This window comes from Tiliqua scincoides, chromosome 12, assembly GCF_035046505.1.
Source record: "Tiliqua scincoides isolate rTilSci1 chromosome 12, rTilSci1.hap2, whole genome shotgun sequence".
NCBI lineage: Eukaryota > Metazoa > Chordata > Lepidosauria > Squamata > Scincidae > Tiliqua > Tiliqua scincoides.
In genome coordinates, this window is record NC_089832.1 from 17,724,015 (window position 1) to 17,842,153 (window position 118,139).

General features: G+C 44.5%; 4 protein-coding genes, 1 non-coding gene and 1 pseudogene across 6 annotated transcripts; 2 read left to right on the forward strand and 4 right to left on the reverse strand.

Moving 5' to 3' along the window:
- Positions 1–2,551: 2,551 nt before the first annotated feature.
- LOC136663297 (5S ribosomal RNA) lies at positions 2,552–2,674 on the reverse strand (annotated as a pseudogene).
- A 1,804-nt stretch (positions 2,675–4,478) lies between these two features.
- Positions 4,479–18,464, forward strand: FGF16 (fibroblast growth factor 16). The gene is made up of 3 exons (XM_066640141.1): positions 4,479–4,767; positions 15,172–15,275; positions 18,219–18,464. Exons 1-3 carry the CDS (start codon positions 4,479–4,481, stop codon positions 18,462–18,464), a joined length of 639 nt encoding a protein of 212 aa, XP_066496238.1.
- A 2,799-nt stretch (positions 18,465–21,263) lies between these two features.
- ATRX (ATRX chromatin remodeler) lies at positions 21,264–90,488 on the reverse strand. Of its 2 annotated transcripts, none has more exons than XM_066639877.1 (35): positions 90,363–90,488; positions 78,295–78,407; positions 76,939–76,994; positions 75,255–75,307; positions 74,664–74,788; positions 74,063–74,182; positions 72,322–72,431; positions 71,533–71,600; positions 67,629–70,369; positions 61,407–61,482; positions 54,624–54,751; positions 54,122–54,289; positions 52,078–52,171; positions 50,992–51,097; positions 49,808–49,987; positions 49,361–49,499; positions 49,099–49,208; positions 47,672–47,818; positions 47,078–47,255; positions 45,397–45,534; positions 43,759–43,934; positions 43,268–43,385; positions 42,351–42,481; positions 41,956–42,044; positions 41,623–41,792; positions 39,364–39,517; positions 38,918–39,018; positions 38,453–38,561; positions 36,086–36,263; positions 34,205–34,399; positions 29,207–29,356; positions 27,973–28,098; positions 26,985–27,080; positions 26,074–26,202; positions 21,264–24,185 (listed from the first exon to the last, which is right to left on the reverse strand). In XM_066639877.1, the coding sequence occupies exons 1-35, from the start codon at positions 90,380–90,382 to the stop codon at positions 23,916–23,918; spliced, it is 7,062 nt and encodes a 2,353-aa protein (XP_066495974.1). In that variant the 5' UTR covers positions 90,383–90,488; the 3' UTR covers positions 21,264–23,915. The 2 variants fall into 2 exon arrangements, with proteins under 2 accessions (XP_066495974.1, XP_066495972.1); XM_066639875.1 differs by having other exon boundaries at positions 54,122–54,292.
- Positions 90,489–91,760: 1,272 nt separating this feature from the next.
- On the reverse strand, positions 91,761–106,557 carry MAGT1 (magnesium transporter 1). Its single transcript, XM_066640026.1, has 10 exons — positions 106,411–106,557; positions 103,680–103,849; positions 101,576–101,693; positions 100,667–100,807; positions 98,466–98,606; positions 97,803–97,892; positions 96,876–96,939; positions 95,467–95,541; positions 95,164–95,254; positions 91,761–94,807 (listed from the first exon to the last, which is right to left on the reverse strand). Exons 1-10 carry the CDS (start codon positions 106,507–106,509, stop codon positions 94,792–94,794), a joined length of 1,005 nt encoding a protein of 334 aa, XP_066496123.1. The 5' UTR covers positions 106,510–106,557; the 3' UTR covers positions 91,761–94,791.
- A 4,551-nt stretch (positions 106,558–111,108) lies between these two features.
- COX7B (cytochrome c oxidase subunit 7B) lies at positions 111,109–115,204 on the forward strand. The gene is made up of 4 exons (XM_066640203.1): positions 111,109–111,113; positions 111,297–111,676; positions 113,703–113,827; positions 114,994–115,204. Exons 1-4 carry the CDS (start codon positions 111,109–111,111, stop codon positions 115,069–115,071), a joined length of 588 nt encoding a protein of 195 aa, XP_066496300.1. The 3' UTR covers positions 115,072–115,204.
- Positions 111,210–111,315, reverse strand: TRNAL-CAA (transfer RNA leucine (anticodon CAA)). The gene is made up of 2 exons: positions 111,278–111,315; positions 111,210–111,255 (listed from the first exon to the last, which is right to left on the reverse strand). It is a non-coding gene; the product is annotated as a tRNA-Leu (tRNA).
- Positions 115,205–118,139: the final 2,935 nt, after the last annotated feature.

A 118,139-nucleotide genomic window follows, 5' to 3' on the forward strand; every position in this document is an offset into this window, starting at 1 on the left:
CTCTGACACTCTTTCTCTCGATACCGAACTAAACAAACGCATCGATAAAGCAGCTACCACGTTTTCCAGACTCACAAAGAGAGTCTGGTCCAACAAGAAGCTGACGGAACATACCAAGATCCAGGTCTACAGAGCTTACGTCCTGAGTATACTTCTGTACTGCAGCGAGTCATGGACTCTTGGCTCACAACAGGAGAGGAAACTGAACGCTTTCCACATGCGTTGCCTCTGACACATTCTCGGCATCACCTGGCAGGACAAAGTTCCAAACAACACAGTCCTGGAACGTGCTGGAATCCCTAGCATGTATGCACTGCTGAAACAGAGACGCCTGCGTTGGCTCAGTCATGTCGTGAGAATGGATGATGGCCGGATCCCAAAGGATCTCCTCTATGGAGAACTCATGCAAGGAAAGCGCCCTACATGTAGACCACAGCTGCGATACAAGGACATCTGCAAGAGGGATCTGAAGGCCTTAGGAGTGGACCTCAACAAGTGGGAAACCCTGGCCTCTGAGCGGCCCGCTTGGAGGCAGGCTGTGCAGCATGGCCTTTCCCAGTTTGAAGAGACACTTTGCCAACAGTCTGAGGCAAAGAGGCAAAGAAGGAAGGCCCATAGCCAGGGAGACAGACCAGGGACAGACTGCACTTGCTCCAGGTGTGGAAGGGATTGTCACTCCCGGATTGGCCTTTTCAGCCACACTAGACGCTGTGCCAGAACCACCTTTCGGAGTGCGATACCAGAGTCTTTCGAGACTGAAGGTTGCCAATACAGTTGGCACCTCAAGTCATGTCAACTGGCTGTTCAATGGGCCATCAATGATTTGACCATGCTCAAATACTCCATGAAGCCCTCTGGCTGATGTTGCTTGAGAAACTGACAACCTCAGCCACACCCTCTGCTTCTAAAAACTGGCTTTTGTTCTTTAATAGTTGTGTCTACTTTGGTTTAATTTCATCCCCCTCCCCAGCCTTCCCTTGTGTTGCAGGATAAAAGCCAAGGGGAAACCTGGCCATTCAGTGAATCATTTCATATTGCTAGAAACCTTAATCTATCACCATTCAGTGATCATCATTTGTTACAAAGTTAAGGATCATTGTGAAATAATTAGGCCTGAGGAGAGGGGGCAGAGAGGGCAAAATCCCTGAGGCATGGGCTTCCATGGGGGCTAGGCCATGACCAGTTTGAAGACAAACCATACAGTATAGTACAAAACAAATTTAGGAGGAGGGGGCAATCAGACATCTTGCCCCAGGCCCAACACCAGCTCTCAGGGGCCCTGGAAACAATGAAACTACTGATAAGTTCTATGTAGTTAGCATCAGTATCAAACCTGCTGATGAGTAAAGTATCTGTTTTGTTGTGCTGATAGAAAAGTCAATGCTTTAAAAAGACTAGACCAATATTTAATTGGTCAGTTAACTCCATCTTTGGTCAAGTCCATGTCCAGCCTTAAGCAGCAATTAAGGTAGGGGCTTGAATAAGCAAAAAGAACAAAAGCAGCTATAGGGGGGAAAAGAACCATTGTGTCTTTGGTCACATTCTCTTACATCTGATCAAATAGCAGGTGGTTGTGGGGTGCAGATCACAGTATTCCTTCCAAATGAGATCCCCCAACATTGTAAAAACCAGCCATAAACAGGAGGGTCAAAGAAGGAAGTTTCTCTAGGCCAAGGGAATTCCCTGTTTTTGTTTTATATTAGTTCAGTGCAAGGGGTTTGTGGATTTTTTTTACCCTGAATTTCACTCCCAGGTTGGAGCTCAGTTCCCCCATGGATTGCAAGGATTTTGTTTATCTTATAGCGGAGTTGGCTCAGCTATACTGGCCTTGAGCCAAACCTCACTGAAGTCAGCGATATCAGTGGGCTGATAGGTTCTTCCCACCCTTTTAGCCCTCACTTATTGGATAAAAATACCCAAAGCACCCAAGTTTAGCTTCTGTATACCTGCAGACACAGGATGTCTGCAGAAGGTTGACTGACAGCTTGGGGGAAGAACTAGAGCAGTGGGGTCAAACTTGTTTCATACAGCGGACCAAATAGCATTCATGGCACCTGCTGAGGGTTGGAAGCAGAAAGTGACATCATCAAGCAGATGATGGCCAGAAATGAGCACTTTGTTCTCACCCAGGAACTTACTCACTGCAAATAGTAGAAGAGAAACCTTCTGCAAACCTGGATCATATTTTCAAGATATGGGAGAGCCCAATTATTAAGAGGGTCAGATAAAAGCTTCCGGGGCCCGTGGGCCTTGAGTTTGACACTCCTGGACCAGAGTGAAGAAACTCCTGGATTGGGGTGACCCAGTCGTCTGGGCCTTGGTGTCAGGAATTCAGTATCCTGGTTGGCAACCTTCAGTCTTGAAAGACTATGGTAGAAGCCTACAGCACCCGGTATTCCCAGGCGGTCTCCCATCCAAGTACTAACCAGGCCTGACCCTGCTTAGCTTCCGAGATCATGGTATAAGCCTACAGCACCCGGTATTCCCAGGCAGTCTCCCATCCAAGTACTAACCAGGCCTGACCCTGCTTAGCTTCCGAGATCATGGTATAAGCCTACAGCACCCGGTATTCCCAGGCGGTCTCCCATCCAAGTACTAACCAGGCCTGACCCTGCTTAGCTTCCGAGATCAGACGAGATCGGGAGATAGTGTTCAGTATAGGGAGATGGTTGGCAACCTTCAGTCTCGAAAGACTATGGTAGAAGCCTACAGCACCTGGTATTCCCAGGCGGTCTCCCATCCAAGTACTAACCAGGCCTGACCCTGCTTAGCTTCTGAGATCAGATCGGTGGCTAAAATATGATGCTGGTGAAATGGTCACTTTCACTGTGTCTAAGGTCAACCACAAACAGGCGCAAGGCTGTCATCAATTGAAGGCCAGAGATTCAGTGCCTTGAAAAAAGCAGAGCAGGCAGAACTCAACAGGTGATGCTTCTCCTGGCACGGGGGCGAAGCTCATGGGGTAGGGAACAATAATCTGTTAATCACGGCTAGTTCTGCAGCTGTTGAGGCATAAAAGCAGCCCCTCCATTGGCATAGCCTCCTCGATCCCATCTCTGACTGTCGCTAATCCTTAACACACTTACTAGCCAGTAAGCCCCATTTTCTCTGTGGGACATTCTTGAGTCAATGTTTTTAGGATGACGCTGCTGATTGGATGGAAATCATTGTTGGGCCTTTCCCCAGTGAGAGTCTGTTCTCCATGTCTTTGCCCTCCATTTTCCCAGTCACCCCTAGCGTTTCCCCAGTTAAGACTCCAAACTGTTGCCAGTGAGAAAGGGCGCTTGCTGGAACGGGAAGCACGGCACAGCCCAGGTCTAGCCACCCAACAAACCTTGGCCCTGGAGGCCGATAGATCTGGGCTCAAAGTCTACCTGTCCAGCAAACCTCAGCCATGGAGCCCAGTTCAACTGGAAGCCCAGGTCTACCTGCCTGCAAAAGGTGGCTCCAGACGGCGGGTGGAATGGGGGCCCAGGTCTACCTGGCAGGTAGATGTGGGCTCCAAGTCTGGGCAGGAGCGCAGGTCTACCTGCCTGGTTGACCTGGACTCTGGAGTTAAGGCAGTGCTCATGGAACCCTGGATCTGCCCCGGGCTCAGAGACAGCCGGTGGCGTAGTCAGAGGGGGTGGCAGGCACTCAGTTGTGCAAGCGGCGCTCCCCTGCCTGTGCTGGCTCCAGAGAGGAGGGGAAGGGGCTGCGGCGAGGCTCCCTGCCGAGGCGAGTGTGCCGCCCCCCCGGCTACGCCACTGGCTGCCCCTGAGCAAGGGCGCCGCCTGCCGTCCACGGGCGTCCCAGCGAGCCGCGGGGGCTGCGGGGGGGGCTGCGCCGCGTGTCTGTCTGCAGCGCGGGCAGCAGCTGCTGCGGGGTTCGGTGTCAGGCGCGCAGCGAGCGAGGAAACACCTGTCCCCGCCCGGCCGCCCCCAGGCCTCTTTCCTCGCAAAGCCTCGCCTTCTCTGGGGGCAGAGGCAGCATCCGCGCGTGCAAGCAGCATGCACACGTGCACGGCGGCGCCTGCACGCTTTGGGCAAGTGCAGAGAGAACATCCACGCGTGTGCACCACGGACAGGTGCGGGCGCACTCTCGAGGCAGCTGCAGGGAACGGCCAGGCGTGCAGGCAGCATTCACACGTGCACGGCGGCGCCTGCGCTGTCCAGGCAACTGCCGCCCCCCCCCCGCTGCGAGGCGCTTTCGCTGCCAGCCGGGGGTCCGGCTCCCCCGCCTCCCCCGGGGGCTCTGCCAGCAAGACCCTCCTGGGCGCCCCCCGCCCGGGGGGGGGCTCGGGGCTGGCTCGAGTTGGCCGCCCTTGCGCCGGAGCGCAGCCTACTCGGGAGTAAGGGGCGGGGTCCGCCCGCCCGCGAGGTGTGGCCTGGGCCGGCGGGTACTTAAGGTGCGGGCGGCGCGCGGCGCGGGCAGAGCGCTGCGCGGCGGGCGGGGGCCTGAGGCGGGACCCCCCCAGCCTGCCTGCCTCCCTCCCGGCCATGGCGGAGGTGGGCGGCTTCCTGGGCGCGCTGGAGCTGGAGCCGCACGCGCCCGGACACGCGTTCCCGCCGTCACTTGCGAACGCGGCGCCCGCCGCCGACCCCGCCGGCTTCCTGGCCGAGCGCCTGGGCCAGATCGAGGGGCGGCTCCAGCGCGGCTCGCCCACCGACTTCGCCCACCTGAAGGGCGTCCTGCGGCGGAGGCAGCTCTACTGCCGCACCGGCTTCCACCTGGAGCTCTTCCCCAACGGCACCGTGCACGGCACCCGGCAGGACCACAGCCGCTTCGGTAAGGGGGCGCGGCCCCGGCCCCTCCGGGGAGGAGGAGGCGCCCAGGGGGCTTCCTTCCCCTCCCCATCAGAGCCCCCCAGAACTAGGATCCCAGGGCGCCCCCTCCGTCCTCCCAGCAGGTGTCCCGAGTCACCCTGGCAGGGGAGGGCATGAGCACCCCCCACCCACCTGCTGGGTCCCACATCCAGAGCTCATGACACCCCCTTGATGGAGATCATGGCCAGCCAGTGAGAAAGAGGGCTCCGCCAGGCACAGTCAGTGCACGCACTGCCCGGCCACGCCAGCATTGGAAGTGTCCTCTTTGCCCACTGCTGGCACCCCCAGAAGAAACAGATTCCGGAAAGCCCAGGGCCAAATCTCTCTCCCTCTCCCTGCTTCAGAAGAAGACCGGTGCATTGCTGTCCAGTTCTGGTTGCTGCATCTCAAAAAAGACACAGTGGCAATGGAAAAGGTGCAAAAGAGAGCGACTCAGAGAGGCACCTGAGGGGGGACATGATTGAGACATACAAAATTATGCAGGGGATGGACAGAGTGGATAGGGAGATGCTCTTTACACTCCCACATAACACCAGAACCAGGGGACATCCACTAAAACTGAGTGTTGGGAGAGTTAGGACAGACAAAAGAAAATATTTCTTTACTCAGCGTGTGGTTGGTCTGTGGAACTCCTTGCCACAGGGTGTGGTGATGGCGTCTGGCCTGGACGCCTTTAAAAGGGGATTGGACAAGTTTCTAGAGGAAAAATCCATTACGGGGTACAAGCCATGATGTGTCAGATCAAGGGAGGGCACCAGGATGCAGGTCTCTGGTTGTCTTGTGTGCTCCCTGGGGCATTTGGTGGGCTGCTGTGAGATACAGGAAGCTGGACTAGATGGACCTATGGCCTGATCCAGTGGGGCTGTTCTTATGTTCTTAAGACAATCCAGCCCCCCCCCCTTTGTACTTTGGTAGAGTTTTGGACTCTCCCACCCACACACACACTATGGCAGGTGTGTGCAGAAACTCACAGGGTCCAACAGGCAAGCAACAGGTTTGAGATACTGAAAAATGGGGGGGGGGGTTTCCTCCCAGAAATGGGCACCAGTTGTGTTCTGTCACACACCCATAACCTGTGCAAAATTCTTTATTCGTTGATTTTCTTTTCAATTGAGTTGGTTTGGGGAAGGGAGACCATCCTTGCAGCACTGTCTCCTGCTTGTTAACTCAGGAGTAAACCCCCTGGAGTTGTATGGTTCATGTGCTTGCATTTTGAGTTTCCCCAGACACCTGGTGCTGAATCTCTCCTTCGCTAAACCAACCAGCAGGGCTGTAACACTTCGATCCAAATAAATTGCTAAGAGGCACAAGGGTCAAATATTGGCTCCAAAAAAGTCCCCTGTAATTTCCCTGTCATCTTTCTGCACCTGAAGGCTGTGGGGGTGGTAGAAAGAGGATTAACTCTACATTCAGCTTTAACCCAATCTTATTGCCCCAGCATTCCCACCCCTAAATTTTCCTAAAGACAGGATTCTGTCCCCTCCCCATTCGGTGCTCAGCTGGAAGAGCAACTGTGGATGTCCTTCCAAGTCAGCAGGTCCCCAGCCAGACGCTAAATGCTTTTGTTTAAAACCAGCCACACTCTTTTTTCATTAGCTTTGCAAGGTGAAGATGAAGAGTTAACCGTGCAGGACGTTCAATAAATCGACAGATTAGCATTCCAGAAGTGTTTCAACAGTTGGCATCCAGCTATGTAAATGAGACCAGGCTGGCAATATAAAATATTATAGATTTCTGCTCCAGGCTTCTCCCAAAGGCAGCGTAAAATAAATAGTTATTTGTCGGTAATTGGAGGGCAAAGCTCCCAGGGGGAGGCAGGCTGGAATCCTCAGGTGCAGATCAAGTTAGTGGGAAGTGTGAGGGGAGAGGAATGAATGTTCAGCCTGAAGGATTTGGCCTGCGCTGTTCATCCTCTGCACTTTGGAATCGTGGCCATTTAAATGCCAAGGTTGGGCGCATTGGTGGAACGCTGGCTGGTTTTTGCTCCTGCTGTTTGATAGAGAAGAAGAGAGCTCCTTGTGTTCAGAGGCAGTCTACCACTGGGGGGGGGAGCAACAGGAGAGTGATGCCCTGCTCCTTCATGCCCTGCCATCCTTCATGTCCTGCTCGTGGCATCTCTCTAGCCCAGTGATTTTCAACCTTTTTCCTCTCGCGGCACACTGGCAAGGCACTAAAATGATCAAGGGACACCATCAGCTTTTTGACAATTGACAAGGCACACTGTACTGTCAATGGGAGCTCACATCCCCTAATGTTCCTATTGATAAATGACCCTCTCCCAAATTCCCGCGGCACACCTGGGGACCATTCGCGGCGCACCAGTGTGCCACGGCACAGTGGTTGGAAATGGCTGCTCTAGCCACTGTTGGAAACAGGATATAGACCATGTGAACCTCTGGTCAGATGCAGCAGGGCTTTCTAGAGAGTAAGTGCTGTGGACCTCAAAGGGGCTTACATTTGAATTACTCTTGCGAACTACTCTCTTAGTACATTACTGTTTCGCTTGTAGGAACTTGTTTAGCTAGTAGGGACTGGTAGCTTCAGAACCTTAAGTACAAGGGGGTGAGTGCAAGCTCACCAGGGACCCACCTTCAGTGCTTAGTCTTGTTCTGTTACTTGAACATGATGCTTTCCTTGCTGAGATGATGGTCTCCAATCTCACCATTTGATGTAATGAAAGGGAGCTGGACCCTGTATCTTGGACCAGGAAAGTGGAACTTCAGCATGGTGCTTTGGAGTTAGTTGTGTGTTCCACTCCTGTGTGGGAGAAGGACAAACTCTGGCCATTGTGGTGGAAAACTTGTGAGTCAGTGGTAGAGCACACGCTGTGCATGCATAGGGTCCCATAAGTACCTATGAGAACCATGATCAGTCGAAATAAGTAAGGTTAGGCTACATGGACCAATGGTCTGGCTCAAGCCACTGCGGCAGCATGCATTCAATGTGATGGGTCTCTGGGTGCTCCTTTGGCACACTGGGTCTTCACAAGACCATCCAGCAATGCATTTAGCAACATTTATGTGAACACTGCCTTGATCGAGTCCTGAGATTTGGAAAGTGTGTCCTAGCCTTGCAGTGGTTTCTCATTTGAAGAGGAGTCCTTTGTTCAACTTTGAAGTACTGCAGAGAAGGCATCTTTGGAGCCAACCTGGGTTGAAGGGCTGGAACTGGACTGTGCCTCTTCCCCCTCCTTGGAAGTGGTTCAGGAAAAGCCATATCATGTCTGCTCCTTCTGGTGCTGATCAATCCCAGAAGCCAAGAGAGTCTCTGGGCAAGGCTGACTAAATAATAGTGAGAGGACCCAGCAAAGTGCTATTGCATTGAGCGTTCTTGATGCAGGAGAGGGCGATGGTGATAGGAGTGTGTCACTATGATGGTATGGGAGCTTGTTCTGCAGACCAGTAGCTTTCAAACTCTCTAGCTGCAGGGAATCCTTTTCACTCTCAGTGTCTGCATATCACAGAGGATTATGGGGTGGGCATCCTAGTGCTCTTGTTGGGTGCATGTAACATGCTGGTAAGTCCTCTCTGCTGTTCTGTTTGAGCAGAGAATAGATCTTGCATTCCCTTGGGGAGGAGTGACAGGCCAGCTGTCTTCCAGGGAAGTCTGTCCATTGTTCTTGATTTTCCCATTGGGGAACTTTGATAAGCTTCTGAGGAACTCTAACCTTTTCCCTGAACGTGGCTTGAAAACCACCACTGTGGCCAATCCAGTCAACAAGATTTCTATTACAAAATGCCCTTATAAGCATTCGTCTTGATTTCTGCCATAGGGATCCACAAATAGTGGAAAGGCCAACCCACTCAAACTTGGATCTTCGAAAGCAGGGTTCCTGATCCATCACTACAGTGTTCTCCTAGCATGTGGGAATGCATCAAGGAAGGTTGCGTTAAGGATCACAGGCATGGAAGTGGCATGGTTTTACTGGGAAGAGGTTAGAATCCCATGGGTCCAAATCCCATTGATTTCTCGTGCTTGACAACTTACAAGAACATGAAGCTAGTACCGATTTGGCCTGGTGTCTATTGCAGCTTCGTAGTTGGAAGATAATCAAGTACCTTTTGATGAAAAATGTTTAAATCCCAAGACTATTTAGGATGGAGAAAAATGCAGATACAGTGGTATGGAGCGCAGGCTTGCAGATGGGATGCAAATATTTGGGATGGAGATGCAAGGCGACTGCTTTCAAAGGGCTTACTCCAGGACAGCCTCAAGGTTAAGTGGTTAAGGGGCTATTCTGGAGAGACCATTTGAGGACTGCAGGTCTGGGCTCCAGCTGCATTGCTGCAGGCGGGAGTCACAGTGCAAGATAGTACCATCTTTAAGCTTGAAAGCTTGTAGTCAACCCTGGCCATTTCTTGGCATCAGTGGGCAAAAGGAGCAAGAGATATGGAGAGGCTTTGTGGCCGTGGTTCACTATGTAGAAATGGAGGTGGAGAAGCTGTCACTAATGCTACATTGTCATCAGGTACGTGCAGTGGGTGGGGAGCCAGGTGAAGCAGAGCCTGCCCTCCAGAATCCTTCAAAATGTGGTGCCACCTTGTGAGGTTCTCAAGCACTCTCAGCCCATGTGCTCTGAATGGCTTTAAGTGCTTGAGCGCCTTACACAACTCCAGCACTTTTCAAAGGACTCTGGTGCGGAGGGTCTGCCTTGCATACCTCCCAACCCACCGCACTTCCCTGATGGTCACTTCAACCTTGCTTAACATTCTGCATTGCAATTTCAGTGGAAATTATGTTCCCCCTTCCCTCAAAAAAAAAAAAAAAAAAAAAAAGCAGTGTTCCTATGACAGAATTTTCCCTGCTTGGGACATTTGTTACGTTGGTGGTTGTTGGCATCCTTCAGTCTCGGAAGATTACGTTATCGCGCTCTGAATGGTGGTTCTGGAACAGAGTGTCCTCTCCAGTGCGTGAAGCCTGGGTAAAGTAGGTATGGAGGATAGGCTGTTACCCATGCAGCAAATCCCCCCTCTCCACGTCGCTGAAATGGTCCAATGGAAAGGCAGAGGCCAATACGGTTGGTTCCAGCGGCGTCGCAGGAGTTGCCAGAACGTGACTGTGTTCAGCCATGAACTGCCTCAGGGACTCCGGCTCCGGATTTTGCCTCGAGGTTGACTCCTGAAGCCTTTCCCACAACTGGATGTAGCCACAAGGCAGTGGAGGTTTGGGATCAGAGTTTTCCTTCTCTCAGATGAGCTGCCTTCCCAGGCTGACGAGTCCCATCTACCCGGTGGCTGTTTAGTCACCTCTTACGACAAGTACAGCCAAACTGAGAGCCTATTCTTATCCCCAGCCCCCAGGGGAGATAATAATGTTACATTGGTACATTATGTTGAAGGATAGTTCCTATCATAGAGTCAGGAGGGTTGCTGGAGGTCATCTAGTCCAGCCCCCTGCTCAGTGCAGTCAATTGCAATAACATCCCTGACAAGTGGCTGACCAGCTTCTGCTTAAAAGCCTCCAATGAGGGACTACTATTGCATGAGGCAGGCTGTTTTGCTGCCGGACAGTTCCTACAGTTAGGAAATTCTTCTTCCTCATGTTTGGGCTATAATTGTCCTTCCCTGTCAGTGTCAACAGGAGTCAAGATTACGGTCCCATCCCATTTGGGCTCCAGAGTTGTAGTTCTTTTCAAAATATATGGTTTGTAGTTGAAATGTGGAAGTGATGGTCCAAAGAAGAGTATGAGCTCTTACTGGGCTATCACAGAATACTTTTATTAAATCATTAGTATTTATTATAATGGTTCAGATTGTCCAAATGCTTGGCATACATTGTGCCTCACAACAACCCAGTAAGGCAGGCCAGGAGTCTTATCTCCATATTAGTGATGGAGAAGTCAGAGGGAGCCACATAATTCTCTCTATAGTGAGACAAGTTATAAATGGGAAGCTCCCAGGCTTGTCTTGGTTAGGTGCCATGCCAAAGCTGCTCGGAGAATGAAATGTCACTTAAAACTCTGCATGCTGAAATTGAAGTTCAAGGCAACCTATGCCAGAGCCGTCCCTTCGAAGGCTGAAGCAAAGCTTACCCAGGGATGTACTGAAGATGGGTCATGTCTCCCTGGTAGATGCACATTCTGGGTTCCAATCTCTGGCAGTCTCCGTCACACCAGATTAGACCCTTATCTGAACCTTGGAGAGCCACAGGGCACGTAGCAAGGTGACGTCTCCTGTGTCAGCCTATTGTCAGTCTCACTCAGTACTATCCATCTCTTTCTGGTTCAGGGGTCTTTCCCAGCACTACCTGGAGATGCTCCAGAACTGAACCAGCACCTCCTTCCACTGAGCAAGAGCCCATTCCCACAGTATAGCCAGTGCTGTCCCGGATAAGTGGGTGACAGGACCATTGTGTCTTGGACAGCTGTGTCCCAATCAAATGTGTCTCAGTATTGAACATGTGTGTTTGTTCTTTTTGTGACCTGGCTATTTGAACCCCAGTATATGTATATTTATATGTACTTTTTTCTAAAATGCAAAGGTAGGGTTAGGGTTGGGATAGGAGGCTTAGCATATATAACATGTGGTTTGTTGTCCAATTAGTTTGTTGCCCAATTATAGTGGGATGCAAAACAAGACAGATGTGAATGTCCAGGGTGACCCAGGACACGTTTGACCAGGATGCAAACGCCCAAATGAATCAATGGTCTGACCCACTAGAAGCATCTCTCCACATTCATCTCTCCACATTCTACAAAGTAGGGCATCCCCCTCTAAGTGGCTTACCTGTTCCATCATACAATTCAGCACCCGTGTGGGAAGGGATCTGGGGTGGATCTTTTCCCAAAGTGCGTCATGCATGAAGCCACCGTACCAAATGGTGCACCTGCAGCCTCAAGGAAACCAGGCTGCTAGGTATGGGTGCTGGGAACAAAAGGCTTCTGGGTGGGCTCTGGGCGCAAAGTGCCCCATCCCCACCAGCTGCTCCAGAAATGTTTGCGCATAGCTTTCTGTGAATATCAGGGCCCAGATTCATAGCCGAACCATTCACATAGCAGGGTTTTTGTTCCTTTTTGTTGTGGTTGCTGCCTCTGAAGCCTTCCCCCACACCACCCCAAGTTTTGCTGACTCTGTGCACCTGTTGCAAACAGTTGCTGAAGTTTTTTTTTCTGTTGGAAATGTAGATTTGCAGATATTAGCACAACATCCAACGTTGTTCCGAAGAGTCCCCCCCCCTTTTGCCTGTGGATATAGTTGTACAAGACGAGACAGGTGCAGGCAGCTGAAGTAATCTTGAAACAATTGTTTTAGTAATAAAACAATGACTGGCAGGCTGCCTGCTCCGATTTGGGGGGGGGGGGGTTTCAAAGATAATTCAGCTTTTCAGACATCAGGAATTCCAGTTGAATCGCACAGAATGTGATCTGGAGAGACTCAAAAGAGAGTGAGTGCAATGAATATCTCTGCCACAGAAGAAAAGACAAGAGCTGGAAAAACAAATCATTTTTTGGCCAGAGAAATGCTCTCTTGCAATCAGAAAGTGAATTCTTGATCGGGTCCCAGCAGCCACTCCCAACCCTGCAAAGTATGGAGGCTTAGTTTGTGAAGCAGGATCCTGGCCAAGCTCGTTCCCTTCCCCAGTCTCTTACACCTTGCATTGATTTGCAGCATACTCTCCAGGTTGCATTTCATCGCCTCCATTTCTTGTTTTTCTGGAAAGTGTTTGTTGGATGTGATGTTCTTGAGGTTATATCAGGTGGACTCAAAAAAGCTTCCTAACAGAATTATTAGAATTTTTATTTTAACAGAATTATTAGAGCTGTAGGCTTTAATTGATTGTTCAATTGAAACATCTTTGACATTGACTACAAAGGCACCTTTGTTCAGTCAGGAAACACATTTGTTAAAAAAATATTATTTTCAATAAGAACTGCCCCACTGGATCAGGCCATAGGCCCATCTAGTCCAGCTTCCTGTATCTCACAGTGGCCCACCAAATGCCCCAGGGAGCACACCTGATAACAAGAGACCTCATCCTGGTGCCCTCCCTTGCATCTGACATAGCCCATTTCTAAAATCAGGAGGTTGCACATGCACATCATGGCTTGTAACCCGTAATGGATTTTTCCTCCAGAAACTTGTCCAATCCCCTTTTAAAGGCGTCTAGGCTAGACGCCAGCACCACATCCTGTGACAAGGAGTTCCGCAGACCAACCACGCGCTGAGTAAAGAAATATTTTCTTTTGTCTGTTCTAACTTTCCCAACACTCAATTTTAGTGGATGTCCCCTGGTTCTGGAACATCATCTGGGACATCATCAATAGATTCATTTTAGTCCTAAGCATGTTTCCTTAGGAATCTGTCTGATTTTATTTCAGTGAGACTTGCAGCACACTCCTCTGCATGTCCACTTAGATGTAAATCCCATTGACTTCAATGAGACATATTCCCAGGTAAGTGGGAAAAGGAATGCAGCCTTATTTTGTGCTCCATTCATCCCTTTGCTCTGGGGCAGTAGAAATATAATGGATAATTTATTTTCAGTACAAAACTCACTGCCAAGAAAGAGGTCAGAGAAAGGAAAATACGGCCAATGTTTTTGCCACCAATGCGTTTGCGAAAATGCACCAATTTATTCATGTACTTCAGCATTTAACTTAAACACTTAAGAAACAGTACCTAAAAGTCCCCTCCTGATATTTGAGGGGAGGTGATGGTGGAAGGCAGGTGCAGTGTGGGGTGTTTATAGGTGAGGCAAAGAGTGTTTATCTCAGTTCATCTATTGGAGTCAGAAGCATGAAACCCTTGGGCGCACACTAGCCTGGGCATCATGGTTATATGCCGATGGATGCTGTGTGCAGGAAGGTCAAAAGCAGGCACGAAATGCCTCTTCTGTGTGCAGCCATGACGTCCTTGCTGCCAAGAGGTATCAAAATTCTGCTTCATGAGACAAAAGACCCGGTATTCATGTGCAGAAGAAGTGTGTGCTACCTCCCTGTTAAGTCAAGAGTAGCCAGGCAAGTGTGTAAAGCACTTCCATGTGGTACTTGAAGAATCTCCGAGCTAGCAAGAGGAATGCACGGGATGTAACCCAACCAGGGCAGGTCAGGGGTGCTCATGAAAGGCTGGACATTCTAGAAGCTCTATAAATAGACAGAAGATCTTTTTTTCAGGGTGTTCTTTGGGCAGTTCTCTCCCTGGCTTTCCTACTGATTCACACAGGTTCTGGTTAATGTGGCTAGCTGGTGTTTGTGGGTGTTTACTTGAGTGAACTTTTGGTACTTTCTTAAGGAGGTGGAGGAAGGACTCTGGTACTGTCACCATTCTGTCTCCCTTACCATCATGCGTTCTTCTGATATTAGTGGTTTACCATAGATCAGGGGCGTCCACATGCGGCCCTCAAGGCCTCTCAATGCGGCCCTCAGGAAGCTCCCGGTCTCCAATGAGCCTCTGGCCCTCCGGAGATTTGTTGGAGCCCACACTGGCCCGACGCAACTGCTCTAAGTTTGAGGTCGACTGTTTGACCTCTCATGTGAGCTGTGGGATGAGGGCTCCCTCCACTTCTTGCTGTTTCACGTCTGTGATGCAGCAGCGGCAGCAAAGGAAAGGCCAGCCTTGCTTTGTGCAAGGCCTTTTATAGGCCTTGAGCTATTGCAAGACCTTCATTCATTCCTATAAGTTTGTCCTTAATATATTCATTTATGTAAATGTATGTAAACTTATTCAAATTTTAAATGTAAATTAATTTTTTTCCCCGGCCCCTGACACAGTGTCAGAGAGACAATGTGGCCCTCCTGCCTAAAACTTTGGACACCCCTGCCATAGATCATCTATACTCCCTGTTGCCTCTTTATTGGGGCAGCCCTTCCATGGGGCAGATTGTGGTGCTCACCTCAGGCAGGGGTTGGTGCTGCTGCACCACCTGCCAACTGTGCCACCCTTGCTTCTACTGTCACTACTGCTCCTGCTGTGTGCTGGATGTAAAAAGGAAGAGGGGGACCCAGTGGAAAAGGCAAGTGTGGAGAAGAGAGTGGCGGGCTAGCGAGAGTTTCCCTGAGATGCTCTGGTCTAACACAAGAAGAGCCCCTACACTTTACTGCTGCCGCACATTGGGTCGACATTGCGTCTAGCTCATCTCTAGCTCTCTGCACTTCCATGCCATCCTTTTCTTTTTAAACACCATGCATTTATCATGTGCTGTTTGCTGCACCAAGTGGTGCCAAGAAGGGCAGGTGAGGAGGCTGCAATTGCAAGCATGGGCAGCATCTGGTCACCTCCACTCTTTCCAAAGCCTCCAGCATTTCATATAGAGTGGGCCCTTTGATCATAGCCATGACCTTAGAGAAGAACCAGGTCCATCAGAATCATGATGCTGACTAAATCTGTGGGACTGTTGGCATTTTTTAAATAACTGTTTTCTTTTTTAGGGATCTTGGAGTTTATTAGTTTGGCAGTGGGACTGGTCAGTATCCGCGGGGTGGATTCCGGTCTTTACCTTGGGATGAACGAGAGGGGCGAGCTATATGGTTCGGTAAGTGATAACATGCTGTTGGCTTGTGGAGTACTGAATGTATTGCATTGTTTTGGGGTGGGTTGCAGGAGGATTTTACACTCACTGTTTGGAATACACAGGTCTGTCACTTGCATGGCTCTGTCTTTTGTGGGCACTGTGGCAGATCTGGAAAAACGACTAGGCATTTGTACAGCCCCAGTAACAGATTAGTGACAGCCTGCACATTCCTTAGCTGGGGGCTATACCTGTCCTTCCAGTTTGTGCTGGCAAATCAGAAGTGCTTTCCAGTCATGTTTGAGAGGCTTTCTGAAGCTTGGGGAGGCTGCACATGACCTCCAAACACCTCCAGGATAAAGCCTCTGAGGCCCTCCAGCCGGATATTGAGTCCATGGATAAGGAGGGCCCGCTGTCAATAAGTTGCCACATCACCTGATTCAGGACCCATGAGGCTGAATGAACAGTTACCCCAGGCAGCCAATTGGAGGGGGGCGCATTTGCCCAGCCTTATACCTCCATCATGTTCCACCCTGAATTCTGTCCTGAATTCTCCCAGAACGGAGGGGCCAAGGCATGCGTGCATCATGTTTTACGATGTATGAGAGTCGATTTCACACTGTGTTCCAGGGACACCTCCCCACCCGCTTCCTCACAAGAGGCAAAGGCTCTTTGACCCCAAAAGCAGAAATTTTGAATACTCATTTGTGGACAAGAAGTGCCAAGGCCTTTCAGGAAGTGGTATATCATGTGCAGGAAAAAGACAGCGGTGCAACTGTCCTCTAAAATGACAGGCGTCTCCCAAATACCAATCAGACAGAGCAAACTAAAGACTGGCCTAGCTGACAGTAACATGCCTGCCTCCAAATTAGCTTGCTCGATCCTTGCCACTCAAGAATCCACCTTCCTGGGAGATAATCCCTTTGCGAGCTGGTTCCATGAGCTGTTTCGGCCATGGACTCAGAGATGGTCAGTGCCGAAGAAGCTGCATAACAGTATCAGTGTCAGTTGACCATCCCTGGACTTCACTATTTTAGGGATATGACTCAGGGAATCTTTACTGCTTTAGATTTTGGGGCATGACCTCAATACATGGTTATGTTGCTTCTTGGAATCACTGTCCTGGAAGCGAACCTCCAGGGTCATTCTGTTCAGTGCAGCAATAAGGTTCCCTAGAATTAAACCATTTCTGTCATTTCCCAGAGCCCATAACCAGGCCTTGAGACCCCTTTCAGGCCACAGGTAAGGTGACAAACCTTTTCCTGAGCTGTATCATTTCAGATTGCAGTTAGGGTCTTTCAGGTGACTGAATACAAAACAATTCCCTGCACATAGAAAGTTAGATGAAAGGAATAAAAGGTCACATGTCTTGGCCTTCTCATTGACACACTAGTTTTCTATGTGCAGGGAACGTTGTTGGGGAGAACCACTTGAGAAAAAGACTCTTCATTGGTTAAGCATTGAAGTTACTGGATCATCTAATAATGTTCTTCTGCTTCTTCCCCCCCCCAACTGCCATGTTGCCTAAAAAGCAGAAACTACTAAAGTGGTAGATCCCAGAAATAAGATTATGCCAAAGATTAGCACCTTTTGTCACTTCTGGGAAATGGGATTGTCTGATACTTCATCCCATCAGTGTCTTTGAAACATGCGTTTTGTACGTACTACAAATTAAGAATACAAAAATCTTCTGCTGTGTTACCATATTTAAATCAGGAGATGATGTGAAGTTTTGAGCTCTGCTTTCAGGGTTACAGGCCTGTTCACTCACAATGTAAAGGATTATGCTGGCATTTGGCGGTGGTTGGGGGGCAAGAAGACACCTGCCACCTCCCTCCAGCCTTTCCTTTCCCCTGCCTTAGTTTCCCCTCCTCCATGCAGGGCACTCTGGGATTGCTCCCAATGCATTCCACATTGACTGCTTCATTTAAAAAGCCCTCGTGGAGAAAGGTGCAAGGTCAGCAGGCAGGATCACTATGTTCTGATCCTCAAAGCACAGCGATCCAGTCCCCACTTTCTTACCTGGTTGACAGTAGGATGGTGAATGGCAACCTTCAGTCTCGAAAGACTATGGTATAAGCCTACAGCACCAGGTATTCCCAGGCGGTCTCTCATCCAAGTACTAACCAGGCCTGACCCTGCTTAGCTTCCGACATCAGACAAGATCGGGCATGTGCAGGGTAACAGTAGGATGACGCTGCAGGGAAAGCAAAGAACGATGAATGGCAATCTCCTATTTTAATTTACCATTTCCAGGAGTCCAGCACTTGCCAAAAGCAGTAATAGGCTTTTGTCCACCCTCTTCAAATGGTACCAGTGGCTAAAAAGTGGGATCCTGGCTAACTAGCTATGATTTATTAAGAATGTTTATATACTGCTTTTCAACAGGAGTTGATTTATCACATGAAGATAAGTTTTTAAAATGCTAACCTGTGAGTTTTTCTCCTTAAACAGCAGCCCATGCAGCGTTTTTAATGCATATTGTTGTCCCATAATCAAATATCTAAAATATTGAGATGCACATGCAATAAAATTAGCAGTATTTGATTACAGGGAGAAAAAGCCACCCTCTTTGATGACTAGGAATGCTTCAACCAGGGCTGTCACTTTTTTAAAGAAAAAAATCATTCTAGGATGTCTGAATTGAAATGAAGCTCAAAGGCCAGGATGACTGCTAAACAGAGGAGCCCAGCAGATCTAGGGCTTTTTAGCTACGCTCTCTCTAAATGGAGCCTCTGTGCTCAGAGACAGTCTACCTCTAAACACCAGATGCTGGGGACAGACAACAGAGAAAGGGAAGGGAGATGCGAGATGAAAGGAGGAAAAGGGGAACAAATAGGCGACTGTTTCAGTTTTGTATATTTCAGCTTAGTCATACTTGAAGCTGAGGACTAAAGGCAGTTGCTCCATGTGGTAGCTGGCTAACTATTCACTGTCTCTTCTTCTTTCTCCCCCTTCCTCACACAGAAGAAGCTCACCAGGGAGTGCGTTTTCCGTGAGCAGTTTGAAGAAAACTGGTACAACACCTATGCTTCGACGCTGTACAAACACTCCGATTCCGAGAGACAGTATTACGTGGCTTTAAACAAGGACGGCTCCCCCCGGGAGGGACACAGGACTAAGAGACACCAGAAGTTCACTCATTTTTTACCAAGGCCTGTGGACCCTGCTAAGATACCTGCAATGTACAGAGACCTCTTCCACTACAGGTGATCTTCTCCATAGCTTGAGCTGTCAGTGTATATACACTTGGCTCCCAAGGTTTTTTCTGGAGCCCTGTATCCAGCAATCATTCCATCCTTCTTGCCAAAATCCAGATCCAGAAGCACTAAGAGTGATTCCAACACCCCCTGTTTGTCGGCATTTGTTCCTCAAGATCACGTCGACTCTTTATGGGTTGGGGACGGGGGCAGGGCCTCAAACTCTACTTGTGATTATTCTTTTCTTCAATTGCTTTATCTGGCGGGCTTAGAAAAGGCAAAGGTTCACGCAGGGAGAAAAGTTGGTTTTTGAAATGACAACCACTGCCAGCACCAGTCAGTGGCCACGTGCTCAAGACGACCACAGGAAAGGAAGACCACAGAAATGAGTCGCACGCTGCTCGTAAGCTTAAGGATGGTCACTTATTAAGGGGGTCTTTCAGATGGTAGCCCCTGGAATGGACTAGCCCTCGCATTTGCTACTTGATTCTGTTGGAGATTCTTTTCTAATAGACTAGCCAAAGCCCTAATGCAGTGGTCTCCAGCTCACAGACTCATGAATGGAAAATGAAAGGGAGACCTTGGATTATCCAGATCAACAGAACTCTGGCAATCCAGGGTCCCGGATGTATGAGTGTGTGTGTGTGTGTTTCCTGCTGTTGGAGGAAAAGGAGTCAAGGAGCAAACATTTTAAAGATGTAAACATGATACAGTGCATAAGGACAACTCTATTTATAAAGTGTATATTATATTTATTTTATATATTTATTTATTTCAGAAAAAAATTTATTTTTAAAAATGAGATATTATGGCCTGACTTTCATCAGAAAGAATAAGGCCCTACTGAAATGGGGGGATGGGGAAAGAGGAGTTTTAAGAACTTATTGACAATAAAATTGTCTTTATATACCCTGGGTGACTTGCTACTTTATTCCAATGACCAGGAGGTCTGGTCTAGAGGGCAGAGCCTCCATTTGCCTGAAGATAACATCCACAAGGTCGCCAGTTCGAGGCCACTGGCACCGTGTGAGCTGGAAGCAGCTGACAAGCTGAAGTCGAGCTACTGTATTCCATCTGCTCTGAGCGTGGGAGGATGGAGGCCAGATCAGAATGAAACATCTGATTTGTTGTGGCTCTTGAAAGATAGAGCCTTCTTTCAATTGTAAAAATCCCTACGGGTATTTAAATAAGCCTGCCTATGTAAACCGTCTTGAATAAAGACCAAGGAAGGCAGTATATAAATACCTGTATTATTATTATGACACCTATTTAGCATATTAGTAAAAAAACATATTAGAAAACATTAGTAAGAAGCAAAACTTAAAAAAAAATACTGCCAGAGGAGAGTAGATTTCTTAATTATTATGCTTCTTTAAATAACATGGTCACAAATAAAACAGGACAAGTTTACATTAACTTCCTTTCAAGTGCTGAGCTTCAGTTTCAAGATGTTTCACAGTAGTTTGACATGAGCAAATATTTAATAGTTAAAAGCAAAAAGGGTCCTGCCCCCCCTTCATGAAGCAGATGGAGTGATAGTAACTCAAACAAATTGGTAGTTGTATATGGGGTGATTGCAATCTATAGGTCTCAGGGCGCAGAGACTAATTGGCTGTGTCCTGAGACACCATTTCATGCCTGACATAACCGAGCCACAAATTTGCACATGGCTCCAACTGGTGGATTTTAAGAGTCCCATTAAAATCATAGAAGATGCCACAAGCCTGAACTCCGCTCACACCAGATTTAAGTCAAAAGGGTGTTTTAGCAATCATAGGGTGGAAGAGCCTTTTTCTGATTCCTGCCCATTGACACCCAGCAGCTCTAATCCCAGTCTGGAGCACTGGTTAAAATGTTGGAACTACCCTTCAGAGCTTTTTTTCACCACTGATATCCCTAAGGAGTAGGGGCAGCATGTGTGGAGATATTATTTCTATAGTGCCATTCACAATCACAAGGGACAAGTCTCCACCCCAACAATAATCCAAAACCAGTCTTTATACAAATGTCTCACAATGACTTTAGCATAGGATAATTAGTTTTCTAGCTGCATGCGTTTGGTTCACAAATGAGGCAGGAACTAAACACCCATATTTGAAAGGGTCAATATTTAGAGCATGCGTGTCAAACATAAGGCCCACAGGCTGAATACAGCCCCTGGAAGCAATCTTATCTGGACCCATTATAATTGGGTTCTCCCACATGGTAATTGTGCTCCCACATCTTGAACATATGAACAAGATTTGCATTTTCTCTTCTGTCACTTGCAGCCAATGAGTTTCTATGCAAGAACAAAGTGCTTATTTCTGGTTGTCATCCGCTTAATGATGCCACTTCTGGCTCTCAGCAGGCACCAAGAATGCTAACTTTGGTCTTCTGTATGAAATGAATTTTGACACCCCTGACTTAGAGCATTTTAAGCAAGGAAAAGCTGGCTGCTGGGATATGCCTAAACAGAGGTGACTCTGATCCGCAGAAGTAACTGAAAAAGAAAAAAAATTTAAAGTCAAATGGGTATCTTGTATGCAAAGAGCTTCACAATTGATACAAGAAGGCAGGGAAGAACTGGGGAAGCAGTCAACCCTCACTCGGAGGGGACCAATGGTTCTAACTGACCCTACCCAACTGCTGGTGTGAAAGGGCTTTCCCAATCAGTAACAAATGCCCCTTCTTTTAAGCAGGGAGCTTTAGTGTTTCTTCTTAGCATATAGACATTTCACCACATCCCGCACTCTGAACACTAATTTAGCACTGATTTGTTGTTTCAAGTCAGAAACAACTTGTCATGTTTAGGAAAGCAGCACAATGGACATAAATGTATGTTGGTCACTTTATTAAATGAGATATTAAATAGTTTTAAGTTTCAACTACCAAACAGCACTTTGAATGGTGAAAACACAGATAGCATATTGTCATACTTGAATGCGTCTCTTTAAAAACACGTTTCCAGTCCTTAATATATATTTTACAAAACAGCCTTATAGGAAGAAGGTGACATCTTTTCTACAGTACTTTTATGATATTTAATACGTAACTGAAAAAAGCCGTCTAAACAGAAACGAAGGCCAAGTCTTCACAGCTGTATGATTTCAGCAGCCAAAGCTGGTCAAGGGACTGAAACATTACTATACAACTGGGACAAAAACATGTACAATATCACAATACTAAGCAAAAACGCTTTACATCCAAAGGAATAAACAGGTTACAAAATGTGGAGAATTTAGCAGGCAAAACTGTATTACAAGCAACATTTTATTCATCATCTTATATAAGCCGTTTCAACTAGTTAAAACATCTAAAACAAATATAAAAATGAGCTTTTTATTTTACTGATGCCATTTTTCTGTCTTTAAATATTGGTTAAAGCTGGATGTTATACTCAAAAGCACAATTTTATGCAGCTATAATGCTGAGTGAGATATACGTACGCAAAAGTGGTCCAAGTTTTACTTCAACGCTTCTTGTCCTCAGGATAGCCTCATATATGCCCCGTCATCGTCTTTGTCCAGGGTGAAAAAAGTGTCTTCAAAAATGTTGCCTTAAACTTCCACATTAAAGTCTCTCGAGTTGTGTAAAAATGCCACTCAAATCCCCAGCTCTAGTGGTAAATGTACAGATGTGTAATATTCAGAAAGATGTAGGAATGTCCTGCGCAGCTACATGACCTTCAAACATTTGTCTCATGAAGTCTCTATTTTCATTTCTTCTGAAGTGAACACGGCAACTTTGGGAGCTTTCCCTTCTCTTCACCAAATAAAAGAAAGGTACTAAATAAACCCCACTGGGCAAAGGTTTTCTCCCCACTGCTCATGACAGAAAGAGTTGAAAACAGCAAAACAAATTATTTCTGCAGCAAATCTACCAAGGTATATTCACAGCACAAAGCAAAAGGCATTCACGCAAAGGTGAAACGGACCTCCAAATTGCCACTGTCTGAATGCTGAAAATCTCACTCTGATCAGAGAAGAAAAACCAAGAATAAGTCTGGAATCCAAACTCTTGACCACACATGAGCACTTCTGTTGCAGTGATAATAGGAATGATTCCAGCTTTCTTGAATCTCCAGAATGCCTTCTGTTTTCTTAGTCTTACTCCAGCACTTCAAATGTGCCTGTCATTTCATTTTATGCCCACATTGCAAAGGAAAAAAAACACCTTCTGTTTTGGAAACATGAGCTGGACTAACGCACAGGAAAAGCCCTAATGGTGCCAACCTGGATCTTCATTTTGAACAGACAACGATCCTATTTGAATGTCGTAAAGTAGCTGTTAATGAAGCATAATCAATCAAAACTTTACTTCTCCTCTGAGAAAAAAACAAAAAATCAAGCTGTTTTTTCCACTTTCATAATCTTAAAAAAATTAAAAATAGGTTGGGAAGGGAGCATAAGGGTAAACAGAGATACTTATCTACAAAAGGATGAACCATTTCACAGTCTTCTGGCAATACTGCCGAACTGCGAACGTACATTCCTTAGTGTCAAGAAAGCAATGCGGCAGCCATGGCGAGGCTGTGCGCAGAGCATGGCCTGATCTCAACAACTGCCACCATCGTTAAGCCTCAAAGTGCCAGGAATTCATTTCTTAGCAGTCTCGTCCTACTCCCAGCGAGAGGATGAGATACTAGCACCAGTGGAAAGAAGTGAGCAGATACACGCTTTGTAACAGAATCAGTTCAGGGTGAAAGACAAAACCTGTAAGCTTAAGGTGATTCAGTGTTATTCCATCAGGAAGATGAAATAAACAGTGGCAGGGGAGGAAACCTCCTCAAGCCCTGACTTAAGGCTGCACAGTTTCTAGAAAACTGTGGGGCTCAAGTGTTTCAGAATAGTAGTATTTAAGAATATTGCACTCCATTCTGTCTCAAGATCCTTTTCGGTTCTATGCTTCATTTTCCCCCCCAAAGCAAACGATAAAGAGCAGAATAAATGTCTGTGTCACTTCTGTCCTGACTTACTCCTTCAAGAAACAGGAAATATAAAAAAGTTCCATCGTTTGAGGAATCAACTTTAACCAAGAACTCAGCTGTGTACATTATGTGTGACAACTGAAACATACAGATCTGCGTAACTTTTCCCTAAGCTTCTCCCATTTGACGGCTGTTTTTATGGCTACTAACAGCAAGCATAGGAGTTTAGACAGGAAACCTGTTCAGCCCCTAATGTTATGGAAGGACCTGTTTTCACTGAAAACAATTGGATATCTCCTGTACTCAACACATGTAAGAAGATTCTAGGCAACATCATGGACAAATATCGGGGGTGGGGACGGGAAATCACACCTTATCAAAACAAAGTGGAAATGCTGAAATGGAACATGGCGACTAATGGGAGGGGGCAAATCACCCAAACTATTTATACAGTTGAGTTCTGTTAAGTCATTGATTCCTAAAAAAATAAAAAAATTCTCTCTCTTCCTCTCTCTGATTTTAACAATCCTTTAAATGTTTAGTGCAAAATCACATCTATTTCCCTTGGGATGGTCCTGGATTTTTGCCACTCATTGAAGGTGGGGCACGTTGCAGGGGGGGTGGGTGCATTGCGCCAGCAACAGATTGATACATTCCTCTCAAATCTATCTGTTGAAAGTTGGATGGATTCATCATTAAACTGGGAGGCGGAGGCTTCGACATCAACACGTGACTCATGGCAACTTGCTGATAGGACAGCTGCTGCTGCGTGTACTGCTGCTGGAGTCTTCTGTTCATCAGAATCCGCTGAACGCAACTGATTAGCTGTGGAGGGGAAAGGGAGCTGTTACCAGGGCACCGTCCCGCCTTCTCCTTCAGCCACGGTACCCCTGACAAATTGATTTCAACCCTAAACTTGATACTTGCTGCACCGATATCACCATCACTAATGCGGTGGCATTTGCAAGCTGGTGACTGGAGAAACCAGTTAGCAAGACCACTTAGGACCACGGACCCTTAATGAGTCGCCCATTGTATTGCAGACAACATTCATCCTGGTTTCCATGGTGACAGGCGCTCTACTGTGAAATTACTCCCATATATCAGTTACAGGCTCTTCTCCCCCCTCCCAAGCCCTCTACCATTTGCCACCACTTCTAATTCTAATGTGAATTAGAAGCAACAAAACATTTTGTGGCAAACACCAAAAGGAGAAGACATTTCCAGCTTGATCAAACACCTTTGCAGAAAGCTTCAGGTGTCACAACATGAAAACGGCAGCCCTGCCAAGACTTTCATGAACATGCATGTTAACTGAAGTTAATTCCTTGGTGCCATGACACAGCAACCCTTTTTTTTTTTTTCCCTGCTGGCAAAGGAATGATTTGGAAAACACTTAAGAAAGTCTGGCAGGGGAGTCTCAATTCTGCTTCATTCCATGTTTAGAAACATATCACTTTTCCCAAAGGAATGGGGAATTTTTCTCCTAAACTACACTGAAGAATGACGAGTTTATCTCACAAACCTTTACAACAGCCCTGTAAAGGAGGGCTGTAATATTACTGCCATTTTACAGCTGATAGCAAGTACCTTGGCCACACCCTTTCCTTCTCCCCATGAATTTACAGCAGCAGTGCAACTGAACCAACAACCTCTCTTGCTGCACTATCTGCTAACTGCTACGCTACCCCAGCCACAGTCATATGAAGTGCCCCCCCCACCTTTTTTCCCACACCAAGAACTCCTTTAAAAAGGCTTCAGGACAACATGTGGGCATCCCATTGTTAAAAATGAATGATACCAATGGTTCTGGGATCCACCAATGGATAGTGACCCAATTTTTGGTGGTGCAAAACTGACAGGACAGATTAGGCTATATGCATCAAGGGTTAAACAAGCTGCTATGGGGAGGGGTGAGAGCACTGAATCACCATTACAGCCACATCCCTTGGCATTTATAACTCAAGTAGTAGCGTCTAGGGCAGGGGTGCTCACACTTTTTTGGCTCGAGAGCTACTTTGAAACCCAGCAAGGCCCGGAGATCTACCAGAGTTTTTTTTACAATGTTTGTGCCATCATAACATATAACATTTATGTGTACAATGTATGTTGGTGTACCTTGAGCCCCACTGAGTATAACAGGACTTACTCCTGAGTAGACATGCCTAGGATTAGGCTGTGAGGCTGCAATCCTAGCCACACTTACCTGGGAGTAAGCCCCATTGAGTACAATGGGCCTTACTCCCGGCGTTTCCTCCCAGAGGCACCTGAAGGGGAGGGGGGTTGGCACTCCGCGATCTACTCATTTTGCTTCGCGATCTACCAGTAGATCGCGATCCACCTATTGAGCACCCCTGGTCTAGGGTCACTAAAAAGTTGGGGAACCACTGACTTATACAATTGTCACATGCAACAGGAAGAGCTGGTGAGGTGAGATGCATGTGGCTCCACCAGCCTCTGTCTACGCAACTGCAACAGAGCTGTCGTGGTACAGAACTGCAAGAGCTGCAAGTCCCTCCCTCACTTCCAAGCTCAGGTATAGCCTGACTGCAATACAGGGATCCTGCAGGCAAATCGAGGGACTTTGGATCACTGGACTTTGGATCACTGGGGAGCTGTCCTCCCCAGAATGCTTCTGCTAAGGCACCCCACTTACTGCCCCATGTTTCTGCCCAAAGCACTAAAACCAAAAGGCATCATTTGGGAGTCTCACCATCTGTTGCTTCGTCAGGACATCATTATAAATGGCTTCCCGGCGCTTCACTTCAAGCTCCTGGTTTGCCTGGCGACTCAGGGCAAGAGCCTGAACCTGTGACTCTGAGAGGGTCAGATTCTCCTTCCACTGCAAAGGAAACCACCACAAACATCTTAGGAGTACATCTGTATAGCCTTTTGACTTGATCATAGACACAGCTAGGGTCAGGAAATCCAATTTTTAAAAAACTACTGATTTCAATGACCGCATTAAGTATGTGCTTGCATCTTTCCCAATGAAACCAATGGGTGCTCTACCTTGGCAAGGCTGATCCCTCTGCATTGTGTTCAGAAATCCTACTAATCAAGCTTTACATGGTGCCAAGAGGGAAATCAGTGCCAAGGCACTATTTTTTAGCAGAGCCATCAACAAATCAAAACTTTGATTTGCCCAACGACATACACAGTGAAGGCTACCATCCAATGTGTACCTTACTGAGAGTAAGCAGTACTGAATACTGGGCAGCCTCAAAATGTGGAAGCAGCAAAATGTATCAAAACAATTATGGCCTCTTTTTTAACCAAGTAACAGCTCAATCCTATATATGCCTACTTGAAAGTAAGCCCCACTAAGTTCAACAGGACTTATTCCTAACCTTAGACTGCAATCCTACAACACTGAGTTTCAACCCCATTGAACTGAATAGGATTTATTTCTGAGCAAACAGGCATAGGCTGTTAGAAGACCTCTAGCATCTTTTCAGCACTGCAGCCAGTTATATCTTTGATTTCAGAATTGTTGTGTGACGAAACAGAACAAAAAATACTTTTGCCAACAGCAAACAAAGGCAGGTATTGATGCAGCACTCTGAAGTAGGACACACACAGCTTCAAACAAGAGCAGTTCACGTTACCCACTAGCATACTCACTATAGTGGAAATTATGTCTTCAAGGGGTTGAATTCTCACACCAGTAACACTGTTCGTTGCTTCCACAACCTTTTCTCTGCCTTGATTAATGAGATCCTGAAGGGAATTTTAAAGTGGTTAACAGTGACTAAGCAGCAAAAGGTTTGAGTTTTCCACTAGAGGGGGACATAGAGATGTTTCATTTCTAATCCCTGTCTACATAAGGGTGTGCAAGAATTACACACAAGTGAACCTATTTTCTGAGACCACGGAATGGAAAGATAACTCATACAATTTCATTTCAAAGCACTGGACTGAAACTGAATGAAAGAGTGAATGGTTCAATACACTAAAACTGCAATTGACTGAAATTAAATATGCTTTAGCTAGGATGGCCTAATGTCCAGGAGTTGGACACTGACCTGGAAAATCCAGGTTCAAATCCCTGCTCAGCCATGAAGTTTCCTGGGTAACCATGGGCCAGTCACTCTCTCTTAGCCTCAACTATCTCACAGGACTGTTGGGAGGACAACAGGAAGGAAGGAACCATGTACACCATGCTGAGCTCCTTGGAGGAGGGGCAGTAGAAAAACGTTTGAAAATAAATGTAGGATAGAAGCAGTTCTGTTCATCTGGTGTTTGCCAAGGTCACCTGCAGATTTTAGCACTGCATTTCCATACTTCATTCTTTATTAATTTAAAAGATTTAGACCCCATCTCAGTTCAATAACAGAGCACCCCACTTTCTCCACACTATCAACCACTATGTATTTTGAGTATTATTTTTTCAATATGATCCCGAGGTCAGCTTCTTACCAATAAAGGCATACTGCACTCTCACTGTAGACAAGATGACTGAGATCAGACACTCTTTCAGTTCAGGTTTATCTAGATTTCAACAACGCCCACCAGAAGTAGGATACTCATCACCAGGAAATAACCAATTAAGTGAGCACAGCATCCTCAAAAGTCTCCAATATCATGCAGTTGTCTGGGATTTTCCACCTACCTCCAGCTGCTGGTTGCTCATGGCAGACAAGGCGGCCAGGTTAAAAGGAATATATGGAGTCTGAGAGTTGAAGTTGGGGTGGAACATATTTGTGCCCACTGGCATGTTGAAACGCATTGTCAGGCCCTGCAAGACAGACAGTTATTTAGTTATTTTCAAAGGTTTCTGAGACACCGAGAATGAATTTGGTCAATGCAGAGAAATTTACAAGGGTCAGAGCAGTAGCCCTAGACTAGCCCAACAGAGGGGAGCATGGGAATGGTTTTGGTATAGTCTGAAAATCAGTACACAAGGGTAACTACTGATCTGGTGAAGGTGCCATACTGAGAGAGTCATGCTTGGTTCACTGCAATTTTATTTTTTAGTATGCACATCACACCCTCTTCAGAAGCCAGGAGCCACCAGAGCTCATGGACTGAAATGAGAATTATTGGGAGGAGGAGACCCACAAATCCAGAGGGGATGCAGCAACAAGAGGATCATTCCCAGATTTTGCTAATTGCTTCAGCAAGTGCTTTCAAAGTTCTCATTCAGGGCAGTGTCTTGTACTCCCAGAGTCCACCTTTAAGGGTGTTCTCACTGAATCCTTGCACAAAACCTTCATCCTCAACTTACATCCAAGCTGTCACTTCAATTTCTACCAGGGACCATTTTAGGTTTTCTTCAGGGGGACATGAACAGAACTGTCCGGTGCTCACTTCAATAAACTGGTGTCAGAATTATGGACGGGCTTGAGGGATAGGCTTCTTGTAAATTATAGAGATCATATTTTTTCCTAAAAAGTTATTATGCAAAACAAAGAGTGTGCATTTTGCTTTAGCGCTGAACCAAGTCTATGAGATCAGAATAAGTGCCTTAACCAGACACTCATACCCAACACATTCAGAAATGGGACGTATCTTTGAATACTTGATGACTTTTTCTGCTCGCCTAAGTTTTGCTGGGATTTTCTTTCCAACAACTGTTCACATGGGGCGATGTTTCTCCAACAATTCTGACAATTAACAACATTTTAACAATTTAAATTTAACACCACAATCCCACAAGGATTCATTTAGTAAAGGCATTTTTTGATCCCGGGCCAGAGTCCCTTTGTAGGAATCTGTCCATACTAGGAGCTCAAGGGTCCCATTTTTGGCAAAATATTTCCTTCCCAAAATATTCCATATAGAGAGTAATTACACACATAATCGCTTCAACACTGCACAGCCATTTAAGGCAGAAGACACCCTACCTTCTTTTCTGCTTCATATTCAGCCCAAGCTGCCTTCCTCTCCTCCTCAGTCAATTCTTCTTCCTCTTTGTGGTCCAGAAGGGAATCGTGTTCATGATAGCCCACTATATGTTCTTTATGGATTTGAAGCAGTTCAGCTAAAATTGTGTCCTGGTAAATAGAAAACAATACATTCAACCAGCGTGTATCAACAAATTTGATACCAAATAATCAGATGTGACTGCCTCTGACCACCCTTGGCACTGATATCACAGGTGAGAAACCAATCAGACCTAGAATACCAAACACTTTTCTGTAGGCCTGGGATGCAATGGGGCCTGGGAACCCACCTCCATCCTTTAAAACCCTCTATAGCCTAGGACCAAATTAGCTTAAGGGCTGCTTGTTCCCTGGATTATAAAGTAATCCTTCAGGCCCTGCAATCTGGTTCACCAAAAACATGTCTCTGGGCCAATGGAGCTCACCCAGTAAATAGGTTCAGATGTTAAAACAAACATGATTTGTTATTTGGTCTTAACTGGCAAATTCTGATTTATTCTAAGCACAGTTAGTACGAATAAGCTAGGATATCACATCATGAAACATGAAGAATTTGCTTTTGTCCCAGAGATCCACTGGGGGGGGGGGGTTACAGACCTAGAGCTCTGATGTGCTCAACTTTACGTAAGTTGAGCACATTAGAGAGCAAACACAAATCAATATCAATATGCAACAAAATTCAGGAGAAAGCTAAACAAAAGCATCTTCACAGCTCACCTATAAGCAAAACAGTTCAGAATATGGCAGCTCAGATTTTCCCCATTCATTCCAACAGAAGGAAACTTAACTCATGGGCACATGAATGGGGATACTGAGTAGCCACAGGCAGGTCTGGGCAAATACATGATCATCCAGCATCCGAACATGTCAAATAACCCATACTCTTCAAGGCCAAAGTGCTCAAAGCTATCTATAAGATGAAATGCCACGAGAAGCAAATAGAGGTATTTAGGAAATGAAAGAAACAGGATAGGAAAAGTACATAAACATAGACTGAAAAACAGGTCAGATTCAAAAAGCACAGTAACAGCTTTCTTGCACTGTATGTAAGAGAGCAGAGAGTTTTAAGCATGTATGCACATTAGTTCCTATGGTAACAATACTCTTGAATACAGTGCAACTTAATCTATGTATACGCTGCCAATACAGTCATCAAAATGTGGTTTAAATTATATTCATCTGGGTAAATCTGCACTTTTGTCTAAAGCACAATCTGTATTCAGACAGGGTTGAACCTCAGAAGGCGTGTGGCTGCCACCTTAGAGAGTTTTCTTGATCATTGTCATGCAATTCAACACACTTATCCGCCAATGAGGTTTGTATGAACATTTTCTACAAAAATCCGACTCCCTCTGCAACCTGGAAAATATGCTGTTTACAATGAAGCCTCAAACACAATAGGTAAGTTATGACTACCACTGGACCTTAACATTTGAGTGACTGCGCCAACATCCTCTAGAGCAGTGGTTCTCAAACTGTGGGTCGGGACCCACTTGGTGGGCCACGAGAAGCTGGTGGCAGCCATCTTGGAAGATGGCAAAAGACCTAGGTGTCGCCATTTTGGAAGTGGGCAAAGCCTGGGTGTCGCCATTTTAAGCTTCCCGGCATTGAGACGTAACTAAGAGCGGCTTGCACATGTGCAAAGAAAGCAGTATTCCGCTTTTTCCCAAAAAATGTGCTGCTGCCTTCTAGCTGGACCTCCCTCTGTACTTGGAGGCTTCCCTCAGGGGGGCCACTCTCCGGGGAGAGAGTAGGCCGAGACCTGAACACAGGGCTTGGTGAGTAGAAGCAGACCCGCGTGATCTCCCCTCTTGTGAGCCTGCCTTGAAAGCAGCATTGCCGCCACCACCACCCCATTGCCGTTTTCATCTTCTGCATCACAACCTCTCTCCCTCTGAAATCGCCTGGAAGCCACGATCCTTTCCTGCTGTGGCTAGTACTTCCTCTCTTTTTATCTTTGCAGGGGGTGAGGGGGGAATCCTTGGTTGCCTGGCTGCCCAGAGAGCAGCGGAGGGTAAACCGGCATGTGAGGGGGAGCACCCAGGGAGAGTGCTGCTCCCCCAGCCGCTTCCCTGATGTGCACCCTTCCCCTCTTCTTACTTCTCTCTTAGGTTGCAATTCGGTCTACTCTTAGCTGGGAGTAAGCCCCATTGGCAATAATGAGAGAACATTCTGAGTAGACGTGCTTAGGCTTGGGGGAGATGAGGGGAAGCGTCCCTGCTTATCTTCCTTCTGAGGGGGATGCTACTGTTTTTATTTCCTTTATTTACAAAAGTTCAAGCTACTTCTTGTATTGAGGTGCACGAGTAGGGTGTTTCTGGCTAGTGCTGAGCACAGCATCAATAGCCACATCAATGTTTGTTAGTTTCAAGCGCAATACAAGAAGTAGCTTGAGATTTTGTAAATAAAGACAGAAACAAAAACAATAGTAAATAAATAGACAAATATTTTGTTCCAGATGTTGTTTTATTTTTTGCTTGATAGCAATGGTAGCGAGGGCAGGGAGAATTGGAAGAAGCTTCTGAGCTGGAATACTGTCTCTTGTCATGTACAGTTTGAGTTTCTAGGCAAGAACTTCCTGCTTGATGACATCACTTCTGCCTCTCACATCAGTGATGTCACTTTCTGTTTGATGATGTCATTTCTGGCTATGGCGTCATTTCTGGTGGGCCCCAGACAGATAGTCATTCTCAGAAGTGGTTCCTGGGCTAAAAAGGGTGAGAATCACTGCTCTAGAGAAGTGAGAAATGGCGACGAAAACCAAATATTTTAAAAAGGTAGTTTCAGGCAAGCTTATAAATGACACAACCCAAGTCAATCTTTTTAGATAAATTTCTCAGGTTAAAAAATTATTTTCCAAAACTTTTTGCATGCATGCTGTATAATTAAAAAACCAAGAGAGGTTTCAGACTGCATTGTGTGGGCATTCAGAATGCCAGATGCAAGGCAGTGGCAACAGGATGCAGATATCTTGTCGCTTGCGTGCTCTCCGAGGCATCTGGTGGACCACTGTGAGATCCAGGAAACTGGACTTGGTCTGATCCAGCCGGACTCTTCTTATGTTGTTATGAACACATGATATTTTGGGAGATACCCAATCTTGGTTAATCTGCTACTTTAGATACCAATACTTAGTACGGGTTTAGTATCCTTTATCTGAAATGCTTGGGGCTAGAAGTGCTTTGGATTTTTTTGGATTTTGGAATATTTGCATATATATAATATCTTGGAGATGGGACCCAAGTCTCATTTACCCCACAAGTAAGCAGTAAAAAATGTTTACAGTGTAAAAAGGTGTTCAGGGTAACCAATCAGTACAACAGCATCACCAGAATGCCTGTATCAACTGTTAAACAACAGCAACAATAAACAATAGACAAAAAGTTTTCACTTTTAACAACATTTCGGATAAGGGATGTATTAAACCATATTTCTATAGCCACTTTCCCCAGGCGCTTAAAGCTTTTCATAGGCGTATAATGCAGTAATTTTACAATGACCACACACAGGCTGCAGCATGAACACCCTCAAATTACAGACTAAGGGCACAATCCTAACCAGGTCTACTCAGAAGTAAGGCCTATTTTGTTCAATGGGGCTTACTCTCAGAAAAGTGGGGCTAGGATTGCAGCCTAAGGCACGTGCATCTCTTTGTGGCTGGGAGACGGCTCTTGGCTCAAGGCCTTCCCAAGAGTTCATGATGAACCTGCGATGCGCACTTGACCTCTGAGCTCATACGGCACACCAATCCTCATTCAAGTTAACAGAGAGGAGCCAACAATTTTCTGTCTCTAGGCAACAGCAGTGATGGACATGGAAGAAGCCTCCCTGGATCAAATTAAAGGCACAGTTCCTACAGGTCCCGCTCCTAAGATTGCACTATGCTACAATGCTAATCAGTGCTAAAGAAGGTAACACCTATTTTTTCTACCATTTATATAGTAATAGAGTTGCCCACAATATCAGTATCATGAGATTATACACAGAAACAAAGACGCCTAAAGTTGGAAACCAAGTCATAACCTTTGGTTTTATATATATATATATCTTATTTAAGTTTGATTTTTTAGAATGATCAAATACAAACCAAAATGATGGTTTAGCACAGTTGCACATACAGGTAGAAAAACGTGTAGGGTGAAATTACAAAATTTCCAATGAAGTGCTAACAGCCACAGCATCCTTGAGGGGGGGAGGTCAGAATTGATGCAGCATTTTATTAAAATAAAAAGCAGCTTCTCAGGAAACAAAGTTTGGCAGAAAACAGAAGCAACTACAAGGCTACACACAGTTTGGAATCTGCCAAAGAATAAAAGGAGAAATTTTTAGATAGCCCTCTCAGTCAGAGAGCTGAGAGGCCAGGGATTTTTAAAAGTAGCAAATTAAGGTACAAATCTCGTAAGATTGCGCAAGATCCAAGATGGTGGCACCCGGGGAGAACAGGTGCAAATACGTGTATCAGTCCTGTCTTATGTGAGGTTCTATAAGAGTTAATAAATACCCAGCCTGCCCAGGAAGGGAAAGTGTCTCAACCAGGAAATTAAAATGGCCTCCAAAAGCTTCAGCACAATCTACCAGTAATTCTTTACTGAATAACTGAACTGTCTACAAAAATTATTCTAAGGGAACTCCCATGGTTGATTGTAGAACACAGAGACAACAGGACTGAACTAAGAAGAGAGTTGCACATTATTAGTATTTGTTATTAAGAACACAAAGGAGACTGGCTTTTAAGAAACTTAGGGACACAGATTATTATACACAATGGCTGAAAACAAATCACTGGCAGAAGTAGTATTCTAATTACTAGACACAAACAGGAGACAGCTATCACCAGGTCGTAAGTTGCACCACAGCATCTGACTTGAAACCATGAGTGTCCTCAGCCCATCGGTCTGTCTCTCTCAGGAGCTAAAGACACTGTACTATTATAGCTGCTAATTCTGTGAACTGGCTTACTTTGGGCAACATCGGTGTATCCCTTTTCTTCTTCTTTTCAGAGTTAGGATCATCCAACAAGTCTGGCTCAAAGGTATAGAGCTCAGTAAGTTCATTCATAGTGAAGTGGCGCTCGACTTGCTGCTGGTCGACCACCCGGAAAGACAGCGACTGTTTGGTCACTTGACGATCGTAGATCTTGTCTTCCATCGTTCCCTTTAAAACAAGCACACAAGGTTCAGCCTGGACAGGAAAGATACTGCATGTTGTTTTGACTGATTAGCCACACAAAATCCCTGGCATAATTTAAAATTTGATTCTGTGAAATTGACCATTTATTGGAAAAGCTCAACCCTGAGCAATTTCCTGGAAGCAAACTGCATAAGTAACAAGGATTAAGACACAACATTTTGACTTAATCATTTGCACAATACAAGCTTGCCCACTTCTTGCTAGCAGAAAGAAAAGACTATTGAGAATTATACATTGAGGAGTATAAGGGAGGGCAGAATGTCAACTTGCTCTGGTTGACTGCTGGGCAATTTCTAAGAGGGTGCCAGCAGCAAAGGCAGCAGAAATGTGAGTCAAGCAGTGCTGAAATCAAGGGCTGTTAGTCAATTCGCTGCCCGTCTGGAACGTGCTGTGCTCCAAACATCTGTTATGACAAAGAGAAGCACAACTCCAAAGGAGGGGAGAAGCCACTGGGGTTTGCTGCTTCCAAGACAGCTTCCAGACTCTTGCCCTGGGTCCTACTACCTGCTATGTTTCCCCACTTCTGTCTTGGGGGACTGAAGGGGAAGGAAACTGAACTAATGCCGTGGGCATTTTTGCTTGGATATTGCTGCAGCATGAATCCTTTCTGCCTCAGTGGACTGGGGCAGTCCAGAACCAGCTGTATGGTGCTGTGAAGCAGGCAATAGGACCCAGCGAGATGAGTTGGTGCCCGCAAATCAGTCGCTTCCTCTTAGGTTTGGAGTGGCCACCTTCCCTCAAGCAACAAGGAGTCAGAATGCAGCACATTCTCAATAGGAGAAAAATGGGGAATTGCTCCACAACCACAGACCGGTTGGGTATTCAGCCTCTCACGCAATACATCTGTAGGTCCACCAATAGGCTCCCACCTTCTGGAGTAGGAAGCACTATCAAGTGGCGATTCTCTTCTGTTTAGCAGGGGGAGAACACCAATCCCTCTTCATTCTACCACAACACCTTCTGAGTGGCTGTTTGCTGGTGTATCTATCTTTTGTCTTTTTTTTTTTTAGATTGTGAGCTTTTTGGCTCACAGAAGGCCATCTTTTATTTTTTTGCTATTTGAGCTTCCTTTGCTAAAAGGCAGCATATAAATACTTAAAATAATAAAATCCAAAAGTAGAATACCATAAATTAAATATTTCAAAACCTAAGGAGTCTGCTGGATCTGACAAAACTATATTTCAAAACTCTTAGCAAAATTCCATTCCCACAGGGAACTGCCAGCAGCTTTCAGGAAACCCACTAGCAGGGCATTCCTGGCCCGAAGCAGAGAAAGTAGACAGATTTTTTTTTTCTTCCCTTTCTCCTAATATCAGCCAATAAAGATTTTTTTTCTTCACAGAATCTACTGCCAAACAAAAGACATACTATAAACAATGAGTACATGTGCCATTATTTCAAGCTGTTTGAATGCACTGGCAGAAGACTCACAAGGGGTATTTTCCCTCTGGCTTGCTAAAACTCAATTCAATGTTTGAATTAAAACTAAAAGCAAACAAATAAAGTATGGCAAGACACTATATACAGGTGAAACATTTTCATTCCTCACTGTTTCTTTCCTTGATTTAAAGAGTCTAAGCCTTCTCTGGCCCCAAACAAGCTTTAGAATCAGAGTGTGGTCATGGAGGAAAATATTTGATTCAAACTGACCTGAGCCAAGAACCGGTAGACAAACACTGCTTTGTTTTGCCCAAAACGATAAACCCTGAATATACTCTGGATGTCATAGGATGGATTCCAAGAGGCATCGAAAATTATCACTCTATTAGCAGCCACCAGATTTATTCCAAGAGATCCTGCTTTAGTGGAGATAATGAACAAACGGCCTCTGCAAAAAATAAAATAAAATTTAATTCCACTTGCACCCTATTCCAGACTTATCTAAACTGTCCACCCCAGAATTCAGAAAACAGTTACGTACACATCAACTTGAGTGCAAAGGCAAAACAATCACTGAATGTTGTATAATTCAGAGCATTTCAAACATTTCTGTTTGACTGCTTAAACTTGACATTACTGTAACCGTGAAAAAAAAAAATCAACCCTTCAGTCTGCACCACTGCAGGATTCAATCTTTGATTCAAGCACAAACTGTGGTTGCTGTAGCTACTATTTTTCATACACCACGGAAAACAGTTATTGTTATCCAGGAAAGTGAGAAGAAAGCGCCTTATGCACGAGCCCATAATTTAGGGCTGGGCCCTATTTCATCAAAACTAAGCCACTGTGAAATTGAAAAGCAAACAAGTTGACATAGCTGGGGGAAATTTGGCTATTCCATAGAAGCAGTCAACTATCTATGGAGCCTGGTTACCTTTCAAGTGACTATCTGGGAAACTTATAACCCTGAAACCAGGACTTAGCTGCTACCTTCCATATGTTCTAGGTTCAAATCCCCACTCAGCCGTGAAGCTTCCTGGTGACCGAGGGCCAGTCAGTATCTTTCAGCTTCACCTACCTTACGGGATTGTTGTGAGAACAAAAGGGGGGGGGAGGACTGTGTACATTGCCCTGATCTCCTTGGAGCAAGGGTGGTATCAAAATGTGAAAAAATAAAACAAATGTCACTCTAAGAATATTCAAATAGGCAAGACCCAATTGATACATTAGCAAGACCCAATTGATAAATTACCTCATTACATTGTCGGCACTATATTTTAAGAAGGGAAAACAACTTGTCAAATTTATCTAGGCTTAACCTATGTGTTAATAGGGACTGCTAGGTACCTATCATAGTTCTTTTATGAATTATTCTAAAATTTCAATGTAAAAATCTGAACATTTAAGACTGCATGGTTTATATTTGGCATTCTAGCCTTTCCCCACCAAAAATTAGACATTAAAAACTATTCTTTAGAAATATAGCTCCAAATGTGCTCTAGTATGACAATGAGTCATAAGTAGGCAAACAGTCTCCAGTCAGATAATGTATATCAAAAGGTTGCAAAAGTACAGAAGTGCACATTTATAAAAATAGAAAACCAAGAGAAAATATACTGTGCTACCTTTTTACAAAGAACACCTGCTACCTCAAAAGAAAACCCTCTGGAAGTTACTAAAAATTAGGCAAGTTTTCTAGTCCAGTGACCAAATGCAATAGAAAATTAGCGAGATGCACATTATGTTCAGAAATTGTCTAAATCTACACAACATGTTCTAGGAACAGCAAGCATGCCACATCAAAGGGCAGGACATGTGGCAGAACAAACCCTGTAATCAACAAACTCAACAGGAAGCCTTCCACAGAACAACAGGAAACCCTCTCCTAAATGAAATCCTAACATCAAATACATTTCTTCTCATTAAGGGTGGAAGCAACTAATTCTTGAGCTCACAGCTCAAAACTTAAATGTGTAATTAGTTCTCCCAATGTGGAGACTCTAGGAAAAAGTCCCAGTCCCTATACCCAGGTAATTCAAGTTTCTCCTAGGATTATTTTATTGACAATCATCTTTAAAGATGATTTACCAAGGACACAGATTCAGTATTCAATCCAAGCAAAACCCACTTCATTAGACGAAGCAATCTACAACATCAGTAGGCATATACACAAGAACTTTCCACTTGGAAAGTCGTGTGTTCTTGAAAGAAAAATCTTATTTAAGAACATATTGTTTATTGTAAAAACTCCCTCGGGGGTTTGGAGTAAGCCTGCCAATGTACACTGCGTTGAATAAAGTCAATGGTCAGAAAGGCAATATATAAATACGTATTATTATTATTATTAAGTACAGATTTGGGAGGCAAAAAGAGCAAGCCCTTCTTTTGAACAAATTGTGTGAACCACACAGATCTATGTGCTTAAGTAATTACATAGCTATGAATCACACATTCCTATGAGCTTTCAGCTCATAGTTTAATGGCTCACAGAGGGGAATCCCACATCTAACCCTTTGCATTAGACTGCATGCCGCTCCAACCCTTGGTAGCCCATCAAAGTGCAGTGAATGCCACATGTAGAATCCAGGTTGTTTTGCACACTGGTATGAACTTTACACATAAAAGCATGTTTTTTACCTGACATTAGTTACATCATTAAATTCTTCAGCCCACTTCTTCCTTGACTGAGCACTAGTAGAACCATCCAAACGATAATAATCAATATTTCTGAACCATTTTCCTTCACCTAAGGACCCCAAAGACAAGCGGTTATATGCCATTGTCGAGAACAAACGCAATTACATATAACTAGTTCATCGTTTCCATTTCTAATAGAAATAACAAGTCTCAAACGTATATACAGAGAGGAAAAGTAAACTGCTTGGAGTGGCTGCAGAAAAAGTACTGGAGGGCAATAAGTAGGGAAGACCCTGTTTTTCTGCATTGTGGAAGAGGTGCAGGGCTTCTGAAACTGAAAAAGATGCAAGATTGAAATGCGCCACTTTGGGCACCGACATGTAAAACTGGAATCTCAGTGGTTACAGTAATTAATAAAATGAGAAAGTGCCTCTTAGCTCTATGAATTCACAATTCTGTACTTGCCTTTATATATTATAGGCTTGTCTTCTTCTGGGTCCCGGTTTGCCAGCTCCAGAAAATCTTCTATCAAATCCAAAGATATCAGAGATTGGCTGAACACTAAGCTGAAAGGAAGAAAATGAAAAGGCAACATTCTCAGTTTCAACACATGTAACCAGCATAACAGTTCTCTTCTTATACAACATCCATTTACTTCAGGAATAATGCAACCTATGCATCTAAAATAAGAACGTAAGAAGAGCTCTGCTGGAACAAGCCAAAGGCCAATCTAGTCTAGCTTCCTGTATTTCACTGCGGCCCACCAGATAGGCCAGATTGACCAGGAAGGGCTGAATGAAGAGAGTGCTTTCAGGTAGCAAATAAAACATACAACCCCAAATTGAGAGAGCAGGTATGTGGCCAACAGATCAGGGTCATCGGGGTCCTTCCTGCTGCTGAGAACGACTTACACTTTATCCCCAATTTCCTCCGCCAAGCGAAGAATATCAAAGAGAAGTACCATCTTCCCAGAATGCTCCAGCACTTCCGCATCAGCATCAGTGACAAAATCTTTGTACCAGTCTGGAGCTGGGCTGCCTGGGTTGGACAAGGATGAGGTTTTACCTGGGAGGGAGGAGGGAGTAATTTAAAAATATGTCTCAAAATACTTCAGTATAAGCAAAAATGAACAACCAACATTCTAAGGCAGAAGCCCAGATAAAAGTACAGCAGACAAATCGAAACAAATCAGGATCTAATTGTGGTTTCAGGTCCTGGTTTGTTAGCTAACCACAGTTAGAAAAACTAGTTTCATGATTTAGGACATTCAAGGAGACTGCTGCTTTTCCAAAACTGAAAGGGGAGGCTTTTCAATCTCTTCCCCTGGTGTATGGGGAAAGGAAGGGGGAGAGTGCAAGCCAGAGGCTTGCAACAATCTGTTCTCATCACTAGCTGACCTCAGCAAGAGCAACATACATGGTTACTTTGACCATGGAGGTATTTTTTTGGATGCCCAACTTTAGACTGGAGTTTAATCTGTTCTGGAAAATCCATGTGATCCATTAGGTATCTGCATTCCTTTCAACCTCCACTTTGTACACAAACACATCTATTGCCTTCTAATTTGATAATGAACTCCGAAGCTGTGTTTATTTATGTTACCTACATTCTTTAGACAGTGCCGGAAGCTCGTGGCTTTAATCTCCTCTTCATTAGTGCACCATATACACTCTGATTTATTGTAAATACACTAAAAGCCCTTTTCCTCTCAAAACTTTGATCTCCCTTCTCACTGCACCATCTTATTTCCACAAAATTCTTTCCTGGTAATGTCTTCTAGGCAGTTCAACACACCAACGCACTAAAATAGCACTTAAACCAGCTGGGGAAGATATTTGTCAAGGCAATAGCCAATATTTAAAAAGCCTCCACTGCTGCAAAGTAGCACCAGATTTTGCTTTAAGGGAAATTTCCTTTTTTTGTTAGAAATCACATTTTTCACCAGAATTCTCCCTCTCCCTTAGTACCAATATGCCTGCTGCTAGTATTTCTTCCATAAGTCATCTCTCACCAGCAGCGTGAACTTAAGCACGTTTACTTAAAAATAATGAAACCTGGTACCTTAGTAAGTATGCTTTAGACAGGAGATACTGCAAATTCTAAGCCTGTCAATGCACCATAAATCCCCAGGCTCCGTGTAGCCTGGCTGTTCAGTCTGCACAACTCATCTTCATGGCCAGTCCTGAGCTGCAACCTGATCACCCCCCTCACCTGCTACTTCCACACACCTTCCTTGCGCCCCCTTCCATCTACCCTAAATCCTACCAGGTTAAGACCCAACATGTGCTGTCTGGATCATGATCTGACTGCCACAATCTGCAACTTCCTCTTCCAGTCTCGGGGACAAACCAGACATGTGGCTTTAGATGGGATTTGTTTTTAAATTGCAAAAGGGATATAAGGTGAGAAATGCAGGCACCTTCTCCTTCCACCCTTTGCTGCCCAACACAAGACAGGGTGCCTGCCAGAAGAACGTGACCCATGTCGGGCTTGTGGCAGACATAATTGGTGGCAAGAGGCTTCACATGCCACCGGCCTCAAGGAAGGCCACAACACTGGTTCATCAGAGCAACTACTCCATCTCCCATTGCTGACTGGCGTGAAGAAGGATTCAATTTCTTTTGTTTGTTTAAAAAATTCCATGACTGGCCAATGCTCTGCCTGCACAGCACATCTGAACTAACAAGTTCAGGTCAGTCAAGGAATTTTTTAAAGAAACAAAAGAAATTAAAGCCTTCTTCAAGCCAGCCAGCCAGCCACTGATGGGATGGCCAGTGTTGCGGCTTTCAGTGAGGCTGGTGGGATCTGAAGCCTCTTGACTCACAACCCAAGCACTTCTTTCCTTGAAGCAAAGAAATCTGTTGTCATTACAAAAGAAGGTTTACATTACATTACAATCTTAGTTGTCCTTACCAACTTCATAGCTACATCCAATCAAGAGGTGCATGTTATTTGGGGCCATGGCCTCCAGAGCCTATCAAGAGTTAGTCGCTGCACCACAGGGTGCAAAACAACTGGAGTGCCCAACTCTAGCTGGGAATGAGCAATCGAGGGCCATCAAGCACAAATGAATCAAATCCCTCATGGGACCCCCCCCCCATCAGCGGATATATGAAATTCCTCCACAGTCTTGCCTAAATGTTCAGAACTGGTAAAAAGTTCTCTGTTACCTTCTTCTGACTTTACAATGGCTGGAGGATTTTTTTCCTCTTCTATGTTCCCTTCTCCACCTCCACGAGATCTTGAATTCCAGACTTTGATCACTTCAACCTCGTTCTCACTTCCACTTTCACTTGAGCTACTATCTTTCTTTGATTTTTTACCTTTGGACTTCTTCTTTCTATAAGCATAAACATTTACAGTTCATTATTCAAGTCTGCCGGTGCAGAAGTATTCGCTTATTTTTCAAATTGAGGCTCAACACACAATTGTGTTGAGCCACAATTGTACAATACCCAAATTCTACCAGTTTTGAGTTGTTCACATGGAACAGTTCAACTTACTTAGGATACTCATCAGAACTGAGGCTGACGGAGGTTTCTTCAGAATCTGATGCGATGAAGTCATCCAGGCTGTCTTCATCAAAGTAGCCCTGAAAAACAAAACCAGTGTTTTCACAAGAGGACTTTTACTAAATTGGGCATTCTTGCTTTAGCCTTTGAAACATCACTTCACTCAGATGAACAGTGCCAGGGAGGGTAAGGGCTTATTTCAAAGTATTTGGTAAAGACAAAATACCCAGGAAAAACAGTAACAGCCAAAATATCCAGAAAAAGAAAAAAAAGAAAAAACTAGCTATCATACAGCAAAAAAGATTTCCATTAATTCAGGCAACTTTCTATGACTTGGCATGTCTCACTGCAAGAGCTCTCATTACAGACAGACAGATGTGATTTACCTTATTTTCTTTGCTAATATAGTCCAGCTGCAAGCACCATGGATGAGTCCAAATTCTGCTCAACATCTGGAAATCCTGAAAGAGTTTAGCTCCAGCTTTGCCTCTTCCACCTTCACTGCTGTTACCAACACCTGACAATGAAGCTCAGAAGTTAAGCTAAAATATTCAACTTGCAATCAAGTTAGCCGAACAATCTGTGCTTTTAGATGTGTCCGTGGAACGAAGACACTGTCCGCTCTAGATCAAACACAGCACCCCCTTGTACAATAAAATAAACTCTGATACAAACCTAATATACACAAAGCCATTCAAGAAATATTCTCCAAGAAGCAGAGAATGGGGCACACAGAAGTTCTAAATTAACAATTTATCTAATATTCCTCAGACTCTCCTAGCTCATACACACAAGTCAGAATGCCATGGGTCCTGGCTTTTTGGAACCATGGCCTAGGTGCTACCGGTTTATAGAGTGCATACCCTGATGAGGGGAAAGACTCACACAAGTGGAATCAAGAACAATCTAAGTGAACCCTTAACTTTGACCACACAAGGTAGTCCTCCAAAGCTCAATATAGCCTTCCATTTTAAAAGGCAAAGTCTTTACAAGCACTTCAGAATCTGGCCCACTGGGTGGCAACTAGCAGCAAAAACACAGCCCTGAAATGTTTTTGAGCTTTCATGTTGCATCTGTCAAGGTAATGTACAACTATGTGTTCGCCACACTGCTAATTTATCTTCATCTATTACCCAGCACAGCAGAAATAACTCCTGCTCACTGAGTGGAAGCCCTTCTGTCTGTCCTAAATCTCTCTTTTCTGCCTATCCTAAATCAACTAAGTACAAAAGAGAAAACACACGCACACACACACACACCCAAGCAGTATTAATGGGCAATTAATCACAAAAAAATGCCTTACCCGTTAAATTATCCAAGTAGTACTGATACAGTTTACACTGAAGAGGGGTCATCCTAACAGCTAGAACATATTCATATTTCGGTGGCAGGAACTTAGTTAATGCTGTATAGTCTTTTCTCTGTAAATGTTATACAAACAGAATATGGTTATAAAGCAGAAAAATGGCCCAACCAGCTAAATAACTGTGGTCAGCTTCAAAACCTAACCTTAGTAGAACAAACAGTAATAGAGAAGAGACAGTGAAGAAAGTTATCATCTAGGAGCACAGAGTACATGCAGTTACCAAAATAAGAACGCAAAATAAGACTTGGCTGAGAGACACCCACGGTCACTGGTTTTCGACTAGACACCTGGTATACAACTGAGCTATGCAGCCATCTACATTAAGTGTAATTAAAAGGAGGAGAGGTGGGGAAGGAGAAAGGAGGGGAAAGCATAGGTAGAGAGAAAAAAAAGAACCTAGTGCCAAATTAACAAAAGAATTCACACACCTGCACGCATCCAGCCAACATTTCATACAAGATGTGGGCCCGCTTTTTCATCACCCTGACATCGGCCATGGTAGAGTCTGCACACTGACCATTCTGAATGGGATTGATAAATCGATTGCGGAACTCTTTAATCGACCCCAGCAAATTCTCCTTGATAAAGTTAACCATGCAGTGATCTGAGGAACCAGAAACCAAATTTAGCTCTTTCAATTTTCCACATGAGAACAATCAATTGTGAAAGAATGGGTTTAACTCTGGCAAAGCATGTACACGTTGCTACTTTTTCTAACAAGACAGAACACAGCTAACATTTTCAAAATAATAAGAATAGCAACTGTATACCGCCTCTCACTGACTCTCACAACACACTATGAGTCCTACAGACTCAAGGATGTTAATCATTCTTCCTTGAAAGCTTGACTTCCCACACTCCTCTGCATTCCTGTAGCATTGCCCTCCATCACCCTCTCTCAGTGAGGTCACAACAGCTATTCTGTCTGCTCACAACAGTTTTGTCAGCTTTCAGTCTCCGTTCCAGAATTCAACCAGGACCACTCCTGCATAGCATTCTTCAGGCAGCCTTCAGCTCAACCACCAGACCACGCCTCCTGCCCAACCATTTGGGCACCAGACCATGCCACCAGCTCAACCTTCAGCTCAACCACCAGACCACGCCTCCTGCCCACTGCACCATATTGTCTTGCCCCCTCAGCAGCCCTCTGCTTGATGCACCCCCACACTCCCAAGCATCCAGCAACAATGCAACACCATTCCCAGTTGGCTCAACCCCTTTAATTCAGCGCTTCCCAAACTTACCCCGCAAGCAATGCTCTTCCCCAGCTCTCAGAACCTGGAAGTGAATGGCAATGGTGTTTCTTGTATCAAGCAATGACATCACCATTCATTTGCAGGTTTGAAGGCCTGCAGCATCCCCACAAACACCAGTGTGAGGTTATGGGCAGGTTGGAGAGTCTCCTGCGAAGCTCTCAGTTTGGGAATCTCTTTAATTTTTTCCCCAGAAAACTGGTTCCCAGACCTTTGACATGCACACTACTCCCCATAAACGGTGCAGAAAAGCACAAGGAAAATGGTCTGGTCAGAAAAACAGTGCTGCGTCAAGTGCAGAACCAGCCGGGGGTTGGGGGAGGACACAAGGGCCCTATAGAAGCTCCCCGCACTTTGCAGGATTAAACCCTAGTGTTTTTATGATTTGTATGCAGCGATATTAAGCTTTCATTACAAGTCATAACCATTAACAGGCAGGCAAGTAACGCAGGCAGAATTCAGTTTGAAGAACATTTGGTTATCATGGCAATGTTGTTTGGACAGGCAGAGGAAAAGTACTACACAAGCTTATAACACTAAAACTATCAAAAACAGTCTTGTTATAAACTAGAAAAATTGCCAAACTAGCTACACAGCCTTGGTCAGCTTCAAAATCTAAACAGTAGTAGTGGGGAGATGTCTACACAGTGAAGAAATCATCACCTCTGTGCAGGTAAAACACTTCAGTGTATTTGAGAATTACAAGGAGTGAATGAAACCAAGGATGCAGCAATGCATAATTTCTTCCATATTAAACACAGCCAGGTACAAAAACAAGTGGGCAGGCTGGGGTTTCCCTTAAAAAGTACTTACATTCAATGAGATTATTTTGCAGTGGGGTTCCCGTAAGAACAATCCTCCTCCTAGATCTTATAGAATTCATAGCTTTAGAAACAGCTGAGGCTTCATTTTTTAATATGTGTCCTTCATCGCATATAACAATATCAGGCCCTGGTTAAAAATAAAGAAACCGGACAAACGTCAGCCAATGTGCTGCGGTGGCAAGATCGTCAGGCGAGGTCATGAGTTTCACTCAGTGACCTTGGGACAATCACAATCTCTCAGCCAAACCCATCATGCAGGGTTGTTGTGAAGGCGAAAGAAGTGGCTGGGGGGCAGGCAGACAGAACAATGTCTGCAATCCTCAGATAACTGTTGGGGTATGAACAAAATCTATAATAACGCTCAGTAACCACTAGTTATGAAGACTCAACTAGTCCAGCAACTCAAATCATGCACAGTCTTTTGATGAAGTTAGGTTTTCCTATCTGAATTTAGAAACAAACATTGTAAATACCTCCGTATTAAAATGTAGTTGGATAATCCTGAAAGGAACCCTGGCTCTCAACCTTGCTCTTGAGCCTGGCACTGTGAACATGTCCATTTAACCACACACAGAAATGGCTCTGCCTGCTGGCTTTCCAGCTTCCCTGCTGCTAGGTGCTATGTAGAGTAACATACATAGAAGGTCTAGCATGCTGGACTGGCTACGCCTGCAGGGGGATCCTCCCAGAGGCTGATGTGTGGCACAATTAATCCAGGGTACAATGCCCCTGATGAGAAATACAAGACAAAGGCACTGAGTATTAAGTGGCATGACATGTTTTCCCCAATCTTTTTTGATTCCCTTTAGCACTGTTTAATGCTGGCAAGGAAAAGACAAGTGGCGCTTTTCAAGACTTCCTCATTTACTGCATTCATGCGCTTCCACTTCATTAGATGGAAAAGAACAATCCTGTCTGGTTAACAAGCTATGCACACTTTCTGCTGGCAGACAATCCCACATACTACAGAATGTTGTGGAAAAAAGCTTCACCAGGAATCCAGCAATTTAGCTTCTCTCAGCCAGGCTTCTTGTACAGAGGGTGTGTGTGTAAAAGAGATCAGGCTACAGCACCATCTACTGGCAAAGGGAAGTCCGATTGAGCATCAATGGACCTCTCCTTCAGAACTGCTGCACCATTTAACAGTTAGCAGGCAGAGATGTTGGATGCAAATTACCAGTAAATGCCTCATGTATCCTACAAACCAGCGCAACCTTGCAGCAGGTTACCTGCTCATTAAGTTTGGATGTGTGAAAATTTTAGAATGTATGAGAAGATTACTTCATGAGCTAGGAAGAACTAAGCTCCAGCAGCCAGCATCCCTGGGAATTCAGAACCAAAAGTGCCTTTAGGCTTTGCTACCAACCAGGGTCCCACATGCTGCTCCTCTCCCTCCTGCGAGAAGGGGAAGACCAGTTTGGCCCTAGGCACAGACAGACAACAAGTAGCTGCAAGTTGCTTACTTCCGCCATCACTGCCAGAAAGAGCTCTGTTCCAGCTGTGAGCTGCCCTGGGACTGCAGAAGCACCAGGAGGGACACTGCCAGGGGATTGAGAATTGCTGGATAATTGCTCCGTCTTAACCCATCTTAAAGACAGGTAAACAAAAGAGCACCAGCCTTTAAAAACAAATCAAACAGTAAAAAAAAAGCACAGAGCATTCTGACCTACCTGGATCAACCAGAGCTTTGTTAAATATTTCCTTCAGTTTTCTGCTCTTCACATTCCTCCCTTGAGCAAGGTTGCGATACATCTCATAGCCTATGATCATGACACCCCCTTCATCCTGCCATCTTTGCAGCAGGTAGCCTCTCTCCTGAGGACGTTTCACTGTCGCTAGTTCACAGACCTTGTGAAGACAAAAGGGTGTATTTTTATCCCAAGCACACTTTTAATGCTCTCCCAGAATATGAGATCTTCACAGTGCATTTACTTCTGAATAAACTGCCCCCATACTCCAATATTAAGTAGATTTATATACTGCTTTTCAACAAAAAGACGGTTTCATAGCTAAAGATAAAATCAAACAGCTGCCTGTCCCCCAAATCTACAAAAAGATGCAAAAGAGACACTAGCAAGAGATAAGAGAAAAGATGCCATGCTGGGGTGAAGAGGGACAGTTGCTTTCCTTCTGTTACATACGAGAGGACACCATTTTAGAAGATATACCCAACAGTAAACATTGTGACTTGCCCCTGTGAATGGTGCTGTTTATCACAACTCAAACAGAACATGTAAGTATCCCAAATCTTAAACAGAAAATACCTCAAGTTTCTCGTCGTCTTCTAAACCTTCTTGCCATTTCTCAAATTCGTTCATCCAATTCAGGGCTGTATTCAGCGGACACACAACAAGAGCTGTTCTGAAATCCAGTTTGTCGCACAAGAGAATAGTATGAAGAAAACTAACTACCTTCAAGAGAAAGTCAAGCAAATCAGTATTAATAGAAAATCTGCACATTAAAAATATATATATATACACATGTATCTACAAACCTCCTTTAATGCATGCGGCAGTTAATCCACTCACTTTTGCCTCCATATTTTGATATTAAACATAAACGTTTATTAGTTTTGGGAAGCACATTAATGATTCTCTTTGTATTAACTTGCTGGATAAAATCCTTACACTTGGTGAAACTGAACCGACAAGCTAAGCGACTCTCTTGGCAGTTTTGCAGTTCTGTATGAGCAGCAGTAGGAGCCAGACTATTACACTGAATTGTGAAAGGTGACACAATTTGTACTCTGCACATTCGAGACATTCCATGCTTTTGGTTTCAAGTTTTCTTTATTCTTATACTAGTTGCTTTAGAGGAGGTAATCTCAGCTGTAGAACTTCAGGGAAGGAGCATTCCTTAGGCATTTAAAACCACCTTTGCTCAACACAACTCTCACCCCCACCCACCCACCCCCACAGCAGACCGTCACCACTTACGTTGTTTGCTTTTTTGTAAATGTCTTGGGCTATTTTTGAAGGCCGCACACTCTCCTCCCCCCACTCCACGTGTGCTTGTCTGCACTAAAATCAGGACAGAGCTACACTTTCTGCTACACTATGGTAGAATCCCTGATCTGTAGTAACTCAGATGCAGATTGGTGCCTGCAAATTCAGGTTATCCAAGCGTAGGAGGTAACTGTCCTTTGAAACACCATTTTGCACCAAACGCCACCCCCTCCCCCCAGCAACTACTTTACAATTCTACCCAAAAAAGGTAGATCCCACAAGCTTGAAGCCTGCCTGTCCTTAGTGTAGAAGACAGTGTCTTTGGCCTAGACCACTGAGATCAGAGTTCAACTGTAAATCAGCCATTAAACTCACAGGTGGTCTTCAGCCAGTCCCTCTCTCTCAGTCCAACATACCTCACAGGACTGTTGTGATCGAGATCCTACAAACCCCACTATGCAATGCACAAGGCTTGAACAATTTGGAGGGAGGGTAATGATATACAAGTCTCTCTCCTCTCCTTCCTCCAGATACTGCACTGCTCAGCCATTATGTACCGAATGGACATGGTGCTATTCCCTTTAAACAAGAACACGAAGAGCTACCATGAAGAGGTTAAAATGCAACTGGCAAATCTGATCTGACAGCTCAAGGAAGGCTTTCATAGTACAGAGTCCTGCAGTTTTTGAGTGGGAGAACTAGGAAGAACCAAGTTCAGTCCTCAGCAACAAACTCTTGGAACATACCTGCAAGGTCTTTCCCAGGCCCATACAGTGGGCCAGGATGCATCCAGAACCTGAAGATTTCTTCGTTTTTTTCACAGATTCACAACAGCAATCCCACATAAACTGAACACCTAGAAAGAATATTTTAAAGAATATGCATAAGAAAAGGTTACATACTTTGCATTAGTGCTTAATTTAGTGGTAAACACCCATTTTCGTGCTCTGATCATGACAACATAAACGCAAAGATTAGTAAGCCTAGTTTTTTGTCCTATCTTCTTACCATCTACTTGATGCGGCTTCAGTTTTGTAACTATGTTTCTGTGAACCTGCACAAGAGGTTCTTTGGTTTCTTCATCTTCATCTAAGACCAGCTTAGTTGTAATGGGACACTTCACGGGTGCATCTTCTATTTCTATCACCTGGAAAATGAATTTATTGTTATTAAACCATCTTGCTGTAAGAGGAAAACTAAGCTGCACAGAGCATCACAAATACAAATACAATTTTGCAACAGGCAAAATTCAAAGATATCTCTTTTTTGTATTAAAAGTGAATTGACTTTGTATCAAGGTGTGATGCAACTACTCTGTATTCACTGACAACTGATGTTATTGCTTAAAAACCCCTGCAAAACCCATTATCTTTGTACAACTGTGCAAATCTTCTGAAACAGCAGAGTACATTTTGTTGAAATCATGATCTTTTGTAAAAAGAAAAGAAAAAGTACTTCTCTTAGCTTCTCTCTCTCACGCTCCCTTTCTGCAATGCGCCTTCTTCTCTCTTCCTCTTCTTTCAACGCATTCTGCGTTTCTGTTCTCAGCTTATCATCCTTAATAATTTTTCTTATTTTTTTCCGCCCTTTCCCAGGAGATTTTGAATCATCGTTCTCATCATTCTCGGAATTGCTCTGTTAAAATCCAAAGAAAAATACTGGAGAAAAGGCTAAAACCTTTTTGTATTCAAAATCATAGTAAAAATATAGTAATAGCAACAAAAAATTAGCCAAACAGTGAAATTTGCTATCACATTTATATGCTTCCAGAACCACTTTTCAGAGCGTGATACCATAGTCTTCGGAGACTGAAGGATGCCAATGGAATTCATATGCTACTTATACGGCACCAAATACAGAACTAATGCAGCAGATAACAGTACATGATAGATAGAAATGCATGGGACTTCACAGTTGGCCAATCTGCTGGCGTTGTGTGTATGTATAGTGCTGGCATGACTTCTCAATTTAAGAAATGAAGCCCAGCATTTGAAGAGATGCTCAGACTGCAACAGAACATTTCTTTGAACAGGAAGCCAATCCCATTCTAGTCCTCCAGGCACATCGGAAATTGCTTTTGAAATTCACCAGGTTTCAAGAGTTGTTCCCCAGGGATTGTGGCATGTTTAAATGATAGAAATCCCATAGTTATCCTGTTTGGATGTATAAAATTTCATGTGAAGAAGGATTTGATTAATGGTTCTCCTGCAGTGGTTCCCAACCTTTTTCCATGTGTATATGCCTTGGCAGCCTATTTCCATAAATTGTACCCCTCATATTAGCTAAATGTTTGCAAATAATATTAAAATAAGCCCTCCATATGAAAACCCATACTTCATGTATTCATCACAGTATTTTCTCTTTTTATCTCTTTGAACAAAAGGCTATGCCTTTGTGCTGTTTTGCACCACAAGTGTCCTGGGAAATTCTTGGTGATTGATCACTTTTCATATTATGTTTCAGCTTTTTTACTGTGCTAGTTTTCAATCGATTCATACATGATCACCAAAAATTAGCTATTGGTGAGGCTTTCACAGCCACCTAGTTACCGCCCTTCCTGCCTTGCTGGCCCTGAAAGGCATTCTGGAGCACTACTTACCTTTTTCTGCACAAGCCTACATCCAAACCTGGCACAGTACCTTGTTGTTTTCACTGGATGAATCCTCCTGGACCTTAATGCGCCGGCGTTTCTTTTTCTGCTTGTAACTCCGCTGATTTTCTTCTAACTCTGCTTTCTTGGCAGATCTGAAAAATTTTGACAAGGTGTTACTTACTGTAGTGGTTAGAGTACTGAACCTAAGCCAGGAAGACTGAGGTTCTAATCCCCGCTCATCCATAAAAGTTACTTGGCAACTTTGGGGCAGTCACTATCTCAGCATAGCCTTACATATCGGTTTTGAGAGGGTAAAAGGAGAGGGAGAACATTACCCCAGGCTTCGTGGAGGAGCGACATAATATAAACCTGGACAATAAATAAGCAGATAATCAACCTGATTGAAAAACAGATCCTGCTTGGGAAGTTTCATTTAACCCCAGAAGTTTTACTCCTTCTCCTATTTCTCCAGATGGTTCTCAAACTTTTAGCACAGGGACCCACTTTTTAGATAGAGAATCTGTCAGGACCCACCAGAAGTGATGACATGATTGGAAGTGACATCATCAAGCAGGAAAATTTTTTAACAATCCTTGGCTACAATCCTATCACACTTACCCAGGAGTAAGTCTCATTTACTATCATTGTTAAAACTATACTATACAAGGCTACTATACATAGTAACCTGTTCAAAGTACAGATCTGTAACATTTCCCAAATACAGTCACATACTATAGTAGCACCATAGAATATATTACAAATAGAATATTGAAATATCTGCAGATTTTGGGGGCCTGTGAAACCAATTCTCCACAGATGCCAAGGGCCCACTGTACAGACTCTGTACATATCCTTCCAAACTGCTTCTAGCACCTTTTCCTTTCCATTTCAGTTTACCTTATACTTCTCCATAGAAACATAATAAACTAAGGCTGAAATCCTAGGCACACTTTTCTGGGAATAAGCTCTCCTGAACACAGTGAGACTTATTCCTGAGTAGACAGGCATAGGATTTCACTGCAAGACAAAAACTGAGACCCACTTCCATTAAATACACACACACACACACACACACACACACACACACACACACACACACACACAGAGAGAGAGAGAGAGTATATGCAGATACCTTGTTCGTGGACGTTGCTCATCTTCAGATTCACTGACTTCTTCGCTGACTCCGGACTCATTTGCTTCTGAATTGTTCGATTCTTCACTGCTCACTTTAAAATTAAAAAGAAGTTGCTAGCAAAGTTGCTCCATCATCAGCAAAAATGTGCAAGTTACCATCCTAAAGTGTTTATTGAATATTTTCCTATAAATCTTGTTTGGAATAGCACCAAGAAACAAAAGAAGGGGAAACAGTGCCACCTGCTGGCCATGCATGTGGCATGTCTAAGAAGAAACAACAACACTGCCATTAATATTCTAAGCCCAAGCTGGAGAATTCTGAGCACCTACTTCATTCTGAAGATGTATAAGCCTCGTCAACAGCAACAGACAGCACAGCAAGCACATAAATCATCATCATGCACTAAAGAGCTTAGGGTGACAGATCTGATTCTTCCACTCCCTTCCTCCTTTGGGGTCAGGTCAGGCCAACAGATAGCGATTGATCTGAGGTCACTCAGTGAGCTTCAGGAACGAGTGAGAATTCAAATCTGGACCTCTTCAGCCCTAAGCTGACACCAACAAATAAAGCTGCTGCTCAAAGTCTGACACTTTCCAACACTAGTTAGTAGAGGCAGTGAAAATGCATAGCACAGATAATCAATACTGGCCTCTGAAAAACAAAAATTACATTTAAAAACAAAAATAACTTTTTATTTATAAAAACCATCTAACTGCTGACAAAACGCATGATTATTTTCAAGTCCAGAAGATCAAAAAGACTTTAAAAACTTGGAAGCAGCTGGAAGCTTGAGTCAGTGTGGATTCCATCACTGAACTGCAGTAAGCTCTCCCAAACAAGATTCAGTGTAAGACAATGGCTAATGAGTTGGGCTAGAGCAGCAAAGACTTGGGATCAACACCTGCTCACTGCTGACGCTCACTGGGTGATCTTGACCCAGGCAGTATTTCTTGTCAGATGTCACAGGGTTGTTGTGAACAGAAAAACCATGTACCTCCTCTAGGCTTCTTGTGAGGAACATCGCTAGAAAAACTGTAACTAAAATAAGTACACTAAAATAAGGATCACTTGGGGCTTGCATATGCGCAGTGGGATTTCTGACATTTCTCTTCTGCCCAGAGAACTCCCATTCCATGTCCCAAATGGCTTTTAAAACTCCAGTCAATGTTTAAAGTCAGTTTGCCATCCAGATGGGTCAAGAACCTAAGTCCAAATCTTCCCCCATGGAAGTCTTAGCTAGCTGCCAGGTTCCTTGGATCCTGGCCAATAAACAGAAAAGAAAATGACAGTGAAAGTAATATAATAATTCTTAGCAGGAAGGTAAATTTTGGAGGTCCCATAAACCGACAATCTAAATTAAAGATTAGAATAAGCATTTGAAAAAAGTAAGGGGGGAAAAAATCAGACAAATACAAACATTTTGACTCCTATCCAACATACAATGATGACAGTCCTTTGTTGAATTATCTGGACTCAAGTAGGTAGATACAGAAGCAGAAAGGTTAGGCCATGACCAACTTCAGCAGCGTCCAACAAGCCTTTCTTCATTCTTGTTCCACATATCAGGACAGATACCACAGTGGCCAGGATCCAAAGAATCATAAAAGGCACGTTCGTGTCCAAGTGTGCCTCTGTGTACATGGCACATCCCTTCTGGAAACTGGAGAAATTTCAAAATCTGTTTGTGACAGGGCAAGGGGACTACTGTCAAAAGAAGAAAAGTCAAGACACCCCCTTCAAAAGGAATTCTGAAGGAGTTCTTTGGATCCCAGCCTATGTCTCTGCACCCTTATAGACTGTCAGCTATCCTGGAGTGGAGGCAGCAGCATAGCTAGAGGGGGTACAAAGCACTAGCTTTGCACGGAGACTCACTATGCAAGCATCCCTTTCCCCTTGGAGCTATTCCAGGTAGATAGAACAGAGACACTGACCCCTGAGCTGCTGGGTCACACATATCAACCTAAAAAGAAGGATTTTACCACATACAACCGTCAATGTGAGGCAATATGGCACATACACATGCATGCTCTAATTTATGTACCTTTCCTTCGATTTCTGCGCTTAACCTCTTTCGTCTCCTCCTGTTTCCCTTCATCAGACTCTCCATCGCTCATTGTCAACTTGTGCCTCAACAATCGATGTCTATATCGAGGTTTCTTAGCTTCTTCGACATCTGAATCAGAGTCAGAGTCACCTTCTCCATTCTCTTCTGCTATGGAGGAAAAAAAGACAGCAAGAAGATCATGGGTAAGTTATTGTTCCAGCTGAAATTAGTGTCCCACAGGGAGGAATTTGGAAGAGTAGGGAAAAGCACTGGGATTTTGCACTTTGCCCCTCTCCCCTTCCACATGCAACATAAAAGGACTCTCTGTGGTTTGAACAAATCAGTTTACCTTTGTGTTCAAACCTTTAAGTCAGGGTACCAGAAATGCATGTAGTTAATGCTGTTTGCAGCAAGAATTTGCTGTTCATTTGACTACCCCACATACATACTATGAAACGACAACAGATTCAACAAGGATTGTGCTTTATCAGATGCTCACCATGGTTGCCTCTTTTGGTTTGCTTTCCCCGTTTCTTCTTCCCCTCATCTGACTCTTCATCAGAAGAAGCATCCTCCTCTGAGGAAAGATCGGCTTTGATTTCTTCTAAAAGCATTTTCTTGGCAATTCTTTGAAGCAAAACAAAAAAGAGGATGTATTCCATTGGTTCAGCAATTAAAAAATGACAAAGGTAAATACACAAACATACTAAAACAGATAATACAAGAAGTAAGAAATAAACTGGGTCACAATCAAGAAAGTGGAAATATTGTGCATCGCGGGGTTGTGGGAGAACACTCATTTTGACCCTTGGTGGTTTGCCCTTCCTACAGCATCTCTGTAGCTGATGCAGTTCCACTGGACGGATGTGCTTTCATTTATCTCCCTTCAAGGTCACTTTTTATGCGTTATCCTAACTATGCAGAATATTTAGCCAAACAGTGGAACCCCTTATAAGACCTGCAGCATCCGTAATCATGAAAAGGGACACATCTTTATAGATTCTTAAAAAAGACAACCTGGGTCAAACCCCAAGTGCTGCTGCACCAGCCAGTGGAACAGGTTTGTCTCAATGTCATATCACAAACTGCTACACAAAGGCCCATGAGTTTCAAGTGTGGTTGGGGGTTTCTTGTTGGCATACTGAAAACAAGCGCCGTGGATGTCTGGATCCCAAACACCAAAATATTATGGACACGCAGGCATTTTAAAAAATGTAAGGCAAAAAGATAAGTGGTTTTAAAGAAGCAGAGCCTATCAAACAGTGGCATGCTTTAAGCAGCATAAACCAAGTCTGTAATTGTACCATCACTTCGTACAGCTGAGAGTCACAAAAGCTACAAGCAATAAAACGTAAATGCAAAAAGGAGTCTGTGACACCACCTGAGTTCTAGGCAAGGTCTCCCAGGAAAAATAAAGATAAACCTATTACTAATGAAACATCTTAAAAACAAACAAGTTTATTAATCAGTTTATAATTAAGTGAGCCAGAATCACTGGGAAGGGTACATACATTTCTTTCTATGTCTTATTCTAGCACTTTGCCCAATGTGATAATGCCCGTGGTACAAGATGAGAGAGCAACCCAACCCAACAGGATGATAGCTGGGCGCTCAGTACTATGAACATTAGACTGCTGTCCTCTGAACCCTCCTACCTTAAGAAGTTGCCCGATTGCTGCCATTTTGTCTTGTTTAAATCATGGCACCCGCAAGCTCTTAGGGCTCTGGTCTGTGGAATCCCCTTTTCAAAAGAAGGGCACTGCGTTAACTAGGGCAAGTTAAGCATGCTGAAATGACCAGAAGCAGTACGAGAGGTGAAAAGACAATCACATCCCAAAACCCACAATAGAATGGGTATGTATATGCTCTGGATGTAGTGCAGCAAGGCAGACTAGCATGTGGAAGTCCCCACTATTAAAGAAAATCCCACATAGGACTACCACTGCTACTACCATGTGTCTGTTGGCACTCTTCTGAGGGAAACCAGTCTGCCTCATCTGGCTGCCAGCCAAAGTCCACTAGAACTGACATTTTGAACACACTGTTCTCTGGCCACTTATTACAGTCTACCAATATTATGAAGAAAATGTAAGTGATGCTAAAGAGTATTGTCATCGTTTATGGTGATCATACTTCAAGGACATGTTGCAAGAAATTCGTGCAAATTGTAAGGGATAGTGCATGGCTTTGCAGAAGCCTCAGCTGTTGGTATTTGCTAGACACTTATATTATTGATGAGTAAAGACAAAAGAAATGGGGAAAGCTAACCGGTGAATTCCAACTCCCTCTTGACCTAACTTATTGATAGATTGGTTTTGGTCCAATGTTATGACCATTGTCCAGGAAAAACCGCATGTGCACAAGTGGAATTTCAATCGGGCACCCAGGTGCTGTATCTGTTTCAACAGGGCAGCCCCTCACATGACAAGCTGCTTTTGATCATTCTCTTGCCCTTCCACAAATATTGAGTATCTCTCTGTAAGGTACAGGGATGCTACTGTTCTGAAACAGGTATGGAACTGTCATTGGGCTGCCTGCAATGAGTAAAAGGAGATAGGCAATAGGAAATAGGCAAATCTGACATAAGTATCCTATATGAGATTTGTTGTTACTGCCATTGTTTGAATGGATGTAGCAAGGTTCAGACAAGGAAAATAAGTACAGCATAAAAGCAAGTATTACAGTTCAAAATTACTTATTTTATGACTAATGTTAATTTAAAATCTCTATATTTTGTATCCCAAACGGATAATCTGTCAGTAACGTAGAAAAGCAACAGACTGTATTTGGAGCAACTGCGCCAGCAAGGAGAACAATGTGGAGTTGTGACAAGGATCATTTTATTTCTCCCTTTCGGTGGTTCAAAGTTCACTACTATCCAAATCAAAAGGAAATTTGTCCTGCCCCTGTCTTTGCTGCCCCAAGCAGGCAGCAAATGTAGGGTTTATGGAGTCACTGGTGGGCCACCAGGCAGGACTAGTGGACTGCATTCAGCTTGCTGGGCCATACACTATGAAGACCTGTGTTATGGAGTGCAAAAAGGTTTATGATGAAACAAACCACAGCAACTATGATACACATACTGAGTGTGTATCATACCAATTGATATGAATAGATTTCTCATGGCTATTCCTCATCACTCACAATTTAGATGTCTTCATGGAACAAAATGATTTTTCCTATTATCACAATGATAATTGAAAGAATAATAACTATATCCAGAGTTAAGACTTGGGGGGAGAGGGGAAATGAACACTATGTACCCAGTTTCTAATTAAAACCAGTGACTAAAACTATGACAATGTCATATTTAGCACTGCTAAGCTTTTCCCACTTCCTACATTAAGATGAAAAATTAAGTCAAAATAAATTTGTTAATATTCAAGTTTCATAATACATGATGGAAGAATTGTGTATTTTCAACAAGAGTTAAAGTTGTGACACTAACATTTCTTAATTTTAAAAATTATGCTCATTTTTACTCTTTCAAGATCATTCCAGGAAATGATTACACTTAAAAATAGGTCAAGAAAACGCTGTTAAGTGGATGAATCTTAGAGCCAGACAACCTCATTTCTATTCCAATCAATAACATATTGTTAAGTAGTGTAGCAGTTCCCGAATTGTGGGACCAGACCCACTGGTGGCTTGCAATTCAATTTTTGATAGGTTGCGCAGACAACACAAGGGTGATGTTAAGATCAAATAACTAAGATCAGATAACCAATTGCCTCAAGCCCCAAGGCTATTAAAAAATCAGATAGCTGCTAATTCCCTTGTAAATTATGGGAGCTGATAGCTTTGTAGGGCAATTAGCAGCTATCTTGCAAACTGCAGAAGCTGAACTCTTCACAGGGTAATTAGCAGCTAAGTGCTCAGCTCTGGCAGTCTGTTTTAGTTGATGTTGATTCCCCTAAAGTACAGCATTCCAACAAAATCCAGGAGATTTTGTGTTTATTTTTCTGGGGAGAAATGGGAAGGAGATCATCCAGTAAAATTCATTAGTGTTGCTTTATTATGAGAACTATTGAGGTTGCTTTTTCTTTTAAAGAAATAAAATATCACTTCTTTCTAAATCTTCAAGTCTTGTAAACCTAAGCAGGTCATTTTAAAAAGTGGGTCCCAGTGCTAGAATGTTTCGGAACTGCTGAGGTAGTGTATTGCTTGCTCCCCAATCCATGAGTTTTGTATTTTGATGCAAAGATGCACAGAATATAGCCCTAGCTTGCTTGGAATTGTCTTAAAACTGTTTGACAAAAATTAGGTGGGTCGTTTTAAATAAATAATGGCTTTCACAAAATACCTGTAAGTATGTGAAAAATAAATCATGTCTGTTCTTTCATGCAGCACTTAGCAGATGATCAAAAGGGCACTCACTTGCCCTTTTCATCAGAAGGCTCTCAGCTTTTCCACCCCATGAGCACTGCTGATTACAACATTCACACTCTCATTAATTTATAGTTTATACCCCCTAGTAATGAAGAGAGACCAGATTGTGCCCATTCTCAAATGTCTTACAGTATGTCTTTGCGGCTTCAGCTTCAAGAACGCAAGGCCACACATGTGCATGGTGGCTTTTCCATAGTAACCTCTGGAAATAACTCCCAACACAGCTCACTCACATAAATCATGCAGGGTGTCAAAGCTCAAAAGACTATGTTAAACCCTTTGAGTGCATGCATAAGCCTGTTGGGATATGAAAAATTATTACTAGAGTCAAGGAGCAAGTTCTAATTACATATTTTACATACTCCAAAGTTGATTGACAGAAGCCAATACATTAAAAAATTGCAACCATGTGCTATTGGCACACAATTATTTTTAACTTGTGTATTTCTAACCTATAGAAATCTGTATTCTATCATACATTCTCAGTTTAAATTAGGGGATCACAAAAATGTTTGACAGAATGTGGACAGTTTTAAAATACTAATGAAAACTACTGAATTGTCTCCTATTATCCCTTAGTAAAAAAAAAATCATGTTTTACAACTGTCAAATTAAATGCTTGGACGAGAAACATGTTTTACAAAAATTTATTGCATCCAACAAATACTTCAAGGCATTGTGCATTAATACACCATGTCTTAATAAACAAAAATAACTCCAAACATATTAAAACAGTACTATTTAAGAGTTTGGACAAACCAATAAAACAAATACACACCACAATGAAATACAGCACTGTCTGTTATATATTATGACCTCCTAAAATATTGCACTGCGGCAACAGATTAGTTCAATATTTTAATAGAAGACATGTTAAAATAGATACCTTTGGGGGAAAAAACTGTAGATACAACCTCTCATTCTGTCACATTATCACAAATCTCTAGCATCCCTCTTTGGCCTGGTAAAGTGGTGTTTTGTCTGAGCAGCAAGTAAAATGTATGAGCCCAAGTGCCATGATTTGAAAGTTTGGAATTGTTATGTCAGGATGCAAGTCACTGACTAATCCAAAGGAGTACAACATCACAAGGATGAAAACGTAAGTGGGCAGAAAGCACTGCAGTCCACAGAGTGTGTGCGCATGCACGCTCATTCTTCGCCCCCATCTGGCACCCCTTGCAACTCTGGATTTGCTCTTTGGGGGCAGGGCTACAACAGAAAGGGGAACTGGAAAAGCCCTTGTGGGTGCATGGTGCTCCTGTAGGCAGCCTTTTCCATCTCTCCAATGACAACTAAATTGCATATTTTTTTCTTTCAGTACAAAATTAAGAGCTTCAAAATGGTATAATACAAAGTCAACCATGATTCATATTGGCCAATACTATCTGCTGACAAACACCAACTCCAAAGAGAGGTAGATTTATCCTTTCCTGGATTATTCAGCCTTTTTTCATTAAAGCAATTCCAGGAACTGATTTATTAAACAAAATTATTCTTTATATGCTTAAAAGAGTTTTCAGGGTCCATCAGCAAGGTATTAATGAAAAAGGATAATACTCCAAGCAGAACATCTAGCAATTCCCTAGCTAAAACCCAACTACTAGAAATTTTTTTAAAATGCTAATTAAATAATGAATTCAAGCACGACTTTAAAAGTCTTACAAATAACATTTGTTTTCAATAGTTTGCTTTATACTGTCAATCCCTAAACATTATTTTGAATGTTCACCAACATTTGTTTTAACGTCATACGTGAGAAGCAAATAATGCCTAGATTAGCAGCATTTTTCTCCATACCAAGGTCCATATTGGAGAGCAAGTGTTAAAATTCACTTCAAACAAACTAAACTATGGTTGTTTTCTATAATTATGTAGGCCAAAAAAAAATAGTTCATAACAATTCAGAACCCCATAAAGCTGATTGCACATTGATTATTATCAAAGTCATCTAGTTTCCAAAATATTGTATTAAGTTTTGCAGATGCACTTTCCAAAAAGGAAACTGCCTGTAAACAAGTTATTTTGAAAATAAGTACTCTGCTAACTTTATAAGTCTGCTAGCTAATAATCCCCCCTGCTCCATTACTCTGTTTCCAGTTTACTGTTTGGCAATTACGACAGTTACAGACTTCTTGAGTTAGGAGATTCATAAAGGCCAACCAAACAAAAATTCTTTACAGCAACATTTTAACATTAAGTCTTAACTGCAAATATACATGGCACATGTTAAAGTTAAACATGCGACTTTGGTCTGATTAATACCAAGAAAAATGCAAATGACTGCAGCGGCCATGAATTCAGTCATCACATTAATACCACCTGGTACTCATTTTTAAAATGAAAAAGTAGATAATTTCAGATACTACAAAATGGACTGCACCGAAAGCACAATCCATTTCTGGTTCTAATTTTCACACAAAGCATCATTAATACCAACCAAGAAGTATTCAAGATTGAAAATGAGACTTGTCACAATACTGAATTGCCGCTGATCTGTATTCACTCATTTCTGTGGACAGCCACAATGATCAAACTGGCTTTCAAAAAGTGTACGCGCGTGTGTGTGTGTGTGTGTCTGAACATACAATTTACACAAAATCCACATTTTACATGGAAACACAAAACGGACAGTGCTGCAATGCATTTATAACACACCCTATGCAAGGTGTGTGAGTTAACACTTCAAATGTACTTTCTTACTCTCTTTTCATTTCTGGATTTGGGGGTTTGTTTTCTGGCCTCTCGATCAAACTTGCGGGAAGCCTGTGAGCGAGTCTTTACAAGGCAGGCACTTCTGGTTTTTACAACCTGCTTGCTGTTCCGTTGCTCTCGCTTGCGCCCACGCCTAGGGTGTGTTATAATCTTTTTTAAGTCCTTATGGATGGAATCATACCTATTCTCAGGATCATCGTCATCATCTTCCTCCTCCTCCATTGGCACAGCCCCTGATTTATTCTCTCCTTCATCTCCTTGGGAGAGGAAAAAAGGCAGACGTGTTTGACACAAGGAAAACAAATATTGCATCAGGTGCTGAGACAGCTTCAACCATCAACTCAAAAATTCTCACTGGCAACCATCTGTCCTTGGTAATTTCAAGTAATCTTTCATACAAACACAACTATCTTTTATAAGGGATGGCATATGAACTTAAGAACCACACCTACGAAAAGAAATTAAAAAGGCACCAAATACTGCTCACATAGTATAATTAAGTTTCACATTGTAGTTCATGTACAGTATACAGAGGTTGTGGGGTAAACACAACTATATGATACTGCACTGCAGCTTAACAGAATTAAGGTCATTCCACACTCATTCTACCCAGGGCTATTGGGTGAGACTGGAGTAAGTAGCTGTATAGACATATCGCTAGGCACACCATGGAGTAGGGTCAGGAAGCTTGATTCCTAGCATCTTTCCAACCTGTTTAAAGAGCAGAAAGGATTACATAAGTGACTTCTATGCATTCAGTCCTTCCACTGACTTATACACTGTGGTGTACAGGCGTGCCCCAGTATTTGCTGTTTCAGTTATCCATGATTCCACCAATACTGGAGATGCCCTTTAAAATGATATGGTGAAGGAGAAAGTTCATAACAGATTGTTCACCTTAGCACAGCAAAACAGCTGCATTTTCAGGGCTGCAAGAAGTCTTTTGAGCTGCCTAGCCTCTTCCTGGTCACTATGAGGTGCCTCCTTTTATTTGATGTCGCTCTAGAATGCATTGCGGTACATTCTCTTCCTGGTCATGATGCATTCTGGGAAGACACTGAATAAAAAGTGGAGCCTCAGAGCAACCATAAAGAGGCTGCAGGCAGCTTAGAAGACTATCATTTTAAATGATATGCCTATCATTATAAAGAGCATCCCCAGTATTCGATGGTACCCCTGTATCTGGAACAGAGCCCCCGCAGATACTGGGGCACACCTGTACATACAACAGCAAGGCAAACATAGGTACACTCCCTCCATCCTGGAATAGCTACCCTCAGCTGGCAAGTATGCAAACTTGTCCGTGAGCTTTCTGATAAACAGTGGCAAATAGTTAAGTATTTATGTTAATGTACAGCACACAACTGTGTAGAGCAAATGGCTCCTGCATCAGTGGTTCTCCAACTCAAGCTGTGGCCCACCTTGTCCTGGGCACTTGGATGCAACCCAACACTACCTGTCCTGCCACCAAGCCTTATGGGGGGACACCAGAGGCCACTTGCAGGTTGTGCCAGGTCTGTGAACCCTTCTATTAGCCTCTGCGAGCTCTCTAATGCCTGTGGAAGCAAACTGCAGTCACAAACCAAACATCACTTCCCCAAGCACAGGCTCGCAGAGGCCAATGGAGTGGGTTATGGGCCTAGCACAACCCCGAGTGGCTCCTGGATCTTGACCCACCAGTGGGTTGTGACCAAGAGTTTTGAGATACACTGTTGTGCATCTTAAAGAGTGGTTTTTGTTAAAGATGCAGAATGTCTGCAACAATATGCTTATTAACACTGTAATATCTGAGCCAGGTTATAGGTCCTATTTCAACTCAACAGAACGCTCAGCTCAACCACCTATGAACAGTGGAGGCTTAAACCAAAACCAGTCTTTTAAGAGAAGCAATTAAAAGCTTAAAATCAGCCCTCCTCTGATTGAAAAGCTCTTTGGTACAGTAAATCTGAAAGATGAGAATGAGCATTTGTGATGAGGGGTCTGCTACTTTCACCTTAACTCCATTCCTCTGTGCACGCATTTGTGTGTAGGGGGGAGAAAACGGGGAAGAAGATAAATAAAAGAGGAAGATGGAAAAGCAGACATTTATGCAGCTCTCTTCTCCTTCTTCCCCTCCATTATTTTAAAACAAAAATGTCTAACAAGCCCATCCTTTAAATGACTATAAGTTCTGTTACCATTCTTGTCTGTGGCACTGCCCTAACCAGGAAGATGTTATGACAGCTAAATATTTTCTCTCCCAAATTAATGAAAGTTTGCATGAGGAAAAATACTGAAATAGCTGTTTCAAAACTGACAAATGAATTTTCAATATTAAAGGGTCTATTTAAATCTATTTTTGTTTAAAGAACGGCAAATTTGTAGAAGCATTGCCAGTGTGTTGTGTTGAGCTTGGAAGACCTGGGCTCAAAATTTCTATTAAGCCCTTAAGTTCTATGTGTGTTCTTGGGCCAGCCACCACCTCTCAGCCTAACCTCCCTTACAAGGTTACTGCAATAATAAATGGGGATAATCTTATGAATGCCACCTTGGAGAAAAGATGGATTACAAACAAAACATAACAAATACCAAAAACAGATACATTAAACAGAACTTTAACTGCAGGCAAGGCAGCACATTCCACAAGGCAAACCTAGATTTTCTGGACAGACACATACCACTAGCAGTGCTTAAAGTCATCATGACCAAGGTTTGATGTGGTTCCATATTTCTAGAACCAAACTGTGTCAATAATCTTACTGCAGACTCAACAATTAAGCCACAGGAAAGTACATGTGCAACACTAGATGGGTTCACCACAATCCTATTATGCAAGCACAGAATCCTGTATCAAATCTTATCTTTCACTCCTAAATTTCACACAACCCCTTGCAAATTAATAGGGGCTGAGTGGTACAACAGTTCCGGTACAACCATTTTAAAATCCTAGTTAAAAGGGAATTTAAGTAGACTCTGTTTCCCCCTTTCTAGATGTGGCTACTAAGGATAAAGCTCTGTTCCATGACTTCTTTTCAAACTCAAGTCAACGCTGGATCTGAATTTTGGGGGCACAGGCCATTCCATGTGTATCTCCTTGTTTGAGCCATTCTCAACATTTCAGCTTCATTTGAAGCGCTATGACTGGGATAACCTAGTAAGAATTCTGTGCAGAGAAGGAGCAGGAACCAGAGAGCAGAGTCCTGCAAATCTCCACTGGAAGTGTTGTGCAAGAGCAAATGTTCATCATGAAGTTGAATTCTTGTGGACTGACATCAGGATGAGTTCAGTAAAGGCAGGATCTAAGCTCTTCTACATGAAGATGGAACATTCCACACCAGCACACTGTTGGACACGCAAGACCCTCTGGCTGCGGTAGCTTGCTGCAACATCCCTCAGAAAGTTCAAACACAGATGACCAATCAATCCAACCAGGTTCAACATAGAAGTCTGTCCATGTAGATGAAAAGGCCTGGAGGAACTCTGGATCTTAATCAGCATGAATCTGACCAATACAGAATGGTTTTACTTTGAGAAGACATAACCAAAAGGAGCATTTTTCTCAATCCTGGCCACAGTTCCTATATATTTGTACCTACTGGGTGCCCATTTCAAATATCCTGTGCTGATAGAATCATGCCATGGCAGAATCAAAAGCCTAGTTTGAATGAATCTCAGGGCCCAATCCTATCCAACTTTCCAGCACTGATGCAGCCACAATGCAAGACCAATGTAAGGGAACAGATGTTACCTTACCTTGAAGGAACCTTGATAACTGTCCCTCCACCGAAGAATGCAGCACATGCCCTGTTGGCATGGCTGCATCAGCACGGGAAAGTTGGATAGGATTGGGCCCTGAGTTTAACTCTGAAGGACAATGAGGAAAGAAATTCATTTAGCCCTGATAATAGCTACACAGATTAAGTAAGAAAAAAAATGCCAGTCATTTCCTAACCATTAACAAACCAGCCTTTCCCTAGTGTTCTGGACAAGGAACTCAAAGACACTGGTATGACTGTCAAAAAAAGGAAGACACCAACATCCTACCACATTTCTCTCCATTGCAAATATTAGTCAATGAAGGAGAGGAAGAATTTCAGAACCTCCCTCTCCTGTCAATTACAGTAATGACTGTGCTCTTATTAGATTGCATTGTTTCTGAGCAGCCAGGGAAGACAGAAATTGTGTTTTTTTTTTAACCCCTGACTGCTGGGTAAACAGTGACTTTCCAAACTCATAACACAAATTTGTGGGCAGGCAGCTTTTTCTGATTTCAGAACTGGGTAGACTGTTGACACTTGTTTTCTTTTATCAGTTGTTTAATAAATATAGTCATTTAAACATTTCAGACTGTCATTTAGGAGATTTTCTATCTCAATGGTAGGTTAGGATAGGTCCAATGTAGTTCAGTAGATACCACCACCCCACAACATTTCTAGGTAGGGCCCTAATACAAGGTAGTTGAAAAAGACATTTTCCACGCTGGATTCCAACATGACGATCATAGTTTCTTGTTCATGTTGCAAGAAGACAACTGCATCACCATTAATTTCTTTGCACTTCTGACTTTCAATTCCAGCCCAGCAGTTTCTGTTCAGAGTCTCTTCTTTATCTGACAGCTGTGTTTATCCAAAGTCAACTGAGTCTCCATCAGAATCATAACAGTGCAGGATATGTTTTGAGGCAGACTTAGCCAAGGTTTTGGAGACAAATGTGCAGGTCTTTCAGAACCCACTTGAAAGGTTGGGTCAAGTCTAGCCTCACTTGTGAAAGTGGCTGATGAAGGCAAGATGTTTGTTCCCAATGAGACCACGGTCAATGAAACTTGTTAGAAAACTGAAAACACTGCAGATTCTTAAAACTGAAGTACTAAGACACTTCAGTAGTTTTGGTAAAAATTTATTACATCTAGACTTCCAAATAATATGGAAATAAATCCAAGTCCTTCTCTATTAACGGATTTACTGAGCAATCCTAGGCATGTCTACATAAAAGGAACTCCCACTGAATCCAATTTAGTGGGAATTGCTCCCAGATAAAGTGTGCGTAGGTTTGCAGTCATATTCGATTTAAATTGAATACAATGTTTTAAGCTCTGAAGAAGTAATCTGTCATTCCAGCCAAGTGAAGAACTCGCATCCTACAAAATGACTCATCTGGACATACTCCAGATTACCTCTGTGTGTGATGTCATCACTCTCCCTCAACTTTGCATTTTCAGCAACATTTATGACTGAAGGTTGCAGCAACCTGGGTTCCACATCCCTCCAACTTTTCAACTTGTATCACATTTCACTATTTCTAGGTTAGCTAACTTAATGTGTATGACTGGCATCAATTATTACTGCTAGAAAAGCTCAAGCTACCAAAATTTTCTAATAGGTTCTCTAACACTCTATCCAGACTATCCAGTAAGAGGCAGAATAGAAATTACTTGACTGAAGAGGCTATTTAATCACTCAAAGTACTCAAGCAGAAATTCCCCCTAAAGTAATCCCAAATGGAGTTAGCAGTAGATTGTAACAAAAAAGTACTCCATGGGGGGGTTCAATGGGAAACATGTTCCCATTGAACATGGGAACATGAACAGCTTGAACCCTTGTTCATGAACAGCTGCTTTTCAGACCACCAACACGTCCATGTAGTTGCCTACAGTTAGGAGGGAAACTCAATGCTCACTCCAAGTTTGGATCATACACACTGAATGCTGCTGAACTGAACTGAACTGAACACGGCAGGAGCCATATTACAATTTTGTTACAGTATCAGATACCTAAAGGTGTAGAGCAAACATTCTGTATACCTTTATTGTATATCTTTACCAATACAACACGTGGATATTTAAGGACTAGTGGGACCTCCATAGCTGCAGGCTCAGCATCCACTGATTTCAGTATCGAGTCTGCAGATGGAGGACCTCCCAAGACTTCCTGAACACAACCAAAGCAGCTTCCGGGAAATGTTCTGAGGCATGGGAAGGCTGCACACAGCAACTCCACATCTCAGAAGGCCTTCTTGAAGCAAAGGGAAAACACTTCTGGTTGTCCAGGTGCGCTTCCCCCCCCCCGATTTCATTAGCCACGAAATTCATTATCTGCAGGGGGGTCCAGCCACAGATCCCTCTGTGGATACTGAAGGCCCACCATATAGATATTTATCAATGTCTCAGTAAGGAACAAGATTTCTGGAGCAGCATTCAGTTGGGTTTTTGATCCAGCAAAATACCTGCAACTGCAAAACACAAGGACACACCTCACTATTAAGCAGAAATTATCTGTTATGACCACGATTTAGAATAAGTGTGCAGGTGTTTTTATAAACCAGGGAATGCTAGGCGTTCTAGTTTATGCTCACGGACTTACAAGGAGGGTAAAAAAGTTTTCTACATTAATAAATAACAAAAATTTAGATTTAATCTTGTGCACACCTGAAGACTGACAAAATCCAATTTTTGGAGTCACCGACAAGCTCTCCGTCATTGGTTTAATCTTCTGCTCATCACCGCTTGCCTCGCCTCCTGAATTCAGGTCTTCATTTTCAGTTTCATGCGATGACGATGATGACGTGGTGCTGGCAATGTTCTCATTCTTTGTTTTTTTAGAATCAGTCCTCCCTCTTTCTTTACGATTGCCTTTGGTACTTCCCTTGGCGGCCGCCCCTCTTTTTTTGCTGCTGTTCTCCTCATAGAAGTCCTCATCAGAAGAGGACAGTAAGTTCCCTTGGACGTTCCTGGACTTTCTCCTTTTGGGATTCTTTTTTGTCTTGTCTTTAGAATGATTTCCTTTTAAATTTACTTTGTCCTCAGAAACATCTCGGGCCTGTGCTTTCTTGGGAGATTTCTCATTGTCTGAAGAAGTTCCCTGCTGCTTCTTACACGTTCTCTCTCTCAAGCTCCTTCTTGTCTTTCCCTCAACAATACTTGGTTGTTTACTGTTGCTTCCAGAAGCACTGCTACCCTCTTTCTCAGGAGACGATTTTTCAATTTCCGAAGAAGAATCGTTTTGCTTTTTGGCAGACAGTTTTCTCTGTTTCACGCTTTCCTTTTCTTTTGTGCCTTTTCTAGACTTCTTTCCAGCATCATCTGAAGAATCACCACTCTGCTCCCGCTTCAGAGACTGTCCTGTATCATCAGAAGACGAATCCCGCCCTTCATTTACCAAAGGTTTGCTGATCTTCCTTGAAATTGTGCTCTCCTCTTTTTCAGACGATGCATCCTGTTTGCCTCTGGAAGATCTATCCCTTGTTCGTTTCTTCTGAGCCACTGTCTCTTTAGAAGATGCATCTTGCACAGCACTGGCTGGTCTCTCTTCATCTGGAGTGGACAGTTCACCACCATCATTCACGTCATTGCACAATGCAGCCAGCTGCCTCTGCTTTGAATTTATTTTCCCTTTTTTATTTGGTTCTCCTTCTGAGGAATCACAATTCTCTCTCTTAGGACCTTTTCTGTTGGCCTTCTTGACAGTTTTACTCAAATTGTCCGTCTCTCTTTCCAACTCTGTATCGGAAGATTCTGAATTTTGGCGTTTCTTTTTAGCAGCAGCTAAATCTTTACCGGACTTGTCTTTGTTAGCATCAAAATCTGATCCAGAACTTGAACTTTTTCTTTTTCTTTTTCCATTATCCTCCTTCACTGGTTTTCTCTTGAGCTCATTTAAGACATTTTTGACTGCTTCACTGCTGCTGTCAATATCCGATGAACTGCGGCTCATCATGGCTACTTCTTGAAGGACAGCAGGCATGTCTTCAGAATCCGAACTTTGGTCCGCTGTGTCTAACTTCTTCATCTCAGTGTTAGGTCGAGGACTGCGAACAGTGCTATCTGGAGAACTTGGCTTCTCCTTTCTTTTGGGATGCGTAGATTTTCTCTTGTGCGTCTCACGATCCAAGTCATTGCTGTCCTCTTCTGAATTAGAAGTGATGTTTCTGTCTGTTGGACGCCTCCGAGGGGTGGTTTTCACACGCGGAGACCTTCGAAGATCAGGATCTTCTACCACAGATAAGCCTTCATTTTCAGGTGAACATTCAGTAGCGCTGTCATGATTTTCTTCCCCACCTTCTCCCTGATCTCCTTTTTCTGTTTTTCCATCTGGATCATCAGCTTTTAACGAAGAAGTTGAGAGGGACACTGGGGTAAGTTTCACAACCAGTTCCTTTGTTACTTTTGTAGATGGTATCACCTTCATTCCCCCCTTACTGTCTCTAGATTTCATTTTTGCATTTACCTGACTTCCAGCGCCAAGCTCACCAGCTGCTTTCTGTGCTTCCATACAAGACTCAAAAATATCTTCAGGGACAGATGAGGGAACAGAAACAATGTCCATATCTGTTTCCTCGGTATTATTAGGCTCATACTGAAGCTCATCTGTTTTTCTGGATTTTTTATCCTTGCTGTTGGATTTCTTGTTTCCTGTTTGCTCTGATGCTGGTACACTCGGATCCAAATGCTCGCGGACCTCCGGCACAGCTTTATGTTCTTTGAATTCCTTTTCTTCCGTTTTCCTCATTTCACTGTTATCTAGTTTAATTTCAGTTTCTTTCTCTTTGGTATTTTTTTGCTTGAATTTAGTATCCAAAGCTTGAATCTCCACAGTCAGAGCTTCCTCCAATGTTGTATGTGCTTTTCGGATATCACTCAGCACAGATTTAAAAGCCTTCAGCTGACGTAAATGCACTGTTGGGTTTATTTCAGAATTTTCAGCTGCCTCTTTCAAAAACTTTACAAAACTATTATTCATGTTAGCTGTTGTTTCAACCAGCTTTTTTGTTTTTTTAAGCAAGTCTTTTGGCACCATCAATGCTTTGTAGGAATACATTAGAGCACCAGAATATGGACAATCTAATTTCTTTTCTTCTCCATTACAGTTTGAACTAATTTTTTTTGAAGAATATTTCAGTGTGTTGTCATACATCTTACTTTTTTCACTGTCAACTCTGATTCTTTTTTTATTTTGCTGCAACAATTGTTCTAAGTTTTCAAATACACTATCACAGGCCGTGACCAAGTCCAGCAAAGGATCTGGTTGGCAAATATAGCAGTGCCACTGGTTATTTTCATCCATTATGGTAGACAGCTCCTTTCGGCCCAAGTTGCGCAATATACATTTTTTGCAGAAGGCATTATGGCAAAAGTCACAGCAAATTAAGTTTCCACCTTCAGCACACCATCTGAAAGTAAAGTTTGAACATTTTTTAAAACATGTTGCTGCAAGTAAATCAGGAAAACATTAACTTCAGCAAAAGCCAAAGCTGGTCATTAGCGTTTATGAAAGAATGCCTCCCAAAAAGAATGCTAGCTACAACATGTTCATGTTGTATCTAAAAGAATCCATGTTTCTCTCTTCAAAACAACTGCTTTTACCCCATATGCAAATTGACACACATACAACTGACTAAGCCTGCAATCCTCCACACCCACTTTCCTCCGAGTAAGACCTATTGAACACAGTGGGGCTTACTTCTGAATAAATATGCAATCTCTTCAATCAGCTGACAGTTCTAGCCATTAATCATAAGGATACTATACAAGAGCACAACTAGCTCTTAATTACAAAAGGTTAGTGTCCTTGTATGGAGACTTGTCTTCATATGGAGACTCTTGTATGTAAGTCTCTTGTATGGAGACTTCTCCTTGTCATGGAGAAAAAAACAAGTACAATGCAGTTTTACGCATCCTTTGGCCAGTGTTCAAGATGCAGGTGCTCTAGGACTTTAGGGAAAGGGTTGTAATTCAGCCTTGCCCCCACTCCCTGCTGTTGTCAGTCCCAGTTTTCCTGCAGTTGCTACACATGAGTTTTGACTAAATCAAAGTTTGATTCAAAAATATCGAGATAGTCTGACTGGATCAGATCAGAGGCCCATCTAGTTAGTACAGCATCTTATTTCCCATAATGGTTAACTTGATGCCTCTGGAAAACCTTCAAGTTGGACATGAAGACTACAGCTGTCCCTGCTGTTTCCCAAGTATTCAGATGTTTACTGGCTCTGAGCCTGGAGTTTGGCACAGGCATAATATCAGTGGACTTGGAACCCATGGATTTGACTGAGTTCCAAACCCACAATGTAGGACTGACCTGACCTCCTGAACACAACAGGAAAAGCATTCCTGTCATGTCCAGATGTCCTCTTAAGAGTTCCACCATGGATGCCATTACCTGCAGATTTCAGCATCTGTGGGGGTTTGAGGAACAGAACCCCCCCCCCCCCCGGAGTTGAAGTCAGGCTGTATAACTGAACAGTTAACAGCAGTGATCTGCGATGCTTGAATGCCCAGATATGCTCCTACTCACTCTACTAAGTTTGATTATAGAGAAAGACCTGTATATACCTACCTACACTGTTCGTCCATTCCATCTGCATCACGGCTGATGTCATCACTCATGTAATATTTGAAGCAAGTCTATGAAAAAAAGAAGTTTCTTCTTTCAGAAACTTTAGTTACACTGACTATATAAAACACATGCATTGCACATCATTACTGAACTCAAATTAGTATCAAAGTGAATAGACCTTGCATGGCAGACCACACTACACTGCCCACCTTTATTTTATTGCTATCACTTCAACAATCATGAACTTTGACCTGTCAACTATATCCTCATTTCCAAGACACTATTTCAATGTGACGAAGTAAAATACTGAATTTTATACATGGTTCGCAAGATGCCCAATATCAAGATAGTTTAAAGTGTAGGGGGCACCTGCACAGCAAAGACCTGCATATCATGGAGGCTGTGGGGGAGGCAGAGAGAAAAAAGAGACATATGCACTCTTGTGCAGAAAGACATTCCTTTTCCACCCTTGTCCCTCTCAGTAGAAACTACTACTGAGCTTCTATGCCATGCTCACCCATGCTTGCCAATAAATGGTTGAGCAGGCAATGCTAGGCAAGGCACTACTTTTGCCTTCTCCTGGCCTCACCACAAGAGGGTCCCAAAGTGGAGTACTTTATTTTTTGCCATAAAAGTAAAGAATTATTTCATACAAAAAAGGTGAAGAGCCTTGGTGGAAGAGAACTACTTGTCACATGCTCTGGTGAACTCTCTAATTTGTGGGGTATAGATTTTCTCTCAAGATGGAACTCAGAAACTGTGCATGCACATTCAAACATTTCCACGTACCTTACAAATAAGGACATTCAATGCAGGGTGTCTGTAGATGGAATCCTTTTGAAAATGGTTCACCTGCTGACCACAAGCTGTACAGCTCACAATACCATGCAGCCCTTCCTCTACAAAAAGTTAAAAGCAACATATCAGGCTTTCCTACAAAGAGCAACTTTTCCCAACACGTTTGGTTTGTCATGCTGTTTTAAAGAAATGGCAAACATCATTCAGGGGCAGGAGGTCTGGTCTAGAGGGTAGAGCCTCCGCTTGCCTGAAGATAACATCCGCAGGTCGCCAGTTCGAGGCCACCAGCACCGTGAATGGTGAGACCTTGAAGCAGCTGACAAGCTGAGCCGAGTGATTCCACATGGTCTTTGGTGTGAGTGAAGAAGCGTCTTGGCTGCCCTCCATGTGAGAGATGAAGGAGCTGCTTGTCAGCTTGCGTGGGAGGAAATCGGAGGCCAGAATGTGATACCAGATCAAAAAGATCCATCTGAAATGTTGTGGTTCTTGAAAGATAGAACCTTTCTTTGATTGTAAAAATCCCTACAGGGATTTGGAACAGCCTGCCTTTGTAAACCGCCTTGAATAAAGTCTGAGGAGAAATCTGATGACCAAGAAAGCCGGTATATAAATACCTGTATTATTATTATTATCATTCCCATGGCACTGCATGTCTTCCCATCCTCATTTTGTAAAGATACTTTATACAGAGTTAAAGAAAAAATGGTTAATCAGTTCCTTCACTTACATGGCTACTCTCTCCCAACTCAAGAGATATATACATATATATTCACCATGCGGAAGGTCAGTCTCAACAATCAATAAAAATATTCCACCATTCTTGCTATGCTAACGTCTTGAAGTTGCCCCATAAAAATCAACTTCCCACTCATCTTTCAGGATTCTATTTATTCGTATGTGCTATTTTAAAACATCTCTAGCCCACCTTTCCTGCCCTTAGGCAGCTTACAATAAGCACTCCAAAAAACAAAAAAGTAGTGAGGCCGATACACCTAGAAAGCTCACAAATAGGTACCAAACAAGAGCAGAACATAAGAACAAATGTCCATCCAGTCAGAACATGGAGGGTCCATTTAGTGGTTGATTGAGTTATTCTCCACACTTCTGTCCAATCCTTTTTTTTACAAAAGTCATCTAACATAGAAGCCATCACTAGGGACAATGAATTCCATATTTCTGCCTTGTTAGGAGAGGTTACAGCTCTGTGTTTTGTCTGAAACCAGGACACGTGGATTAAATTCACCTAAACCAGGATATAGAATCAAGGTTCTATAGTTCCAGATCCTCCTTTTAAACTGCAGCTAAACCACACTCCTAAGTCCATGCAATATGGGGAGCTGTGGTTTAACTAACTGGGACTTTTTCCTAACAAGCAGGCAGGCAAGGGGAGGAGGGAACATGTGGTTTCAGAGGCTCATCTAAATTAGTTCTTCTGAACACTGCCTATGACTATATGAAAAATGGCAAACAGTGTTCAATAACTTGTAGAACATCTTTGTCTCCTGCTAGTGATATTATGAAGGTTAGCTCTAACTTAGATATCAAAGGGCACACCACATTTTTATTTCACACAACATTCTATTACTGTATTTATGCCTTTTGACATGTGCAATGTATGAAGGAACTTGTATTTGTAAGACACTTTGATGCTCATAACATTAAATATTTTAAAAATATATTAGTCAAAAGGGGGCAGTTCAAACACAGAGAAGTTGATTTATGTTGCATTTACCGCCACGCTTCTTTTGAGTTTCAGGTTTCAGTTTAGCAGTATTTCTATTTCTAAATTCAGGCCCTTTAAAATCATCTTTGTCTTCATTCAACACCGGCTCTGGCTGTACAACTACTGTACCTAAAGAGAAGATCATTAAAAACAATTATACACAAACATCAAAGGCAGATGCCAATATAAATATCCAACAGTTGTATTTTTATAGCACCAGCCATATCCATGGTGCTTTAGAATGAACCAGGAGAACAGGCACAAGGGAGACAGTGTATCCAGAAAAAAAACAAAGGGAAGATCCACATGCCCAAGGGACCTTGCATTTATTGCCCTGAAGCTGTTCGGCAATGCCTACGACAGAAAAAAAATGTGCAGTTCCACCAGAATTTCCCCAAAATGGAAAGCTTCTCAACTTCTATTTAAATGTTACATTGCAGGGTCAAGGCTATTTCATTGCTAGATTTCCTATACAGTCAGCAGTACCCAGTCACAGTAGCAGAATAAAAATTCAATAGGCCAGCACCTTCAGGATCTGGGTGGTAGCGCAGACAACTGGGCCCCAGATTACTGGAATATTACTGTACTTGTTAGCCTACAAATCAATTACCTTTAGGCAAGCTCTTCATATCAACATCATTCTCCGAGTTTTCATTTGAAACATCTTGATTCAAATCTTCATCTACAGGTTGTTCATCATCTGAGCCAACGTATTTTGTTACAACTGTAGGTTTCCTGAGGGAACAGCAAACACAAATACTTCTGGTAACACCAGCGCACGTTACTTTAACCAGCAAACTCCTTGAACTTCACTGCAAAACCCATGATCTACCATATGTTATGGCTCCTTCACTCATTATTACAGTATTGTTTTGGAAAAGAAATCTAACAAAGAGCAAGAGAAGGTTCTGACAATATTATAACAGTATGTAATACAATGGCCAATGAAACTGAAAGTTCATAAGTGCAAAATGCTGCACACAGGAAATGAAACTGTACACAAGATTGGGAAATGGACTGGCTGTTGCCACCCAGGACACAATCAGCCCAATGCATTGTTAGGAAAGACAAAAGAAGACCACCCTGTACAATGCCCTGGTGCACTTCATTTAGACTGTGCAAAAGATTATAGCAGAGAAGGGGATTCTCCTGATTCATTGAAGCACATAATGTTGCTTACCTGTCAGAATATCAAACTAACCTTTTGGAACGTGATGATCCTAATGATTTGGACTTTTCAGAAGAGCTACTACCCTAAAAATGAAGAGAAACATTGCACATTGCTGCCTCATGTAAAACCAGAAAAATACCATTCCTATGTGTTTGCACCAACTGGAACATTATTCCTGCATTTAAGAACACCATCTTACTACTTCCTAAAACTGTGTTTTATTTAAAGCGGTAAAGAATATGTCTGGAAATTTATGTATACATAATTTAATATATCAAAATAAAAATACAATATAATACTTTAGAAGAGAGACATGTACTGCAGAAAAAGTTGGCCAAACAGTTTATTCATGAGCATATGCTGAAATGAACCACATAACCTTCGGCACAAATATGTTTATTGGCCTGCAGTTCACCATCTCATTAGGCAAGGTGATCCCCAAGTTATGTCCACCCAAATAAAAAACCTAATTTAGCTGAACAACAGAGGTCAGCTTAAACATTGAATTTGATGATAGGGTGGTATATACCTCTGGAATACAACCAAGTGCTGGAACTCATCTCAAAAAGGCCAGCAAAGACATAACACCGTTTCCGTGTTAAATTGAAGCACTCCCTCTTTAACTTTAAATAACAGACAGCATCAACCACACAACCCTGTAGGTATGAGAAACAGCATTTAAGAGAGCCAACATCATGTCTGCGCTGGTCCAAAACCAGTGGAACGGCTATGCAGGAAACTACCTGGTTCATAGTGTTCATGCATGCTCACAAATAAAGGTACTTTTAAGAACATCAGTAGAATAGCTCAATTCTTCTGGAACAAGTTTTATCCTCATGAAAAGCATACTCCGATATTTAACTGAGCATGCTAGCTTAATCATGAATGCAGCTGTTCTTACTTTGACCTAGAGCAAACTGCTTTCATCAAATGTCACATTTGGAGAAGTGAAAGAAAAAATGTGTGAAAAGAGAAAATTTGGGGGCTAAAATATCCACATATCCTGAATATGGGTAAATCTTTAACATAAAATGTTAGTGTTTCCTTGGTATCAAAACACCAAAAAGAAAACCACATTATGTTATGCCCAGTCAGTTTCATTTTTAGTATTATTAGTGTATTAATTTGCAGTTAACTTCCATTTTGTGTGTTTCCAAGCGTTTGTAAGATTTCAGATGCAGATTTCAGTAGCCTTTGGTGAGGGACCGTGTCGAATGTCTTCTGAAAGTCCAGATATATAATGTCTACAGGTTCTCCCGCATCCACATGCCTGTTGACCTTTTCAAAGAACTCTATAAGGTTCGTGAGGCAAGACTTACCCTTATAGAAGCCATGCTGATTCTCCCTCAGCAAGGCCTGTTCATCTATGTGTTTTGAGATCCTATCTTTGATGAGGCATTCCAACATCTTATAGATGTTAGGCTGACCGGCCTATAGTTTCCCGGGTCCCCCCTCTTTCCCTTTTTAAAGATAGGTGTGACATTTGCTATCCTCCAATCTTCTGGCACCGTGGCCGTTTTGAGGGACAAGTTGCATATCTTAGTCAAGAGATCAGCAACTTCATTTTTCAATTCCTTAATAACTCCATATAAATCTACATGCCCAATGAAATAGTGGCAATCTCCAGCATAACCAAGCTCTAATCAAATTAACAAGCACTTTCCACAGTTGGTTTACATCACTATATATTGAATGTACTCGATTCCATTCTTACCTCTTCCCTGCTATTTTCCATTGCAGTTGGAATATTTCCAGGCATACTAACTTTATCTGAATAAACAAAAGAAGACATCCATGTGTAAAAACAGCTAACATTCACAACATCTGAAGCACAGCAATAGCTGTACATACAAAGCATAGTCTGAGGGCATTGACACAGCACCCATACTGAAGCCTAAGAGGTTTAGATTTGGTCAGTGAATGGATGAGAGATCACTTGGGAAACAGGTCATTTTAACCCTTTTTTCCAGGCCCACAGGTGTACACATTTGGTCCCTGTTGCATATATGCAACGTTAGGCCAAAATGGCTTAAGTGCTACCACAAAAGGAAGACAGGATACAAATTTAAGAAGCAAGTATGTATGTATCTATCTATCGCTACCTACCTACCTACCTACACACTATAAGCACAGTGCTATCTTCTATTGGTGCATCAATATCTGATGTGAAGAGGAGCCATAGCTCAGCTAGGGCAAATGCTTTGCATACAGAAGATCCAAGGCATCTTCAGGGAGGGCATCTTCAGGGAGGGCTGGAAAAGACTCCAGTTTAAAAGCCTGCAAAGCCTCTGCCAGTAAGCGTTGACAATTCTGAGATAAGCCAACAGCTTGACACAGTTTTCTATGTTCCATTCTGACATCAAGGAAATTCAGCTGCAGCATGGGTCATTAAAAACCCTGCGGGCAACAAAGTCAAGGCTTCCCCGGCTTCAACCCTCCCAATGCCTTAAAAGGTATTAAAAACATCACTTCCGTTTTCTCCATGAAACTAGAAGTGTTTTTTTAGCTTTAGAGCTTAATCTGAGCTTGGCAGAGCCTGGGGATGAATGTCCTCAGCCTCTGCTGAGCTCAAAAGGCCTTTCGAAGGAGAGGGGAGCAGAGCCTTCAGAGGCAAGGGCGGTACCTAGGACCACAGGGATGGGCATTCGCCCATATCTGTGGGGGGTTCCAGAACAGAACCCCCATGGATAAGAAGACACACCTATACAACCATTTTGTCTCAGAGTTTATGGGATTTGCCCCATTCAGTTGTGAAGTCACACACACACACCCCCCAACAGGCTAATGCGCCCTATTCCAAAGTTCCAGGTGCTCTACAAAGTATATACCAAGTGTCCATGAGTGTAAGTATCCATTTCACTGGAAGGAACAAGGGTATATAGAGCATGGTTCACTTTGGTAACCCGAATGGGAAAACAACATTTGGCAGAGCAAAAAAATATTCACAAAGAATGAGACAGCAGAACAATGTTTCATTATTAATTATTATCTAAATAGATTTCCTATGCTGGACTGCAAAATGACTGTTCACAAAACCTAGATTTGTAAAGGTTTAAACTAAAAGTTTTACCTATATTTTCGCTCACAGATGGTCTTGGAGGAGAATTTGTGTCCTCAGATTCTTCTGACGAGTGAGCCAAGAAGTCATGAAGCTTCTGCACCAATGTGGTCAACTTGCTTTCACTGTTAAAACAGATTTAACATTTCAATGGATCCCTTTATAGCAATCTAATTATTACCACATGAAACAAGCTTTGCATCTGAGTTGACTGTGCCAAACCCCCTTAGCAGCTACCTGGTTTCCTGAACACAAGACTGGGAGAATCAGAGTTTCTTCAAGGTTCACTCACTTGATGCCACTCCTAGTGTCCCACATTTGGATAACTTGGTGTGTTCCATGACCAAATGGCAATGAGAAACCTGTTGGCATTCTGGCCAAAGAACTTCAGGATAAGGGCCATTTGTTGGCAACCTTCAGTCTCAAGAGACTATGGTATCGCGCTCTGAAAGGTGGTTTTGGAACAGCGTCTAGCGTGGCTGAAAAGGCCGATTCGGGAGTGACAATCCCTTCCACACTGGGAGCAAGTGCAGTCTGTCCCTGGTCTGTCTCCCTGGCTATGGGCCTTCCTTCTTTGCCTCAGTCTGTTGGCCTAGTGTCTCTTCAAACTGGGAAAGGCCATGCTGCACAGCCTGCCTCCAAGCAGAAAGCTCAGAGGCCAAGGTTTCCCATCTGTTGAGGTTCATTCCTAAGGCTTTCAGAGCTCCTCTTGCCTGGGGGGGGTCGGTCGCCCCTACCTATGGTTTCACAGAACCCTCGTGGATACAGGTGCACACCTGTATTATCATGTAAGTTTTCCTATAAGCATCAATCTCAAGGCTTTTTAAAATTTTTATAAATTCACTTTTAGCCCATGGCCATAGGCAACGCAACATGTGCCCACATGGGTCATTGCATAGAATGCTTACACAGGCAAGTCTGTGCACAACAGTCTTCACATTTAAAATCACCCTTATTTGGCAGTAAAAAGGAAGCAAGAACGTGAGATGCTGGGCAGCCATTCTAGTACAAAGGGATAGTATTTATTCACAGTAGTAAGACCACTGATGTACTACAAACCTACCACAAGAGTTTTCCAGGCACAGTACAGAAGAAAACTGCTTACCATGCTTACAATCTACATCAAATGGACAAAACATCAAAACAGGGATGATGTTCAGGTTCTTCCCCACTACAATCTGATCATGGCTCTATCTGAGACATCTTGCATCTGATGAAGTGGGCTCTAATTTATGAAAGTTTACCTTAAAATAAATGCGTTAGTCTTTAAGGAGCCACAAGATTTTGTTAGGCTGCTGAAGCAAAAAACAAGGTTACTCCTCTGAAAATTGCCACCACAACCACTTACTGCTCTCAATAGTGACTGAACAGATCTTAACATCCTGTTTTCCTTCTCTCCTCCAGTGATGCTGTTGCCATGACAACTCAGATGGTGGGGGGCCATAAGGGGCAGGAGTGAAGGATCAAAACAGAAGAGCAAACAACCTGTGGTGTAATAACTGCGATAGTGGGCTAAGTTAAAGACCATCTGGAGTATGAATTTCAGTCCTATCCCAAGAGCAGCTGAATTCCTAGTATCAGCTACACCAATGATTGTTAACATCACACTGGAGGAGGTACTCCAATTCACATTTGATCTTGTTGTTTTAACCAACTATAGTTTGTATGAAACACAATTTCCCATACCAAAAACAGGGAAACTGCAATTTGTTACAAACCAAAACAAGAAACTTTAAATCTTCCCCTTATGCAGAATCCTAAGACTTCTGTAGACACCTACCACTTGACATTACAAAAGAAGCAGGCTAATGGGTCATCAAGTGAGAAAAGCAAAGTGTTGTCTATTTTAATCAGTTGTTTATGGTATTTACAATAACCAAACTTGCTGCTGCTGGCAGACAGCCCAAACCTAAATCTTGTGCTTTAGATATTCCTCTTTGCAAATTGTTGGGTTTGGTATAATAGTGCAATTTGTTCTGTTATTATTTGTCTGTTATTTCAACGCGTTTATATCATTTTAATATTGTTTTCCTTGCAACTTGGTACAAGCTGTGTACACCGCCGTAAGCTCTTTTGGAGAAAGGGCGGTATAAAAATGTGAATAAATAATTAAAATAAATAAGCACTGAGTCTTGCCACTTATTCCAAAAGACACAAAAAACACTTTCCTCTAACCAGCCCAACAAGGAATGAAAACAGGAAAAAAGTTTGCTTGATAACAAAGATTTGTTTCTACACTGAAATAACTGCCACACTCACTATCAGGTTTGGCAGGGAGAAGGCAGATGTTCCAATTTTAGAAATCCCAAGGAAAGAATGTTTAATATGAACTCAGCAGAATTCCACCTCAGCATCATCAAAAGTATACTCAACATCCAAGAACACACTGACCGTTTTCTTGCCTGCAATTATCAAGGACTACATGCGCAGCAAGTGCAAAGTAGCTACTTATGTTACATATATACTAATGTGCAAAGCATGAAAAATAAAAAAGACAGGCTTGAACTTCTAGTACACAAAGAGGCATTTGATTTGATAGGTATAATTGAAACCTGGTGGAATGACTCTCACGACTGGATTGTTGAAACAGAAGGATATCGTTCGAAAAAAAGATGTTTTGGAAGGGGATCAGGTAACACTAATGTCACAAACACGTACCCACTGTTGGCAACCTTCAGTCTCGAAAGACTCTGGTATCGCGCTCTGAATGGTCGTTCTGGAATAGCGTCTAGTGTGGCTGAAGAGGCCAATTCGGGAGTGACAATCCCTTCCACACTGGGAGCAAGTGTAGTGTGTCCCTGGTCTGTCTCCCTGGCTATGGGCCTTCCTTCTTTGCCTCTTTGCCTCAGTCTGTTGGCCTAGTGTCTCTTCAATCTGGGAAAGGCCATGCTGCACAGCCTGCCTCCAAGCAGAAAGCTCAGAAGCCAAGGTTTCCCATCCGTTGAGGTTCATTCCTAAGGCTTTCAGATCCCTCTTGCAGATATCCTTGTAGCGCAGCTGTGGTCTACCCGTAGGGTGCTTTCCCTGCACAAGTTCTCCATAGAGGAGATCCTTTGGGATCCAACCATCGCCCATTCTCACGACATGACCAGGCCAACACAGGTGTCTCTGTTTCAGCAGTGCATACATGCTAGGGATTCCAGCTCGTTCCAGGACTGTGTTGTTTGGAACTTTGTCCTGCCAGGTGATGCCAAGGATGCGTCGGAGGCAGCGCATGTGGAAAGCATTCAGCTTCTTCTCCTGTTGTGAGCAAAAAGTCCATGACTTGCTGCAGTACAGAAGTGCTACTCAAGACGCAAGCTCTGTAGACCTGGGTCTTGGTATGTTCCGTCAGCTTCTTGTTGGACCAAACTCTCTTTGTGAGTCTGGAAATGTGGTAGCTGCTTTACCGATGCGTTTGTTCAGCTCGGTATCCAGAGAGTGTCGGAGATCGCTGAGCCAAGGTACACAAAGTCATGGACAACCTCCAGCTCATGCACAGAGATTGCAATGCAGGGAGGTGAGTCCACATTCTGAACCATGACCTGTGTTTTCTTCAGGCAGACTGTCAGTCCAAAGTCTTGGCACGCCTTACTAAAACAGTTCATGAGCTGCTGGAGATCTTTGGCAGAGTGGGCAGTGACAGCTGCATCGTCGGCAAAGAGGAAGTCACGCAGACATTTCAGCTGGACTTTGGACTTTGCTCTCAGACTGGAGAGGCTGAAGAGCTTTCCGTCTGATCTGGTCTGGAGATAGATGTCTTCTGTTGCAGTTCCAAAGGCCTGCTTCAGCAGGACAGCGAAGAAAATCCCAAACAAGTTCGGCACGAGAACACAGCCCTGCTTTTCTCCGCTTCGGATGTCAAAGGGATCTGATGTGGAGCCACCAAAGACAACAGTGCCCTTCATGTCCTCATGGAAAGACCTGATGATGCTGAGGAGCCTGGGTGGACATCCGATCTTGGGGAGAATCTTGAAGAGGCCGTCCCTGCTGACCAGGTTGAAAGACTTCGTGAGATCTATGAAGGCTATAGAGTGGCTGTCGTTGTTCTCTGCATTTCTCCTGCAACTGTCTAAGGGAGAATACCATATCAGTGGTGGACCTGTTGGCTTGGAATCTGCACTGCAATTCTGGATAGACGCTCTCTGCAAGTACCTGGAGCCTTTTCAGTGCAACTCGGGCAAACAGCTTTTCTACAACGCTAAGGAGAGAGATGCTGCGGTAGTTATTGCAGTCACCCCTGTCGCCTTTGTTCTTGTATAGTGTGACAATGTTTGCATCCCTCATGTCCTGTGGTACTCCACCTTCTCTCCAGCAGAGGCAGAGGATATCATGCAGCTCATTGACAATGATCTCTTTGCAGCACTTTAGGACTTCAGCAGGGATGCTGTCTTTGCCAGAGGCGAGGGAGTCCAGGGCCACGTGAAGTTCTTCTAGGGTTGGTTCACTGTCAAGATCCTCCAACACAGGCAGGCACTCATTGTTGTTCAGTGCTTCCTCGGTTACTGCATTTTCTCTGGAATATAGCTCAGAGTAGTGCTGCACCCAGCATCCCATCTGCTGTGCCCGGTCCTGGATGACCTTGCCTGTGGCAGACTTCAGAGGGGCAGTTTTCTTCTGTGTTGGACCTAGGGCCTGCTTGATACCATCATACATCCCCTTGATGTTGCCCGTGTCAGCTGCTATCTTTTCTGGGAACAGAGTTGGCGCCAGTAGTCATTAGCACATCCCCTGGCAGTCTGCTGGACTTTGCTGCGAGCAGCTCGGAGGACCTGCAGGTTGTGCTCACTGGGACAGGCCTTGTATGCTGCTAGAGCTCTCCTCTTTTCCTCAATGACTGGTGTCAACTCCTCAGAGTGGGCTTCAAACCAGTCTGCCGTCTTGTTGGTCTTCTTGCCGAATATGGACAAGGTGGTGTTGTAAATTCATCTGTTGAATGCAACTGCATCAGCCAGGCCTGGAAAAGTTTCCTCAAGTGCTCGTGCAAATTCCTCCACTTTACCCTGTTCCCAGGTCTTGCTGGTGTCAATGCGAGGTCTTCCTTCCTTTTTCGTGTGATATTGTCGCTTAGTTATCAGCTTCACTCTGCTGCACACCAGGGAGTGATCAGTGTTGCAGGCAGCACCCTGATAACTGCGTGTGATCTTGTCTTGATGCTGGGAAGGCTGGAGCATCTGGTGAGAATCAGACTGAGCAGGTGCCAGTGCTTTGATCTTGGGTGTCTCCAAGAGACTCTATACTGGGGCTTTGTGTTGAAGAAGGTTGAATCTGTCAGTGTATCTATCAAACATGTACACTCCCACAGAAATCCAACAGAATGGATAGGTGGCCCTGTGGAGAGCATCTGGGAAAAAGTTATTGGGAGAAAAAATGAACAGAACACTGTGATTGGAGACTTGTACCACCAGGCCAAGGCAAAGATGCTGAAAAAATTCACAGATGTTACAAAGAAACGCATGTCGGTAGCCATGGGGAACTTCAGCTATCCTGATATCTGTTGGGAAACTACCACAGAGCATGGGAGCGCCAACAAATTCCTGACATGAGAATAATTTCCTTCTTCTATTTTCTGGAGAAGGAATGAGGGAACAGCTGTGCTAGACTTGATCCTAACCAACAGGGGAAAAACTCGTCATCAAGGTTAACACGGTAGGAACTTTGTGGGAAAGTGACCATGAAGCATGTGAATTATCAATCTTAGGGAAAGCTAAGGGCATAACTAGTGAAACCACCTCAGATTTCAGGAAAGCTTATTTCAGTAAGCTCAGAGAAATGTGAGGTAGGATTCCATGGGTAAATTAACTAATGGGTAAATTAACTAATGGCAAAGGAGCCCAAGGTGGATGGGGGTTGCTAAAACAGCAGGTACTACAATAAAAAGAAACAATTCTGATGGGGAAGAGAAAAGGAAGCATTGCAAAAAATAAGTATGGCTACACAAAAAAGTGACAAACCGAAGATTTTGGAAAGGGATATAGAGGTTCAACCTTTTTATACAGTGATTTATCATTCATGGATTAGATTCAACTCTTATGGCCACTTCAGATAAGGATGACCCTGCTGATCCTTGGAGGAAGGGGAAAAACCTCCCTTTACAATCCCTGTTCTAAAAACTGCTTTTCTAGCGCGTCAGACTATTAGAACTGCTATTCTGCAACTCCCTGTGAGAAAAGGGACCCATTGCCCTGGTTCACTGAACAATCACCTGGGCAAAGGGAGGGGGTCAGTTCCGTTTTTTCCTTTAATTTAAAGGGCCCTTCCCATCACATTGAGATAAGGCATTGAAAACATCACTTCTGGTTTTACAGAAAAACATCAGAAGTGACTTTCTTTGGTAGAGGCTGTGGTCGAAGAGGACGCTATGGAGGCAGGGAGAGCAGAGTTCCTCTCTCCTCTAGAGGGGGCACAAGACAGGAGTGCAGACCCAATTCGCAGATAAATGAATTCCCAGATACACCCCCCCTCCAATAGCTTGGTAAGCCATTGCTATAGCATCACAATGCATAGGGGTGGGCTGCAGGATCATTCCATTGCCAACAGTGTTATGGCTCTTAAACAGGAACCTGGTTAGCAATAGCCACAACTGACATAGGAGTCAATCTAACAATTGACTACAGTTAAAGCAAGAGGCAGAATATGCTTTGGAAAGAGGAAGATTAGAATAATGGAATAATTCTGCAGCCCACCCCCACGCAATTAAAGTCAGTCAAAATACTTGTGCTTGAAGAGAACTTTTTTAGCCAAGTTAACCCTGGACACTTCTTGCCTCCACCAGTAATGTACAGCAGTGTTTCTCAAACTGTGAGTTGGGACCGACTAGGTGGGTGGCGAGCCAATTTCAGGTGGGTCCCCATTCATTTCATTATTTTAGTTTTAATATATTAGGCTTGATGCTGCCATGCTATGCATTTGGGGAAATGTTACAGATCTATACTTTTAACAAGCTACTATGTATATTCTTTTAACAATGACAGTCAACAGGACTTACTCCTAAGTAAGTGTGGGTAGCATTGCAGCCCTGGATTGTTAAAAATTTTCCTGCTTGATGGTGTCACTGCCAATCATGACATCACTTCTGGTGGGTCCTGACAGGTTCTCATTCTAAAAAGTGGGTCCCAGTGATAAATGTGTGAGAACCACTGCTGTATAGCATGGCTTACATGAACTGGACAAAAAGGACCCTACATAAGGATAGAGTCCAGGACTGACGTTTGAAAAGAAATGATTCTATGAATTACAGTTAAGAGCAGGCATAATGAAAAGGGAAATCCTCTCACAGAATACAGAAGTGAGCTCACTTACTAGTGCAATTATTTCAGTCATTTCAGGTAGCAGTTAGAAGTTCTGCGCCGTGTTTCATCTTATCTTTGTGCCATTTAATAAGCAACATGAATCTATATGCCCATTCTTCCAATACGTATCTTTAACTCTAAGCAAGCAAGTTAAAAGTTGACTCAAGCAAGACCGTTAGGCCTGCCCCAACCATTTCAAACAGTTCAAGCAATCTTGGCCAGGGGTTTGAACACCACCACAAAATTCCTTCGTGTAGGGGTCCTTAATGCGCAGGTTAGCATAGGTCACAAAGCTCTGAGGGACTCAACATAAAACATCAACAGACAAAATATTTGTAAGAATAATACATTGCATTAGAATATCACTTGCTGGCTAAGCAAGCATTCCACATAAGTTATCCTGACCTAATACTTACAACAACCCCTTAAGGCAGTGGCTCCCACTGCTTTTTTCACTTACGTACCCCTTATGGTATCATTTCCATAAATCAAACCCCTCATATTAGTAAAATGTTTGTAATTAATATAGTTGCTGTTATTTCAAATATATGTTTTCAACTATTGATCCATATTTGATAATACAAAAATTGGTTACCAGAAACTAGCAGTTGCTGGGGCTTTCATAGCTAGCTAGCTGCCTGCCTTCCTTCCTTCCCACCTTGCCAGCCCTGCAGGCATTCTAATACCTGCCTTTTTACACCATTATTCAGTTCTTTTTCAAGTACCCCTGGGGGTACATGTAGCCCAGGTGAGGAACCAAGCTGTAAGGTATTATCTCCATGTTGCAGCTGGAGAGCAGAAAGGCTTGCTTAAGATCACCTAGTGAGTTTATGGCAAAAGCAAGATTTGAACTAGGGACATCGAGGTTTACAGCTTACTCTTTCTGCCACTCTACTATACAAATTGTTTTCAACAAAGCGTGTAACAATCATTCAAGTAGATGATGGTACCATTAGCAAAAACCTGTTTTGTCCAGTTTTATACCATCCATTGCATCCATAATTCAAATACAGTATTGATAATAGTATTCTACTTAGCCTCTTCCCCTGGGGGCTGGGGATAAGAATAGGCCCTCAGTTTGGCTGTACTTGTCGTAAGAGGCGACTGAACAGCCAACGGGTAGATGAGACTCGCCAGCCTGGGAAGGCAGCTCATCTGAGAGAAGGAAAACTCGGATCCCAAACCTCCACTGCCTTGTGGCTACATCCAGTTATGGAAAAGGCTTCAGGAGTCAACCTCGAGGCAAAATCCGGAGCCGGAGTCCCTGAGGCAGTTCATGGCTGAACACAGTCACGTTCTGGCAACTCCTACGATGCCGCTGGAACCAACCGTATTGGCCTCTGCCTTTCCTTTGGACCATTTCAGCGACGTGGAGAGGAGGGATTTGCTGCATGGGTAACAGCCTATCCTCCATACCTACTTTACCCAGGCTTCGCGCACTGGAGAGGACACTCTGTTCCAGAACCACCATTCAGAGCGTGACACCATAGTCTTCCGAGACTGAAGGATGCCAACTGTCTCTACTTAGCCATGAAACAGATTTAGAAGCAAAACTAATAGAACCAGCAACAGAAGTGAGCTAGTACATCTAAAGGGGAAACAAAAATCTCTCTCACGATTTTGTTACCTGCATGTCTGCAATCAAAACGTTAAAGAAGGGAGGTTGACTTTGTCACAGACAAGCAGAAGCTGAAAAGGACCATTACTAAGTTGTTCCTCCTTCGAGTCAACCTGTTTCATGATATCGGACATACGTGGGGAGGAGCTTAAAAGCACAAGCTTAGAAAGCACAAGTTGAGAATTAAATGGATGCCAACTCATTGTACTCAAGTTCTCACCAAGCTGTCCAGCAAGCCCTACTGCATCCAGATGTATTACCTGGGAGTGGGTATGTGTAGAAAGTTCTTAACAGGCTGCTACGCAACACTGAGTTACTAAGATTCTTCTCCTCCATCCCCAACTGAGCAAGACTCTATCTTAATGTTCAAAGTTTTGGTACCTGACCTGGGTTGTTTTCTTCTTCTCACCCCATCCTTTTCTAGTTTCATATCATGTCACCTAGACTGTACACCTGCAGGCAGGGCCCACGTCATATTTTCATCTATATATAATAACTAACAGTCAATGACTATGAAAGGCACAGATTGAACTTCCAAAAGTCTTGGTGGGAACATATGACACTTCAACTGCTCACTGCTTTTTTCAAGTTTATAATGAAATCCATGAGTTGCAGACAAAAGCCGCTAAGTAGACAGCATATGCACTTTGCCAGAGTGAATCTGGACACAGTCATATCTAAACTACTATGCAATACACTCATCTAAACTACTGCAGTTGGTCAACATGAGTCTCTTTCACTACTCCATTTTAAGGCTGGCATTATTAATAAGAGTACTTAATAATGATCTACAGGTATTCTGGATTATTACACCAAGGCCAAACACCACTCCTGCCTTAATTTTAAGCACTTGCCTTGTCTCTGTTGCTGACAGGCAGGTGGTTGCAATAAGGTTTTTAACTTTTAAAAACTTTTTCATGGCGCCTCCACACCAGCAGCAGTTTCAGTACTGCTTGAAGCACTAACAACATTCGCAGCAGTCCTCCCCTGTTGGTCACCATTTTCCCCCTTCTAGAAACCACCTCACAATTGGGTAAGCAAAGTACTACTGAATATTCAATTCTACAACTTCATTCTCTCATGGTAAGCTTGCTATATTCCCAACTGCCTTGACTCTACCTTACAGTGTGTTTAGCAGACAGAACAACAGATGAGGGTAACATGGAGGCCATAATTCAGGATACAAAATGGTCCATAAATCCACCCACATAGCATAAGCTGCAAGCCATCAACACACGGAAAGAACTTTCACAAAAATGTTGCAGACTACACTTTACTATTAGATTCTACTAGACAGGATTTACTTAGTACCCACTGTTGCAAACAAGAATAACACAGGACTGCCAAAGGAAATACCCAGAGAACAGAAATTCTAAAAACAGTCTTGAGAAGGGGAAGGTTACTAGATCTTTTAGAGCAGTGATCTTCAACTTTTTCACACCATGATCTCAACATATAAACAGAGTATAACACTGGGTACCATACTGCCAATCACCTCCCCCACCCAGGATGCTATACACCACCTCCACACCCCCTCCATCCCCATTACACCCTCCCAGCACTGTTCAGAGTAGCCAAATAATCTTAGTAGAGAAAGCAGAAAAAGTTACCATGAAGTCTGGCACTACTGAAAGTTATTTCAGCACAATTACGAAGAACCTAAGCAGGGCTGGGACACAAGCACTTGGTACCTGAAGGGGTACACAAAATGCCTCCCCTTTTACCTGGTGGTGCTCTAGTCCAGTGGTCTTCAACCTTTTGCATTCCTGGAAGTTGTTTCACCACCCCATTGGGGTCCTTACCCCAGGGCTGAAAATCACTGATTTAGAGCAGCGTTTCTCAATGTTTGTCCCCCACTGTACCACTTTGTGTGGTCCACCTTCTGCAAGTACCACCTGAAGTAACTGGTGAAAGATGTCATCACAAATAACTTCCAGATTGGGAGGCCAGAAGCAACATGACAAACAGAAGTATGAGGCTCAGAGCAGACTGCAGGGCATTTTCAAGCATGTGCAGTAAAAGAAAAACAAGAGCAGACATAAGAAAAACCCTCCTGCATTCTGGTGCAATAAAAAATAACCTAACAGAACCCTCTCTGCAAATAACAGACTGGATGAGACATTTCAATCCAACTGCAATGCATACTGTGTACAAAGTTAAGGTCTTACTAAGAAGTCCATGCAAAGTCCCCCCAACCCACGGGGGGGGGGGGTAGACTGAAACAATGCAAAGCCCAGACTGGAGAGGATAGAGGGAGGGTGAGAGGCTGCAATTTCACACATACAGTGCACGCGTACTCAGAAGCCAGTCCCCCTGGATCCAAAGGATCCCACTCCCAGGTAAGGTTGCAGAGGGAGGGAGGCTGTGCAGGCCTACTCAGAAGCAAGCCCCACTGGATGCACAGGGTCCTACGTCCATAAGAATAGCCCCACAGGAACAGGCTGGAGGCCCATCTAGTCCAGCTTCCTGGATCTCAAAGTGGCCCATCAGATGCCCCAGGGAGCACTCAAGATGGCAAGAGACCTGCATCCTGGTGCCCAGGTAAGGTAAGGCAAGGCTGTAGGGGGAGGGAGTGCAGACCTACTCAGAAGGAAGCCCACTGGCTGCAAGGGGCCTACTCCCAGGTAAGGCTGCGGAGGGAGGAAGGGCGTGCAGGCCTACTCAGAAGCCCACTGGATGCATGGGCCCTCCTCCCAGGCAGGCGCGCAGAGGGCCGCGAGGGGCCAGCGAGCCCCGCAGAGCAGCCTGCCTAGAGGGAACGAGGCCTCCAGCAGCATCCTGGGGGGCCACTGCGAGCCCCGGCTCGGGAGGGAGGGAGGCCCACCTGCAGAGGCGCTCTGGCGAGGGAACCAGCCGGTCACCCGCGCCCCACTCATACCTGGGCGCGGGAGAACGCGAGGGGAGGAGGTGGGCGGGGCGCGCCCCCGCCTGCGTGCGTGCGTGCGCGCGCGCGCGTGCCCCGCCCGCACCAGGCCCCGCCCCTCCGCCCTCCTCGGTTCGCGGGTGGTCGGCAAGTGGCCCCTCCTGCAGGGGGCGCAGCCGGGCGCTCACTAGGCATGCGCGGGGGAGGGGAGGTGCAGGGCGCGCGCCTCAGCCTGAGGGGGGCGCGCTGAGGGGATTTCTGCCCCCTCAGCCGAACCAGGCGCCGCCCCCCAGGAAGGGCGCGCGGTGCACCGCGGGCCGCCGCTTACCTTGCGGGCTCCGTCGTCATGGCGCTGCAGCTGCGGCCGGGCCGGGCCGGGCCGGACGAGGCAGGCTTCAGGCACCGACGGGAAACAAAGCGGCGGCCGCCGCCACCCTCGACGCAGCCGCCATCTTGTCGGCGAGAGGGGAGGGAGGGAGCCCCGCCCCGCCGCACGCCCTCGCCCCACCGCGCGCCGCCATTGGCCGTCTGCCGCCCGCCTCCTCCTCCCATTGGCCGCAGTTGCCGCGCTGTTGCTAGGCGGGGTGACGTCACCGCCCTCGCGCCTCTTCCCATTGGCCGCGGCACGCACGCCGCGCGTGACGTCACCGCGCCAGGGCGGGCTCTCTGAGGGGCTCGGGGTGCTCAGGGCTATCTGAGACAAGAGTGGCTCCTTGCAAGGCCCTCTGCACGTGCTCAGGAGCACTCTTGTCTGACAACAGTGGTTCCTCACAAGGCCCTCTGCACGTGCTCATGGGCACTCTTGTCTGACAACAGAGGGACTCCTTTGCAAGGGCCTTTACACATGCTCATGAGCACTCTCGTCTGTGAGGCAACACTCCTTGCAAGGCCCCCTGCACATGCTCAGGGGCACTGTTTTCTCCGAGACAACAGGGTGACTCCTTGCAAGGCTCTCTGCATGTGCTACGGGGCACTCTTGCCTTTAACACAACAGTGACTCCTGGTGAGACATTCTGCAAGAGCAATCCTTGGGGCACACTTCTCCATTTACACTTACTCTCGGTTTCTCTGACAGTGGAAAATCGGCATGCCATAGAACATTCAAGCCACCATTTTTCACCCGCATCTTATGGCAGATGCAGTTCAGCTCTACAATACTGTAGAACTGAAGTCCAGATTATGCACAAGAGCATGGAATGAAACCCTGATGGACAGGGGGAATGTTAGTGATAATGTTCATGCTCTGCAGCTAGAAGGTCCTAGGCGCCCACATTTCATTGCTATGTAGGGTGCCAAAACCCCTCTGTGGCTAGGGGAGCTGCTACTCAAATCTGCCCAACCCCAACTTTTGAGATCTCACCAGGAATGAGGTTTAACACAACACAAAACCAAAATTTTCAGAATGTTGAATTCTAGATCCAAACTGATCCAATACCACACTGTGGTTGTTAGCAGGGTTTGATCAAGGACTTGTGCAGTACACAGTCTGATGTGGCACCAGGGCTAACCCTGTTGTCACTCTAGCAGACTACTCATCATCTACGCGACAAAGGGAGTGATGCAACATCCAGTCTTGTCAAACGCACTTAGAAATCAACTTTCAGAGAAGCACTCTTCTGAGCAAGTTCCATTGATTTCAGTGGGACTTACACAAGAGAAGGCGTCAGTGGGCTGCTCCCCATGACCAATGTTTTCTAGAAATGACGAAGCACAAAAGAAGCATGGATGTATTTGAAAAGTATTTATTGAAAGTTACCCAAACCCAGTCAGTTATTGCTGCTACAACTGGATGCTCTGAGCTGTACAAAAATTCTTTTTTAAAAAAATATTTCTGGAGTCAACAGCAAAAAAATAGCTGAATGGTGTTAAGGCACTTGAAAATGTTAGGCATTACAAGCTTGCATAAGATAAAACTTGACTGAGCACAGTAGCAGATATGCTCATCCACTCTAACAAAGAACATTCTTTCCAAGCCTTCCCCTTCCTTCACCCCCCTCAGGCCTAACACTGCATTATACAGCAACACTATTGTCAATCACATCCAGTATTATTCCCACCTTGAAGGAGACAGTGACATCAAGCAAGCAGCTGGTGTTGGCCATAATAAAAAGGTGTAGCTTTCCTAGCATTCCCAAATGCATCTGGACCATTGTATGAAAACTAGGATAGCCATCTCAAGAAAGAAATTTAATCAATTAATCTAGTGAGTTTTAGTAGAAGAATCTAGTGATTAACTTTGTACATGGACACAAGCAATATTTCCAAACTAGTATGTTTTCTTTTTAAGATTGCCTTGTAAGGAGGCACCATCTCAGAACAGGAACTCTCTCCTGTGTCTAAGGAAAACAAGGAATGTCTCTTCCATTTGCCATCTACAAGTTTTATAATATAAGCACTTGTGTCAATCGTTCTTAAAAATCTGCTGCCCAGTCAACCAGGTAATGGGAAAGCTAGTCAATGAAACTTTTTAATCAATTAATCTGTTTAACATGGATAAAATGTTGCGGTTTAATGAAAAATTAAGTCAAGTTCCATCCCTGGGAGGAGGATAAGAGAATTCAAATGGCATATTATTGCAGGTGGGAAAAAAGCTACTGAAGTAGAAGGTAGTCACTGTCTTATAAGGCTCACCATCTCAAAATAAGATTAATTGCATATCTCAAGTTCTTTTCTCCCCCCATACCTTTCCCCTGTGTTCAGAGGTTAGGAACAAGTGGAATGTCACCATCCCAAACAATTGTAGCAGAGTCCTGGCAACTTCAATGCTTGGCTCGGATTCTTAATGCATGATGTTCAGATTTTAGATTTGTAATAAGCTGAATTGTCCCAAATGAAAAAGAATTGTCTAATCATGAAGCCAGATGTGTGTGTACAACTTACTCCTCCCACCTCAGGTTCTCAGAGCTAGCACCCAGAACAGCCATGGTGATGCATACTGGATCAGGCTTTTATCTCTGGACAACTGGACAATACTGTAGCACCAGTCACTTGCCTTCTACACACACACTCCTCCCTGCAACTGAGGCCACCATAGACAATCTGGCACTATCTTCACTATCACAAAACAATGAATAGGGGAAACCTGAGGATGCAGATAATCAGTTACATTTGCCCAACATCTTCCCATTTAACATCTTCAGCAAGAACACTACCCACATAAAATACTCTTCATGCTTCACATGCTGAATTGCAGACAGATACATAGCTAAGTTTGCAAGGATGTTTCTACACTGCTTTGATGTGGGGCAGAAGGACATGGTTACCTGTTCAGCTCACAAGGAGAAACAGGAGTTGTCATCCTCTTCCTCTGTCCCAGGGTGGCACCCTGCCTCCTTTCTCCCACTATCATAGCTCACCACACCACCCTCTCTGGTAGGATGAGTATGCAGACAGCAAGCTGCTGTGCAGCAGGACAGAGCCACAGAGAGTATTCACAAACCACGTTCTTTTTGGAGAGAATGAGTACTTAGGCATCCAAGCCCACAGGGCAGCTTCAAGTAAAGGTATACTTTTTTCTGCTGCCCATAAGTAGTTTTCACTAATATGATATAAGAGGGTAAAGCCTTGCTTTGGAGGACATGACCAGGTAATACAAGAGAGATGGCCTCATTAAATGGCAGTTTTATTCAAAGATATATTCCTTGTTTCAGAGAAAAAAAGTCTGAGCACTCTATAAGGGAAGCCTGTTGTTTTAAATAATAAAAAAGCTAGAGCATGTGAATGTGATTTAAAATGCTGCTCAACATCAATTGGTCTCTTCCCTAGAGGACCAACAGCTTCGTATCAGCATGTTGCACAAAAACGTAGGTATGAATAATTTCATTGGACTCTGAACCTCTTTCCCTTACAAGGAAGGACTAACTTACTGGGTCCAAGAATCCTCCACCAAAGGACATGCAAGTTAACAAAAACATTAAGTCCTTGTTAGTGCTGGAAATACGGCAGTATCAAGCTGTTTAGCAAATTCAAGTCACAATCCAAAGGGCTCCACAGCAAGCTTCGCATGCATGAGGCAGAGCACCTGATCTGCCCTGTCACCAACCTGTGAAAACACTGCTCTGCACTGCCAATAAGCCTCCTTGGGGGAGGGGGGATGCAGCACAAAGAGCTGGAAGTAGTGGGAAATTGGTCTGTCTCCATGAACAGGTCAGATCAAGATCTCCTAGTGTCTGAGATGGTACACCAAATGCCACCCTCTCCTACCCAGCTGCATGCCAGCTGCCAGTGCTCTTCCTCTTGCTCCCTGGTTTCAGAAAGCACAAGGGGAACAGAATGGAGAGGAGGTGTAATGGGGAAAAGAGTGGCAGGCCAGAGCATTAAGTGTCTCCCTCCTTTTGAATCCAGGGAGCTGGAGGAAAAGCAGTGGTTGAGGGGGCAGAGGCAGGCTGCTCCATCCCCCCACCCCCCGCTTGAGATAAAAGTCTCAGTTGGCTACATGGATGGGATTAGTCCTGTTTGTAGACAACACAGAGGCCCTTCAGTGTACTAAAAATTAAGATGTGTTCTTATAAACTAATCAGAAAGGAAGAGCCCAGATGCTAAATTCTAAATCACAGTAGGCTTAATGATAAATGGAGAAAATGAACATTGTCAGAATGCTCCTCAAAACTTTTAGGGCAAATTGCTTGCCTTCTCAAGGCACTAAACATCTTTGGTTTGGTGTGCAACACTCTCATTTGTTTCCAACAGAGGTAGCCTGATCCATGTATCACATGCTTCTGTTCCACTCCACATGGACAGCAGGGCTGCAACATTCTTTAACTCATCAGGAAGCTTTAAAAAAACAAGAGAGAAATTTCAGGTTACCAGTGAAAATATGGGTTGTACTCAAAAATTATTTCCAGCTGTGGGGTCAGCTAAAGCTAATGGGGTCAGGAGGCAGTAAAGCATTGCCCCGTGATTGCAATGGGCAGGGACAAAACACCCCCACTTCTAGGGGATATGTGCGCTTGCGCTGTACATGCAAAACAGTCTTTTAAACCAAAAAAAGGGGCATGCTCAAGAGAGGGGTGCTTGCTCATGACACCAACGTGCAATGTTATATTTGTATTTGTATGCGTCTCATGTCACAACTACAGAACTAGATTGAAAGCCAAAGTGAAATGACTGAAAGAGCAAAAAGTACAAACCTGTACGGATAGCCATGGTACTTAGACCTGAATATTGAGAGAAGCCAGCTGAAGAATAGCACCACCAGACCAATGCCCGCCACACACATGACTGCAAAAAAGGAACACAAGACAGTCGGCCTGTGAAGACAGCTTAAGAACACCATGAAGAAAATATTTGCACCTCCTCACACCTTCTGAATAACACAACATTCCATGTTTAATTCTAGGCAACTGCATTTAGAATGATTTGATGTAAGACATTCCAAGGCTAATGTTTACTGAATGGCTGCACACAGCATGCGGGTCCCAATTCAGACATACTTTTTCTCTTTCCCACTTCCAGGTCAGAGGTAGCAGCTTCATGCAGGAGCACCATGCCAAGAGTAACGCCAGCATCTGGGAAAGCTGTTTAAGGCAAAACCACGTCTGTGGACTGAATGAAAGCATAGCTCTATTCCACCACTCAACAGAGCACACTAGCTAATGGTGCGTCTCTTGTGCTGGCTGAAGAGTTGGAGAGGCTTACAGCCAACGCACAGGCCTGGCAGTACCTCCATTCAGAAATGAAAATATGCTTCCACCCCCCCCCCCCCCACAGGAGCGATGTTTGTTACCAGATGGAAAAGTAGCCCAGTTACAGCAGAGGCCAGGTGCTGTGACTTAAGGAGGAGACGTGAATGTATATGTGCCAGCAGACAATGTGGGAACTTACAAAAACTATTTTTTAGCCTCCCAAACCATTCAAAAGCAAAAGGAAAAAAACTTCAAAACACAGGCCAGTATGGTTACCCTATTTTACAAAGTAGTTCTGAGGTTTGAGATTAAATAGGTGGAAAAGCTTATATGTACAGTATAGTGCGCCCTCCTTATTCACAAGGGTTTGGTTCCACGCCCCACCCCACCCTTGCAGATTCAGCAGATGCTGGTGTCCACTCCCAAAACTCACACAGTTACTAACCTGGAGGCTCTGGAGGCCTCTCCTGGGTGGTGTCAGGCTGGCAACTCGCCTCTACAGGTCTCAGAATGCCCCACAGAAGCCTCTGGAAGTCACTTCTAGTTTTTGGAAGCAAATCAGAAGTTGCCTCTGAAAACCAGAATCGCTTCTGCGGGCTATTCTGAGACCTACAGAGGCCAAAAGAGTGGGTCACCACTGCAGTGTGGGAAGCCTGAACTCTCCGTATCTGCGGATGGTTAAATCTGTGGATACGGGACTTGTGGATGCAGAGGAACCACTGCGCTCAAAGTGAGTGAGTAAAGTTGAGCTGGGCACCTTTGTACCAGGGCTGTGAGTTAGTTTAAAGAAAAAGTTGGAAAAACTCAAATCAAGATGACTAAGCATTCTCAAAACCTTCACAAGTCTTAGTTGAGCAGGCAGGCTACTGCACCTCTCTGCGCTCATTTTCTTTTCTGCACAACCAGAGATGGAAAGTAGGGGTGAGGAAAAGTGGTGGAGGAGGGAAGCACTGAACCCAGCATGAGATCTGGGGTGGTAAGTATAAATGCCTGGAGCATGGAGGTCAGGGAGGATCTCCCTTCCAGATTTCAGATGAGGGCCACATCTGCATACAGTAAAAGCTTCTGATGTTACCTTAAGCAAACTATTCACTGGCCCCACCAATGCCATTTTCTAAGTGCCAGAGGCCAAGGCACAAGGGATCAACAAATTACTGCCTTTGTCATTGATTTTGGGAAGATCTGGAATGACACCCCCTTGCCATTAAAAAGGATACTGAACAGCAGAACAATGTGTGTTTCAGCAACAAATTGAGCTTGACTGCTCCCATGGATATAGTTCTGAAAGAGAAAAACTTTTTGAAGTCATACGCATAATTTTACATTTGCAATATAGTATTCCTGAATGGATCTGAACACACAAACCCACACTGACCCTGCCAAACACCACTGGTTTGAGTGCTTGCCTCCTACAAGCAAAGAGTTCTTCCAGTCTGGAGCACCTTTTGGAAGCACTGCAATGCCTGGCTTTTAGGGCTAATGGATGCTAAAAGGAATGGCTTATCTTGTGCCTGGAGCTGCTCAATAGGCATGCCCCACCACAACACTTCAGGGTGAGCACCAGCTGGCACTCCTTGCCCTCTCAGGTGCTGGCTTCCATCTCCCAGTTAGTGGCATGGAACTTACACAGATGAGCTGCACTTCTCTCCGGTCAGCCATCGCACTCTCCGAGATCAACGGAAAGCACTCTCCTGACTACACTATCTGCGCATAAGCCTCAAGGAAGGCATTGCTCTCGGTTGCCCTGCAACTGCCCCCTCTCCTCAGAGACTCACCAAAACCAGAGCCTCAGCATCTGCCAGTAGTGCTGCAAGAAGATCTTCATCTGGCCTGGTTTTCAAGTATCACAGTTCAGATGGTGCTAGAGCGACTTAATAAGTGTTCCTTGGGTTGGGCAGACAATTTGGGTTTTCAGACCATTTTGTTGCTTCATTCTCATGCTCTGGTATTTTATTTGCTTTGTACATGGCCCTGAGCATAGAAAGCCCCAAACAACTCAGCACAGCTCCCATTCACTTCCACTGAGGCTCCCACAGGAGTCCTCCCTAGAAGACTATGCTCTTAAAGCCACTGGGGAATCGGGTCAGAGTCAGCCATAAAAAAAGAAAGAACGCCAAGAACGCACAACAGTTCCCAACACTTACCACTTGACCTGTGTGAGGGTTCTTATGCGCATACGGGGGCCCTCGGATGTGATTCCACATTTGACCCGATGTCATTGCTAGAACCAGACACTGGAAAGCAACATGTCATGAATCATCATTAATGTAAATGCTTGCAATAAATAGGGCAGCTCTGCAGCAAGCTGAATTACCGCCCACAAACAACCCATATTTTCAGATTTATTCACCATTTTTCTACAGCTACATTTTTCAGAAACATTTGGAACCTGTATTCCAATCTAGTCTTAAAAATGAGTGTTTACTAATTATTTCGTGAGTGAATCAACATTCTGCACACCACATCCTCTTGTGACACAGCCAGAAACATCCTACCTACAGGTGACTGTTGCTAATGATCATACCCCCCCTTTTGTGAACCCCCGCCTTTTGTACTCAATAGAAGCAAAACAGAATTTTGCCACTGCACGCCTCCTGCAAGAAGAGGTCCAAGACAGGGGTGTAGCATTTTTCTCCTTGAAGGGCAGGTCAGCATTTAAAAAAAAAAACTAACTTTGTGGCAGACAAAAGAAGGAACAATACAGCCGAGTCAGGATACAAGTGAGGGGGAGGATGGGAGATTGAACTTGAGCAGAGATAAGGAGGGAACAAATGGGTTTTCAGACTGCTTAAAACTGATTTACTTACCAAAGCCGCAAAAGCCCAGCCTGTCTTGTTGTAAAGGAAATCCAGGTTGCTCCTCCTTAGGTAGACAAGGCCACCGATGACAGCCAGTAGCAGTCCCAACATCAGGGGCCCAGCGTAGTTTGGCGGCCTTATCACTCGGATCTATGACAGCAACAAATTAAAGCTATAAACTTGAAGCCACATGTGCTTGCAAATCTTATTAGCTTAAACAGTTTTGAGAAAAACCCAGCTGGGTTGTAACGGATCTGTGATCTTGGGGACCTCAGGTACACCAGCCCCAGTGAGACCACTTAACCTGGAAGAATGGGGGGTGGGGAAGCAGAGCAGCTTGTAAACGGAGTACTCTCTGAAGAGCTTTATGCAAGGAGAAAATGGTTGCACTGTTGGGGTGTTGGGTCACTGGTAAAAGATGTTGCCTTGGAACCTGAACAAATATCCACAACTAACACCTCTGAAGTTGGCTGCGAACTGCAGGCAAGTTTTCAACCAGAATTGTACTGTACAAGAATTACGAAACATGCCTGGAAAATAAGGTATCTGGGAGTTCCCCAGACTCCTCCAATCTGGAGACCATGACCCCTTCCTGCTATTCCATGCAGGAGCAAATGAAACTAAAGAGGTTGCCTTGGAAGGTCTGAAGACACTATGAGGTCACCTCAAGACACTACGAGGTCATTTTCCATCTATCCTTCCTGCTGAAGGTCAAGACACAGCAAGAAAAAGTAGGATCCTGGCAGTGAACACTGAGCTACAAAGATGGTGCTGCCAGCAATGCTTTGGTTTTTCTGGACCAAGAAACCAAAGAAACGATTCCTGGCAAGAGATGGGTTGCACCTCACAAGGACTGGGAGGCCTGTGTTGGGAAAGAACCTTGCCAGTCTCTTCAGGGGGGTTTTAAACTAAATACATAGGCAATTGGAGAACAATAATACACAGCACCATATGTAAACAGGCATTCAGAGACAATCAATTATCATTCAGAAGGTGGAGGAAGGAACAAGGGGTTCTACTATCCTGGACTTAATCCTTACCAACATCGAAGAATTGGTAGAGTAACTGAAAATGGAAGGGGCTTTGGATACAAGTGACCACATCACCTTGGAATTGCTGATAATGAGGGAAAGGAAGGCTAAGGATAGATACACATTCAGGAAAGCCGATTTTAAATGGACTCAGAAGACAATTAAGTCTATCCCACAGGTAAAGGAGAAGAGTCGAAAGGGATGGGATTTTTTTGAAGATGGTGGTACTGAAGGCATAAATGCAAACAATTCCCATGAGAAGGAAAGTTGGGAAACATGGAAGGAACCCACGTGGCTGCATAAAGAGCTTTCTGAAAAGCAGAAAAGCAAGAGGAGCGTGGAAATGAGGTGGAAAGATCAACAAAAGCATCGCCTAAAGCCTAAAGGAAGGCTAAAGCACAAAATGAGCTGAGGCTGGTGAGGGATACCAAAAACAAGAAAAAGGGGTGTTTCTTTGTCTCAAAGAATGTCAAGGAAGTAGGAGGCCTGTTATGTGGAGAAGGTGGGGAAGAGGTAAGAGATGTCGGATAGAAGATAGAGCTGCTCAATTCCTGTTTTGCACCCATCTCCCATAAGGGAATGGTGAGCCAACCTAACAGCTGTGCTAATGGAAAGATGGGGGCATCATGGCTCAGGACAGAAACTGCTGGCAAGGGAACAGCAGGCACACCAGCCTAAGGGCCCAATCCCATCCAATTTTCTAGTGCCAGTGTAGCCATCCCAATGGGGTGTGCACTGCTTCCTGTGGTGGGGAGGCGGTCACAGAGGCCTCCTCAAGGTACGGGAACATTTGTTTCCTTACCTTGGGGCTGGAAAGTTGGATAGGATTGGGCCCTAAGCTGGCTAGAGGTTGCTCCAGGGGCACAGCTATCACCTGGTCACCCAGACCCAACACTGGATCCAGGAGCCCCTCCAAACCACAAACCTGACCTTTTGGGGAGAGTGCAACCCCACCCAGATGGAACTGGCCATTCAGTTAGCAAGTCTACCAAATCTACCAAAAAAACACCGCCTCATGCAGCCCATTTCCAAAAAATGATCCAGAATTTCCACAGCCTCCAAGGCTCCAGACGAAAACAAGAAATGGAGCCGCATGTCAACTGCAGGCTGGTGACGCCCAAACTCCCAAATCCTACCTGAGCGTCACGTTGCACGGCAGCCAACATGGTCTTTACTTACATTGACGTCTGTCCTGTCGGCCACCCAACGGGCCAACTGCTCGGCACCAAAACCTCGCACTTGGAGCTCGTATGTGTCGGCTCTCTTCGGCTTTCCTTTAGGTGGAAAATTAATGAAGGTTGGAGCCGAGTTCATGTTCAGCTGTGTTTTTAAAATCATACAAAAAAAAATTGTCATCTGGAACTTAAATGTAAATTAAAACTGCTTAAAACCTATACTTTGAAAGAGAACTCAGATTCTGAAGTTATCCAGATCATATCAGCAGAGACTATTTTATTAGCCATTCAACCAAAACGTTAAGGTTTCTGTTGCAAACCTCAATGTCTTAGAGATATACAAGTGCTTCTATCATTCAGCTAGAACAAGAATATTTCTTTGCTTTCCCCTGCTTTTCCATTTAGGTTACAACATTCACTATGTACTTTGAAATACTTTTAGGAAGGAAATTTATTTATATTTTCCTCCTTTTTATACCACCTTTCCTCCAAGGAGCTCAGGGGTGGTATACATGGTCCCTCCCCTCCTTTTGTCCTCATAACAAGCCTGTGAGGTAGGTAAGGTTGAAAGAGAGTGACTGGCCCAAGGTCACCCAGGAAGCTTCATTTCTGAGTGGGGATTTGAACCTAGATCTTCCAGGCCTAAGACTGGCACCAGAACCAGTACATCATGAAGCTACTGGCCTTTACGCCCTGCTCCTTTCAGCAACCAGGCATGTGCAATAACCTCTTCCAGATTGAGTAACAGACTTCCTGTTAAATAAAACTAGTTGTTGGCAACCTTCAGTCTCGAAAGACTCTGGTATCGCGCTCTGAATGGTGGTTCTGGAACAGCGTCTAGTGTGGCTGAAAAGGCCGATTCGGGAGTAACACAGCATCTCTTTTCCTAATAAGTGTACAGAAAACTCATTACCATTTGAAACACATCAGAACCTTCATCAAAGTCAACCATAGCGAAAAAGATCCTGTTGGTAAATGCACTTGAGTATCGCCAGGAGTTTGCCAGAATCTGGTACTCTTCATCTGCTTGTCTGAATGAACGAAAACAGAAGTGCTGTTCAACAATCTCTACATCTCTAAAATGATTTAGCAGCATTAAGCTCAAGTCTTGAGAACATAAATCTCCCACTTCCTCATCAGTTCTAGTACAACAGCAATAGGCACACACCCTCTCTGTCAAACTCAAAACTTGCAGCATCTTGGAGTCTTTCCAACGATGCCACCTTGTCACCATTTGAAAAGCCTTTCCATCTGACATGATTCAAAGACCCACACTGTTCTGGCTCAAGAAAAATGGCACCAAGGTGCCAGGGCACAGCTGGATCACTCATGTCTGTGCTACAATTCTTTGGAGAATATTTGGACACATGAAAACCGATGGGATGCCAGCATGGGTATGTGGAATTTGCTGAATTCCCGAGGGGTCGTCACTCAGTAGAGCACCTGCTTCATGTGCAGAAAGTCCCAGGGTCCATCCCTGGCAGGCTTAAGAAGGTCCCAGTTTGAAAAACAGGACAGTTGCCACCAGTAAGAGAACAATATGCAACTAGGAGCACAGTCCTTACATGGAGATCCGGAAGCGCAGTGACTGCTGCACTGGCAGGGAGGCCTGCACTTCTCTGCCAATGCTGCATCCACCACAGCTGCCTCTGGTGAGGTAAGAAGATGTACCAGGTGGCAGGGGAGGGTGGCAGGAATGTGGCAAGGAGCAGGCATTTCTCGGCAGGAGGAACAGGGTGAATTGGAGCCAGGAGGCAGGCAGGAACAGTGCAACAAACCTCTGTCCTATTCTAAACCCTGACCCAGACCTAGCAGTGTTACACAGGGATGCTCAAACTTGCACCTGCTATTTAGCAGGTGCAGATCTGAGTAGCCCCATAGGGCAGGCTGTGCCGTTGCTCGACATAAGGGGAAAAATATCCCCTTACCCTGAGGAGACCTCCAACCTGCTCCAAAGCTGTGCTGGATACACGCAGGCCATGAGGTCCTGCTGCACCAGCGCAACTTAGGATTGGGCTGTAGATGAATCAATCTTGTGTATAAAACAGCTTGATAAATTCTGTGATGTCTACTTTAATATACATTTAGTGTTTGACAAAAACAGCTCCGGACATCTTTAAAACTTTAAAAGAGACCGTGAGCACTACAGAAATGGTTCACATACTTGTTGTCAGACAGTGTCCCTCACATGAATTCTTGCACAAAGGCCAGCCCCAGGGAAGGCAGCCAGAGAAGGCAGGCTGACTGAAGGGAGTAGAGCCTCGTTTTAATGCTCACACATCCCTTCCTGCTCGCTGCTTTCCCTTTTTTTAGGTCAGCAGGTGAATGGGGAGGGAAATTGGTAGTTTCATCCACTACCACTATCATAAGCCTCAGAGGGCAGAGAGAAGGAAGGAGGGGGAACATGAACGAACCCTACATCTTATGAAAGGCTTAGCAGAACACACTGTGCCCAGCCCACAGACGTACACATTTGGTGCCCTGCTGCTTACATGAAATGTTGGGCAGAAATGGCTGACGTAACCCAGGTTTGGCAACGTCAACATTACCTGATTGGAGAGGTGGAGCCGCATGGGCCACTCCATCCCACCCACTGAGAGAAACAGGTTTGGCTGCCCAATCGGTAGGCACCTGCCAATCTCAAAAGGGGGCTTGGCAGGCAAAAGGAACAGAGAGTGCTGTAGGAACACATCCCAGCATTCAGACACCTTAATTAGCACAGAAGCTTCCAAGTGCCCAAAAAGTACAGGAGAAAACACAGCATTCATCACAACTCAAATATGACTTCACATTATGGTTAAGAGGAACTTTTTACAAAAATCAAATGATAAAATCACTATTATACCCATTTCTGCCAGGCCTATTTTTTGGTATGCTAGCATGGTTCTCTCTCTTCACTACAACAGATCAGGTTGAAAGAAAAAAAAGAAAAGAAAAGCAGAAAAACAAGCACATTAATTTTAAAAAAGCTTAAGTTTTTCTATCAACACTCATTTCTAAGCTATTTCAATCCATACTTGCATACTACACATTGTCGGTGAGGCTGAAGAGCAGTGAACATCACAATCACAGAGTAGTTCCTTGGCGCTGCCTTGACAAAGCGTCGAAATTTGTCCCCGTTCAGGCGAATAACCGATCTTTTGCTGGCCCACTCCATCAGCTGGCTGACTTTTTCAGAAATCAGCATCTAAAATAGAAAAGGAGAAAGTAGTTTCACAGAGCTTGAAGCCAGTTGTGTCTTCCAGTTGTGTTGCCACAACTTACCCCTATTACTGTCAGATGCAGCTCCTGCCAAGCTGAAGATATAGGGAGGGGGAAGAAGGAACCAGTTGGTTCTCAACTGCCTCTGAGAGTACAACTAAAAGCCAATGGGGCAAACTGCAAAAGAGAAGATTCCGGCAGGACATCAGGAAAAAATTCTTGATGGTCAAGTGGTTAGGGCAATGAAGCAGACTGCCAAGGGAGGTAGTGGATTCTCTCACTGGAGATCTTCAAGTAAAGTAGCCATTTTCAAACACTGTGCCGTGGCACACTGGTGTGCCGTGAATGGTCCCCAGGTGTGCCGTGGGAATCTGGGAGAGGGTCATTTATCAATAGGACCATTGAGGGATGTGAGCCCCCATTGACAGTGTGCCTTGTCAATTGTCAAAAAGCTGATGGTGTGCCTTGACCATTTTAGTGCCTTGCCAGTGTGCCTCGAGATGAAAAAGGTTGAAAATCACTGAAGTATAGGCTGGACAGGCAGCTGCTGGAGATTATCATGGAGGATTTCCTGCTATAAGCAGGGGGTTGGACTAGATGACCTTATGAGTCCTTTCCAACTGCATGAATGGAGGTGAGACAGCAGAAGTTTCTATACTTTCCAGCCTTTTCCTTTACATTCTCTCAGCACTTAACTTATGTACTCGTAGCTATACTGAAGGAAATACTGAATGATCCTGGATATTTAAATATGCTTTATTCCTCTCCAAATTCACTTTAGTTGCTACATCTAAAAATAAGGAGGGAGCAGCGCTCCCTTTCCATGTGTGAAGCTCACCTCCCTCAACCAAAGGAAAGAGATAACTAGCCTAGTTATCTTGGCCCAGCAACAACATACTTCCTACACACCCACACACCCCAGTTGTCTCAGAGACTGCGTCGTCATCTCAGTCGCATCCTCCACCTCCTGGTTTTCAATACCAGGCCTGCAGCCACACTTGCCAAATCCGGTGGAGACAGAAGTTAATTGCAATCATTGGACTTTTACGCCACGAAAGCAGGTTCCCCATTTTGCTTCCTCCTACTGTATAAAGCAGCCATTTTCAACCACTGTGCCATGGCCCACTGGTGTGCCACAAATGGTCTGCAGGTGTGCCGCAAGAGTTTGGGGGAGGGTCATTTGTTAGTTGGGCCAATGGGGTTGTGAACTCCCCACCACCAGCACGGTGTGCCTTGTCAGTTGTCAAAAGACTGATGGTGTACCTTGACAATTTTAATACCTTGTCAGTGTGCCCTGAGACAAAAAAGGTTGAAAATCACTGGTTTAAAGGCTCAATCTGGTGTGCAGGAACGTTGCAGGTATCAGAGACTGACACAGGCAGCTGCTTGCAGGAATGTGCTGTGGCCACAGCGCTGAGTCGAGTCTGGAGTCTCTGGACCCCTTGAGTCTTGACGGGCAGCCAGCATGACTCGTCCAGGCGCATTTTTCAAGTCACTTAGACTTGAGTTGAGACTTTTTTGAGAAGCCAGCTGAGTTGCGGAAGCAGCGGAAAAACAGGCAAGCACACAACAGAGACACAAACACATTCAAAAGCCAGCCCTGACTCAGGTCCATTCTGCCTTTTCACCTTGAGGGTAACACCCCAAGTTCCGAGTCAGCGCCCGAGTTCTTGGCACACGTGACTCGGGTCTGGTCACGAACCACGCGTGTCTTCGTGACGGGAGCCCAGTCACATGGCAGTGACTGTGGCAGCCCAGTGGCAGCCCATCCCTGCCTGTGGTGCCTGCAGACCGAACTGAGTGGCAGCTGCACAAACCACTGCAGCGTCCCCTGCAAAGCGAGGACCCCCAGAGCGGAGAAGAGCAGAAGCCGCAGGAGAACTGCAGCCCCTGAAGGAGCAGCTACAAACTCCCATGGTCTGCACTGCACCAGACACATGGAGGGGGGGGGGAGACCCTGGGAAGTTGCTCCTGAGGAAGGAAATGGAGACACCAGGTGCGGGCGCTCTGCACATGCTCAGCATCTCCTGAAATACCTGAGATGCAGACACTCTGCACATGGTAAGTGTCTCTCAAAATACATGAGAAGTAGGGCACTCTGCACACGCTCAGAGTCCCCTGAAAGTCACCAGGCGCAGGGCGCTCTGCACACGCTCAGAGTCCCCTGAAAGACGCCAGGCGCAGGGCGCTCTGCACATGCTCAGAGCCCCCTGAAAGACGCCAGGCGCAGGGCGCTCTGCACATGCTCAGAGCCCCCTGAAAGACGCCAGGCGCAGGGCGCTCTGCACATGCTCAGAGCCCCCTGAAAGACGCCAGACGCAGGGCGCTTTGCACATGCTCAGAGCCCCCTGAAAGACGCCAGACGCAGGGCGCTTTGCACATGCTCAGAGTCCCCTGAAAGACGCCAGACGCAGGGCGCTTTGCACATGCTCAGAGTCCCCTGAAAGACGCCAGACGCAGGGCACTCTGCGCTCTCTACTCCGAGGGGCAGGCGCCGCGGGGCACTCTGCACGCGCTCAGAGGCTCCCCGGCGCCGGCAGCGCTCACCTCCTTCCGCTTCTGGCCGCCGACGCCGTCGCCCGCCCAGCAGAGCAGCAGGGCGAGCGCGGCCAGGGCCAGCGCCGGGACTCGCGGGGGCGCCGCCATCGGCCTCGCTGTCGCTCGGGCTCTGGTCGAGCGGCACTTCCGCTTCCGCGACGCGAGGGGGCGGGGCCGCCCGGGGTTGGTGCCTCCGAGCAGGCGGCGCTCCGTGCCGGGAAGGCGGGACCGGCCCTCCCGCCCGGCGACGAGCAGCACCCGCAGGAGGAGGAGGAGTCCCCGGAAGCCGGAAGTGGGAGCCTGGAAAAGAGGCGCTTGCCGCTCGTGCCCCGCGCGCACTTCCCTGGGAGCAGGCCCCGTGCACTCGCCTCCGAGGAGACAGGCCTGGCAGTGCGCCTTCTGTTCCCAAGCACGCAGGACAGAGGCACAACGGGACCCGCTCAGCAGATGCTAGAGAAGCATGAAAGTCTGTTTCTATAAAGGTTTACACACTTTTCAACTGAAATAGTTCTCTAGCATTTGCTGACCTTACACACGCCACGTTGGCAGCCTTCAGTCTCGAAAGACTCTGGTATCGCGCTCTGAATGGTGGTTCTGGCACAGCGTCTAGTGTGGCTGGAAAGGCCGATTCGGGAGTGACAGTCCCTTCCACACCGGGAGCAAGTGCAGTCTGTCCCTGGTCTGTCTCCCTGGCTGTGGGCCTTCCTTCTTTGCCTCTTTGCCTCAGACTGTTGGCCAAGTGTCTCTTCAAACTGGGAAAGGCCATGCTGCACAGCCTGCCTCCAAGCGGGCCGCTCAGAGGCCAGGGTTTCCCACCTGTTGAGGTCCATCCCTAAGGCCTTCAGATCCCTCTTGCAGATGTCCTTGTATCGCAGCTGTGGTCTACCTGTAGGGCGCTTTCCTTGCACGAGTTCTCCGTAGAGGAGATCCTTTGGGATCCGGCCATCATCCATTCTCACGACATGACCGAGGGCAGGAGGTCTGGTCTAGAGCAGGGGTGTCCAAAGTTTTTGGCAGGAGGGCCACATCGTCTCTCTGACACTGTGTCGGGGGCCGGGGGGAAAAAAGAATTAATTTACATTTAAAATTTGAATAAATTTACATACGTTTACATAAATGAATATATTAAAGATGGACATATGAATGAATGAAGGTCTTGCAATAGCTCAAGGCCTATAAAAGGCCTTGCACAAAGCAAGGCTGACCTTTCCTTTTCTGCTACTACTGCATCACAGATGTGAAACAGCAAGCAGTGGAGGGAGCCCTCATCCCACAGTTCACGTGAGAGGTCAAACAGTTGCCCTCATGCTGAGAGCAGTTGCATCTGGCCAGTGTGGGCTCCAACAAATCACCGGAGGGCCAGAGGCTCATTGGAGACTGGGAGCTCTCTGAGGGCCGCATTGAGAGGCCTCGAGGGCTGCAAATGGCCCTAGGGCCGGGGTTTGGGCACCCCTGGTCTAGAGGGTAGAGCCTCCATTTGCCTGAAGATTAACATCCACAAGGTCGCCCGTTTGAGGCCACCAGCACCGTGCGACCTTGAAGCAGCTGGCAAGCTGCAGCTGAGCTGTTCCATCTGCTCGGAGCGTGGGAGGATGGAGGCCAGAATGTTAAACCAGATCGGAGTGTAACACCTTGAATGTAGTGGTTCTTGAAAGAAAGAACCTTCTTTCAATTTGTAAAAATCCCTGCGTGGATTTAATAAGCCTGCCTAAGTAAACCACCTTGAATAAAGTCTTGAATAAAGACCAAGAAAGGCAGTATATAAATACTGTATATTATTATTATTATTATTATTATTATTATTATTATTATTATTATTATTATTATTATTATGACCGAGCCAATGCAAGCGTCTCTGTTTCAGCAGTGCATTCGTGCTAGGGATTCCAGCACGTTCCAGCACTGTGTTGTATGGAACTTTGTCCTGCCAGGTGATGCCGAGAATGCGTCGGAGGCAGCACATGTGGAAAGCGTTCAGTTTCCTCTCCTGTTGTGAGCGAAGAGTCCATGACTCGCTGCAGTACAGAAGTGTACTCGGGACGCAAGCTCTGTAGACCTGGATCTTGGTATGTTCCGTCAGCTTCTTGTTGGACCAGACTCTCTTTGTGAGTCTGGAAAATGTGCTTTATGTGTGTGTGTGTGTGTATGTGTGCAGGGTGTCCGTAAAGTCCGTGTGCACTTTAAAAAATTTATAGCTTTGTAAGTATTTGTGCTAGAAAGAATCTGTAAAAAGTATTTCAATGTACCTAGTTTTTAGTAAAGTTACTGAGCATTTCTTCAACCCAATATTTTTAACAATTTTGCTAAACTTTAAAAATTCTTCTTTTTCAGAATTACTTATAACCCACGGCTTCAATGGAAGAAAAAGTAAACTGTGTCCTTTGGTTGGCTGAACTGAAATCTACTGTTGCTGTAAAAAGAAAGTTTAGAACTGAATACAGTAAAGAACCACCTCATAGGAACTCTATTACCAAATGGATGAAGAAATTCAAAGAGACGGGCTCTGTCCATGATAAGCCGCAGTCTGGTAGGCCATGTGTCAGCGAAGAAAGTGTAGTATCCTTAGAAAAATGCTTTATGGCAAGTCCAAGAAAGTCATTAAGATGAGCATCACTAGAGCTGCGGCTTTCAAAGTCCACTGTGCATAAGATTCTGTGGGTAAGACTTCACATGAAAGCTTACAAAATCCAATTGCATCAAATGCTGTTATAAGAGAACGTGTCATGCACGGCTGTTATAAGAGAACTGTCATGCAGCCCTGGGGGCTGGGGATAAGAATAGGCCCTCAGTTTGGCTGTACTTGTCGTAAGAGGCGACTAAACAGCCACCGGGTAGATGGGACTCATCAGCCTGGGAAGGCAACTCATCTGAGAGAAGGAAAACTCTGATCCCAAACCTCCACTGCCTTGTGGCTACATCCAGTTATGGAAAAGGCTTCAGGAGTCAACCTCGAGGCAAAATCCGGAGCCGGAGTCCCTGAGGCAGTTCATGGCTGAACACAGTCAACCATGTTTCTGGCAACTCCTGCGACGCCGCTGGAACCAACCATATTGGCCTCTGCCTTTCCATTGGACCATTTCAGCGATGTGGAGAGGGGGGATTTGCTGCATGGGTAGCAGCCTATCCTCCATCCCTACTTTACCCAGGCTTCGCGCACTGGAGAGGACACACTGTTCCAGAACCTCCATTCAGAGCGTGACACCATAGTCTTCCGAGACTGAAGGATGCCAACACACATGCACGGCTAACTTTCTGTCATCCGTTCAGTGAAAAACTTAGCAATGATGATGCATTTATGAGTAGTTTAATGTTCTCTGATGAAGCAACATTTCACATTTGTGGCTAGGTCAACAGGCATAATTGCCGAATTTGGGGAACTGAAAACCCAAATGAAACAGTTGAACATGAAGGAGACTGTCCTAAAGTTAATGTGTGGTGTGCTTTAGGCAGAATTCAAATCATAGGGCCGTTCTTTTTTGAAGGTCCTGTTATTAATGGTGACAGCTACTTAGATATGCTGCAGAATTACTTTATTCCTCAGCTTGAACAATTAGGACTTACAGATGATATAGTGTTTCATCACAACAGGAGAGGAAACTGAGCGCTTTCCACATGCGCTGCCTCCGACGCATCCTCGGCATCACCTGGCAGGACAAAGTTCCAAACAACACAGTCCTGGAACGTGCTGGAATCCCAGCATGTATTCACTGCTGAAACAGAGACGCCTGCGTTGGCTTGGTCATGTCGTGAGAATGGATGATGGCCGGATCCCAAAGGATCTCCTCTATGGAGAACTCGTGCAAGGAAAGCGCCCTACAGGTAGACCACAGCTGCGATACAAGGACATCTGCAAGAGGGATCTGAAGGCCTTAGGTATGGACCTCAACAAGTGGGAAACCCTGGCCTCTGAGCGGCCCGCTTGGAGGCAGGCTGTGCAGCATGGCCTTTCCCAGTTTGAAGAGACACTTTGCCAGCAGTCTGAGGCAAAGAGGCAAAGAAGGAAGGCCCATAGCCAGGGAGACAGACCAGGGACAGACTGCACTTGCTCCCGGTGTGGAAGGGATTGTCACTCCCGGATTGGCCTTTTCAGCCAAACTAGACGCTGTGCCGGAACCACCTTTCAGAGCGCAATACCAGAGTCTTTCGAGACTGAAGGTTGCCAATACAAAAAAGTGTTTCAACAAGATGGAGCTCCTTGCAACTTTGCTCTGCGCATTAGACAGTTTCTAAATCAGAAATTTCCTGGCAGATGGATTGGAAGAGGTGGGCCATTTTCTTGGCCCCCACGTTAGCCAGACTTGACTCCATTAGATTTTTTTTTTATGGGGACATGTGAAAACAATTCTGTATGCAAGTAAACCTCGTTTGTTAGAAGACTTGAAAGCTAAAATAACTAATGTGTTTTCAGGCATTACTGTAAATCAATTGGCAAATGTTTTTAGAGAACTGCAAAATCGTATTACCCTTTGTATTACTAATGATGGTGGACATGTGGAAACTTAAAAAGTACAATAAAACAATAAAAATATAGTTTCTTTTCTTTCTAGTACTTTTTACAGATTCTTTCTAGCACAAATACTTACAAAGTTATAAATTTTTTAAAGTGCACATGGACTTTAGGATACCCTGTATATATACACACACACACACACACACACACACACACACACACACAAGCATGTGTAGGTATAAATATGAAATAAATGCATGGGGTGAGTGAATAAGTCAGACAAGCATTTAAATAAATCTTTACTCATTTCAATAAATGCTTTAAAGATATGCGCAGCGTCTCGCAGGCAAAAGAGACGTGTCAGAAGTGGGATTCGAACCCACGCCTCCAAGGGGAGACCAGAACACCCTGCGGGGAAGGCTGAGCCTTGAGTCTGGCGCCTTAGACCACTCGGCCATCCTGACACTGCGACGGGGAGGCTCACGGGGCGCCTCTCCACCCTCGCGAGGCCGAGCGCGTCGCGGGGCCTGCCCGCGACCCGCCCGGCTCTACGCGGCCAGGGGCGCGCGTGCGGAAGGAGACCCGGCCGAGGAGCGCGGGGGACGGGGACAGAGGGGAGCTCGCAGCTTCTGGGGGCCGCGCCGCAGCGCCCCCTCAGCGCGCGGACTCCATTTCCCAGAGCGCCCCGCGCCGTGTGGCGCAGGCGCGGCGCTTCCTGGGCGGCGGCGGCCATTTTGTTTTTGAGCGCCCGCTGCGGCAGGTCACCCGAGAGGAGCGCTGCGGAGATGCTGTTCCCGCTGTCCAGGAGGGCGCTCGCCCAGGCCGGTGAGCCTCCGGGCAGCCCCTCCGAGGAGGGCGGGGGCAGGGGGTCTATATGTATAAATGTCTGTCTATATAGGTGTCTGGGTTTGTATATGTATAGGTGTAAGTGTGTGTGTGTGTGTGTAATTTTAGAGTGTGAGCCCTTTTAGGACAGGGAGCCGTGAGTTATTTATAAGTGTTGTGTATATATGTGTGTGTCTGCCTATTTGTGTGTCTAGAGCCAGGATGGTGTAGTGGTTTGGGAGGTGGACTTAGACCTGGGTGATCCAGGTTCAAATCTCCCCTCAGCCACAAAGCTTCCTGGGTGACCTTGGGCCAGTCACTTCCTCTCAGCCTCGCCTACCTCACAGGGTTGTTGTGAGGACAAGGAGGGGGGTAGGAGCAGCTGTGTAAACTACCCTGAGCTCTTTGGAGGAAGGGCGGTATAAAAATGTGAATAAATAAATAATATGTATATATGTGGGTGTATAGGTCTCTGTGGATGTATATGAATAAGGAGGTGTGTGTGTAGGTGTCTGTGGCTGTATATGTATATAAAGGCATGTATATGTATAGGTGCGTGTCTGTGTGTTTGTGTATAGGTGTATGTATTTTTAGCTTGTGAGCCCTTTTGGGACAAGGAGCTATTAGTTAGTTGATTTTTTTTGTAAACCACTTTCTGAACTTCTTGTTGAAAAGCAGTATATAAATACTGTTAATAATAATAATAGTATACAGAGACGCCTGCGTTGGCTCGGTCATGTCGTGAGAATGGGCGATGGTCGGATCCCAAAGGATCTCCTCTATGGAGAACTTGTGCAAGGAAAGCACCCTACAGGTAGAGCACAGCTGCAATACAAGGACATCTGCAAGAGGGATCTGAAAGCCTTAGGAATGAACCTCAACAGATGGGAAACCTTGGCCTCTGAGTGTTCTGCTTGGAGGCAGGCTGTGCAGCATGGCCTTTCCCAGTTTGAAGAGACACTTGGCCAACAGACTGAGGCAAAGAGGCAAAGAAGGAAGGCCCACAGCCAGGGAGACAGACCAGGGACACACTATACTTGCTCCCAGTGTGGAAGGGATTGTCACTCCCGAATCGGCCTTTTCAACCACGCTAGATGCTGTTCCAGAACCACCATTCAGAGCGCGATACCATAATCATTTGAGACTGAAGGTTGCCAGCATGTCATATGTATTTATAAGTTTGTGTGTGTGTATATAGGTGTGTGTGTAGGTGTCTGTATGTGTACGGGAGTATATATATGTGTGTGTGTATAAAATAAGCAGAATAGTTAAACAATACAAACCACAACTGAACAAACATCAGTTTCTACACACAGGTGGGGCCTCGGTATCCACTGATTTGACTTGCTTTAAATGCCTTGTAACGGGAAGATTCCATTTCCTACCTTTGCACTGTTAAATAATTATAATTTCATTCCATTGTTCACCCCGTCTAGTGGGGTACAAAAGTATCGCAACAGGTTAAAACATCAAACAAGACATTGAAATGTTAATTTTAACCTTAAGCAGTGAAACATCAAAAGCAAGACCTGGCACAGATTGTTGAGGGAACAAATAAAAACTAAAACACAGAGATGCAAATGTAGTGGCTCATACGTTCAGTTTGCCAGTGCTCAGCAGCTGTCCGTGAATTAGTAGTTGATCAGAGTGCAAGCAGTCGGTGCCAGCAGCTTCTGCATACCTAGTGCTCCAACTCTCTGCTAGTAACTGGCTGGTACAAGAAAGTGAAACAAGTTTGGGTAATGTCTGTGACGGGTCTTAATTGTTTATAACTTAGCTTCTAATTACTGTATTCGAAAGCTTGGAAGGAGATCCCTTGCTGTCAGTTTGATATCCTCTGCACTACAAAGCTACGCAACTGCTGTAATTTGTTGTGTTTATTTATTTTATTTACTTACATATTTATATCCTGCTTTTAACTCACAAGTGGGCATTCAAAGTGGCTGTTTATGCATTAAGTTAATATACAAGGAATTGATAATAAGCTTTCAAACTGTGATTGTGTTCGGTTATGTTTGTTTTGAAGCTCGTGGAGTTCAGCGGACCCTGGCAAGACAAGCTCACCATGAGCATGGACCTGATTTCCATGACAAGTATGGCAACATTGTTCTCCTGAGTGGAGCTGTCTTCTGTGTCTCTGTGTGGTCTTATGTAAGTATTTAAGCTTTGAAATTGGCAAGTTATACTGTTTTGAAGATACCTGCCCATTTTGATTCATGAACTGCCTTGTAACAGGTGAGACATCCATTTAAACTTATAAAACAAGACGGTTTTAAAATGTTTTAAAATAAAAGCACAACCATTCTAACTTACAAATGACAGTAGTCTACCTCGTACAGTTCTGTGACTTGCTAGAATGAAAAAGTGGTGTCTGCTTCTTGTTGCCTCCAAGCCATTGTTAAACTTAAACTTGAGTCTTAAAGTCTTTGCAGAGCAAAACACCAGACACCTTCAGAACTTTCTGAAGACCCCATCCTATCCAATTTTCCAGTGCTGGTCGTGCCAGTAGGGTGTTTGCTGCATCCTGTGGTGAAGGGGCAGTCACTAAAGCCTTCTCAAGGTATGGGAACATTTGTTCCTTTACCACAGGGCTGCACTGTGGCTGGAGCTGGAAAGTTGGATAGGATTGAGCCCGAAGTTCTTAATGTAACATTACTTACAGTTGCAGATCTATTGTTTCTCATATATATTGTTTCACATATAAATGTGTCCACATTGCAGCAACTTCCCTTGTTTTTAAAAAAACCTGTTTAGTTAGCACTGTTAATGTCATATAACAAAATGTAAGAACTTCAAGTGTAAGATTTTAGAAACGGGCTATGTCAGAATGCCAAATGCAAGGGAGGGTACCAGGATGCAGGTCTCTTGTTATCTGGTGTGCTCCCTGGGGCCGCTGTGAGATACAGGAAGCTGGACTAGATGGGCCTATGGCCTGATCCAGTGGGGCTGTTCTCATGTTCTTAAGTAAAATGGCCCAATGTTTTAAAGAAAATTGCCCATCTACTTAATGTAAATGATGCACATAACTATGACAAAATATGGTACCATTATAACATGCAAGCACATTTTAAATATTTTGTGATAAGATATGAACTCTCAATGTGAACTTGTATGTTTGGCATTCTCGGTCATTTCCCTGGCTATATGCATACCTATTGTCTGGTCATAACAAGAAAAACGTGAATGATGCTAACCGCAGTACTGATGTTTTGTCCTTGAATAACTAACAGGGTCTTAAAAATTGGTATAATGGCAGTTCTTTCAAAAATAGGTTTTATGCTAGTCCGCTGACTTCTTCCCTGCCATGTAATTTCCAGGTTGCTACACAAACTGGAATTGAATGGAATTTATCTCCGGTTGGCCGAGTTACCCCAAAAGAATGGAGAGAGGAGTAGAGCTGTCTTCATGAACCTTCTTCTGAAATGTTGGGAGCAACAATGAACTGGTCCGAGCTTTCATAGGAATGTACCTGTGCCATGTCAGTAATGGCTCTGTTATCTGTGATACAATAAATATATTTAAAATGTTTATGTTCAGCTTGATTTATTCTTTCTGTGACTTGTTATCAGAGTGTAGTCCAGCAGCATAGACTGCACACTTGAATGGCTGACCATTATCTCAGTAAATCTTATAAAAACCTAAAGAACAAATGAAAGTATGGAAGGTCAGTTTGATATGTCCTCTCTGGATTTGATTGACTTCAGTCAATGGTATCAATCAGCAAACTGAGTCATGCTTTAAAATCTGAACTAGTACATATTGAGCTTGACATTCAGGGGGAACTGTAATTCTTGCACAAATGTTTTGGACATAATGTAATGCACCATATTTTCTTTAAAATGGCGTAACATATACCTTTATGACCCAGAAAAATTTGACTTTTCATACTTATCCTATCAGTAAATCTAGGAACTGGGAGCTCAACCCTATCCAACCCTCAAGCTGTGATGCTGCTGTGCCAGTGGGGCATGTGCTGCATCCTGCTATGGGAAGGCAGTCATAGAGGTCTCCAGATAAGGAAATGTTTGTTTCCCTACCTTGGGGCTGCATTGTAGCTGCATTGGTGTGGAAAGTTGGATAGGAGTGGTCCCTTATTCTACAAAGGGCGCAATCCTAACCCCTTACGTCAGTTCTCTCCAGCACTGGCATAACGGTGCCAATGGAATGTGCGCTGCATCCTGCAGGTGGGCATCACTCACAGAGGCCGCCTCAAAGAAGGGGAATATTTGTTCCCTTACCTCAGCTGCACTGCCCTTAAGTCAGTGCTGGAAAGCACTGACATAAGGGGTTAGGATTGTGCCCAAAATCATTCAACATCTATTGGAAGTCCTGAAGGCTAATGCACAAGTGTGAAGTATGACTTCCTTGTAGAAGTTTCAGGCCCTTCTGGAGGATAAAAAGTGTTTAATCTTTGGGTTGACCTTAGAAAGTACTCCTAAGTGTGACCATCATGTACTAAGTACATGAAAGTACTAAGGTGACCATCATGGTTTAACATGACATTCAATAATTCACCAGATGTACATGCAGTAGAAGTAGTTTTTCTGCTGATTCAGAAACCTTGAGCAGTGCAAATATTGCCATGAATGGCCACAGTTTTGACTCAAGTTTCTCTGTGATAATGGTAGTGATTTTATTAGGTGGATCTCCACTTAAATACTGTTGGTCTATATAATTTTTTGAATGGCTATGCAAATTGGCATTCCTGCATTAATTAATTGTTTACTCTCAACATGAGTGGACTGTCTCTTGTATGGACAACGTGACTTAAGCAAACAGACATGGGTGCAGTTTTATATGTATGGACAGTTTGTTTCCTGAAGGATGTGAGAAATATAATAGTCCGTTGCTGGATACTGTTTAGCTCACTTTCTGTTCCTGATGGTTATTTCAAAAGACTCTATGGCACTAATGTGCAACTTGTGTTTTTTGTGGCTTGACTTAATTCAAGAGAACTTGGATGTAGCAGCCTAAAGTGCAGGCAGGTGTTCAGAGAGCTGCTTCTGTGGGCCTGCATCTTCCCCCTCAGTCAGTCTGTGTCCTGTTGGAGGCAAGAGTGCAGGGTGTGTCTTATATCCCCAACTGGTAGGGGCTAGAAACTGAGCGCTTTCCACATGCGCTGCCTCCGATGCATGCTTTCCACATGCGCTGCATGCTCGGCATCACCTGGCAGGACAAAGTTCCAAACAACACAGTCCTGGAACATGCTGGAATCCCTAGCATGTATTCACTGCTGAAACAGAGACGCCTGCGTTGGCTCGGTCATGTCGTGAGAATGGATGATGGCCGGATCCCAAAGGATCTCCTCTATGGGGAACTCGTGCAAGGAAAGCGCCCTACCGGTAGACCACAGCTGCAATACAAGGACATCTGCAAGAGGGACCTGAAGGCCTTAGGAGTGGACCTCAACAGGTGGGAAACCCTGGCCTCTGAGCGTCCTGCTTGGAGGCAGGCTGTGCAACATGGCCTTTCCCAGTTTGAAGAGACACTTGGCCAACAGTCTGAGGCTAAGAGGCAAAGAAGGAAGGCCCATAGCCAGGGAGACACACCAGGGACAGACTGCACTTGCTCCCAGTGTGGAAGGGATTGTCACTCCTGAATTGGCCTTTTCAGCCACACTAGACGCTGTTCCAGAACCACCATTCAGAGTGTGATACCAGAGTCTTTCGAGACTGAAGGTTGCCAACAACTAGGGGCTAGATCCTCAGCCATACACGTGTGCACATCTCTAACAATTGTATGCATTTGTATGAACCTGTTTTAGAGTCAATCTTGGAAGAGAATTGGAACAAAGCATGTTGTGTCTAAAGAGGCTTGAGCTTGTTTTTCCTATTTGGTGCTGGAACAGGCAGACCAAGTAGCCTGTGCGGTGTCCAGTGCAAGATAGGAGCAGGCTGGGGACAACTTAGCATAAGGGAATATTTTTTCCCCTTGCCCTGAGCAATGTCCCAGTCACAGCCCTGTGGAGCTGCTCAGATCTGTGGCAGTGAAAGTGCAGCCTGTGTAAGGCTGATCAGGCTGATGGTGGAGGTTAGGATATGCCACCTCCTGGACTGCTCTCCCCCATCCAAAAACACCCCGTGGAACGCGTGCTCCCACCCCCTGGTGTGGCACAACTGGGTGTGGCGCCAGCCTAGCTCACTCACAAGCAATCACAATGTGCTTTAGGACATCTGTGCTTTAGGACATCTAGGCCAGGGCAGGGGGCTTGTGTAGACCCTGCGTGTAGTTATGGCTGTGCCCCAAGTTCTTTGTGTTTATTGCTGTGCTTTTCAGGGAGCTATAGATAGAAGTGAGAGAGCAGGACGTGTCTGCAGTGCTGACGTTGCCCCAGTGGGAGCATTTTGTATGTGGCTTGTACCCCATCTTTCCCCAAAGGGCACCCAGGCGGCGCACAGCAGACCAAAAGCAAAGGCAAGGACTGTGCCATAGAGTAAGTGCAGGGACTGTATCATGGACTAGA

Bases quoted from the DNA above. Each gene is read 5' to 3' on its own strand.
- FGF16 (XM_066640141.1), top strand. From the start codon at position 4,479: ATGGCGGAGGTGGGCGGCTTCCTGGGCGCGCTGGAGCTGGAGCCGCAC. The intron at 4,768-15,171 runs GTAAGGGGGCGC...TTTCTTTTTTAG, and splicing joins GCAGGACCACAGCCGCTTCG to GGATCTTGGAGTTTATTAGT. The intron at 15,276-18,218 runs GTAAGTGATAAC...TTCCTCACACAG, and splicing joins GGGGCGAGCTATATGGTTCG to AAGAAGCTCACCAGGGAGTG.
- MAGT1 (XM_066640026.1), bottom strand. From the start codon at position 106,509: ATGGCGGCGCCCCCGCGAGTCCCGGCGCTGGCCCTGGCCGCGCTCGCC. The intron at 103,850-106,410 runs GTGAGCGCTGCC...TTTCTATTTTAG, and splicing joins GCGGCCAGAAGCGGAAGGAG to ATGCTGATTTCTGAAAAAGT. The intron at 101,694-103,679 runs GTATGGATTGAA...TCGTTCATTCAG, and splicing joins CGACAATGTGTAGTATGCAA to ACAAGCAGATGAAGAGTACC.
- COX7B (XM_066640203.1), top strand. The intron at 111,677-113,702 runs GTGAGCCTCCGG...TTTGTTTTGAAG, and splicing joins GAGGGCGCTCGCCCAGGCCG to CTCGTGGAGTTCAGCGGACC. The intron at 113,828-114,993 runs GTAAGTATTTAA...TGTAATTTCCAG, and splicing joins GTGTCTCTGTGTGGTCTTAT to GTTGCTACACAAACTGGAAT.
- ATRX (XM_066639875.1), bottom strand. From the start codon at position 90,382: ATGACGACGGAGCCCGCAAG. The intron at 49,500-49,807 runs GTACTTTTTCTT...TTCATTTTCCAG, and splicing joins AGAGAGAGAAGCTAAGAGAA to GTGATAGAAATAGAAGATGC. The intron at 36,264-38,452 runs GTAAAAAACATG...TATTTTTTGCAG, and splicing joins AATGATGTAACTAATGTCAG to AGGCCGTTTGTTCATTATCT.